The sequence below is a fragment of the Diaporthe batatas genome, assembly GCF_019321695.1.
Source record: "Diaporthe batatas strain CRI 302-4 chromosome Unknown Contig00028, whole genome shotgun sequence".
Classification (NCBI taxonomy): domain Eukaryota; kingdom Fungi; phylum Ascomycota; class Sordariomycetes; order Diaporthales; family Diaporthaceae; genus Diaporthe; species Diaporthe batatas.
The window spans coordinates 117,863-230,993 of NW_025408575.1; the positions used below are offsets into that span (position 1 = coordinate 117,863).

A 113,131-nucleotide genomic window follows, 5' to 3' on the forward strand; every position below is an offset into this window, starting at 1 on the left:
AATTAATTAATATATTTATTATATTAAATTATAAAAATTTAAAGTAATAGTGAAGTTAATAATTAATTAAGTATTAATAATTAATAAATTAAGAGTTTAAAACTAATAATTAGCTAGACTAATAGGTTAAGTTAGCTTATAAACTTTAACCCTTTAAATAGAGGTTCCTAAAGGATATTAAGCAATTTAAGAGTTATTAAGATACTCACTACCTATTTAAGTAAATCACCTAATAAATTATTAAGTATATATAATATTAAGCCTTTAGGGCCCTTAATACTATATATTTAATTATAAGAGGATATTTAGAAAGTTTTAATTAGCTGGGTAGGGTAATATTGTGGGTTTTACTTTATACTCGCGCTAATAAAATGCAAGGGTAAATCCTGTAGTCTGTCTACCTGTGCTGCTCTTTCCGTTTCCGCAATCTTGCGGTCAGAGCTCCCCCTCCCCCTCCCCCAATACGCAAACAAGCAAGGTTGGTCCAGACTACAACACACTACACAAGTGTGAAGTGTAGGCCCTTCGGCCCTTCCAACGCACTGACTAGAGGCAGGGGACAGGGGGTGGCTGGGCCCTGCCAACCCACGCTGCCATGAGGCAGGCCTGCCTAGCAACTAGCCGTCCAGGTGTGCTGCCATCTAAATTCGATAGGGCGGGAGGGCGGTAGGTAGGGCGGCAGTGGCCCGACCATTCAGCATTCTGGACTCGTGGGCTTCGTCGTCCTGATTTTGGATTGACGACAGCTCCACCGCCCACGCCCACGCCCACCGCCCACCGTGCAATGCAACCTTGCCCCCAGCAACAGCAGTCAAACAAGAGTATTTCCCTTACGTACATATCCCACTTATACCAGTCAAAAATACCATGACACGATGGAAAAGCTGAGCCGAGGAGGACCCCTAAACTCTGCTCAGATCTTAATTAATTACCGCGACAAAGCTCAGCCTCACGATATGCTGGATATCCACCCTGTCCACCTGTTCCCACCTGACGATCTATCTCCATCCGTTTGCTGCCGTCGCTGCTTGTCCTGTGCTTCGCTGTCCTATCCCATCTGGCTCTGCGCATCCGACGGTCCAGAACATGCCAGTCGGTTCTTCCAACACCACGGTTACATGCATCGGATGACCCTGATGACTCGTGGTGCAGCAGAGCCTTGTTGACCTTTGTCTTACACTCGCATCGACCCGACTCGGATCGAACCTCTTCACCTCGACAGCATGATTTGGACATGACACCCTGCCTGCCTGCCAGCCAGCCTACCTAGCTACCCCTCTGCCCCTCTGCCCCTCCTCTGCCCCTCTTCGAACTCGACCCCTCCTCATGCTACCTGGGCCTCCTCCTTTTTGCGTTGTCCAAGGTGGGGTCTGAGTCTGAGGCAAGATTCAACCTCGTACCTCGCAGTGGCTGCTGCTAGGTTGGCTGGCTGGCTGGCTGAAAATGGAGTGGATGCCCATCTGAAGATCTGAAGGAGGGGTAGACGCCCGGGCAGGATTGGATATGACAGAATGGGACGCACGATGACCTCGACGGCATCAGAGGTCAAACCATGGCGATATCCACCACTGTGGCTCCAAACAGCCACCACTGGCAGCCACCAGCCACCCGCCTGCTAGGTCTGCCAGGCCTGCCAGGCCTGCCAGGAACCACCAGCATCAAAACATCCATGCGTCCATCAGGAAGCGAGAACTGGTCGCCAATCTAGCCGTGGCCGGTGCTACTGTTCTCTGAATAGACCACGATCCACGCAGCACGCCATAGTATACGCAACCAGGGCAGCACGGTTGTCTGATATTGACGCTCCGACCTCTAAGCGCCCAACCCGGCCATCAACCCTGCGATGCTTCTGGGCCAGTGAGTCCAGTCCCACAGGGTCTTTTCTCCAGCAGTTGCAGGCAAAGAATGCTTGATACGCGCACCACAGTAGTAGTATGTGGGCAGAGTGGCAGAGTGGGCTACCTGCTACTACGGAGCACACTAGATGAAGCGAGTCGCCTGCAGATCAGACCGGCCACTGCCAAACCAGTTCCGGCGAAATTCTCTCAATGGGCGGCCGCTCATCCCTCCTATACCGGATCACCTATGACATAATCCCGCCTACTGTTAACACTACAGCACATACATGCGACCAAAATAGTACACCCCAATACCAGATCGCCTTTTCCTACCTGTTACACCACAGCATGATACAGTACATAGTCTACAGCCACATGTGCTTCTGCGGAGATAAAGCATCATCAGGGTCCGGAGGTCGTCCTAGTCTAACTGCGTTCAGCCCAGCCAGAGACAAGAATAGAGAAAACCCCCCGATCTCAAGAGCACCGCTCACATCGCTGCCACTCCAACACGTGTCTCCATCGAGGGGCAGAGGGGCGGCCGAAGAGAGGGACACACGGCGTTCCCGCCGCCGTTCCCAGGATAGGGGTCTCAGACACGACGCCACCGCCTTGTCCCGTCTCACCACAGCCAGGGGCCACCCGGGAGCGACCCCAACCCGCGCTTACACAGTCTGTCAGTACTCCGTGTGCCTCGGCCGAGCTGGCAGGCTGGAGGAACAATGCTTAACGTCCTTCCTCTCTACGGAGCACAATCTCTCACTCGTCGTTGCAAGCCGAAACTTGATATCTACACGCCCCGGGGACCCAGGGGAGGCAGGCTCATGGACCAGATCAAGACTGGAACAAGTCTGAGGAACGAGCCGAGTGAGCAGCCTCGCTGTGTTGTGTAATAACATCCTCCCTGCCTGGCAGCCTAGCTGCCTAGATGGGCAGGCCAGAGAGCAGCGACCCTCGCTCGCATCATCTTACCACCCGCTCAACGCGCGGAGAATTACCCCCTCCCCCCCCAGCTCACGCCACACGCCGCGATAAGAAAGCACATCGCAATTGCGGCACGGCGGGCGGATCGATCCTGGATCCCCCTTGTCACTCACACCCAGACAGTGACAGACACGCCCGCCGAACCGTCGAAGCGGGATAATTTTGATTGAGAAATTCGGGTAAATACCATCGGATCGAAACGCTTAGCACAGCCATCTTCTCCTTTTTGACCATCCTTATCAAATTTCCCCGTCTCATATGTCCCGTCGCACAAGCTCACCCGGCAACGCGGGTAACGGGCAGGTCTGCATAGGTTAGTCCTGTTGTTATGTAACCCCCCCCTCTAACAAGTGAGTGGCACAGCCCGACTACGTGGTACCGCCATCTGCAGTGCCCTCACACCAAGGGGGTCGTCAGGTCGTCTTCCCGCCCGTGCTGCCCCTGAGATCCCGGGGAGACGAGACCGAGCCGGGGGCAAGGGGTCCTGCGGCGCGGGATCCTGGTTACCTGTCCCCGGCTTCTTGGGAGACAGACAGAACCGACAGCTTCCGCATTTGGCGATCAACCTCGTCTAACAGCAACTGCACCGAGCAACTGACAACCCCCCCCCATGCATTATATCTACACACAAATACATACATGCATACAAGCAAGCACATGCGTAGGACAATGCGAACACCACCGAGTAACAGCACGAACTCCGCCCACGTCCCCCGCGCATCATGTGTGCTGCCTGGCATGTGACCTACACTACGTACCTACTTAAGTACTTCACTGTACCATCGCCCATCTAACTAACCCATCCGTCCACCACACCCGACCAGACCGGCCAACCCGCCCGCGCCGCGCTGTCCAGCTGTTCGCCGTCAGACGCCTCCGCCCGCACCGGCTAATACACTTCCTCGCCCCCCTTGCCGCTCCGGAGGCAACCACAGGGGAGCCTGAGGACCTAACATGCCGGGATGCGCCCTCCATCGGAGGCGGGTATCCTCCCTCCCCCACGCTTCTCTTTCTCACCGCCCACGGGATCAGCATCATATGCGTGACATACGTCCATCCGGGTGTACTTTACTTTTATAGACGGGACAAGCGCGCTTCCTACATCTATCTGTCCCCTTTCCCGCCTGCCGCCCCTTGGACGAATCCCATGTAGTAAACCAGATGCCCATCCACTCACCAGACCCCCTATCGCACAGTGTCACCCTGCCTGCGTGCGGCCGCCCTGTCTCAGCCTCGAGTAGGAGTCCTGACGTAACCACACAAATATTCCCGTATGTACATAGCTTTAGGGGTCACATCGGGGGATTCACGACATGGGGCCCCAGAGCCAGGACCCTTCATGCCTCTGCCCGGTTCCCCGGCTCTCGTCGGGCTCATTGGCCTAATTGGGGCTGGCTGTTTTGGCGGGCAGATTGATAGACACGTGCCTTCGACACCAGTGTGTACAATGGCATGAATACGCCAACGCCACATCAGCACGTTGTACGTATGTAGTGTAGTAGCCTCACTGAGATGAGCCGCACGCACGCACCTCAACCGTTGAAATTATTAAAGGGTCGCAATGGTAAAGCGGCTGCGCGGCTGTGGCTGAGTTTGGCATCATGCTACTACTGCCCGCCAACGGCTTCTACCTCCGTATAAGGCATAGGGAACCAGGGCGGGCGGGGCGCGGCACGGCGCATGAATCTCGTCCTTTTTCCTCACCGGGGCAGAAGCCAGCTAGGTAGTTGGTTGCCAGGGCTGGCTGGCTGGCTGGCTGGCTGGGCCACGCACGCACGCATTGCGAGCGAGCGAGCGAGGCAAGGATCACTCGTACGGGACCGACTTGCTGGCGATCAGATGAACCAAGTGGGTACCCGCCCAGGACAAACCAGGGCGGCTTCAGCGCATTACTGATTGCCTCTCCCGTCTAATCTAGTGTTGCCCTCGTCCATCATCCCAGACACACCCCAAACCCTGGGGTCCCAGAGTTTTTCTAGATTGTTCGTGGAAGGTCCATCCACGCTGGTTGGTGGTCTGACGTCAGGACCCTGGCTTGGTGTCACTCGGTGTGTTGTTCACACGACCAAGCAGGCCTGCTGGAGATATGGTGTCGCACGTTCGGGGACGGACCTGGTTTTTTTTTTGTGTCATGTGTGTATGTGTTGTTCGATTACGCGTGTGGGCGTTGTGGCCGGTGCGTTTGAGGGTGATTTTGGTGCACCGTTTGCGCGCGTCGCTGTTGATGTGGTTTGTTTCAAGTATGTAGGGCTGCTGCATGGCTGTTGTGATGATGATGATGATGCCAAGCACTGGTAAACGACGAGCCTTGGCTGTCCCGCCTTGACGAGACGACTTTCGGGCCACATTCAAGAAACGTTAACAAATAATTACTCGTCGTGTCACTCTATTTGTAAATACGGACTGCTGTCCAAGAAATGTCAACCTTCGAGCTTGTCATCTAATTTATGAAGGTCGCACACCACTGGTGTTACTAACAAGACGGATGGATTGATGACGAGCACATTTCCAGCCAGTGGGAAATTATGTGACAGAGATCTGATGTTACGGGTGTGACGAGAAAGTCTGGCCCGGATGCTCGATATGACTCCTCACCTTAGATACACTGGGCGTGGATACTCGATCAGTCCCAATTGAACGCCGCAGAACGTCGTTTCGCCAGGAACACAGCAGTGACAGCCTCACGTCAAGAAACATGACGCCACACTCGCTCACCATAAACGAGTCCAATTATCCGCGCAGATCTCTCAAGAAACCACGGGTGAGATCTGCAACAGCTCACAAATATGAGCATCTCTTTCGGCGCCGGTCGACCTCATCTCTACGTCACCCCCTACCCTCCCCCGGCCTCCTTCCTTCTGCCTGGCACTGGGAGTGGGGACCCCTCGGCGGCATCGGCGCAGCCGTCTGTCGTCGAGCTGGGTGAAGAAGAGAAGAATAATAAAAATGACAATGTACATGTGCTCGTGCGCGCGCGGATGCTCGTCTATCACGCTGCTGTGAGCGGCTCCCGGGAGTAGCCGCCGTCATGTCTGCGCCGAGCCCCATCGAGAGGCCTGTCTTGTTGCCGACCCGACGCAGATGGAAAGATGGGTGGGTTTTGGAGCGCCGTGGCTGATATCTCTCGGGTTGGCCGGGCAGCTGCAAGCCATTGACTGCCACAAGCAAGTGCTATACATACACATACCCCTGATTACACCGGACGGTCTCGTGAGACGAACAATGAAGCCCCGTCGTCCAACCTAGATCGCGTGTTAGCATGCACGCCTGGGCCCGGATTGACCTCAGGTCGGGTGGACAGGGCCGCGGACTCCCGCTCAGCTGGTGAGCGCGCCCGCCCAAGACCAAGGGTCGCTCGATCACCAGCGCCAATGAATATCCTTCCTATAGGCGAGACGGACTGCTCCAGACTTGCCCTGCCCCCTTGGAGAACGGAGCCCGACGGCGAGGGTTGCGCAAGGGGAAGCTGGTGATAGAAGCAAACAGGCACACGAGAATCGACTTACTGCGGTAGTATATGCCGCTTCTGATCTGAAATGCCCACTCTCCCTCCACATATCTATAACTTGCCGCTGATATCCTGCCTGCTCTGCCCTCGAGCCCATTCTCTTATGGGATCCCCTTGAGTCTTGTCTATGCCGAGCCCCAGCACAGTTCCTTTTGCAAAGTCCATCCACCGCAGCGCTTCCCAGTCATCGATCATCGGTCATCGTAATAAGCTGTATTTGTCTTGTCTTGTGTGTCTTTTCGTGATATCGTACATATCCGCCGCTTCGAGGCCTCGAATCACCGAAAAGAGAAACGGGCCCCTTCCGTAGCTGCGCGAGCACGCAGTTCCCCGTCAATGAATCCGCCCCGTCAGCTCACCCAGGGCGCGCGCCCTCGGCAGATGCTCTTCCTCCCTCCCGCACAATGTGTCGTGTCCCCCGAAACCCTCAAGTCTCTTTCTTGCCGGCCCTCCCCACCCGCTCACTGCTGCCTCACCTTGTACCCGGTGTCCGGCAGGTACAGGTGCCTGTCGGCGCCCTTGGCCGTCAGGACGACCATGCGGATGACGCCGCCCGAGCTGCCGTCCCACCGGATGGCCTCCTTGAGCGCCTCCTTGACGAAGCCGACGGCCTCCTCCTCGTCCATGCCCTCCCTCCAGTTCGCGTCGCAGTAGCCGTAGATGTAGGTGGACCCGGAGCCGCCGATCGAGTAGGCCTGCTTGTGCAGGGACCCGCCGAGGGGGATGCTGTAGACCTGGCCGCCGTGCCGCTCGTCCCAGCCTGCGATGATGAGGCCGGCTCTGTGTGATGGTCGAATCATGTGGTTAGCGAACAACGCCGTCATGGGCACATGGTGGTGGTTTGGAGGGGCTGCAAGCCCCGGCTTGGCTTCGCAGCTGTTCTGACTCACGTCAACATGTCCTTGTTCGCATAGCAGAGCTCCTGAAACATGGCCGCCGCGGTCTGGGTCGTGGGTGTCTTGCCGTTCATCATGTGGAACTGGCCCAGCTGGTACTGGACGATGTCGGCGACGGCTTGTGTGTCGGCGGCTGATCCGGACCGGCAGCACCAGATGGTGTCGTGGACGCGGGTCAGCTTGTCTGTCACTCGGTTGGCGATGTATGCGCCGGTCGTGGTTCGGGAGTCGGCGCCTGATGGCAGAACGGAGGGGTCAGCATTGGGCTGCTGCGAGTATGTCCGGGGGCTGCCTGCGGTGACAGGGGCAGTCGAGGAGATAACGCACCGAGTATCACACCGTCCTTGAAGGTGACTGCCATACTGTTGTGTGCTTGTTAGGTCGATCGATCCGGAGCATCTGACGTCGGTTCGGATTGCTTACATCGAGGTACCCAGGCTGCGGAAATGGTTAGCATAGAGCGTTCCTGTGGGGTGAGGGTTGACCTACTTGACCTCACCTGCCTTCAGCCTGTTCATGTCGATGTGGATGCCATCTACAAGCAAGGGGGCGTCAGCACCGAAGCCATACATCACGCCTGGTCGTCGAGCAGGTACGTACCTTCGGACAGGTTTCCTGAGGTGCCGAACTCCATGCTTGCGGTGTTTGTTCAGACTTTGGGGTTTTCTGGAGAAGGGTGAGTTCCTGGGTATCTGTAGAGTCGGGTTCGTGGTGGAGATTCGACGTCGAAGCGCAAAGGTAGTGGGTGCGTGGGTGAAGCTGGAGTTGGGATGGGCTGGGCTGGTGGCCGTTTAGAGAGCTCTTGTTGCAGCAGGAAGCTCAAGGCAGCTCCGACGCGTTGGCTTGCCGCGGCCTCCCGGCAGGCAAGACGCCGGCCGTCATTGCCCCACGTGACAACCCCCAGGGTCACCCCTATCTCACGGCTCGAGAGTGAGGACATGTCTCAAGCTGCCTGCATCGTAATGAAGAGTGTTTTAGTCCCTGTCAGGACAATCTATCTGGTGCCTGATTCCAACCTTCTCGAAGAGCGCATTTGCTTCGTTCGTCTGCGAAAATCTCCTGACATTCGCTATGGGTGGCCGAGATGAAACAGCCAACTCTCGAGCATTGCAAAAGGGATAGATTTCTTGCGAAATATGGGCTGATCTTGAGTTTATCAACCAGATTTTCATGGCATAAGATTCAACGTCTTCAAGATGTGCAATGTGCTGAACTGTGGCTATGCAATGCCGGCCCCCAGCGACCACCAGTGCCTGTAGACACGCCCGGAACGCCTAAATAACCATAAAATGTCGACACCTGTAGAAATTACTACATTCTGACACCGATCTATGCAGAAGTCATACAACACGGCCATCTACGCAGCCGGCGCAGCAGCCTCCCTCTCCTTGAGCTCCGCCTCGGCCCCGCCAGCCTTCTTGGCCCCCTCGCCCTCGGGGGCGGCCTTGCCCGGGTCGTCGGCACAGCCGCAGTCATAAAAGTCGCCGATCTTGTTGCAGTCGAAGATGGGCTTCTTGAGCCGCTCGTTGACGATGTTGTGGGCGAAGCACAGCCACCCGGCGGCGGCGTTGCGGCTCGACACCTGGGGCGGGTACTTTGCGATAAGCTTCTGGAAGTGGCCGGCGCACTCGCCGCAGGGGTACAGGCGCGAAAAGAGGGTGATGAAGGTCTTGAGGGCGACCTGGTCGTCCGGGGTCGGCTTCTCGGGGAACCGCGCCATCATGGTGTGGAGGAACTTCCACGTGGCATGGCCGAGCTCGCGCCTGTTGCAGAGGAGAAGAACATGTCAGTCAAGTCACGTATGGACGGCGCGCACTGCAAGATAGCTGCGACCTACTTGGCCGTCTCGTTGCCCAGCTTGGGCGCGATGGCGCCACCTTTCAGGATGTTGTCGCCCAGCCCAAAGTCCACCTCGCCAGGGGACCAGCCCGAGCTCGCCTGCTGCTTCAGGCTCTCTGTCGAGTCTTTGGGGAAGTTTGCGGCGGCATAGTTGTCGGCGGCGGACTCGCGGCTCGAGGAAATGTAGTACGTGAAGGTGAGGAAGCCGAAGAAGACGAGGAGGACCGTCAAGGTCAGATGTTGGCGGCGTGCCATTTCGGTTACGTTCTGGTGCCGCCTGCGCTGGACCGGAGCAAGTAGGACGGGAGAAGAAGAAGAAGAAGAAGTAAAAGGAATACTGTTCAAGCGCGGGGCCAAGAAAGAATGTACTGCAAGAAGATGAATGAAGGGGTGCGTGGGTTGGTGGGCAGATGGGTAGGTCGTCGAGGCGAGAACTGGCGAAAATAGGCGGGCCGTCGGTCGGGGGCTGCGAAGGTGGAGGATCACCCACTGAAACCGGCCGAGTGCTAGGGCCTAGCTCGGATGCTGCCGAGGTGTGGGGTTTTGTTTCTGCAGGTACCGGCTAGCTGGTCTCTGCAGTAATGTGATGCCTGTGATAAGTACTGGGTACTGGGTACTGGGTTACTGGTGCTCGAATATCAAGGGTCCTCTGGAGATGTGAATTTTGGTGGACAGGCCAGAAGACGAGAGGACTGAAGTCCATCGTTATTTAGGTTCCAGCTTGGCTGCATTCCAGTCCTACATGCTTCGTACATCCCCGGCTAAGCACCTGCACAAGATAACCAGGGAGCATTCCTCGCCTGATGTGCTGTGTGTCGTCGATTGCAGGGGCTCGGCCCCTGAGAGAAAACAGCCTAAAACAGAGCACTCGTCCGACTTGTGGGCAGACTTGCTTCTTGCTGCATCCTGGCCAGCCTACTAAGAAGTAGTCATAACCGTCAATGATTCTTATTGGAAAGTTGCATCTCTCGTGATAGCTTCAACTGCACCCACCAAAACGTCTGACAACTAATTTTACCCAGCTCTGGAGTCGGCCCATCCATACTGCTCCGTCTTTAACCCACTCCACACCGTCCTCGCCAACAAAACATCGCCACCCGCCTCACCACCATCAACACGCCTCACACCTCAACACAACACCCCCACCCTCAAGCCTCCTGACCGGCCCAAAGAGCAGCTCCTCACACCTCTCCCTCGCGGCCCCCAGCACCGTCCACCCGCCCGCCCAGCCAGGCCTCACCGTCACGGTCAGCTCGCGCAGGCCCTCCAGCCCGACCAGCCTCGCCCACACGGGGCCCCAGATCCGCTCCACGTACGTCGCCACGTAGTCCGAGCCGTAGATGAACGTGTACGTCACCCACTCGAACCGCACCGCCCGCACGTGCCGCAGGCTGGACGGCGGCGTCGCGCTCAGGAAGTGCTGCAGCGGGCACAGCCTGTCGAAGCGGAAGCGCGCCTGCGCGTAGAGCTCTGGGAGCGACTCTGCGTATCTGCCGGGCGGGGGACAGGATGGTGTCAATGGTGGCCGGCGGGCTGGGGGTAGGCTGGCTGGTTGGTGAGCTTACATCCGCTTGTTCGTCTGGAGTAGGGAGACGCCACTGATGTTGCTCGACAGTGAGTGGGCCACCGTGCATGGCTTGGTTGTCAGATTGTCCTCCCTGTCACCGCTTGAATCACGAATAATGTCTTTTGTAGACCGGCGGATATCGCACGAAAGTCCATCGCCGAAGAAGTACTGTTGGTATATTAAGACCCGCAGCTCGGCCGGGAAGCGGGCCAGGTCACCAAGCATATCTTTACCATCCTCATGCTCGACAGGGCCCGGGTGGACGTCTTCGACGTTGTAATACTCCTCGTCTGCGTCCTCTTCAGGGATTGCAGCGAGGGTTTCCCGCCGCGACTTCTCGTTGTGCTCAGCCATCTCACCTCCTTGCCCGCCAGTGGACGACGGACCGCTGTCAAGGCTGAAACCGAGCACAAGGACGAGGGATGAAATCAACAAGACAATCATGGCGTGCGGACCCGTCTTCCCGGAAGCGGCGTCTGTGGGGAAGGCTGCGGCCTCCTTTCAAAGACACCGTCCTGGACATCAAGGCCCCCTCGCCTGGTCATCAGGGTTCATGCGAATATGCACGCTGATGCGAGGACACCTGCAATAGTATAGGCCAGTCATCTTTTACAGCCAGTGGACGCCGGGGAGTGCTGCCATTATAATGCCAGCTTGGTACAGTAAGTCGCGAGCGGGACAAGCCTCTTTTGACAGATCACCACGCAAAGCTGGGCTGCAGGGTGATACGCGGATTCCCGTATCACTGACAGATCAACTCGGGTTGATGAAGGTTCCTTTTCTAAATCTCGAATGGTTAGCCCACGGATCTGCCAAGTGGCGCTGATTCATATTTGACCGAGTCCTCCAGCACAAGAGTATAATTCTACCCGGCGCATTATAGATCCCCGCAGTACGATCCGAACCGCAAATGTAACACCTTCGACTGCGTATGCTTCAACTCTTCTTCGAGGGAACAGCATTATTCCCGGAATGGGGCGCACCACATTAACGCCACTGGCAATAGTAATCGTCACATCTGCGGGGAATAGATTTGGCGACCGCAGTGACCGATACCATGTCTGCCGCATTGGAGTCGTAACTCCTCGCGGGGTAAAAGTAGTGTCGTCTATCCGTGCAGCATACATTTATACCACCTTGAATCGTAGCTAGGCATTTTACATATGATACATCGTTGAAGTCTACATGGTGTAGCAGAAGCTTGCAACGCAGTTACACAAACACAGCCATGACACCGTATCTCGAAGAAGCCAAGTCGGACGTGCCCGTTCTTCCAGATGCTCACTCTGGCATACCGCCGTTCCTCCTAGACAAAGCCCGCGATGCAAAGAAGACCATTTTTGAAACACGGACGAAGCCGCTCAACGAGAGGCAGAGACTCCCGGTCATACCCCAGGGTATTGACAGTGATAAATTTCTCGAGGCTCTCGATGAGCTACGCAATGACTTGGGGGCGGAGCACGTCGAGGTGAACGACAAGCCGTTGAAGGATGGATGGTGAGTTTGAACTGTCCTCAAGCCCGAATGTGATGAGACTGACGGAAGCCCAGGTATATGGAGCGTGAGTGACGTTACGTGGCCTCCACGAGCCGATGCGTTGGGTGGGAGCTGACCAGAAACTGGCCCCAGATCCCAACACGCACGACATGATGACCATCCTCGACGAGGAAGAGCTCGTGGCCTCGGCCCTGGTCTATCCGGGAAGCACGGAGGAGGTCCAGAGGGTCGTCCGCTGGGCAAACAAACACCTCATCCCCATCTTCCCCATCTCAATGGGCCGAAATCGTACGTCTTCCCCCTTCTCGACGCCCTCCTGGGCCCTGCGCCACCCACAACCCGAAAACAACTAACCAGCAAAAAAACAAAAAGTGGGCTACGGCGGCGCGGCCCCCCGCGTGCGCGGCTCCGTGACCGTCGACCTCGGCCGGCGGATGAGCAGGATCCTCGACATCAGCGCCGAGGACTACACCTGCCTGGTGGAGCCAGGTGTGAGCTTCTACGCGCTGCACCAGGCGCTGCGGGACCGCGGGCTGGACGGGCACATGTGGGTGGACACGCCGGACCTCGGGGGCGGCAGCATCATCGGGAACACGGTCGACCGCGGCGTCGGGTACACGCCGTACGGGGACCACTGGGCATGCCACTCCGGGCTGGAGGTCGTGCTGCCCACGGGGGAGGTCTTCCGCACGGGGATGGGGGCGCTCGAGGGGAGCAATACCTGGCAGGCTTTTCCCTATGGTTATGGACCTTTTTCAGAGTGAGTTCAAATTGTCTCGTCTACATCCGACTGACAAGATGAATTGGCATGGGTGAGGCTGATGGATATACAGTGGACTTTTCTCGCAGTCTAATTTCGGTATCGTCACCAAGATGGGCATGACACTCATGCCGAACCCAGGAGGGCATGAAAGCTTTGTAAGTAATTACAGACTACTACTTGTCCAGATTCGTAAGTGAAAATAATTGCTGACTCTCCCAATCTCAGATGTACACATTCCCAAAAGAAGAAGATCTCACGCAACTCGTAAGCCAAAGTCCTCGGGGCCTCATTGTGATACCAGCAAGCCCACTCATACCAAAACAGATCGAGATAATCCGGCCCCTCCGCATCTCCATGATCCTAGAAAACGCCGCCCAGCTCCGGCACGTCACCCAGACCATAGCCGGCCGGGGCCACCCGCGGACCAGGTACTACTCCGGGGAGGGCCTCATCCCGCCTGAGATCATCCACAAGGCCGCGTCCGAGTCGCCCCTCGGCGACTGCACGTGGATCTACTACGGCATGAGCTACGGGCCCGAGGCGATCCGCAGGTACAAGCTGGACGTGGTCGACAAGGAGTTCAAGAAGGTGCCGGGGTGCCGCAGGGTCGACCCGGCCACGCTGCCGGCGGGCGAGTACTTTTGGGCGAGAGACAGGGTCGCGGCGGGCGGTGAGTCTATTCCCACTTTCCTACTACATACACTGTGTCCCACCCGCCAGCCAGCAAGGGAACCGGACTGAGCCCATACCATCGTCACCATAGTCCCCGACATCCAGGAGCTGGCCTGGGTGAACTGGGTCCCCAACGGCGCCCACATAGCCTTCAGCCCGATAGCGCCCATCCGCGGCGCCGACGCCACGGCCCTGTACACGCTCGCGCGCTCGCGCCACGCCCAGTTCGGCATCGACCTGTTCCCGGCCTTCATCGTCGGCCTGCGCGAGATGCACCTGATCGTGGAGCTCGTGTACGACCGGCACTCGGCGGGCGCCCGCGCCCGCGCGCTGGCGTGCCTCCGCGCCATGGTCGACGACGCCGCGGCGCTGGGCTACGGCGAGTACCGCACGCACCTGGCGCTGATGGACCAGGTGGCGGGCACGTACGGGTGGGGCGGCGGCGCGCTGGGGAGGTTCAACGAGAGGGTCAAGGACTGCCTCGACCCGAACGGGATACTTGCGCCCGGCAGGTGTGGGATCTGGGGCGCGAGGTACCGCGGGCGGGGGTGGGAGATGACTGGGGCTGAGGGGGAGACGAGTGAGGGCAAGGGGGTTGGTGAGCGTGTTTCGGAGGTGTAACTAGGTGTGGGATGTGCAACAACTTGGCTGAGATCTGCTAAGAAACAATATGTCAGAGTCCTATCTACGGTGGGATTCGGGCCGGGACGGTACAATACAAGTGGCCCAAGGCTTTGACTGCGCATCGTCTTCGTCGTGGCATCGCCCCAAGGTGACGCACAAAACGAAAATGACAGTGAATCTCCAGAAGGAGAAGATGAAAACCAAAAATTTTGCCTCGTGTTGGCTCCCCGAAGGAAGTAGACACATGACGGAGGGCCCCTCGCCGTGCAATGGGGTGCCTCAGCCGTCACACAACTGCGGACTTCGTGATCTCCCGTTGTCAGGCTATGTAAGTATGGAGAAGGAAGGGGAGAATTAGAGACGAATGCCAAGGAATTACTCCTTATATACCTGAGATGTGAGCGTCCGGGACGGCTCGGGTCGAGTGCCGTATTCCTTTGTCTATTTCTGCTTATCGAGTTGTCATGTTGGCACGCGGGAGCCGGAAAGAGTGTTCAATCATATCAGCGCCGAGCCCAAACAAAGGTAAGGAGAATGGGCCGCTGTAAATCTCTGTTGTACCCTCTCGGGGGCTGGTGAGGGACACAAGGGGGGGGGGGGGAACCAGACATCAGTCAGTCTGAAAGGCATGTGCCATATTTGTCAGACTCTCAAGCTCGGGGGTCACATAGTTCAAGTCGATAGTCGCTTCAACAACACAGCGCAGTCAGGAACTTAGGTAATATTGTAATAGGAAGTAATGCTTAAAAGGTATCCAAAAGCCCATGATGCTGGGAAACAAGCCTCGTCACAGGCAGCCGAGGCCGAGCTGCAAGAGAACAGGAGAAGACCAAAACGGACATCCCACTCCTTCCCCCGAAAGAATTGACAATTAGACATGCAAAGACATTAGTCGCGGGTATAACTTCATGAACAACCTCATAAAGACAGGTATCTTCTAACCATCTCGTCGTGCGACCCTCTCACCCCGCCGCCGCCGCCGCCTCCGCCGTCTAGGCATCGGCCGGGGGCTCAGCCGCGTCCTTGTCATGCTTCTTGCCGCCCAGGCTCAGCGACTTGAGCTTCTGCGGGTCCTCGACAATGTCCCACGCGGCCTCCTTCTTGCTCTTCCAGTGCTTGTGGCCGCCGTACTCGCCGTCGCTGTCCAGGCGGCTCTCGTCGCTGCTGCTGATGCTGCTCGAGTCCGGGCTCCGGTTCTGCACCATCTGCACCGCGCCGCCCTCCTTCTTCTTGAAATCTCGCTGCTTCTGCTTGAGGTCCTGGCACTCCTGGTCCTCCCAGTGCATGACCACCACGCCGAGGCCGGGGAAGTTGCGCTCGAGGAACTCGCGCAGCAGAGGCAGGACGCTCTTGTCTGGGCGGTAGGTCCCGCTGTCGTTGTCGATGACGAGTTGGTAGTGGCGTGGGTCGGCTGGCGGCTGAGCGTGTGGCGGGCCGCCTGGGAGGTCTTCAGACGGATGGGTAGGCTCGCCGGGGTCGGCTTCGCCCGAGTGCTCAGGGGCGTCGGGCTTGGCGAGGCGGCGGACGAAGAATTCACCCGAGCAAGCAATGTAGACGGCCACGTCCGAGTGCATGGTATGCTTGGACAAGAAGTCGATCCCGAATTCCTTGCCCGTCTCGGTGAATCTCAGCAGACCGTCCAGAGTGAGGACGTAGGTGAAGACACGGCCGCCCTCGTCGAAATGGGCCATGCGCAGGAACTGGAGAGAGGCTTCCTCGGTGCACGGCTGGAACTGACCCCACTGTGTCGACTGGCTGAAGCTGTAGATCCGGTTGTGCTGCTTGTGCAGGGCTTTGTGCAAGACCTTTCCTCGGAGGCCGGTGGATGTGAACATGCTCCCGACCCAAGAGCTAAATTCAACATAACGATGGTATAGGTGCTCTGGAACGGGGCCTGCAAGCTGGAGCTCGTTCGCTTGGAAGCTGGGGCAGCAGTCAGCTTGATATGCATCGAGTGTAAATATGGGTTGTTGTGGCTGTGGTTAGACTTACTCATATTTCTGAATCTTCTTCTCCCCCGACTGGGCGTCATACTCAACTTCGTCCTGTGCTTCGTCCTTGTTTACCTTGATACCTATCAATCTGCCCAGCAGCGGACTGTAGTGCTTGAAGAATATCGATGGCCCGACGGTGTACATCTGGGAGCCCTTAACGCCAGGCTCGGATGGTCCGAGGACATCAATCTTCAGGTTGAGACGGCCAGTCATGCTTGTTGCTTTATCGGCAGCACTAGTAATGGCCTTGAAGAAATACGCACGCTTGCTAGCCATGCGCTTCTTGATGTCGAACCACTGACCATCCGGGCCCAGGCTCCAGCCCTCGACGAGTGAGTTGGTCTCAAACGTGACATTGCCCAGGCGGTCATCATGGTCGGGATAGTCCTCGTCGTACAGGCGGCACTTGAGCTTGAAGCCGCTAGAGGGCACATTTGCGACGACCCATTCTTCCTCCCACACCGGATCGCATGTCGTCCGGATTGTCTTGGTCCTCCAGGTAAGTGGGGGGTCCTCCTTGTGCCTCCTCGGGATGGGTGCGGTCAGGGTAGCGTGGATATAAGGGTCACATCGCTGAGTTGAGAGATCGGCGGCTGGCAGATTCTCGGCGCGGTGGAAGGTGAACCTGACGGTCCAGCCGGAGGGGAAGTCGGGTAGAGGAGTAGGGTCATAGCCTCCTGGCGGGTGGGCCTTGTCCTTAAGCTCGTCCTTCTTCCCGGTGACCTTGTGCTTCAGGCCGTGGACCCCCTTCTCGTGGTCTTCACCCTCATCCGCGGAAGGTGGAGTTGGGGGGGCGGCCTGCGCATCGGGATGTTGTTGGCCATTACCGTCCAGGGGGGCGTCAGCCTTAGGAGGGGCGGGGCCAGACATTGTTCGTCCCGCGATCTGAGATCTAAGATTGCAGGTAAGGCTTAGTGTGGTTGAAGGCAGATTATCGCCACGCCCTGTTCGTGTACTGGCGGGTGTACTGTGCAGTACGGAGCACGTGTGGCTTGACGCTTGTCGCTCGACTTGACTTGGGCCCGGCACAGGGTCACAACCCACAGCACGATGACGACAGTCGACAGCAAAACAGGCCTGTCCGGCAATCGATAAGCCAGCTGAGGGGCGGAGGATCCCTGTGGTCTGGTTGGGGTACTGCTGTGTCGCTGGCAGGGCACAGTGTTGGAGCCAAGACCTGTCACTTGTCTTGGTACGAGCAAGTGCTGTGCGACGGTTCGATCGCCAAGGCCGGAAGATCGACGACCAGTTTGTCCCCTCTCAGATTTGTCCTCGCTCAGACTCGAGAGCCGACTGACTTTGGATTGTTTCCTTGTCGAGATGTTTCGTATCAGCAACCGGAACAGAGTGGTCTGGACGTGCACGCCCCAACCAGAAGTTGTGTGTGCGTCCAACCGAGTGGCTCCCAAAGACAGGCTGGCTTGGCGGTGGAAGAACTGGGTCCTCTGAGTGTCTCGACCCTTGTTGCTTCTGCGGCTTCAGATTTCTGCGCCCGTTCTCGGCGACGACGACGGCAAGGAGTGCAGTTGGTCGCATTCAACTTGCATCAGGACACAAACGGCAACGGCTTGAACGAGACAGATGACGGCAACTTTTTCCCAAACGAACCAGCGGGGTCAAGAGTAAGTTATATCGTCCTTGCAGGTGGCATCGTGTATGGGTCGGTAGGAGCAGGGAAAAAATGAGTCAAGATAGGTCGAGTTTGCTAACAAAGTGGGTGTAGGGAGGGCTGTGCAGAGGCCGACTTTTGATCTGGGCCTGTCAAGACGCCGGCTGTGCTGGAGAAGAAGCAAGGGCCGGCAGGGGCAGCAGGGGCAGAGGGGCAGAAGGGGTCGATTTTCGGGTCACTCGCGATGTCTGTTGGTGCCGAATTCCGCCTGACGTCATTCTCACCCTGCCGGACACCCGTTCAGCTGCCGTTCTATCTAACGTTTGCTAGCATGTGTCAGTTGCACGCTAACAGCTGGTGAGGCTAATAAACGGCAGGTGAGCGTCTGTAATGCCGGGAAGAAACGGCAGAATCCGGTATGGGCTGGTCTCGCAACCCATGTGCGTCCTGATTGGGCAAGGCGGTACGTCTGTGTAAGTCGAGCCCATGCCTAAGAGTTTATGCTCCCAACTAATAACTCCGACATAGTAAGTGCTGTGCTCTCTTGAGCTACAAGAACACCACACATATAGGAGTGCCCAGCAAATTGTGTGGATGGATATATGATCCTTTCCACAATGTTGAAAGTATACCAAGACTATGGAATTGGCAAAGAAGGGGCTCAATTATTGTCCAGGCCAGGGTGCCTGTGCAATTCCTTGGTCTATTCAACATGAAGCAAGCAAGTAGCTTTTTGCTGAATTGAACTCGACATGGACGCGCCTTGACGCGACTTGTTGACGCGACTGGGGGAAGCTGGTGCACAAGGCTGGCTTCGGACTACCTAGGTAAACCCAGTTGCGATGATTGAGTTGTGCAGCAGCCACACACAACCCGACCTTTGTTTACCGACAAGCAACTCCAGTCAACCCGTGAATCAAACCGCCAAAGAGTATTTCAGTCTTCTCTAGAGAATACCAACCATGACTTCAGAGTCAAACATCACCGCTTTCACGGTGGGAATGAAGGCGCCCTGGAAGGAACTTGAAGACACAAACAATTGCGATGATTCAGAGACTTTGGTCAACACGCTCACAATCCGCCCTGCATACATACTCTACATGCCTCGAGAGATTCTGGACAAAATAATCATCAAGTTGTCCCAAAGAGATCACAAGTCCCTCCGCATCACCTGCGCCAAATTCGAGGAGATTCTCAACCCGATTGTTTTCAGGCGCATACACATGTCCAAGGCGAGAAAGGACAGACTGGCTTTCTGGGAGATCAAGGCAAGCCCAAAGATCACCACACACGTGAAGGAGTTGGTCTGGTATGAGCTGGCTGAGGATCACAACGTCTTTCTTGAGACCGCCCGCGACCGCGTGGGACGCTACCCACATGATGGGCTGCGCAACGCTATCCAGCATGACAACATTTACACTCTTCCAGACCTCGCAAATATAGCCACACAACTGTTCTGGCTGCCTTCCGTCCCTAAGCACGATGACCCTCAGAGAGCCCAGATTGAGGCATCTCGCACTCAGATCATAAATCAGTGGATCCCCCATTTCTACCAAGCGCTCGAGTCCATGCCCAAACTCGACACCTTCACTTCCCGGCCGATGCCTTCTCACCACGTCCTGTCCGGGCCTTCGTGCAGTTACGAGTTCACCGCCTACCACTTCCAGATGGATGTGCGCGGAGACATCCAGGGCTACCAGAGAAACGATGGCCTCTTCAGCATCCTCCTGCCCGCAATCATTTACCTCGGGAACACAATCAGACACCTCCACTGGGCAGATGAGACCCACGGCACCTCCTCCAGCGTCACCAGGCTGCGCTACAGACACAAGCTATGTTTCAAGTACCTGCACTCTCTCGACCTGTGCCTGTGCCTCCCCCTGAGGACATCCATCCCCATGCCCTTGGGCACTCCGTACACGCCACAGCGCATCACCTGCTGGACCACACTAGGTGAGTGCCTCCACAGGACCAAGAAGCTGTCGCACATCAGCCTCTGCTTCGAGATGGCCAACCCCAAGATTGGAGTCCTCGCCCTGGCCCGCGCCTTCCAGGATGTCCTCTTCAACGAGAAGGTCCGGCTGCCGGGTCTCAAGAGCCTGACCCTCCGCGAGGGCCCCATGCGGCGCTTCCGGTTCCTGGAGATCCTGCTCGACCAGTTCCTGGTGCGGTACGGCCCTCAGCTGCGCCATCTGCGCTTTGAGAGGTGGGCTGTTACCACGAACACGATGTTGCGGCTGGGGATGAGCAATCAGATGGAGCTGGACAGCTTCAAGGTCGACAACAGTGAGTTTGAGAGGGGATTCACCATCCTCGAGGCTGATCTGGTTGGGTCCGTGAACCGTAATGGCAAGTTCTGGCGAGTCCCGCTCGAGGAGCGTATGGTCGCCTTGACCATAGGAGAGGAGGGTGACGCCAAGGAGGACGCCTGCATCTGTGACTGGGCAAACCCAAGGTTTGCTGATGTACCTGAGGGAATGGACTACTGTGCAGTCCTTGCGGACAAAGAAGCACCAGCCGGTGGCGACGGAGATGATGAGGATGATGACTACCAGCCTTCCGAGTCCACCGATACCTCCGAATCAGACAGCGAGTTCGACCAGGACTCGGACTTTGATGTAGGTGATGACTCGGAGCAGAACTAGGGCTTCGGTTGAGTGCAGATACCTACCAGATTAGCAGTTAGGTGCAATCATCAAATGTGATACATTACTGCTCACACTGCAAAAAGATGACATGCTATAGCTAATGTGCTCAAGTGGGGTGTATTCATAGGAGGCCATCCTATAGCAAGCCATCCTATAGCAGGTATTCTATGAGAGCTTATTCTGTAGGTGGGAGGTAATCACATAGAAAGCTATCCTATGGGATGTTATCTCATGGGTATTTATTCTTTAGGAACTTGTCTTATAAGAGGTCTTTCTATGGAAGGCTGTCTAATGGGAGACTATTCTCCTACCAAGTATGGAAATTCATCCTATATGAACTCTGACAAAGGTTGAGAGGGGTGGCATGCCCGGATGTTTGATGACTCATATCAGTTGATTCTGTCCATGGAATTGATATCTGGGAAACACCCTCGCTGATATGATTCTAGGACTCCGAAGTCGGTTTCTTGTGTTGCCAAAAAGGCGTGCCGCAAGGTGACCCGCCCACATTCAGATCACATAAGTTGGTGAGGCAGCACAAGCTGGGGGCTGAGCATATGAAGTGTGCACAAAGTTTTCAAGCATGAAATATCGTTGAGGGGACACAATGGATACATTACAAAGCCGAGTCCTGAACAAACAGCCCAGGCACATTGGCAGGCATCGATCAAGTCTATCCCGAGGCTCCAAGGCTCCAAGGCTCCAAGCTCGAGGTGGGGGTTCCAGGCAGCACAGTATTTTCCCATACACTTAAATCCTGAAACTCCGTCTATTTCTGAACTTGTGTGCTGAAGGATTACCTTACTCATTCCTTGTAACGGAGGTAGACCTGACAGAAAGACTCACCAACTCTGCAGCATGGCCTCGTCGAAGAAGAAACGCCGATCTCGCAAGGCGTTTGTTCCTCTGGACCCAGGAAACCCTTTTCCCTTCATGTCTCTCCCTCCTGAAATCCGACTCATGGTTTACGATTTTCTCATTAGAGAGCAGACTGCTATGAGCTACAAATGGGGTGTGCCGGCTGGTACTGTTGGTCTGTCTGACTCCCACAACATGCTGTCCTCCAGCGTCAAGTCTCTTTTAAAAGTCAAGGACATCCGTGCCGAAATATTCCCTCAACTGCTTTCGAGATACCAATTCGAGTGGGCTGAGGCTGGCGACTGGACCTCCAGCGAAAGATGGGAGTCCTTCAAACGCTACGTACTTCCCTTCATCAGTAGCCTCACAATCACGATCCATGATAAAGACCGACCACGTAAGAGCTCCATCAAGCTCTTTACTATCATTCTTAAGTGGATGCGGTGGCGCAGCCAGCGCACTCATATCCACCCATGGCAGCTGAAGTCTCTGACGTTGAAAGAGGGCCCCAGAGTAACGGTGCCAATACCACTTTGGGCATTTTTCCGCTGGGAAAGGGATGGGACGGAACGTGATGTCAGTCACTTTCTTGTGAATGGACCTATGGTGCCTGGTCTGGAATCCTTGACAATCGTTCTCAAAACCAAGCCTCAAGAAGAGGCTGCCAAGGCCTGTCTTGAGCGATTTGCGGGCTGTGGAGTTGAAGGCAAGCTTGGCTACTGGCATGATGACCAGAGAAAGGTCGCATACTGGTTCCACCTTGATGAAGGCCAACTGATTCAGACCACTATTTGAGAAGGCAGCCATTACTGCGCCACAGGCAAATGATACGGCTTACAATCACACGGATTCGCACACCGATTGAGTTTTGGACAGGAGGAAAACTTTGGACCCAGCCCGGAAATATCTTCACCGAATCACAAATTTTTGCTCTTAATTTGCCTACCATTGTCGGGCAGACACCGCGATGGGAGGAATTGAGACACAAGCGGATCAGCTCGGTCTTCGGAATTTTGGCAGAACCTGGCACCTATTTGTGACCACTCTGCAAGGACCAGATCATGATATTTTCTATGTGGGAATGAGCTAGATGATTGATGGCTTTCTGAGACAGCCATACATGAGGAAGACTATCAAGGCAAACAGCGGGAATTGACCTAGTATTTTTGGTGAAGTCATGGCTCCCAGCAAAAAGTTTTGAACCACACGGATAACCACTTATCGACAAGGCTGCCACATCTACACTTTCCCCGAACGCTGAAGGAGCAACCTTCCTTGCTTTCTTTTCCTCTTTAGGCAGACCTACTCGTAAAATCTACACCGTTTGGTGCAAAATTCGATCCCTTGTGCCGTAAAGCCTAAGTGACGTCTGACGCTATTTTGAGACTGATGATCGGTAACATAGAGTGATGAATACAGGAGACGCTGATTGAGAAGTGGCCACAGACAGGTTCTATTTTCTGATTGGTTTCGTCCAATGTTGTTAGTCCGTACACATCCTGATGGTGGGTCGAAAAGAGGGAGCGTCCCAAGCTGCGACGGAGCAAGTTCCCGTCCGATCACCTGGTACGCCCATCTCTATAAGATATAAGACCTTTCTCAAATACTCAGTCCAAGTCACTCGGCCTTGAATGTTTGCCACTGTATGAAAGCGCTATATACAATCGAAATGTATTATAGGCATTAGAAACAAGTAGTTTCGTTTTTAATCTCTATACATATAAAATATATATAATACCTTTATATAATAGTAAATACTTAAAACCTAATATCTAAAGAAATATAGTACTAATAATAGTAGAAAGAGAATATAATATATAGATATATAGTTAAGCTTTATACTATATAGATAAAGCTAAAAGACATTACTTCTAATAGTGCTATATTAAAATTATTAATATAAATAGCCTAAGGGCTAATAGCTAATAAAGTAGTTATATAGTAAGATTAGAATAATCTTAAAATAGCCCCTATAAGAAGAAGAATTCTATAATATAAGACCTAGTAAGCTAGTTTTTCCTTATTAATATACTTATTATATAACTATTTAGATCTATCTTTATTAAATAAATTAAATATATTATAGTCTTTATTCTAAGTATATAATTAATAGAATAATAATATTATAATAATAAACCTATTTAAAAAAACCTTTTTATATAAATTCTATAAAAAAATTAAAACTCTTTTAGAAAGTTAAGTAAAGTTTATTTACTATATATTAAATAAATATTATATAAGGAAAGTAGAAGTCTAGGTACCTAAGAACTAAATCTTCCTTCTCTAAATATACTACTTTATTATTAAGGATTTATCTACTTTTATATAATATATAAGGAATGTAGTGGAAGAGGAAGCCCTATAGGGGAGGTTAGTAACTTTATATATAGATAAGTTTAAGGGTATATATTAAGTAATTATTAACTTTATACTTAAAGTACAAGCCAATAGCTAGTCTAAAAGTTAAGAAGATAATGAATAGATAAATAGTTAAATAAAAAATATAATATAGCTAAAGCCGTATTAGAAATAAAACCACTAGGAACGAAACCGCGACTCTTAAAGACTCACGTCTTCCCCAACAGCCTAGTACTTTCCTCCCCATAAAACTCACATTTCAAAGGTGAAGACAGTCCCCTGTCCATTTGTTGTCTTAATCTGTCTACAAATTGCAGCAAGCTGGAACGACCGGCAAAAAAGGCCTCCAGGTGCCATCGCTCTGACCCCCTTCGATCGGATGAAATCGACCATTCGGAATGGACTTGGCAAGTTCACTGTATCAGTATAGATTCATACAACACATAGAACAACACCTCTAGGTCAGAGATATCGTGTGCTCTGCATTCCGAGAACATGGTGTCAAACACAGAATTGCCACGCTTAAAGAGCGGCCCAAGAATATCATAGTTGAGTTTCTGGAGCGGGATTACGGCATGGAATATGGCAGTCAGGCTCCCTCCCGCTATGCATGAGTTCAAGTTAAGAGATCGGATATTCACACCCGCAAAAATAGAGGGTATACCCAAGCCCCAAGGAATAAACTCCTATAGGACAATCTCCTATCAGACAATCTCCTATTAGACAACTTCCTATAGGACAACCTCCTATAGGACAACCTCCTAAGACAACCTCCTAGGACAACCTTCTATAAAATAACATCCTCTAGGATAACCTTCTTTAGGATAATATCATATAGGATAAGATTATGAGATAACTAGTCTAGTGCCCACCTAAGTACTTGAATCTCCAAGTTGCCTTCCATCCGTTTTTGCGTGTGAGAATATCCGGTCTCTCAAGTTATTCCGAAGAGGTCGTCCCAGGAAGGTCTAGCCAGGCTGGACGAGGGGAGAAGAACAATATAGAAGTACCTCGAGACTAAACTCACATCGACCCTAGGTGGAGAATGCTTGCCTGGCGGACGCTACAGGAGTAGATCGGTGACCTTGCCCCCCCCCCCCCACCCCGGTCAAAATGCGATAGCAGAGCGTTGGCCCTGTACCGCCGATGGGATGCACGGCATGGCCGAACGCCCGACTATGATATGCGCGTTGTCTCCACAGCGGCTGACCCCTCCGGGTGCTATTGAATGCTGACGGCTCGCAAGTGCTGATTCTATTGTCGCCGTGGGAACATTCAGTTGCCAAGCAGTATTCCTCAACGCTGGATACCTAAGTATCTGCGAAGAAGTCTCTGAGGGGCTCCAAGTTGTCCGGGTATATCGTCTGTCTTTGAGCGTTTGCCACTGTATAAAGGCCACCCTATGAAGTCGCAGTGTATGAATTCGGGCGTATACGGCATAGAAACGAAGCCAGGCAGGCAGATACATTCTAGCGACCAGGCGAATTCTGTGTCATGCTCTACGCAAGAAGAGCAGCTGCTGGTGACACCCTCTCTTTGGGACCTGTCCAAAAGAGGAAATGAGGGAAGGCGATCTGAACGCCTGGTCCAAATAGTCTCAACCTTGCCCAAATGATGACCGTCGTGAAAAAAGCCAAGAAACGATCGACGGCAGCCCAATGCGATTGGTGGAGATGGAATGAAATACCGGTAGCCTATACCTCTCGGTCCATGATCTACGGTTACCATCTGGATGTGCTGGCTGCCCTGAGCCTTTGTCAGTTGCGCGAGTCGCCTTCGAAGACGACATCTGGACTCTAGCGGCAGGATTCCCATGGCGTGAGATGGGATTTGAGGGGACGAGACGAGAGAAATCCTCATGCAGCGTTCGAACTAGGCTGTCTAATAAAACCGAGCACCGACCTAGCCCTCTGCCTCACTCGGCGCACTGCCAGCTCATACGCTGAAGGCAAAAGGTTGCTTCCTTGCGGATACCGCAGAACAGCTCGAGCATTTCGCACTTTTCCCTCTCAACATGGTGTTTGAATTATCGAGACCTCGTGCATGCATCACGCTTACTGATTAACTGTATGTGCAGTGTTCACTTTCGCATGGCTTCAATGTTCCAGTGCAGACGCATCTTCTCAGTGCTACGGAACATGAGATATCCGGCAAAACGCTTATGGGATAGCTCCTTTGAGGCTGGACGACGCTGCTGACATCTGAACTAGAAAACAATAGTCTTTTTCGCTGGCCACGAGCGACATCAGTGTCTATGTCACCTTTCCGCTGGTTTGAAGGACATAAATAGGTCCACGTCCCGGTCTAGGAACAGCAGAGTGCGTGATCCGGGAGCCATATAGATGCGAAGGTCGTGAACAAAGAGCGGTGTATTATTAGAACCTACTAGGCCCCAACGATCTCTCGCATGATTCCTCGGCGCGGCCAGCCCGGCCAGCCCGGCCGGAAGCTCAGAACACACCCACATGCGGCTCTCGATCACCCGAGGCTCCTGATCCCGCTGCCGTGACATGGCAAGCATGGGCACTATTGAATGCCGCCCCGGGCAGCACAAGAGTGAGTGTATCATCGCCACCCTCGTGTTGCGCGGGGGGCGCAGCGAAGGTGTGAAGGCCCGAGTCAGAGTTGCAATCCCGCGTGCACAGAACACACACCGTTGAGGATTTTAGTCTACTAGTAGCCAGTCCCACGATAGCCGCCCGTACTACACCCCCAAGGAAAGCCGAGCTGCACCACACACGCGATGCGCATGTGAGCTAGGCGAACCAGACTTCCCCAAAAGGGGTGAGTTGGTTCTGCATTTGGGAAGGACTAGTCGCCTGGTCTGCTGGTGTGTGGCCTGTCTGTGCCGAGCGTGTGTGCTGACTTGCCCACTTGTGAGATAGCGCCCAGCCCTTTCGAAGACTGGTTGGACCTATCCCACACCCAGGCCTTCACCGACAGCAGGGTGTCCATTTAGGGGTGTTATCAACTGTCAACTATGCAGCCACCTGCAGGCTTATGCAACCCCCTCTTGGCGAGATAGCAACAGCTGACTTTGCAGTTTCTGGCTGACTTTGCAGTCTCTGCAGGCCAGGAGGTGGGCGGAGTGGGCAGTGCGATACGGGGCTCTGAAAGACTCTTCTGGGTCTCGCAATGACGGCTGCAGCTGTCTAGAATCATAAGGTCGTTGAGGGCCTTGGGGGGGGGGGGCACGGCGTGTATGCATGCAGGAACAGGTGCGTCTAGATGCACCAAGATTTGTTGGCAAGCATCAGGAAGGTGATGCATGGCGTGTTATCTCGCTGCTGCATGCTGGCATGCTTCGTCCCCCCGACTCATTGCTTTTGCTGCGGCGCATGCCTTGTGATGCTGTGATGTTCGAGACAAAAGGCCGATCCGGGGGAGAAAAGCCACGCCGACGGGGAAGAGGCAGGGGGCGTTCATCAAAAAAGCAGGTTGGCGGTTCCATGTTGATGAGCCGAGTGAGGAGGCGGCACCAACGCTTGGAGGAAATCGGGGCTCGTGGGGTCACTCGCAAGACGGGAATCTGCACCGGGAGGACGCGGCAGGACACGGCTAACCCCTGAGCAACCACGGGGCCGCGGATGCTTGCTGTCATCCTCCTGAAATCCCTCCGTCTCGTGAGGCTAATAGCCGAAACCCCCAGCACACCGAACACAAAGATCACAACTGGCGCTTGAGTAACAGGATTTTAGTTTTTCGACCGGGCTAGAATAAGGTCGCCGCCCGAGATCATCATGACGATGCCTGGGGAGAGGTCTTGCACCGTGCCAGTGGTTGGTTCTTTTTTCTAGTCACGACTAGTCGGCCGCGTTTTAGTACGGGACCCGAAGATCTAACTACCTAGGTACTGTGTAGTCCATCCGGATAGTCGGTTCCTGCTCGCTTCCTATTGTCTGCTGTGCGAGCGAGCGGATGAGGGATATAACGCGATACTAGTAGAGACACAATTATCATCTCACTGCTCACATCGCACAATGTGTAAGCTGCCTGCGGCAATAAAACATGCACAATGCGATATACGTGTAGTGGGGTCGGAGCCAAGGCCGATGACAAAGTGCGAGACAGGAAAAAAAATCCTCTGGAGTGAACCATGCCATTATTGCGCCGTTAAGCTTATGATGAAGGGTCTCGTGCATGAAGCGTGACCAACCTTTCGATATGAGGCGCGTGCCTATCCGCACCGCTAGTCCCGAGTTGGTCTTCCTACCCCAGGCGGCCAAGGATCGTGGGACACACGACCCAGGCCCCAGCGGAGATTGCAACCCAAACCTTAGGTACCAGTGATTGGCCCCAAGGCGTGGCACTCGTATCAGTCGTTGCAGTCACCCTCCATGAGGGACATGCCCGTCTTTTTTTCCTTCTGTCTCTGCCCTTGGAAGTCTTGGAGTCGACCCATGGATCTAGTGTGATACTCAGTACATCCAAACCCTCGTATCTTGGGTAACCATGCCAGCGAGCCATGTCTGGCCTGGCCCTATTCGTCTCATTTGCGCTTAACCTTCTTTTCCATGCCCCCTTGATATAACCCGAACAGGCCCATGATGTTCTCCTCGCGTGCTCTTCCTGCCCTCCTCCCTCCGCCGGGTTGATTCTTATCATTCCTGCTCGGAAGCCTCGAATATTCACTCGCTATCTCTAGTCGCTCGCTACTGCAAATAATTCCCGATTCGTCGCTCATCCACTTTCTAATAATTTCCTCACCTCCCTTCAACTACGCATTGATAATCACCCCACCACCCGACTTGTCAACATGAAGACCTCGACATTGACATACCTGGCCCTGGCTTCTACTGCCACATGCGAGATCACCTGCGGCCTTGCCAGCGGCTACGACCGGGGCGAGAAGGCCTACTTCTTCAGTGGTGACGGCAGTCTTTCCAACTTCGACGCCTGCTCGTCCAAGTGCCAGTCAGACTCAAAATGCCAAAGCTTCGCCTTCGGCAGCTCCCAATGCCTCCTCTACGCCTCGCCACTGTAAGTGGAACCCAGGCATCACCACATCGCAAAGGACAACATGCTGACCTCTTCCATCAGAGACTCCAACTTCCGCGAGCAGTCTAACAGCCCGTACCTGTTCTACGACCGCAACTGCGTGGACGTCAAGGCAACCTCCAGCTTCACCACTGTCCTGCCCCCGACGACCGCGCCGGCGGCTGGCGGCGCCGCTGCAACGCCACCTGCCTCGCCCTCACCCACTCCTGGAGATGGGGGCAGCAGCGGCGGCAGTGGAGGAGGTAACGGCGGAAGCGGCGGCGGCGGCGGCGGCGATGGCGGCGACTCGGGAAGCGCCCCGACCGCCCAAGCCGTCTCGGCCACGGCCGCACTGCCCGGTAGTGCTGGCGCCCCAGGAGGACAGCTCGGCGCGTCGAACACTGCTTCCTCTGGCTTCTCGACTGCCACCCCAACTGGGACATCAGGCTCGTCGGCCACCGGCACCTCATCCTCCGGATCCGGATCCGGATCGTCGGGCTCGGGATCCGACTCATCGCCGTCGACGGGCTCCTCATCCTCCTCCGGATCATCTCAGTCAGGATCTGCCACGTCGGCCGCTGCGGCCACGGCTGCCGAGAACTTGCGCATGCTGGTGCTAGGAGCAGTGTGCGTCATTGCTGTGGTTGTCTAAGTCGTGAATGGATGAGTGCGGTATACTACTACTTGGGGTGGAAAAATTGAGTCGACTCGAGAAAGACCAGCAATGGCAATGCGCTGTCAACGTGACGAATTATGCGACATGTTACGCCTATGATGTTCACGCTATTTACGATTGACAGAGGATGAGGCCTCTGGTTCCACACCGTCTATCACTGTCGTCGCATGATGTCCCAATCCGATGTGGCTGGCGAAGGACCAGGGAAGAAGATGATGCGGATCCAATAGGCGGGTCGAATCCATTGCGGCGGGATGTTCATGTCATGTCGAAGACACCCGAGCAAACAACCCGGCGCAGGATGAGAATGAAAAGGCCGCTCCCTACTACATACGACAAGCCGATTCAAGGCCGGCCAAGAGAGGTAGTACGGGTGGGGTCGGGGATTGGGAAGAGTCCCAGGCGGTTGCAGAGATACCAATACCTGGGTAGCGACGAATAAACAGCAGTGATGATAATCATCTAGTGAAATTGTTCCATCTATCTGCCTCAACCCAGTGAAAAACTTGTATGCAAAGTAGCTCCCGCGCATCGCGCACCGCGAGTAATGCATATATCCCAGGGTCGCAGAAGCGCTGGCCGAGCGAGTCCTTGAACCCAGAAGCCCGGAGACAATTTAACCTCAGACTAGCTTTGACCTCGGGGTCGCTACCGACACGACGTTACTTTGACCGTGGCGTAGCACCCGACACGACGTGATCTCACCCCCCCTCGAGTGGGAATAGGTCGGCTTGGACATGTGTCATAAAATCCCCCGAAGTCACCCAAAAAAGTATTTTGATCGCCAAGGGTATAGCAGCAATAGCGGACTCCTTTTTCTCTTCTTGGTCCACCAACCGCCCGGCAAGGCAACCCAACATTGAACTGTCACAACCAAGTGCCGCCCCGCCCCTTCACTCCCGCCCCCGCAATTTCACTGTCGATATACTTTTTCTTTTCCCGCGATCTTCATTCCCCGGTCTGCTGCTACTGGCAGTGACGCATTGGCGCCCGAGCTACCACCACCACCAATGTTGCAGTTGTGTCGTGTAGTACAATACGTGTAATTGCCGCGATACTATTCGCTCCCGCGCACGCTGATACTGGGCGAATCCTCGGGCACACTCTGATAACGCAAGGCCTTTTGCGAGTCTGTGCGTCTCTATTCGTCCGCGGGTGGTGGGGAGGAACTAATTAACCCACCTGGGCAAACCCAAGCCACCCAACGGTCGGTCCGTTCGTTCGTGTGCGCAGAAGGCGGCTCGCTTGGCGCTCCAATACCCCAAGGGTCGTCGGGTGGCGGCTATCCGCCGCCGAGGCTGTTCCGTCCGTGTTTTATCGTTATCAGTGAGTGGGTGAATGGAACGGGAAGGACAGACAGACAGACAGCGCGGTGGGAAAAGGGTGTGTTGAAAAAATTAAAACAGATCATTGCGGCCGCCTTGGAAAAGATAGCACGGCGTATCAGCGCCTCTGATCTCGCATTGCGTAGATTAAAAGGTGGGGGTTTGAATATTTTGTATGTGTAGCACAAATAAATCGAAGCGTCTCTGCACATGTGAGGGCTGGTTACACAGCACAATGCACATGCACGTTGATATTGGCACTGCCCGCGGATGTCATTTGCGCCAGAGTACCGCCGGCCGTGGCAGGCGATGTGACGTGCGTCCCAACCTGGGCTGAGATGTGATCCTATAATTCACTTTGTGCTCGCCCAAGATTTGAAGAAGCTTATCCAATAAATATGCCTGTGTCCAATATTACTCCCCCATGGATGTCTCAGTCCTCGCCCGCAATCTTGGACGTATCATCGCACATGAACAGACATTGAAGCTTTGCTCCCGCATACCGGTCCGTCCGTGGACGGCGATCAGCAATCCCGCATCCACCATGGAAGCACCCGAGCAGATGGGACAGGGGCTCCACACGTGGCTGGGCACGAGGGCACGGATATCAATTGTCCTGCACGATGATCCCCAGCGACAGAAGCGACATTGAACCAGAGGGCAGAAGGAGAAAAAAAAAGGCAAAAAAAGGGAAAGTTACCAGCCACGGCGCCCGTGATGTTTAGCCCTATAAGACGTGCGCGATCGATCGATGTCTCAGGCCCATCTAGCCACGAGAATCCCAACAAAGGGCCATAAAAAAGTAAAGACACATGGCTACTAAAAGCCCGTGTCTCAGAAAACCTGGCCCAGCAAGCCCCGGGGACGCATGCCTGACCCGCGCCACGTTCCACCAGCGAGAAGCCACAAAGGAAGCAAAGTATGCCCCCGAAGAAGCAACTCTGTGGCCGACAGGCGTGGCTTCAAGCAAGCGCGTGAGAGAAAGAGAGGGAGGGAGATTGATCATGTGGTCGCCTCTGGGCTGGCTGCATGGCTTCTGGCGCCAGCCCGGCTGGATTCATATCAAGCACATGAGGGCAGCCACTCCCGCCATCACGAAGGGGGAGGATGAAGAACCCAAGGCGGAGAAGACGACGCGAACACTAAAGATACAGTGGAGACGGGCGTCTGGGTCAGTCAGTCCGAGTGCGAAGAGCGGTCCCGTGGCACGCCTCTCTATCTACCCCAGAACCAAGAGATGTGGCTTGCACAAGGCCGGGTCCGCGGGCTGCCGTTGCGCCGTGTCTGTGCGGAGGACTTTCGTTCTTCCTATCGAGTGAAAGTTGAAGGAGGAACTCGTGGGACGTGCTGTGCGCTATAACCCGCACGGCCTGCCACTTGAGTGAGCGCAAAGGTGTCGTCATGTATGTGTTCGTCCGGATGAGTGAATGGACGATAGGGGCATCGAAATGCCGAATTCGGTATGATTGCCCCCGGGGCCGTCCGTCATGATACCGATTGGGAGAGTTGAGTCTGTACGGTCCCTTCACACCGTAGTCAACGTTCAAAGGCCTGTAGGCGGGCATACTTCGGCGCCGGCGATATCTGCTCTGTGACATGATGCGTCTCTCTATCCTCCTCGACATATAGTCACGTCCTCTTACACACCCATATCCATCAAGCGCGGTGGGATAACAACACTCTCAAGCGCAGCCCGCCCGCTCAAGTAAAGTCAAATAAACCTCACCCCATCCCGAGGTCACCGTGTATTCCACCATTCTCACACCTGCCTATCGATCTAGTCAGCGTCGCCATTGCTGCCACCACCACCACCACCACCACACACTGACGTGGCAAGACCAACATAACCTTCCAGCGCACCATCAGTTTCACCCCGACGGGCTACCCACCCGTCCCGGGTCCGTCTCGACAAGATCCCGTGTGCTCGCGCAGCGGCACGAGTCCGTGAGGCGCGCCGTGGCCCAAGGTCCCGGTATCCGAAAATCAAATTCTGATCGCGGTCCCTACCAGAAAAAAAAAAGAGAAAAAAAAAAAGAAAAGGCAAGGCCCAATTTAAGAAAAACAGAATTTTATGCCGACGCGATCCGCGATGGGGCGGGCCGTGATGGCATCGCGGTCGGAGCTGCGCAATGCTGTGCCCTCGGTTGCTCCTCGTACATACGCGCTTGTACTACAGATACGCGACGAGGCGTGTTTGCATCTGTCGGGTTGCCTGACGGCAGACCCCATCTCCCCCCCCCTTCCCCGATGGAAAGTAGACTTTCTTTCCTTTTGATGAGTTGAATTAAGCGGCACCTGGTGGCTAGTCCTAGGACGAACAGGACTTGTCGTCGCAATGCTGTCAAATATCAGTCAAACCCTCCGTGACGCCACAAGCCAGCAGCCGGTTCTTCACTTCACAGTCATCAATCACATGCCCGGCAGAGCGGCATGCAAGAGTTGGTCGGCTCCAGAGACACACGCACACGCACACCGCGACAGCATCCAACGAGGGCGACCAAGTCGTCAACAGAAAAGAACGCTCGAGGCTTTCGAATTCCCATTACCGCTGCGAGACGAACCCGTCTCGTACAACCATGATCAGGTCTGATATGACAGCGCCCAACCCCCTCCCATATACACATGCGCTGGTATGCTGGTATACACATAAAGCGGGATCTCCCGCTACGCAGGCCGTTCCGCAGTCTCTTCAATGCAGGTGGAAAATGCCTACCCCATTCAGCCCAACTTGAAGCATACATGCACCCTTCCAGATCACCCCCTCCGCCTCGACTCCGAAAGCACCGGATGAATTTTTCGTGTCCGAAGGTGCAGGGCGGGTGGATCGGGACACATACATATAAAGACGCCAGCCAACTCCTGCTTTCGCCCCAAACGCCCCGAAACCAGACAACTCTCGATGCCATGCCACCCATGCACCATGCCAATGTGAAAGTGAATTTGAAAACCCGCCTTGAAAAGCAAAAACCTCGGCTCGTACACACACACACACACACAGAAAGAGAGAGAGTCCTTATTGGGCCTGAGCCTGAGCCTGAGCCTGGGCAGCCTTGGGGTCCCACAGGAACTCAATCACCTCGTCCATGGTCTCGCCGCTCTTCCAGTCCGCCTTGTACACGTAGATCTGCCTGAGGCTGCCGTCGGCGAGCCACTCGGCGTCCTTGAGGCGGTAGCTCCTCTTCTCGTCCTTCTTGAGGGCGGGCCTGAGCGGGCCGATGCTGAAGTCGAACTCGGGCCCGTGCTGGTTCCAGGTCGCCTCGACCCAGTCGAGCTTGAGGCCCTGCACGCCCTTGCGGTACATGGCGATCGAGTAGCCGTTGGAGAAGAGGGTGTCCTCGCCGAACTGGTAGCGCTGCAGGAAGCAGTCGCCGCACACCTTGGTGACCTGCGCCATCTTGTCGACGGGCTCCTCGTACCAGCTCTTCCAGTGGTGCAGCGACAGGGTGCGGAACCCGGCCTCGAAGAAGCCCGAGAGGTCGCCCCGCATGTCCTGCTGGTACAGCCCCGGCACCAGGGTCAGCTTGGTCTTGGAGTGGTAGTACACGCAGTCGCGCAGCATGCCGTCGCCCGACGGGAGGGCCGCCTCCTCGAGGCACTGCTCCATGAAGGGCTCCAGCTTCTTGGCCAGCGGCACCGATAGGAAGACGCCTGCGCCGCCAAAGGCCATGAACCCCCACGAGCGCACCGAGTAGAAATCCTCCGACAGCTGGCCGAGCCACAGCTCCTTGGTGTGGTCGTGTTGCTCGAGCGTCTTGCTGAGCGAGTGCAGCGAAGGGAAGAAGGTATCGTCGTCAATGACTACGACCCATTTCGTCTCGGGGGTGATGTTCTGCACTGTTGGTCGCAACATGACAAAGTGGTTCTGGTCGATGGTGAGATTCGGATCGCCGTTGGCGGTGGCTATCTTCATGCCGTGCTGCGCAAAGAGTTGCTGGAGGGCGCCCAGGTCCTTGCCGGCGTGGTCCACGATGACTGCGACGAGCAGCGCATCTGTGCCTGCCAGCCAGTGCTTGAAGGCAGGCAACCCCTGGATCATGCGGTCGTAGGACGTCGCCACGCCAAAGACCAGGTGGTTGTACTTTTGCTGGGGAGGAGGCGGGGTCACGGTGATGGACAACTCGTCGCAAGGCATGGCATCGAGGTGAGCGCACGAGGTGAGGTTGATGTTGGCCTTCTGGGTGATGACGGGCCCCTCGAGCTTGGAGATGGTCTCCCGGTCGACATCATCGGAGAACTTGGGCTTGATACATCGTCTCGAGTAGACAATGTTGTCACTCAGCTGCAGCTCCTCGCGCCTCAGGAACTCGATCTCGGGGATGCACTGGCCGGGCTCGAGGACGGGGCGTGGCGTCGTGTTGGGTGGTGTGCCGAGCTTGGCCTCCTCCTCCAGGACGGCGTCGGACTTTGGTGGGGGGTCGGACTTGTGCACGCCGGCGATCTGGTGGGATAGCGAGTCGACGATGGCGGCATCCCGGAACCTGCTGGAGGAGAGGATGAATACGCAGAGTACGAGGACGACGAGGACTGGCACGACTCGCTGGAAGCGCTGTGGTATGAGCATGGCGCTACCTTCTCATGTCGGACGCCCAACAAAGCAAAGTCGTGGTGGGGAACCGTTGCGCAGCTGGCGTGGCGTTCGGTCGGCGTTGGCGTTGGCGATGGCGCACACTGCGGGGGAGCTTTGGAGGGGTGTTGAAGACAGAAAAGCAACGGTCCTTCACTGCGATTTGGTGGTCGTTGGAATTTGATTTCCTTTTTGGATTTTCGTCGTTTTCTTTTCCGCTTCTTTTCACCCTTCTAGGCCCCAGCCTCGTTCCGCAATTCGACAATGCTGGAATTGCTGGAGCAGGATTGTCGCACGACGTGAATTTGGGGGTTTCGGCTGGTCTTTCCTTCCTTGCTGCGACTGCTGGGGGGTCTGTGGCACCTTTAGCTAGCTCTTGGTCTGGGCGGAAATAACGAGGACGAGGCGCAAGGCGTAATTACTCGGTACTGGAACGAGTGAGTGCGTGCAAATGCAGGACGAAACGTGGGAAGCCGACGCCAGACTTCGGGCCGCTGCAGGAGAGGTAAAAAGAGAAGGACAAATGACGAGAGGGAACAGGAGAGATTGGACAGCGCCGGTTGATTAATGTAGTGTAGGCCAGTGATTAGAGTAATGATGTGCAGGCAATGCGCCGGCGAGGTGCTTGGAGCGTGCTATCGGTCCGCCGTCATTAGAGTTCGAGTGGCAGAGTCTACGAGATGCCGTGCCTGCTGGCCTGTCCCTCCCACACCAGATCTTGACCGTTCCGTTTCTCCACCGTTCCTGGGTTAGTCCCCCCAGCTGCCCCTCTCCACGTCCAATGATTGACGGGCAGGACCAACAAGCAGCTTGGAGGTCGAACCGAACTAGAGCATGTGGGCAACCCAAAGAAAGAGCTCTGCAGGCGATGGACCAAATGAGTGGCTGCTGCACATGCAATCTGCCCTGTCAGGATGCTGCATCTTGCATCGGTTGGGTGGTATTGGGGCAGGATAGTGCTCGATGGACTGGCCTGGCCTGGACCATGGCTCCAATCCTTCGGAATGCGAGCATCTAGTAGCAGCCGTCTGGCTGTCTTCTGGCCTGCCCCCAAGACCGATCCAACAGCGCGTTTGAGCCATGGCGGCGACCAGGACCTGGACCTGGACCGTTGGTGACCGTTGCCCACCGTTGACAGAGGCCCCGCCTAAGCTCGGAACGGAAAGGCAGGGAAACGCAGGGTGGGGGTTCGCTTGCAGGGCAGGCGCGGCTCGGCGACACTAATCTTGGAATCTGCAGTGCCTTCCAGCCCTTCCAGCCCTTCCAGCCCTCCCAGCAGTGCAGTGCCGTACGGCACATTGCGCATCGAGGGTCGAGACTCGAGACCCTGGCCCCCCGGTCGAGCTCCCCAATCTGGAAGTTAGCTTGGTTGGCGTGCCGTGTTTACAGTCCAGCTATTTCAGGGCCAAAATGCACATGAACTTGACTGCTCAGCCGACCTCCCCGTCCAACTTTAATGCTCTCATCTCTCGAGTCCCAACCTTGAATGGCAGGGTGGATGCATGGAGCAGCTCGCAGCCCCTTTACCCTCCTGCATCGAGTGCGTGCGCGAATGCCAGGCGATGGACAGCACATCCTCATGAATCCGATGGCGTCATCGCACATCCACTCGAGTCGCCGGGCCCCCTTCTTTGCATTCTTGGGTCCATGAATGGCCCACATGCTCTCCTGTGGGCCTGCACACCTCCAAAACGGGTGGGCCTGCGAACAATGATCATTACCCAACACAATTCATTAACTTCAACCAGTCCCTGTTTCCACCGACTCCGTACATGCACACAAACTCGACTTGTGAACCTTTATCTCGGCTGCTGAGCTTTTGGCTGCTGCGCCTCTTGCGTTCCAATCTCACCAAAGTTTGAGTGTCAATGTCAACATGGCACCTCACCTGTCAACACCCCGATCCCTTGAGATCCGAGATCGTCCAAACAATCAGACGACTGTGCCCAGGCCCCAGGGTGACTACCTAGGGATGGGCCCTGCTTACCTGCTGAGGCGGCTCGGCTCTTGATGTCGATCAAGCTTTCTTCCCCCCGTTTCAGGACCCCAACGCTGCTTTTTTCGTAACAGCACAAGCTGACGTGGACCTGCGCATGTGGCCTGAGACCTGTCTGAGGTCTTCCACCTCCGGACCACCAACATAATTGTTGGCCTGCTGACAATCCAGTGTTTTCACCCGTCGCCGTCTGTTCGCGTGAAAGTGGACACCACGTGCAGCCTCCCGCTTGCCCAGCATCTGTCTGTGATGCTTGTCGGGCGCTGGAACTGAATGAGCGGCATATGATGTTCCATAGCCTCACAGTCCAGTCCAGGCAGCTGACCCATCTCGCCCTCGAAGGCCACGCCGCCGCCGCCAGAGTCCTCCGCGGCTGCCGCACCAGACGCCGGTGCTGTGGCACCCCCTCCTCTCAGCAGATGGCGGGGGCGCGTGGCAAAGCTCGGGGACGCGACGAGGAAATGAATCTATCGCCGAGGCGGTCGTCGCTTGTCTCGAGTAGCATGGCACACCGTCCGCAGAGATGCATGTCGTCGGGCGCGCTGCCGCGCATCGCTGAACGCTCGCGGCACGGCAAGTACTTTCAGCAGGCATACGGAGGCCGTGGTGATCAGTAGGAACTTTCCGAATGGTGCTGTACCTCAGGTTGTTCCTCTCGGCGGGGAAAGATGCGATCTTCAGGGTCTCGCCTCCAGGCAGCCGTCGACGACAGCCTGGATGATGTCTGGCTGGTCTTGATCTGGCCCGCAGCCGGGTTCCCTTCTGAGCCGGCCAGGGTGCGCCGGACTACCTACAGCTTGGAGGTTGAGGGAGCTGGCGTAGACCTACGTGTTCTGATAATCCAATTTAAGGAGGTCGTGGAAGTCTGTTTGTCTTGGCCGTTGCCGATGAGCTCAGTCAGTCTGGGGTGGCTTCAAGGGGGGAACATATAATGAGAGCAGATCTACAAACTCTCCATACGTTTTCTCCTCCCAGCCAGAGAGAGACAATCTGAAATACTCGATTATCCGAATATAGCGGCCGCTGCGGAGCAGCGGGCGCGGAATGGCCTGAGGTGGGAACAAGCCCTGGAGACGTCAGATGTAGTCATCACTAACTTAGTGAGCTGGGCCCAAGGCAATCAAGAATGCGTCTCAGTCTTGTCCGCGCTCGCAAACGACCTTTCCGACGTGTTTGCAGACGTGACTTCATGGCTTCCGCTCTCGGTATCACTGACTTGCAGCCAAGCCTCGACGACAATGGCTCCTGGCACAGGAACAACAGCTTGGCCAAGGGCTTGGGCCTGTAACGCTGCCAGACCTCCTGCTGAGCCATCTTTGCTTGCTTCTGGTCTTTACGTTGGTTGGACACTCTGAGCTCGTTCGTACCTAGGTAAGCGACATAGCCATGCCCAGTATTGTCCGGGACTCTGTCGAGCTGGGGTTCTGCGCGGTTGCTTGCCCTTGGAAATTGGTGGCTGCCAAGTTCAAGCGTACCTAGGTATCGCGGGGGCTCTTGAGGGTCTGAAGAAGAGCATGACGGTTGGAGGATCCTCGCGCGCGATGATCCTTGCGTATAGTGCACATGTGAGGTGTGTCAGGGCACAAGATTCAACAAATACTTGATACCTAGGTACGCATTTGCGCGTAGGATAGGATTGCGGATGCCACTTAGCTACCCAGGTAACCAATCTGTAGCATGAGGAAGCGTACTTTAAGTTCACCGAGTCTGGACTATTGCTAGTATACTCAACAGATGGCAGCAACCAAGTAGGTTACGTGGCCACATGTGCACAGCGGTATGCCGACTGCCTCATTTGTTTTGGAAATGATCAGTTCATGCACACCTGAAACATTCAATGGTCTTGCGAGTAAATGGGCCGCACTAGCATGCGCGCCCAGTTTCTTGTGTAAGTGAGCACGTGGCCTCATTCCACGTATTGTATTCTCTCTGTACTGTTACTGGTATTATGCTTTTTTCAACGCTGAGTCTTGGGCGTTTACCACTAGAAAAAAGCGCCACACACACTACATATGTAAGGGGATTAGAATCGAAACCACCCCGTCTACTTGTAAGACTGTATGTATGTAATGATTGATGACCTGATATATTTGGTCTACAAGTTCTGGAATAACTATATACATATTGAAGAAGGCTTTGAAATAGCCGCCGATTGTGATTCTGAGCCTAAAATCGATCAAGCAATTGAGCTTAAGCAGTCGAGTTCCCAATGCTCGGGACATCCGGCGCGCCCACGAGCGCCAAGTTCTCAAACCCAGCAACACCATAAAGCGCAGCAGCGTTCGTGCTAACCCACTTGGCCTCATCGACAGGAATAAGAACATCGCTGCCGCCGAACCGCTCCGTCCTCCACGGCGCATTGGGCGCGAGGCCGTCCTTGCTGCCGTCGCCCAGGTACTCGGACCAGACGCGGGGCACGAGGGTGGCGTTCTGGCGCCTGTTGGCGACGTAGGCGGTGAAGCGGGAGTGGCCCTGCTTGAGGTTCAGGTTGCCAAAGTCCTTGCCGTAGCGTGCCGCCTGCTCGGCCTTGGGCGCGCCGTAGTAGTAGCAGTAGTCGAGGAAGGCGTCGTAGAAGGGCTGCGTGATGTTGCGGCCCTCGGGGCCATAGTGGTCGACGATCTGGTCGATGGTCTCGAGCACGCCGAAGACGCCCGAGAGGTGGGACACGGTCACGTTGCCGTTGTTGGCCGGGTCGGTCGGGGGCGGCGCCCAGGCGCCCGTGTACGAGTCGTACAGCGCCTCGCCGGTAACGAAGCCGTTCTTGAGCTTGGGGTACGTCAGCAGCGCCTCGGTGATCTTATCGCGGGCGTCCTCCCAGTTCGGGCCGCGCCGCTCCCACTCGATCAGGTAGGCCTGCGCGAGACCCGCCCAGTCGGTGCCGAAGTTGAGGTACAGCGCCGTCGGGTCGGGCTCGTACACGACGCCCGGGTCGCGGACCTTGCGGCGGGCGTCGACGAGGACAAACGCCCTGGCGGCCTCCTGGACCTCCCGCACCAGGTCGCCCGTGCGCTCGTCGCCGCCAGAGATGTAGAAGAAGGTCTTCCTGTAGACTGGCGTGGAGATCCGGGCTTGCTTCGCGCTGTCGGCCCAGTGCTGGACGCCGTGCCTCGTTCCGAGACCGGTGAAGTTGCCGAGATGGTAAGAGTCGACCTCGCCGCCGTGGCGTGCTTGATCATGGGCTAGTTTGTATGCGTCTGCGCGGCCGGTGCGAAGGAAGTGGCCCCAGAAGAACAGGTCGGGAGACAGCTCGGAGTTGTCCCAGGCGTAGCCGCCGATGTCGTACCGCCACTGGTGCCGATCGTCGTCGTAGGTGTGGATGATGTCGCCGTGGTCCCAGAAGCCGTACCACCGGCGCTGTTCAACTTGACCTTCGTAGAATTTGATGAGGAAATCCATGTTGTTCTCGATGGTCTGCGACTGCGCCGACGACACTGGCGAGCCGGGCACATCCCAGTAGCTCCCAATGGCCTTGGTGTCGCGGATGTACTCTGGCTCGGGGATCAGGACCGGAGGGTTGTTGGTGTGGTTTGTGAGGCTCGAAAGCGTGTCAGCGGACGGAGTGCTGTCAAAGGCGTACAAGAACAACTCGTTGGTGCGGCCAACTCCGTACGGAGTGTTGTAGCCGCCTTCGTAGTCCTCGTACGTGATTTCGAGTGCGTCCAGCTGCTTCGCGTATGTGTCCTGGCCAAGCCCATCGTGGTACGGCCTTAGGTCAAGAGGCTCAGCTTGGGGGCTGTACAACCAAAGAGTGATGGTGCCAGTGTCAGTAGCAGCGTTGGAGATATCCAAACTGGTAGGGTACTTCTTCCAGAAGTCACGCAGCCCAAGAGCAAGACCTCCGACAGAAGAACCACCCAGGTAGGCAAGACCTCCGGAGCGGGTACCGCCAGGAATCTTCACCCAGCTTTGTCCAGCCTTGGTGCGCTTCTTCAGGTTGAAACCATCCGGCGACAGTTGGGTGAGCCTGTAGTCGCTCCAGGTGGGAATCCACTGCAGCCGGGTGGTGACTCTCTGGTCCCAGGTCGTCTTGTCGGGCGTCTCAGTACCGTTGTACTGGGCAGACCTTACGTCGGCGCCAGGGTCACGACGGAGACCAGTGATTCCCTGGACAGCCTCGTGCAGCAGCCCGCCGTCGACACCTGCAATGCGGACGTGGCGATTGTACTGCTCTTCCTCAGCAAGGGGCACGTCGAATCGAATACCCAATCCCGAGATGAAGTCTGTCTTGGCCTCGCCGTCGTAGATAATAGTGTGAATGATGCGAATGGCCTCAGAGTCGGAGTACAGATAGAATCGCACAGTGAAAGGGAGCCAGTCGCCACGCGCGCTGTCCCCGTCAGCCGCAGAGTGGATACCCTGAACGGTCACAAGGGCGCGAGCAGTGTTGTCCTCCGAGACAGTCACGTTGTAGATCTTGCTGGCAAAGCTGTAATATTCGATGCCAGTTGGCTTGCCATCCTCGTCGTCGTCAGGGCTTCCACTTTGAGACCTCAGGACAAGACGGCCGTTGTTTCCGACGACCTTGCCGCCCGCCTCGATGGATGACACAAGAACATCGCCCGACTTTGGGAAAGTTGCGGTGACCTTGCCTGTGCTCACAACGATCTCGTCATCGGAGTCGCTAACTTGTAACCCAGGGTTGGTGTTGTCGCTCTGTCGTCTCAGGCGGGATGAAGTTGTGTTTCCTGAGCCAGATGCAGTGATGGTATATTCGTCGGCGGGTGCGGCACTTGCTCCGAGGGCGTGTCCCGTCCATTTCAATGACCCATCAGGCCAAACTGCGGTGACCCATGATTGCAATTGAGCATCACCTGAAGCACTGAAGGTCGTAGCATCCGCTAGGTGCTGCCCACGGGGCCATGGCACACCGAAAGTCACTCCTCCGAGGTAATTGGGAGTGCCTTCGAGCCACTTGACCTTGACTGAGTCCGAGGCAGCAGCCGCGGTGCTCAGCAGGCCGAATAAGCCAAGCACGGATCTCATCTTGAAAAGAGTGGAAGGGTTGGAGGAAGGTCCATCATCGCCAGGCTACATTCAACGAGCACTCGCGGCCCATTTTGTACCTGCATCTTGCAATTCACCCGGCCAGGCAGCCCTCGGTGTGAGGTATTGCCAGGGCGATGTCATGTCGCCATCGAATTTCCGGTGCGCCTTGACTATTGCGGTCCAAGTCCCGCTACCTTCTCGGCACGCAAGACCGTCTCCACAGAGCGTGACAGGCAGACAGGATCTTGATGCCAAGAACACCAGAAGTGGACTGGCGCTAGTGGATCTGCATGTGCATTGTGAGGTGGGAATCGTGCCGCAATAATGCTTCGGGATAGCGGCAGCCGAACGACCAGCTCTCCTCCGGGGTGGTATCCGTACGTCAACCAGGAGGGGAAGCAGCCAAGAACTCCACAGTCCACATGATGCATCACCAGGGGGCCGTTCACCCCGTATCTGGTCGCGATCATTTCCCAGGAGTGACGGTCGGAAAGAACATAGCTGGAGAACTTGAGGCACTTGTTATCCATAGATATCAGTGCTTAGTTTCGCTGTATTGATGTTGCGATGATATCGCACCGCGAAAGCATTATACACCTCAGCCGGGAAATCCCAATTTTCAAGAGACTACAACTGATAGTGTATAGGTGTGTCCCAGTTTAGAAATTGCATTTTAGGAATATGTGGGGGAATTGGCCGGGGCGCTCGGAAGTACGCTTGACTAATGAATTCGCTGTGTCCATGCAGCTTTCCAAAGTTGATTCTCCTTCAGGGGCATTTGACCAAATAACGGTCCCACAGGTTGAAACTTTGTTTGCTTGTTCAAGGTGACATTCTCCTGTCGGGTGAGCACAAATCTTGAGAAGGTAGGGATAAAAGGAGTCTTTAGTTATATTATATATTTTTTTTATTTTAAGACTAGGTATTCACACCCGCAAAAACAAAGGGTACACCCATACTACGGAACACGGAGATAAAAGTACTCAGGTTAACACCAAACCACCTGGACAGTTATCTCATAGGCTTGTCCCATAGGAGGTTATTCCATAGGAGGTTATTCTAGGAGGCTATTCTATAGGAGGTTGTCCTATAGGAGGTTATCTAATAGGAGATTATCCTATAGGAGTTTATTCCTTAGGCTTAGGTATACCCTCCACTTTTCCGGGTGTGAATACCCAATCTCTTTTATTTACCTAGTTTATATCAACCTATGGATAATTAACCTATTGGAGGTTGTGCACCTAGGTAGTACGGAAGGTGTCAGGGCCATGGGCTGAACGCCCGCAGGACCAACCAGTGGGTCCGTACACTCTACTTATCTTATCAGCCCAAGTAGCCTCCATACCTCTCGCAACGCGGGATTACAGCTTCACTACCTCCCCTATACTATTCCTTAGGCAACTCTAGTTTTGAATCAACAATTCTTCACAGACAATTTGAGCCTTCTTTTACCATAGGTCGCGAGGACCGTCTCAGAAGGTGTATATAAGTTAGGTGTTTCCAGGTTTATTTAATAAGGTGACCCGCCCACATCCGGACCACCCCCCGATTTAAACCACTTTTTCCATTAAAACACACTATTTTTAAACACTTATTAATCCCCACACTAGTTTCCTTTAAAAGTAAGAATTTACCGTAATTTAAAGATTTATACTTTATTAATATATAAAATATTAAAGAAATTTACCTATTTAATTAAAAATCTTTAATATTTTTAAAACTTTTATAAAGTTTTATATAATTTATATATATTTTAATATAGTTTTTATTATAATATTATTATATATAAATAGTAGTAAATAATTTAAAAGTTTAAATATTCTTATAAAATTTAAAGTCTTTTTTAATATTATATTTTTAAAAATTAGTTTTATATTTAAAATTAAACTTTTAAAATTTATTAAATAATAAATATAATACTTTAAAATTTATATTATATTTATATATCTTATAAAAATATTATATTATATTATTATATTTTTAAATATTTTATATTAAAAAATATATATATAAAACTTAATTTTAATATAATATATAAAGATAATTTTATAGATATAATACTTAAATCTAATATAAATTTTATAATATTAGAGTATAAATTAGTAAGTATAATCAAGTATCTTATAGTATAGCTAGATAGTCTAAATCAGGGGGTGGTCCGGATGTGGGCGGGTCACCTTAACTATGAAGCGGGTGCCCGACCATTATAGCAAATATATTTCATCAAAATCGCCTTGACCTCTCCCACATGCATAAAATGCTTGTCCGTCCATACATCCATCAACGTATGCCTCACCGACGATCGTAAAACTAGGGACACCCTCACCTTGAACCTCGCCTACAGGACGAAGAACAATTGGAACAGCCCCTCCCGCCATCACGGCGATAGCATCCCCAGTCTTGCACCAGTCTGGGGCAAGGCCCATTCTCCCCTTTTCCGTAAAGATGACAGTTCTTTCCAATGATGCGACCCGCACTGTGGACTCCGAGCCTTTGGCTTCCAACTCGATGGAGAGCCTGTGTCCGCTGGGTTCTTCAGGCAGGTCGAAGAAGCAGGTCCACCATGGTTTCGGTGGTCTCTCAACGTCCTGTGCTGTCAGTCGCGTAAATATTCCAGCCTCAGATTTGCAGCTCATGCAAAGGGTATGTTGAATGATCATCAGAGTATCTCTTTGTCGGCCTTCGTCATTGATGCCCATCATTGCATCTGTCATGTCCACAATGCCTTGGAGTGTTGTGTATCTGCTACTCCATGAGCTGGAGATATCTTTGGCGCCAGTAGCTTTTATGGTGTCAAACAAAAAGCCATCTGCGCAAACATGTCTTGATGACCTGCGACGCCACAAGGCTTTAGACCCTCTGCATGCATCGAATAGCTGTTTCTGGACCATAACTCGGGTAGATAGTGTGCTAGCCGTGCTCATAGACGGCCGATAGCTCCAATCAATAGCAAAAGACGGCATGTTTTTGTGGACTCGATGTTCTGGGTCGTGTAGGTATCCAAGTACTCTTAGGTCGTGGTGTTCTTGGATCCAGGCTAAGGTAAAGTCCTCGAAAAGTTGTTCAGGAGAGATCGTGTAGTCCACTTTGATAATATGATCAGAACGAGGGAAGAGACCTATCAAACTGTAGACTTTGTCTCTTGGGTCCCCCGAGTTGCGGTTTTGGAAACCTCCGAGTGCGTTGAGAAGTGATGTTCTGGCATCGAATGTCGATAGAGCGCTCAGTTGTGCTGAAACTGTAGACAGCTTCTCTGCAAGGTCAATAAAGCCTGAGGTCAAAAGGTCTCGGGCTGGCAGGTGTGAGGACCATTCGCCTGTGGGGAATAGGGTTGCATACCACCCGTCGACATTGGCAATATACTGAACCCCTTTGCGAAGCAGATCCGAATTGATTTCAATTCTCCCAAAGTAGAAGGAAACTTGGGCCCCTACAATAAACTCCTGGACGGTCCATACCCTGTCCCACCATGCCGACTTGAATATGGATATCAGAGCCTCGGCGGCCCATATGACATCGAAACCCGCCGTCCGGTGGACGAGTTGAATGACTAGCCGATGCTGACCAGTAGCGGCGGCGGCAAGAAGCTCTATGGCTTGATCAAGCCATGGGTGAGGCTGTCCGAGGTAGGCAATAACGTGGTTCGCGCCTGAAAATATGCGACACATGAGTTGAACCTGTTGGCTCCTCTCAGCGAGGGCTTCTGGTTTAGTGCCCTGATTGATGCAGATGCCATCAATCCAGAGCACTCGGGTGCTGTCGTCGAGGGGGACGAGGTCACTCAAAGCCGCGAAAAGATTTTTCGTGACTCTGAAAGTATGTCCATTGACTATGATTGTTTTGAGGTCCTCCAGGTCCCCCCAAACATATGACAAGGCATCATATGGCGGAGTCTTGTCGATCGAAGCAACAGAGAGATGACAGGTGATAGGATGCCCTCTGCTTGACGATAGATGAAGCAGCCGAATCTGGGTGGAAGGGTCAATAGTTGGAAGTGTGATCGACGGATCAGCGAATTGAGATCTCGACACTGTTACCATGGTCAACGATGCTCTAACCTGCGATTGCATTATGGAGGAAGATACGGCATCTGGCGGGGTAGGGCCAAGTTCTAGAAATCTTCCCATTAAGTAGTGGGTACCTAGGTACTTGATCGAAACGGGGGCCTACCCATCTACCCAGCTGACCACCAATTTACAATCTGTGTAACACAGTACCTAGGTACTCACATACTGTACATGATTTTACCATACATACCGCCACATCTTCAAAGATGACAGCACGCCACTGTAGTGCCCCCCCCGCGGTTTGATTACTAGACATCTGGCTATGTATCTACTAGTACTCAATCATTTCTGGCCCCAAAGAAGAGTATTCTGTACCAGGATTTCCTACCAAAATGAGAAAGTAGAACATCGGAGGATGTTTCACAGGCGTATGTGTTCCTAACTTTTCATAAGAGGTTGTTCCATCGGAGATCAAGCACTGGAACATCTATGCTAGGAATGCGTAGCGGACATCTAAGAAAAGATTGTACTAGTGTAGAAAGGTTGAGCCATTAAAGACAATACTAAGAAGCATAGTCTTTTTATATAAGCGACTTGTGATGATTAAAGCTAGCGGAGCATCTGTCATTCCTATCAGGAGCCCTATGTCGCCAATATTTCCTTCTATCGAATTCCGGTATGTATTACACATTAGTTGAATCTAAATATAGAGGTGTGTATATAGATGTCTATCTATTTCCTTTTATAAGTTAAAGATTTTTTTAAGAGTCTATATTGTCTAATTTATAGATGATAAATAGTCCTACTTATTATATTCTATTAATAACTTTATAAAATAAGTTAATTGTTTCTTTACTTTATTATTAAAGAATATTAAATATATCTACATACTTTCTTTTAAATATAAAGTTAAAAAACTTATAATTATAATTTTATAATTAATATTTATTTAATTAATTTATTCTATTATAATTAAACTTAGTTTTTAATTTAATTTTTTAAACTTTATTAGTTTTTACTATTTAAAAGTTTAAAATAAAGGTTTTTAAACTTAAGTTTAAAATTCTTATAAATTTTAATTTATTTTAAATTAAACTTATAGTTCTTTAACTTTTTTAAAAAAGTATATTAATAAATTAATATCTACCTACTTAATTTTAAAATCTACCTACTTAATAATTTTATAAACTTACTTAATATTCTTTTAATAACTCCCTTATATTTATAAATACTTTTAAATTAATATTAAAAGACTTTATAATATCTTTCTTTCTTTAAACTTTTAATACTTTAAATATAAACCCCTTCTAACACTCTTTCTAATATACTTTCTAATATACTTTTTAATATACCTTTTAAACGTTCTAACCTATACACCTTCCTAGTTATAAACTAAATATTTAAATATTAACTAAATATTTAAATACTAATTAAACTTTAAAGAGTTAGAAGTTTAAAGGGTTAAAAGTATAGAAAGAGTATTAAAAGGTTAAAAAGAGTATAATCTTCACCTTTACCTTCTTACCTCCTAACTTTCTAATAATTAATTAGTATTTAAACACTTAGTTAATAGTTAAATATATATAGGTTAGAATATATATAAGTTAAAAGGTATATTAAAAGGTATGTTAAAAAGCGTACTAAAAGTAGTGCTAGAAGGGGTATTAAAAGGAGCTTACACTTAAAATATTAAAAATTTAGAAAATCCTAGTTAGGTATATAGTTTTATATAGGCCCTATATATAAAGGGTTAGTACTGGGTAGGTCTATAGAAATCACTGGGTAGGTGGACGCTGGCTCTATATTGATTCCATACGGGAGTTGAATGCCGTCCAGAATGACATCGTATGGTCCACAATCCTCCCCACAGAGCTTAGGACAAGGATGATTGCACGTCCTGTGACGACGCGGGCACGGGCGAGGACACGAGAAGACAGAATACATGGCTTCAGAGTGACACTTGGCGAGACACTGATGCCCGCAATTTTGCAACCTCCAGCCACAGGTCAGGCTACAAGGCGTCCGTCACCGTATACCGGCCGAGCATCGCAGCGGAAAACGGCTCCATTCTTTCCAGGGCTAGACAGCTGCCAGGCCTTTGCGGGCCAGGTCGCAGAGGCTGGGGAAAAGTATGGCGTCGAAGGGGACGCAGCGCTAATGGCGCCCGGCGAGAAGGAGAAGGAACTACTTGTCGTCGTGAAGAGAGGAAGAGATGCGGACTACGCCGAGAAGCTGGGGTCACCGCTGGTGCGAAAAGACATCCGGGGGCGCTGGCCGGGCATGACGTGGGGACAGTTTCGCGGAAACTCCGAGTTTGATCTCCGCCCTCTCTACAACGACGGGTCGCCGGGACCTAGGACCGACGAGGCCGGCTACCCCATCATGGTAGACACCTACACAAGCGTCGACGACTACAAGTGGAGTCCCCTCCACTCGCACTGGGATCCCGCTCTAGCGGAGGTCATGTTGAATCAGATTAGGCCATAGCTTGCGGGAGGATATGGTCCCCGCTGATAGACGGGCAAGGTATTTACCAGGGAATGGGATCATTACCATGTTTTACATGAACTTGTGGTACCGCAACCTGTGTTTTGGATAATTCGAGCAACAGGAAATTCAAGTGATGCGCATTAATACTATCTTTTAGTGACTCAGCTGTTTTTCGTGACGTGTCAATTTCTGACAAAATCTTCATTTCTGAATCCTCAGATACGGCAATAAAGACTGGCCTTTTATACTTCTATAAAGAAACTACAGGTCTGGCTGGCACCAAGTCTTGAACAGTTGAAAAAGGATAGGCCTTGTCAATGCAATTTCTTTTCGCCAAAGGCTAGCACCATTTGCTCCCACGAGACATGCTGACCGTAGACAAGCTCCTGAACCGCTCGGCCGTACGGCAAGGCCACACGCGGGTTGCTGAGCGCACACCTGTTTGCGATCTCAGCTTGCACCGTCCCGAAAATGTCAGCAAGTGTGGTCTGCTCAGCGCCGTGCAGACCGGCCCCATCCCCACCCGCGTCATCTTCTTCAACTTCCTCATCAGCGTCGCGACCACAGCGGCGCTTAGGATTCGCCCGGTCGTGGCCACCCGTGACCCCTCCAGACCTCGAGTCCTGCTGCATGTCCCGCAGGGACTCCCTCATGAAGCCCAAGAGCCTGGCGACACCGTCCTTGTGCTCCTGCGGGAAGAACGGGCCGGCTATAAACTCTGGCGACACGGCCAGGCGCTCCAGGGGCACCGTCTGCGCCATGCTCCAGTCTATGACGCCCGTGAGGTTGAACTCTTCGTCAAAGAGGAGATTTCCGTGGTGGAAGTCCATGTGGCAGAGCGGAAATGGCCCACGGACCCTGTCCCCGGCGATGATGTGGGACAGGGCGTCTTTAAGAACCCAGCAGGCGGTATTCCACTCCGGGTCGTCTGGGTGATTCTGCATGACCTCCTCATTCTCCTCTTGCCTCTGGTTGTAGAACCACTCCAGCGACGTCTGTGGCGAGCTAGAATTGTCGAGGGAGCCGTCATAGTCTTTAGAAGGCAGGGGGATAATCTCGGGCGGCGCGTCACAGTCATCACCGCACCACAGTATACCTATACTCGGGAAAGAAAGCCTGCTCTCCAGCTGGGACAGGACGTCCGCCAGCTGCCCGGCAACCTTGGACAGGAACTCTACCGGGACGTCTCGCGCGAGTGGGCCCCCGACGTCCCGCCCCGGCATAAACTCCATCAGGATGAACGGGAACCCGAACTCGCCCTCCCCCCCCGACGGCCGCATCTGGTGCCCAAACACGCGTGGGACGGGGATAGTCGTCCGCTCCCTAACCAGCCTCACGGTCGCGATCTCGCTCAGCGCGTAGACGACGTCGTCGTCGTCCAGGGGCGCGTGCTGCACCTTTGCGACCCAGTACACGCCGTCCGAGAAGGCGACCTCGAAGACCACGCTGTTGAAGCCATAGGAGAATACGGAGGGGTCTATGGAGCAGGCGACCGTTTGATCGAGGTGCGCGTCGGCGCGCCTGCGGGCGGCCAGGGCCAGGCGCTCCAGGTGCGGGAGGTCGGCCGAGTCCAGCACGTGCCGGATCTGCTCGTACAGCTGGCCCGAGGTGGAGTTCAGACTGTCGAGGCCACCCCAGCTCTCGCTGGGCTTGGATTGCACCATGGGGTGAAGTGTGCGTCTGGAGGTCGAGGGCGTGTCTGCTTGCCTTGTGGGGATGGGGGTGATACAAGGTTTGGAAAGCCCAGAACTCTATTATAGCCTATAGCCCTTGCCGAGCGGACAACCCCTTATAGCTTAACGCAAAGGTGAGAGGCACTGGGAATGGGCGACTGCAACGCCTACGTCCTCACAAATCACGGCCCCTGATGATTCTTGAGTTCCGTCAGTCTTTGGGGGGATTTTGTCGGGTCTGCCTGAAAAGAACCATATGCATGGGTCACTGCCGGATTTGCACAGGTGCTTGGAGCAGCTCTCAGCGCCGTGAGTTTAGCGCTCTCCTTCGGCCCAGCCTCCGTTTTCTTACTGGTCGACATCAACCAACAGTCACTCCCAACGCATCCACTGTTTTAAAACCCAATACAGGATCACCACCAACGCCACCAACCAGGTGCCATTTTTGTGATATTGGACGACGACTTGGTTCGAAGTGACGGGCTGTTGGCTGGGTCGCCGACCTTGTCGCTATGTTTTCCGCAGAGCCTTGCCACCTATCTTGGCACGAGGAGCACATAACTACAAGCTATGTCAGGAATAAACTATAGTAGTGGTAAAAACGCTAACTTTAAATAAATACAGTTAACGACCATTATTTACCACGTAGGCGGGACCCGTTGCCGCCGCCGGGCCCTACGAGACAGAAGCAGGATGACAGCATTTATAGACAGCTAGGCGCACTACGGTAACTTATAGCTTAATACCGCTAATTGGTAAATATAGTACGCTGGGATGACTTGGGAATGGGGCTGTTTTGGAATCGCTGGTAGATTTTGGAAACAGGCACTGTTACAATACTCGCTTAGCTATAAATGGATTGCATACAAATCTAGGACATGCTCAGTCACTTACTGGACCACTGTATTTCCGTCCAACGAAACTCATAGTGAGGACGAGGACTCTGATCCCGAGTTGAATAGATCATTCTCTGAGTTACTATCATCTTGCTCATCGACCTCGTCGATCACCTCTCCATCGGCATCCCAAGGGGACCCTGGCGGCATCCACAGCTTATTTCCACTGAGGGCGTCGAGCGCGCACCAGTCGAGAGATGGCACTTGGTGAGATATAAGCCTGACCAGCGTGAGGTTGGGGCACTGAGATGTAAGCGACGACATGCGCGACTGAAGTCGGCTGCGTGAGGGGCCGTCGATCGGGTATAAACGCTCATAGAGCCGATCGCAGTGCTGTGTGAACGCGTATCCCGTCACTCTGGGCGACCACTCCGATATACTGGTGTTCACGATGAGCTCCGTGAGCGGGAGCTGTAGGGAGCCCTCATTGCTTCTTCCGGTGCTGTGGGGGACAGGCTGGCCATTCTCGGGTGGAGGCCCCAAGATCTGCTCACACTGATTGTCTCGTGTTAGCCTTCCCATTGCTGCTGACCTTGAGAGCGGTGATGTGTTCTGGGATTTCAGAAACGTTCTTACCAGGTACGGTAGTCGGCAGCGTAGACTGACGAGCGACGGCATCAAGGCGCTGATTGACGTGCACATGTGGGCAGGGATCTCCGTCTCCATGTACTCGACATTTGCCAAGTCGATGTCAAGTGAAGTCAGTCTCCGCAGCTGCGAGACAAGACCTGCCAAGACGTGAATCTCAAGCCGAAGCTCGTCTTGTCCTGGATGGATGCGCAGAGACCGAAGCTGCGTGAATCCACACAGCACACTCCCGAGCTCCACGAGGTCCGTTGCGACCTGCGTGAGGCCAGAGCCGGGATCGAGGACATGCCCGACATGCTGCTCGTCGCTGGACTCGTCGGGGCTCGGTGGATCAAGGCAGAGGGTGACGGCTGTAGTGTGCCGCTGAGTAGCAGCCAGGGTCCCTGGGTCTCGAAGGGCCCGAAGCAGTCCAGATCGCAGTGTTGAGGTCGACAGCTGGATGCAGCTTAAGAGCACTGGCCTGGCGAACCTGTACCACGCTTTGGAGATGGCAAGACACCCGGCATGCTTACGGAAGTGGTCTGGACCGACAAAGTTCAGGATAGTCACGAGGATCTCCGGGGGGAGATGCAGCAGCTGCATCGTGGTTGAGTCGAGGTGTCTAAGTACCTAGGTACCTAGGTAGGCAGAATCGCTGGCTGGCTGGCTGGCCGCGGGCGGGCAAGACGTTGCCAGTGTGGAGCAATCGACGAACCAATGAGGAGGCACGCAGCGTGAAGAGCGACGTCACTCGAGTCTGCTTGGCGAACCCTTCCCGAGTGGGAAGGCGGGTAGGTGGGGAAGGCGGGTGCGTGGCGACAAGGTGTACAAGATTGGGCTTGGAGTGGCCGGGTAGCATTCTTTCTTGCGCTCCTGACACGCTTATTAGCGGAGCAGAAACTCAGGCGTCAAGAGTCGAGCATCGAGAGCAACCACCCGAGGCTGGGGTGGGTCAGGCACGGCTGCGTGGTACGGGCTCGAGGCTACCCATCTGGGTAGAGGAATGATCAGGAACATGGAGGCCGTTACAATTTTAGACTTTTCCAACGGGATATACACGAACATGGGGGCGCTCTTCTGAACATCGTCGATGACGAGATCGAAGGCGAGCTGTGCGATTCTCAGCGCCATTTTGCCTCTTGACTGGTGGTCTTTGGGGGATCGTCTAGGAATGGTGAAAGAGAAGGGTTACAACCACATTCCACACACATTGAGTTTTATCCCGGCGTGTGCTGAAGTCAGAGATCAGTCTTTTATACCGGTGGAGAGTCTACTTGGAGTGGAGCAGTTGCCACCACCGAGATTGCAAGTACAATGGGCAAAAGAAAACTAGGATTCGCTTACCAGACCAGGAGACATTCACCCGCGCAGCAGCTTCCCACCATTTTGGAGCAACCTCATAGCCTACTAGGAGGCCCCCGAGTTTCATAACGGAACAGTCGAAAGGCTGGATCCCAAATTCCGTATAGGCGATCCCGCTCCCTTGTACAAGATCGCTGGCGATCCAACGCCCTTAATACCCGGCGATATTTGGATGGTCAGTCTCGTTCATAGGGCTATTGAGCTCGAAGAGGTCCAGCTGAGCACTGTTTATACTCTTATCGGTCGGAACAGACTAATTATAGTTGATACGGAAGCATAGCTAGTAAAAGCAATTCCGCTTATTAATATATAGTGGGAAACAAAAGTTTATATACATATAAAACTAGGAATTAAAGGTCTAAAGAGCTACACTAGAGCTATCTAGTAATATAATTAGTATAAGGGTTATATTATAACTTTAAATATATATTAAATCTTTAATTATTAAATTAATAGTTAAGTTAATAATAATAAACTAATATTCACTTACTTAATAATTATATCTACTTATTTAATTCCTACTAACTATTTACTTAATATTAATTTTTCTAAATAACTCCCTTATATTTAAAAGTACCTTTTAAGTTAGTATTAAAAGACTTTATAATATAATTTCCTTCTCTAATTTTTAATACTTTTAATATAAACCCCTTTTAGCACTCCTTTTAACACCCCTTCTAGTACCCCTTTTAACACCCTTTCTAACATACCTTTAAAGTACTAACTAAGTATTTAAGTACTAACTAAGTGTTTAAATACTAACTAACTACTAGAAGGCTAGAAGGTAAGAAAGTAAAAATAAAGACTATATTATTTCTAACCTTCTAACCCTCCTTCTAACCTTCTAGCCTTTTAGCATGTAATTAGTATCTAAATACTTAGTTAGTACTTAAATACTTAGTTAGTAATTAAGAAGGTATATAGGCTAGGAGGTCTAGAAGGTATATTAGAAGGTGTATTAAAAGGTATACTAAAAGGTGTATTAGAAGGTGTATTAAAAGGGGTTTAAAAGAAGCTTATATTAAAAATATTAAAAATTTAAAGAATCTTAGTTAGATATATAGTTTTATATAAACTCTATATATAAATTTTTATATTAAGTAAGTAGTTAAAAAAAACTAGGTAAGTAAATATAATTATTAAATAAATAAATGTTATTTTAAGTTTATTATATTTTTATTATTTATTATAATAAAAGATTTATTTAATAGATATTTAAAAATGTTTTAAATAAAGAAAGTAAGTACTAAGTATATAAGAAGATATAATTAAAATAAAAAGAGTTTAAAAGAAAAGTTTATTTATTTTAAAGAAATATAATATATTTAAATACTTTATATAAAATATTAAATTTCTTTATATTAACTTTTAATTATTATTATAATTTTTAAAAGATATTATTTTATATAAATTATTTATATTTTTAAATTTTAATATGAAATTAAAAGTAAATAGTTAAAGTTTTAAAAGAAATAAAATTTAATATATTTTTAAAGATTAATTTAATTAAGTTTATTATATAAAACTTTTATAATAACTTTATAATTACTTATAATATTATTTATTATTAAAAGATACCTTTTATATTAATAGATTAAGTTATATTTAATTAATTTAAGTTAGTATATTAAAGGTTAAAGTTATTATAAATTATAAGTTATTTAATTTAATATTAATAAATATTATTATATAAAAGTATTAAATTTATTATATAACTTAAGTAGTTTAGTTAAAATAAATTAAAATAAAGCTATTATTCTTTTAAAGGTTTTAACTTTATTTAAATAAATATTTATTAAATAAAACTACTTAAAAATAATTACTTAACTTATTATACTTTAAACTAAGATATAATTAAATAAGGTAACTACACTTTATTATTATATATAATATTACTTTTAGTTTATAATTCTAATAACTTTATTATAAATAAAAGAAGAAATAACTATTAATAATTAAGTTTATAACTATATAAAAATAAATTTTTACTTTAAAAAAGTTATTAATATTTAAGATAATTAATATATTTTAAAAAGTTAAGAGATTTTAACTTTATTATATATAAAGTAATCTTTTATATTTAATTTTAAAGATTTAATATTAAATTTAAAAATAAATTTAAAATAAATAATATATTTAAAGTTTATTATTATATAAAATAATACTTATTTCTTTTATTTATAAGAATTAAAAATAAATATAATTAAAATTAAAATATTTAATATAAATATAATTTAATAAATATTAAAATTTTTATATATTAAGAATTATACTATCTTTTACAAAACTTTTCTTTTATATTTATAAATTAAATTAAACTAAATTTAAAAAGAATTTTAATAGTATATCTAAAGTATATAATATACTATAAATTATAACTATAGTGTAAGGTCTAACTGTGACTTATAGGTTGAAGTACGACTTTTAAGACCTTTTTACTCGATCTTGACGATTTAGACAACGAAGGGGCCCCGGCTGCGATCACGAAAAAGGATATTTTAGGCTGGCATTTGAGAGCCAATGCGATCGGGGACTACTACGACATCCAGCCTCTGTGCACGCTGTCCTGCTCCAAACTGAGAATCGAAGTCAACAGAAACTGGTCTCCGCCCGACTTCATCCACCTCCTCACGGAAGCTTGCACCACTCGCAAGACCGGCGACCTCAAATTCCATCGCCTATTTGGTGAAAAAATGGGCAATCACCTGGAAGATTTGGCTGGACTGGAGGGATTGGATGAACTAGATATTGGAGCCGGGTATCATGTTGAGAAGCATCGTTGCATCCTCTTTGGGGCGAATGGAATCCATGCAACAACATATCACACAACAGGATTCGATCATCCATTCCCTCGAGCAAATCAAGTCCGCAGTCGAAGCAGGAAGGACGATGGCGCGGCACTCGAACGTTCAAAGAGGCCCGTTTCGTTAAGGTGCATGTCGGGTTTGCACCAGTTGAATTGTAAGGAGAATTCTTTTCCTCCCAGGACGGTTTACAAGATGTATCTGGGAGAATCTAGAAACATTCTAGTCCTTGCTGCCTTTTATACCAATCATCTCGGGTATATTGCACGATTCCTGTCCAAGATGTATTGTCCTGAGCTCCGGCACCCTGTCTTGCCCAGCATTTGTTTGGCCCGACCTTCGATACCCAGATACTACCATACCGGTGCCTACAGGCAGCCCGCAAGAGTTATAGGGACCCATAAGGCTTACCTCGTTTTTAAGATATATCCTTAGTATAAGACTTATAGTAACTATAAGGGTTACCCTTTTATATAACTTAAAGGATTAAAGTATAAAAGTTATATAATAAACTTTTAAGGAGAGAAATAAGTATATACTTAAAGGAAGAGATAGTTATAAAGAGGTAATTATAAAGAGGTAATTATAAAGAGGTAGTTATAAAAAGGTAGTTATAAAGAGGTAGTTATAAAAAGAAAGAAAAAGATAAAAATAAAGATAAAGATAAAGATAAAATAATACTTTAAAGTAGGTTAAAAAATAAAAAACCTTAAAATTACTTTAAAAAAATTCTTTTTAACTATCCTTTATATTTAAGTAAGTAAAGTAACCTTTAAATTATTAAAATATTCTTATATAACTTTTATATTTTAATTCTCTAACTCTTATAGAAAGGGTTAACTCTTATAGTAGGTATAACTCTTATAGTTAGTGTAACGCTTATAAAGAGTTGTAACGCTTGTGGATCCCCCCTATTTACTAGTACGGTACTAAAGATCTTGTTTCCCTACCTATCAATTTAAATAGACTCAACTTTTATGCTATATGCTTACATTGTGAGAATGATGAACTGGTAAATAGCATCAGCAAAGTCTCTAACTGCCGTGCAACCTTGAACCTAAACACCAGCTGGTACAGGCGTTTTAAGACGTTTGCATTGCTCCCACGAGAAACTCACACTATAGCAAGTTCATGTTGACTATGATTTCTCTAAACCCATGAGGGGATCTTTCTCATCCAAGCTCTCCTTATTATGAGCAGGGTGCGCCAGCGACCTGAGTGTTGGTATAGCTCTTCCACCATGAAGTCCTTCAGCGAATGTGTTGTAGATGCTTCTAGCCCTACTTTTCCATGAAGACCTAGCGAGATCCGTTTGAGTTGGTAATACTCTTGCAGTCGGCTTTTCTGTGTCGAGTGAAACTTTCTCGGCCGACAACTCCAGAGCGTGCTTGCTGAGTGTGTAATTGACGGGACTACATAGAGACGAGAAGTACTTTGATTTTGTCTGGTCGATACCGCGCAAAACTGCCACATTCTTCTCGAAACTGAATATTCCCGGTACGATCGTGGTCTGCTCGGCAAGCTCAAGAGCAAGACTTTGATCGTGAAGAAGAGTTTTCGCTAGCTTCGGCCAGTCACGTTGGTCAATGATGTGCTGTACATTACCGCCTTGACGATACCCTCGCTCTTCAACCATGCGAAGTCTGTTTTCAACCGCTTCTTGAACGAACATCAGTTCTTGTAACGGATACACAACGTTGAGGTTATATGCTTCCAGCAGGAGCTCGTTCTGGCGGCTGTCAAAACATTCATCACCGACTCGGACTTGGCTAGCGGCGCTGTTCTCGGAACTATCGCCCTCGTGAACTCCCACGTCTTGAGAACCGCCTCTGGCTTCCGCAGCAGCGTCGTGCCAATCCACCAGGAAATCCTGATCAACGTCAAAAACCTTGGCGGTGTGGGGCTTTCCTGTGTAGTCTTCGAGGAGTTTCCCGGCCACAAAGCCCTGAAACTTTCCGATGTTTTCGATGAGAGACGCGTGTGATGCTAGATCGCCAAAGACATTTGTCCAATGTTGTTGGATACGCTGGTGTACAGTGTCGAGCTCCTGGAGGTACTGGGGATCTTTCTGCAGTTTGATATCATTGAGCGCTCTGCGCTGCATTCTGATAGCACGGTGAAGCTCTTGTCGCAGTAGCGGAGTGACTAGCTGCAGCAGCAGCATCTCGTAGTTTCCAATCTGCCGGTCCAAAAATGCGGGAAGTCTGTTTTTCGGGGTGTCTTCGTGCATCATGCCGTGATTTATGGGGGCTTGTGACTGTTGCGTTCGTCTGGTGATGCGGGGATGGAGAAATGAGGGGCTTGAATGTTGCTTTTATTATAAGGCAGCACACAATGTCATGGAGCGGCACAGCAGCTGAATGCCTGCCCAGGTGGGCAAACATCGCCACCAACAGCCGCCAGATGTAGTACAGGATCGGGCATGAAACTGGCGAGCACGCCGCCAACCTCAAGGACCTACCAACCGTCGACCCAAAAGATATCCCAAGGAATGCAAATCTTTTCCTCATCCCAATACCAAGAGCAGACCAGCAAATCACCGTCTGCTAGGCTGTACCAAAGCAACGTGGCCGTGGAGCTATAATCGTCACAAAGTAGTCTCACAACAATACAATCTCCCTCCCTACCACGAGGTTCATGGACCTACCTCGTCTCTTGGCCCGTCTCACTGCAAGCGTTCTAACCACGACCTCTTCAGCTTTACTAATAAGACTAGATATTCGCACCCGCAAAAATGGAGGGTACACTCAGTTCCAAGGAATAAACTCCTATAGGACAATCTCCTATTAGACAACCTCCTAGAGAATAACCTCCTATAGAACAACCTCTTATAGGATAGCCTCCTATAGGACAACCTCCTATAGGACAACCTCCTATAGGACAACCTCCTATAGGACAACCTCCTATAGGACAACCTCCTATAGGACAACCTCCTATAGGATATCCTCCTAGGATAACCTCTTATATAATAACCTCCTCTAGGACAACCTTTTTTAAGATAACTAGTTTAATACTAACTTAAGTATTTTAATCTCCAAGTTACCTAGTATAAGTGTACCCTCTATTCTTGTAGGTATAAATATCTAGCACCGTATGAAGGCGCCATATATGTCCTCGGACGTATACGGAATAGAAGCGAAACCACATTTGTGTAATTGGAGTTAGTTATGCATGTGTTAGGATGGCGGGGTGGAAGGGAAGGCATGGGCAAGGAGCAAATGCGGTGGGGGCAGCGCCATAATGTTGAAGTCTACTTGTGGTAGCTCGATAGGGGCCCAGAGAGCCTCTGGAAGGTGGATGATACCACCTGGGCAGCTGACCTTTCCGTAGACGCTTGAAATGAGCTCAGGTGCTCCTCTTAAAGTTGACTCCGCCTGTGTGTCCGGGGCCGTAGCTTCCGCTGACGGCTCAGCACTCCGCACTTGCCAGTTGTGTATGTGATGGCTCGGCTAGCTCAGTGCAAAAGTTCCCCTCACGAACTCGGGAGTCAACAGTCTGCCCTTCTACTTTTCCTCCAACGTTCAGTCATCAACCAGCCAGTACACAGCAAGACGCACTCAACACAGCTTGCACTGCACTATCCACAATTGCCACAATTCTTTTACGTACTCTATACACGTAATCAAACTCTATACCCCATTTCAAGATGAGCAATACTCTCAGGGAGACGGGCAGAGCCCAGATCGGCATGGGTATTACAGTGAATTTGACACTACTGATCTGAGTTCCGATGTACCTAGGACATCATCAAGCGCGCCGTGGTAAGTCAACTTGTTATTCTTAATTGCCATCTTCTCTGTTGCTGACTTTTACTAATCTTTCACTCTTGTTCTTAGGCCGAGAAAGAGCTCTCACAGGTAAGCCTTGTCATCCACTGCCCAGTAGACATATAAATCGAGCCTAACTGAATTCTAGGAAGCCGAAAAGAAGGAGGCTGCCGAGGGCACTGCCGGAGATTTGGCCGCCGTAAGTATCTACACAAAGCAATGGTCTTGAAATAGTCGTATGATGTTGACTAGAGTCTACAGAAACTCTTCGAGGAGATGGTAAGTGAACAATTTGTGACAAGCTAGCATTGATCCAATGTACTAACTGTAAAAGATGGCCAAGGCCAATGAGGCCGACAAGCCTCAAGATGAGACCACCCATGTTGCCGAGAACTAGTTTTATCAACTTACTTCCGTACATTCCGCTGGAGCATACTATCATCGCATCAGACAACAGCCAGCAAAAGTCTTACGACCATTGCGGGGCCACAGGGCTTGTTGCGCAATAAGCCGCACTAGTACATCACAGTTGCACGGCTGTCATGGAAAGTCTAATCTTTGGACCAATATGTGCTTGCATTCAAACTATATGGTGGTCCAACGGGTAGACTTAGAGTCCCGGTATGACCGCTTTGGGTTCAGAGCCATCTGTGCCTGATGATCGTTATGCTTGATATCTCGGGGGTCCTTTCCAAGGGCGTACAATCCTGCTCCCATGACACTAGCGGCACCGCCGAAGGCTCTGCATGTCGGAAGAGCATTAGTAATCTGACAAGTTCACTGGGATTCACGCGGTGGTTGTAAATTCATTACGACAGCAGCGGCAGGGATGTGTCCCAATAGGACAGTGTGGGAGTCAGGAGTGTTCTTGGTACGTACAGTGGAACTCCTCCGAGGCCAACTGCGGAGGTGTATGCGTAGAATGGCAGGTCTGAGTAGCATCTCTTCGCAGAAGTAGCGCCGTTTGCTGGCCGACTGACGATCCTGCCAGAGGATGCTGTAACACGGCGGCTGCAGAGGGAGAGACCGGCTCGGAAGGCAGACATGTTGATATTCGTGCGGGGGGTTGTGTTTATGGTATTTTGCAGAAGGGGTGTTGTCGTAAAATCGTTAAATTGTTCGTTGGCGCAGCCAAGGATGTTGTTGAGTTGAGAGGCGGTGGTAGAGAGGCTAGAGTGAGTTGAGGATGGCGAGTAAGAAAATTAAGCTCTTGGGTTGGGAGTCACGATGGTTGATATACCTGAAGCTGTGTCAACTCCCGGTCATTGCTCGAGCGTTGATGGCCCCATCGATGACCTCCTCGTCCATAGTGTCGATTGACTTTGCGCGATGCTGAAGGGCCATCTGGGGTGCTGCTGGCGTAGATGCATTGTAACACCAAGTCGAATCAGGTATGGGCCGATCCATGTGGTTCTCGACAGTTTGCCTGATCAGTGCGCCAAGGATCATACGTCAACCGAAATGCTTGTTTCACATGCAACATATGATGACATGGCCCTGAGGTTCTGGATTTCAGGGTTGTGCAGAGGCGTCCGATGCAATAACCCGCGAAGAAACCCCCGGCTGTCGCTACGTCGCCGCGTCGAGACTGCCATCGATGGCCGGTCCAGACTCATACGACCAGTCGCATGCTTTATGGGTGCATCTCCCGATTCAGTTACATGCCGCCTGGCCCGTCCCGTTCCGCTTGGCAATTCCACTGCCGGGGCCTGGTCAGAGACAGTCCGGAACACCGGAGCCAGCCAAATAAATTCCAATAAGGACGCCCCCTAGATGGGCTGCTGTGTCCTTTGCCATCGAACCATGAAGCTGCACCAGTGGGTCGTGTACCGGACGGCAGCATAGCCGCTGCACGACACACGCGTATCTCACCACGACAAGACGATAACGAACAACGGTCTCCACGAGGCTGCCTTCGCTCATTGGCTCACGCGGCCACACAAAGCGGCTATCTGGGTAGTACGGCGTTGTGCAATGGCGACTATGAGTGGCAGAGGTCGTGCAACAAGATGCGGGCAGCTCGCCAGGGGACCTGCCCATGGTGGGACGATGCTCATAAGGTCATGCCTTGGAGTGTATCAGCCTGCGGCTGCGAGATTGCAGCCAATGGGCGGTGTAAATCGAGAAGGAGAGCGCAATGATAGGTAGGATGTGATGATTCATCGTCGGTGCTAACACAAGCTAACAAGACCACACACCATCAGCCAGGCTGGCAGTTTGGGCACTACTGACTCGGAGAGACTCTTCGGATAAAACGTTGACCGATCCAGGTCAAGGTTCGCCATCGGGCAGATCCAGGGTTATGGAGACGATCGCTTGTCAGGGCCTTCACTGACCGTGACAGTGACATCCGAAGTGACCACGATGCCCCTCTCGTGGTTCGGACAGCCTCCCTCCTCAGACTCATGCCTTCCGGCCGTCGCCAGCGTGGTCAAGCGAATCTCGTCGTCCTCCCTCGGCCTCAGCACCAGCTTCCCCTCGATCATCGTGTGCAGGCGCGACCTTTCAAGGCCCCGGTAGTCGCTCGATCGCGGCCTGTTCGTCCTCCCCGCGCGGTCGCCCGGACTCGCCTTCTCCATCAGCCAATAGTACAGTGGCATGACATTGGCCATGCAGGTCGATACAACTCCGATGGCGGGTTCCACCGACAGCCAGAGTCCGACTGGGCCCATGGCCCACGTGTGGTCGTGCGCAAAAGCAAACAACACCACGTAGTAGATGCGGACCATGCCGGCAGCACAGGCACTGTGCCAATCATTGTCAGTTCTAGTTAGACTGCGTGGTCAGTGGCACGTGAGGACGGCAAGACGTACAAGATCCCAAGCAACATGAGTGCACAGACGATCGTTTTCTTCCGCGCCGACATTTGTAGCTTCAGCACCATCGGGATAGGTAACACCAGCAAGAATACGTCAAGGGAGACGTTCATAACCGAGAAGGCCGCAAAGAAGCTACCCAAATCAATACAGGTTCCCTCGGAAACTCCATCGTATCTCGTCCAAAAGTACTGTAGTGGCCGGCAGGATGATGTGATGACAACCGTGAAGGTTGCACCTAAAGCCATGGTCATGAGGAGGGCGCCGTGGATACAATGGCGGAAGATAGTATGCGCCGTCGAAAAGACCCGTATGTAGAGCAGTATGATGGACAACTTGATGGTCATGGCGGCCATAGTGTAAACAACGCCGATTGCGAACAGATACTACACATCTGACTTGTCAGTTATCCGTTGTCGGGATGGAACCCCATTGGGCAGCGTATCATCCCAAGGTTCTAACTAACCACTGATGTGTCTACCACATCTTTCACCGTCAGTGCCCAGATATGTCTTCCAGCACCTTTAGTGCCCACTTCGTGGGTATCTTCGTTAGTAATGCCATTGTTGATCAGCTCATCCAAAGAGGAAAATACGAACTCTCAATGGTCAGAACACATGTTCCAATCGAAAATACCAGGGCGGCGATGATCAAGTAATCGTCGGCCCTCAGCCCTGCTTCCTGAACGAGTCGTGAGCCAAGCCGGAGCAGCACGGAGAGAGTCGCGACCGCAACCAAGACAATGACCCCAAGATCCGTTCCCGGCATCTGCACCTCTGAGAGGTCGATGCCGGGCGGCGGCGGGCCGAATTGTTCGATGACGGCGGCATCGATTGTCATGGCACAATTGACATCGGACGATCCCAACGCAGGATGGCGATTGGATGGAGAAACCCGAAAAAAAGAAGCATAAAAAGACAAGCAACCCCCAAAACGTTAAGAGGTGCGAGCCCGGGGCGCCCACGGGGGGCGGTCGGGGAATCCCTTTTAATGAGATTTTCACGATCACTGATCGCCCGGGTGGACTCGCTCCCTCCAGTCTGCTTTGCTCCCTTCCTGCTGCGAACCCCGGCAGAGCGCCCAGAAACGGCTGTGCATTGCTGCGGAACCCGAATTTGAGGCTCGCCAACCAGAACTGCGAGAACGGGCGGGCCGGGCGGGCTTGAAAGATCGGCTCTCTGCCGCGGTACAGCCCGGGCGAGTCATGGCAGCGACGACTTTCCAGTAGCTTGGTTCGCTTTTGGGCGATCTATCACGCGCGGAGATCGGAAGGCGCACTATACGCTGGAAGATCATGGAGTCTCGAGAGGCTGTTAGTTGTGAATCAGACTTTTGTTGAGAAAAGTGGCCAGCAATGAATCCAGATGTCTTGGAAGCCTTCGTGATGGCACGTCTGCCCGGCGAGAATGTCGGTTAGGTTGCCCCCTGACGGGGCACGCGCTGCTTTCCGCAATCGAGAACCGGCAACAGATTGCGCAAGGTAGATGTGGGTCTTACCGGGGAGCATTAGGCAGCCCTGAAGAAATAAGGGCGCCGCCGTTCTACCCGTCAAACACAACGCGTCACGAAGGGGGTGGATTACACAGGTCGCACGGACTATGTGCGGTCCCAGTGGGTTTACTTCGGTCGAACTGGATCGTCAACAAGGATTTGGCTGTAGATACCGTGGTAGAAGTGGACAGTCACGCAGGAAGACACCATTTCAGGGGCAAAGCCAGAGCGCGGCGCAAAGGATATTTTGTGGAGATGCAAGCTGTCAAAATTTCGATGTCGCACATGTGATGTGTCGACGAGAGAGGCTCTGCCCATCTACCGTTTCTCAGAAAGCTTATCTCTGACTTCTTTACAGTAGGCTGAGCTGTCATTCAATAATATTCTGTATGTATGTCTTGGCTCCTGCGCGGAAGAAGCCGAGCTGCAATAATAGTTTTTTTCTCAGTCCGATTCATGTACATGGATAGCGAAATTGGTCATTCCTTCCGCGGACTTGCCTACCTAGGTGTACAGCCCTTCGGTCCCGGGTGTAAACCCGTCGGATGTCAGGACAGATGGCTATTGACAGGCCGCAAGTACGGAGTATATTCCCGCGTCAAGTCCGTTTAGGGGGCGTATATCCACTATTCCTACAGCTTGCTAGTTTGCCCAATTAGGTATGCGATGAGCTCCGCTCCCACTCTGGGAACTTTAGGGCGGTAAGAAGAAGCGAGCGATAAGACTACCCTGAAAGCACCGCAAGACCGGAGGTGCTCGTAATTTTCTGAGCAATGCTGGTGAGCCTCGTCTCCGTTTCGCATTCTTCAGTCTCACATGTCATATGTCTGTGTGTTCGCCTCGGTGATTTTTTGGCTATGAAATGAAAGGGCATCGATTCTCGTGCGTTGGTGCACTAGGTTGATATTAATATAGAAAAGGGGATGTGCATTGATTCATTTTGATCAAGGTGCTGGCTGAGGAAAGTTTGAAAAACTGGCATGCGACGGGAATGTCAGCACATGATTCGAGGAGAGAGCCATGGTTTCGGGGCAATTCCATACCAAACATGGCTGAGCATCGCCGTGGTTCACGTTTCAATGACACCATCAACTGAGTGTGCATAGTGAATTACGGATTCATGCCTTTTTCGTGAGAAAATCACAGGGTTGATCTGCCCCTTTATGGAGTGAGCGTAGAGGCGGATCCTGAACAGCCACAGGCTCAAAAGGAGAGCTGTCTGTGGAATCAGCCGTGTGAAATGAATTGGTTTCCGGGCTTGGGCAGATCAAAATTTGGGCTTAGCTTATTCTCGAGGCCTGCTGTGATTTATGTGAGCATTCTGGCAAAGAGTGGTTTCGTTTTTTATCCCCATACATGTAAAATGTACGTGGCGCCTTCATACAGTGGTAAACGCTCCTCTGGCAAAGAAATTGTGATATTGTGAATTGGAAAGGCGAACAATAGTGGCTGGCCACTCTGAAGGGGGGTAGATCCACAACAACTTGTAAAGGAACCCATGGGAAACGATGTCCTGTCTGTGACCGGCTGCCCCGGAACCGTCTCTTTGACGACTACACCAGTTTCCTTCTACTTCCAGGGAAGCTGTTATGTACACAAATGGATCAACACGAACGATCAGTACCCAGGGTAGCATAAGAGCCGTACCGTAAGGGCCGTCCTAGCATAAACTGCCAGTGTAGCATGGTATCCACTGGTATAGTGTAGGTAGAATAGGAGTACAGAGCGTAGAGTTGGTTCAATATTGAAAGGCGCAAGTACTAGGGTACCTGGGTACCTAGGTACTCAAGTACCTAGGTAGGTCGGTAGCGGGAAAACTGTCGCCTGAGTTGTAGTCGGAGAAATGTAGAGAAGTAAATGAGATCTACCCTAGGGTACCTAGGTAGTTTGACAGTTACCAGGATGTAGGCTTCAGTTGGTCGAGCCTTTTTACTTCATGGCAGAAATCTTGGAAGCCCCTGGGAGTGTACATTATGGAAAGAGTCTACCTAGGTACATAATATTTCAAGCGGATAAATGTTGTTCAGCTCTTCTTCATTCCCACGACAACGAGTCACTGCTCGACTTCTCAGGCTGTGGCAAGTAGCATATTGCTACTAGCAGCTGCGCATCCAGACGGTCCCTTTCGCCTCATTGATCTTGCCCAAGATCATTCGCGAACTTAAGCCTGCTCCGTGCTATCCGGAAAAGCAAGTCAGCACGAAATTCTTCCTCGCGTCTCACACAACGGTATAACTACGCATGGTTGACAAGAACGGTGAGGTTTATCTGCTAGTTGTGATCCTGCCGCTTGGCTCAATCTTGGCAGCTTACGTCGTATCTGCACGGGTGGCTTTACAGCAGCCCGATTAGTACTACACACCTGCCCTCTTCAGTAAACATGTCTTCCGAAAATCCTTCGGTTAACTCGGTATCAAGTGATCAGCTGATGTCAGGGCGACAATGGCTGGGAATATGAAGAGGGGAACAATCTACAAATATCATACACACCTTTAACTGCGTTTTGCGAGTACCAGCACGTCATCTATTACATACCGTACACGATGCATTTCAAATCGCTGGCAGCCTACCCAACCTGGGCCGCCGTAGCCACTGCAAGTATTTGCCCAATCCTGGGCCCCGTGTTTCCTCCCCCTCGCGAGCTTCATTCATCTGCAGCCTTTCAAGAGACACTGGAACTCCTCGAATCCACCATCCACGAAGCCTTCGAAAGCGGAAACACTACGCATGGACCAGTCAACCCGTATGATACCTATTCTATTCAGATCTTCTCCACTACAACTGGAGAGCCACTCCTAGACTATCATCGACGTGGACCCGCCGTGCTCGGCGATAGGCCAATTGACGGTGACTCTGTGTACCGAATTGGTAGCACGTCCAAGCTGATCACCGTCTATCTGCTTCTGATTGAGGCAGGAGACTCGATATTCAGTGAGAAACTGACCAAGTTCCTACCGGAGTTTGAAGGTGCATCGCATTGGGATGATATTACCATTGGATCACTAGCCGGATATATTGCAGGTATAACCGCCGAGTGTAAGTGCCTCAAGCCCGTCAGGTTGAACGCCGCGATGCTAATCCCCGTAGTGTTTGACACCACCTCTATACCCGGGGGCGATTTGAGCCAGCTGCTGCCGGGCGTTTTCCCGCCATTGTCCGCCAATGAAACATCTAGATGCAGCTACGGTTCCGGCGGATGTACTCGAGACGCATTCATCCAGGAGCTGATTGAGAGGCGACCAGTGTACCTACCGAACACCACTCCAGGATACACCAATGCTGCCTTCGCTGCGCTTGGGCTGGTGCTAGAAGAGTTGACTGGGTCTACATTTGACGAGGCTCTTCGGAACCTGCTCACTGGGCCCTTGGGGCTCGGCAGTACCACAATTTCAGCACCGAATTCAACCAATGCAGTCATCCCTGGTAATGCGACTACCTCAGGCTGGGATCTCGACATTATGAAAACTCCTGGCGCAGCCATGGGCGGTTTGTACAGCACTCCTAACGACCTTTCTGCAATTGGTCGCGCCATTCTCTCGTCTTCACTTCTGCCAGGGTCTACGACGCGAGCATGGATGAAGCCGACTTCATTCACCTCTTCGCTGATCGGCGCTATCGGACGACCTTGGGAGATCTATCGCGCGGTGACAAACGCGGAGAATAATCGTGTGATCGACCTCTACACCAAGGGCGGAAATCTTCCTGGGTACGGGTCGAGTCTAAATCTGATACCAGATTTTAACGTGGGAATTACTGTCATGATGGCAGGTGAAGATGGGTCCACTGTCGGAAATGTTATTCTTGGTGTGATTACTGATGCATTGCTGCCGGCTTTAGACGAGGCAGCGAGGGCGGAGGCGGACGCTGCGTTCGCTGGAACATACACAGCAAGTAACGGGCTCAACTCCACTGTCACACTGTCTACAACGCCTGGAATTCCCGGACTTGGCATCGAGAAGTATATCAGTAACGGCACTGATCTAAGACCACTGCTAGCTGCAGATTGGTTCCAGATGTTCCCAACGAACATCGTCAGCGAGGATAGCAAACAGATTTCGTGGAGGTCATCTTCTTTTTCCCTCCCGGACACAGGATCACCATTCGATGCTTGCCCTTCCTGGGGCGTTATAGATCGACCTGTCTATGGAGTTTTTGCTCTTGATGAGTTCATTTTCCATTTGGGCGACGATGGGAAAGCATTGGGCCTTGAGCCGAAGGCGCTGAAGATCGTGTTGGAGAGAGACTGACCAGAACTGCAAAAGCTGCAGACGCGCATAGAATCATTTGAAATGAGGGTTCTAAACGAATAACTCATGCTCATTTCCACTTTTATGTCAAGGGCCACTTGACCCCGAGATGTTGCAGAGGCTGATAAGCGGTCGGTTCGAGGTATTGGATGTGTGCCCAGCCACTTGGTAAAAGAAGTGCTCAACCGGAGCTGTCGAAATTGGTGGGTCAGGAGCACACCCGTAGGAAAGAGGGTACTAGAGATTGAGAGGTGTCAAGTTCGGAATGGAAGACGTCCTGAGCGTCTAGTTCATACTCTGGCTCAACAGCCATGACACCACCTGGCTGACAGCGACTTCTTCGGTGATGGCGGTTGCTTTCAGGCCGAATCTGAAGGGCGTAACGTTAGACAATGATGCTCGGATGCTGCGGCTGCTCTTCTCGTGCGATTTGCATTCTGAGACTTCACACACTGGGCTGTTTGTGAAAGTTCTATGGATAGATACACTGTATAACTTAACTAATGCGGCGCCGCCCAGCCTAGTACAATGTCCCATCCGATGTTTGTTGGTCAACCGACGTTAATTATATATTCACGTATGGTACCCGCTGTCAAAGCCGAGCGCGGCTCGGGGGTTAACCCTCACCGAGTTGCTCTTCCGACGCCAGCCGCGAGCACTAAGGAGTCCCAATCCCGAGTAACAATAAGTCTACGCTTGCCAGGGTGGCCAGCTCCGATTCCGCATCGTGCCCACTCAGTGCCTCTAAATCTTCCGCTTCCGCACTCTAGACAGCGTTTGCAGGTCCCGAACCCGCCTCTCACCCCGACAGTTTGAGTCTGCCCCCGACCCAATGTCTCCATTTGCCGCCTTACGACCACCCCCAAGATGGACAAGTCGAGCACTCCTGGCGCCAGCGGAGGTGATCAGGCCACTTCCGGGGAGCCTCAGTACATTCGAGCCCGAGTGCAGAGTGCTTGTGATGGCTGCAAAGCACGGAAAGGTAGGTAACTTCCGATCTGCCAGTCCCTTGCCGGTCCTGTCATTGGCCCGTCCCTCCTCACTTGCGGTCGAGGTTTCACAGCATCTGTGTGGACGGATGATGCTTCCGCCATGTGTGCCAGGTGGCAACCGTGTACATGTCTCAGAAACTTACACTTGATGATGAATCTCCTACCCAATCACTGGATGTTGAGCTCCTTGCTGTCAACGTCCCCTACTATCGGCCACCACCTCTGCTAATCCCGCATGTAATGCAGTGAAATGTGACGGCAAACTGCCATGTAGTTATTGTACACGTCGTCAGAGACCGCACGCCTGCAAGTACTCTCCTCCGCGAGAGCGCCGCCGCCCGCGGCCCCGGAACCAGCTTCAGCCAAGAACACCAAGCATCCACTCCCCATCCGTCTCCGTCAGCGGCAACAACCACAGCCAAGGGACACCGCACCCGGTGGACTTTGAGCACACGAGCATCACGGCTGCGACCAACCATGCCGTCCTGCCGACACCGCCGGTGAAGCCCGGCTCTGCAGCCGGACACGGCGCACACCGGAGAAGCAGCGAGACCGCCGTGACGGACGATCACGAGGAGGCCGAGGTGCCTCGAGAAGCAAGGCTCCTCTGCGACGCCCAGGGAAAGCTGATCTTCATTGGCGACTGCGCCCCGCTGTCGTTCTTCCAGACCGTCCGCCAGCTCGTCACCACCCGAGTCGACCACAATGCCTTCGCGCCGCAGACGAGCCGCTACTCAGTCCTCGAGAACGCGGTCTCAAGGTCGTCATTCCTATCAGGCGCCTCGTCGCCCCCAGAGGTCAAGACCGAGGACCTCCCAGCCATCATCTCGACGTACCTCTCCGTCACGTCCGGCATGGCGGACCTCTTCGTCAGCAAGGCCCGCCTGGTGGAGGACATGACGATCTGGGCGTCGAACCACCAGGCGGGCAACCGCATCAACGACGTCTCGTCTGCGGTGAGCTACCTCGTGGTCGCCATCGGCATGCAGCAGACCAACGAGGAGACGGCGCAGCTGTACTTTGAGTACGCGCGAGACCAGGCCCTGGCCAACCTGAACGGCAACCTCAGCGTCGACACGGTGCAGGCGTTCATCCTGGTGACGCTGTACATGCTGTGCGCGTGCCAGATCAACGGCGCGTTCCTGTTCTTCGGCATCGCGGTCCGCGCGGCGTACTCCATCGGCGTGCACCGTACCGAGGTCAATAGCCGGTTCGGGTCCGAGACGCACCGGCAGCGGGACAGGCTGTGGAAGAGCCTGCGTGTCGTGGACTTGTTCCTCAGCACGTCCATGGGCCGGCCGCCTAGCACGAGTGATGTCGACTGCACTGTGTCCTACCGCCAGGTCGACGACGACGGACAAGAGGTGTTTGATATCCTGAACGCATCTGTCCAGATCTTCCTGATCCTCGAGGGCGTCGTGGTAGAAGTGTACTCGAGGCGGAAAATCTCTTTGCAGCTGACCGAAGGCATATCTCGGCAGCTAAGGGATTTCTCGCTAAGGTGGCTGCAGCAGCTTAAAAGCGTGGTGTCGCCCCCAAGCGAGCAGAATTCTGCCGAGGTCAATGGAGCATGTCAGGTTCTTGCGTCGTATTACTATGCTGTGATGCTGGTATCGAGGCCATTCTTGATGTACGAGTTGTATAGGCGCTTGTCTCCTGACACGTCCTCTGCCTACGGGAGGGCCGGGTTGATGTCCGGCAAGTCAAAATTAGCCGATGCTTGCATCGATGCTGCCAGCTTGATGGTTGACCAGATCTTGGATCTGGTGGAGAAGGGGCTCGTCTCCGGAAGACGGCCGGTGCTTGTGTAAGCTGATCCGATGCCACTCGGTTAACAGGATGTCGAGGCTGACTGTTGTTTCGTGCTAGATCGTGGCTATTTGCAGGCTCGCTCGTACTAGGCGCTGGTCTCCTCGGAGGCTTCGGCCGCATCCTCGAGAAGTACGCGCGCATGTCTGTGACGGCACTCGATCACTTCGCAAAGATCGACGCACACGCAGCGCAGTACTCCATGATCTCAAAATCTCTGCTCACGACAGCAGTGGAATATCTCGAGAAGAAGGAAGTGCAAGAGCGGTTACAGAGGACAGAGAGTTCTGCCCAGCTATTCGGGCTCATCCCCCACGAGACCCGAGACGGGGACAGCATGAGCACCAGGAGATCTCCAGAGGCTTCGCGAAAGGTGGCCAGCCCCGTGAGGATGGGCCATCAGAGAGATCTGCAATCCGAACCGACGCCCCAAAGCCACCCGACGCCACATTTTGGAATGGGAGGTGTGGCATCACCGTCTTTATTCAGTGACTTGGACCCGGCCTTCTTGACCATGTCGAACAGCTTGCCTCGGACCCCTGACCTGTCACTTCTAAGTGGCGCATTTGAGGGAGACGACTCATTCGGCGGATTGAACCTTTTCCCACTATTGGATACCGGGGGAGGAGGGCATATTGATCTAGCGCACTACTTATAGCCTAATCAAGATCACAGGCTCGCAAGAGCATCAAGACGACTGGTTCGCTAACTGTTTCCCTCCAACCCAACAACCGTCGTCTCAGCATGGCTGAACCTCCTCTTGCCCGTCCGCACTATCTTCAGCTGAGATTTGCAGTTGGGATCCGGGCAGGCGATCAGCGCATCTGAGGTCATCCAGTCGTTGACGTGCGTGACGCGCTGTTTCGCCGCAAGAAGCGGAAGGACAGAAGCTGACGGGTTCGTCAGTCGAGGCTGTCACAGAGATGCCCCTCCTGTTGCCGCCACACGTTTTATGCCACTCACCCAGACTGTAGATGCTGATGCCCTGACCGGGAGGAAGGTACATCATCTCTCCCTCGAGAGAGAAGTAGTCACCCTCTTTGGCACCGCACATGATCCTCTCTCCTGGAGGGCACACCACCTCAATTCGGAGGTCGTACAGCTCGAAGGAGTCGTCGGCCTGTGGGGAAATTACTCCGGAAGCAGCGGATGCCATATTTCTTATCTGGTGCAAACGCTGGTGGTCTGGCTGCACTCACCTCTACCTCAATCGCTGCTGCTTATGACCGAGGCTGCTGAGAGCATTGCTTCCGGTCCTCGGACCATTCTCGCCGTCGTTGTGCTAGGTGGGATTATGTCAGCTTCCGAAGTTCCGCGGTTGCATACGGCATCCGACGGCCTACGATGATGGTGACGTACTAATAGGCATTCACAACCTCATCTTATTTATTAACACGGCCTACCGCCGAAGACAACAAATGTTCTGAAATGACGCGAAAATTCAACTGTTATATTTTATTTACCGTGGCGCCGTATCTATTTGGTTATACTGTCCTTCAGGGTCTGCTTCAAACATCGCCTCCATCCACGGCATGGCATTACGTGACAGGTGCATTCGCAGTTGCCTGCTGCATTGGCCCTTATGAATCGACTTGGGATTCCATAGAAGCATACAAAATTAATCGATAATAGAAGTAAAACCGAAGTAACTCTGGGGGGCTCTTGATTATCCGAAAACACCTGTTTGCTTTCGTGATTCCCAGGGCCGTCGCTGCATGGGTGACAACGGTATCAGGTAACTGATAAATGAGGCCTTGCTTCCAAACCGCGCATCACAATAATATAAATGGCTTTGGGGGAAGGAAATAGAAACAAGCCGCTGGGCGGCTGCCCAACAAGAACCAGCCTCCCTGGCTCGCTTCCTTACCGCTAGTCTATCCTCTCCTTGTCCATGTTTTGGTGCGAGGATCTTGGCTGAAACCGGGGTATGAACACACCAAAATGGATTAGAAGACAGAGTGGGGTCACCACAAAAGGGGGTCTCTACAGCCTCACTTTCCGTGAGTGGTTCCTGAGGTCTTCGGCAGGCACATAATGGACCGGGGATACAATGCAACATATCGAGGAACAACGGAGGAACGCCTTGCAGTTGAAAGGTCGCCGCGTGTTGGTTTCCCTGTGATCCGCACATGCATGTGACGTGAATGAGTTCGACCGGTCCATAGATGTTGTAAAATTGGGCCAAATTCCCTGCCAACAATCACTTCTAGTCTTGACACTTTAAACCTGTAATGACGGACTGAGATACCTTTGAACCATATCTGCTCAGGTCGTTCATTCTTGTTCATCAAGCCCCATCTCTGTAACTGAGACAAACGTGATGGGACAGGTAGAATGAGATAAAAGAAATATTCATCATCGTAATAGAACGCCTTTCCATGCCATCCTATCCCATAGTGCTACACATACAGTACAGCATGCTTTACTCCAATAATACAAACGCTTCATGATCTGGTTTATTCTGGGTATTCAGACTGCATCGAATATCGCCTGCTCCTGCTCCTCTCCGAACTGCCCTTCCCGTGACGCTTGCTGCTGACACGCACGGGGCTGGCGTGATGGTGCCGCCCTGACTGCTCCTTGCGCTTCCGGCGCGCGTACAGGGCGATATCGACGCCCTCGAGCGCGAAGCTGAGCGCCTTGAGCGCGCGGTCCTTCTGCTTGTCCGTCTTGGCGGCGACGAGGTTGCGCATGGCCAGGTCGAGCTCGTCGACGGCGTCGCCGAGGTCCTCGCCCATCTGGGACCCCGAGAACCCCTGTGCCCGCTGCAGCCGCAGGACCTCCTTGAGCGCGTGCTCCAGGTACGTCATGGCCTCGTACTCGTGCTCCTGGTCGACGGCCCCGAGGACCTGGTCGATGCCGTGCTGCAGGTTGTCCAGGGCCTGTTCGCGCTCGCGGCCTGTCTCCATTATCGTCTCGAAGGGGTTGGTCTTTGGCCATGAAGACGGCGTGAGGAGTTCTTGCTTGTGGTGGCCGAGGTGCCTTTGGCTGCTCTGGCTCCTCCGCTTGGATGACGACGTCGAGCGCCTCCTCGTGGGGTCTCCAAAGCTCGAGGTGCTGCTGGGTGGGCTGTATATTCCAATTGGCTGGATTGGGATGGGGCTGAACACGCTGCCATGACGGCTCGACATACTCCGGGGGCTGCTCGAACCCCTCGATGGTGCGTCGGCGGACTGGACTTTGGACAGGTCAAGAGAAGGCCGTGTTGGTGACTTCTCTTTCTGCTTGCCTCCACCCTCATTCTCCTTCTCCTTGTCATCCTCCTTGTCACCTCCTCCTATCTTGGCGAAGCGAATCTCCGCGAGTAGGTCGTTCAGACCTTTGGCTGTCTGGTTGGCCTCCTTCCCTATGTCCAGCAGGTTCATCTCGGCCCCTGGCGTTGAAGCATATTCGAGGAGCTGCGACTTGGAGGCATAACGCGGGTAGTTCTTCCGCAAAATGCGATAGGAATCTCGTTTTTGCTTCTCGGCTCGCTTAACAAAGTCGGCATGAGGCTTGCTCAGGGACTGGCCCTCACAGTTGGATTTGGTCTGGTCCAATGTGATTTGAAGGTTGTCGACATCTCGGTAAACTTGACGCACATTGCGTTCGTAGTCTCGGCCTTTGAGGTATGGTGTCTTGAGCATGTCCTTCACTATCATCGCCGCCACACCGTACACAAGTCCCTCCATCTTGAAGTCGTTTGCTGAAGGAGAGTATGAGGTGTTGTGACGATCCGGCTGGTACCGGTGACATGTAATGCAGACAAATAAGGAATGGTGTAATGCTGCACTTCGGGTAGATGAGTGATGGGAAGAAATACCCGAGACAAAAATAAAAGGGTCCAGAAGATCGATGGAGACACCGGGTGAGACAGGTGGGCTTTAACCAGTCCTGGAAGGGTGGCTGAACTTCGCACCGGCGTCGCGGCCATGACAAGGAAACGTTGTTTTGACAAGTCGGACTGCTACGGCAAGGCTGGTGACGTCGGAGTTGCTGGGAGTCGCAGAATTCCCGTTTTCAGCTAGACAGGATATCCCAAGCCTCGCCCTAGGGACAGCCGCCAGAGCCCGAGAGTGCGACTCAGGCACCTTCCCTGCGCGCCGTCGATTGGGCACCCTGATCAACGATTATTTCATGCTGCACAGCGGCCGTTGACCGCACTGGACCACGTGCCTAGTGTCAGAGAGCCTTCCAGGCCATGCGCTCTGTATTTAGCCCGGCTCACTTCGATCATGGGAGCCCTGGAGAGCACCGTCCTGCGGGCAGTGCTCCAGCTTTGCGAGAGGGAAATTGGACAGGGCGTGACATCATCAACCTTATGCTGCGGTCTGATCCTGAGGCTCCCGGCCACTAACTTGAAGAGTAAAGGGGTTCAGCCGAGTGGAGCTGGGCGTGAATATTGCATAGTTTAAGGCCAACCGAGCCATCGACACACAATAAAGTTCAGGGGGACTTCCGGAGTAGCTTTTAAGTCGCCAGAGGTTACATAAGTGCCTGCGGAGAATCTGCGGCTCGCCTCGACGGCGCCAGGTTCACCGTCTAAAATACACTACCTAGGTACGTGCCGGCTCGGCGGAATGCTACCCTGCTCCAGCCGCGCGTTGATCAGGCACCCATCACGCGACAGCGTACAGGGAGAGGCGCACTACAGGGTACCCGCAACGAAGTCATCCTGCGTACAGATGATATCACCTGGCATATATAGGGCCAGTATGCGCTGTCTTGATTCACAGACGCAGATTCACCTCTGATCATCTCACCGTTCTTCACCGTCATTGCGCCTGTCGCGGATTTGTGACCGTGTCGACTGATTGTGATCTTCCGTCCTACACTGTTACAAGCGACAAGTCTGCAGGCTCCGATAATCTAATACGATTCAGCGCATGGTCATCTGTCAATTTCGTAGGCCCACACGAGCAGTTTCGGGAACAACATAGACTTTCAGGGCACAGGGCTCTGACGAGCCCCGACAGCGATCAACGACATGGAATCCCATAATAGAAGCGTAGGCTCGGTCCGCCCAGAGTAGACATTCCACAACTTCTTAGGACGGCAAAAGCACTATTGACCAACAGGAGGAACATCAACAGTAGACCCTTGACTTTGAGAACCCACACTTCTTAACTGCCCAAGGGGCCTTGTTGCTGTCTTTTGGACAAGGCAAGGCCTCACACCGCTGTCGTGAGCCATCCGATCGCCCGATTAACACCTGCAACAATATATCATTTCTATCGGAAGCACCAATCTGGGTATTACTAAGACTGCTTCAGAAATTATCCCCTCCTCTCAACAGACAGCTGATTCGCGGTCGAAAACGAATGGTCCAACGACAAGGCAACATATTGTACTGTACCTACCTAGGTACTGTGGGTCTCTACATGTATGCATCATAATAAATGGTCCTCATCATTCCAGCTTTTTATCACCTGCAATTTCTCAGTGCCTTTCTGCATCATTTCATCACGAGTACACAGGATCAGCAAGTAGTGACAAGTGGCACCGGGCTCTGACTGCCAAATCATTAACCCATGGTGTACCGCGGAAGTGTCGGATGGACCGCCAGGTGAGCCCCTACTGATGGACGGGAGAGATCTGGATCATTCCAGAAAGCCAAGATGCTTACCATCCCGAGGACGTGCACCCGGGGTACATGATTCTCCCGGGTTGTTTTACTCCGCAGTATACATCATTCATCCCTGCGCCGCTGGCCTAGTGACTTGCTTCACCTCCACATGATTGAAACCTACGACTTCTACTAAGAACATCCCTTTATATCGAAAAAGTCTCGAATTAAGGGGTGCGGTTTCTTATTTCAACACTCTGATCCTCGGTTAGGAGCTCATGTGCTGGCTTAACGTTTCCCTTCGATCTCCTGTTTGCCTCGCACATTGTATGAGCGTAGAGCCTAACTAGGGAATGGCCAGCCGGGAAAGAAAGGGGGAGCTTTCGGGAAACAATTGGCTTTTGTAAATACCTGGTCAAGAAGAAGGTGCTGTCCGAAAACGATTGCAGATCCATAGTTCCAGACCACCCAAAGGTTGTAGCCGCCCGCAAGGGTCTCGGAAAATATGTTGCAGTGCATCACAAGCGCGCAAACGGCGATGAAACCATCCGGACCTTCTCACCGCTCCTTGCATCTCACCACCCATCCACAATGTATTTAGCAGGAAACGTCGCCCCATCACTGCGCCCTCAGGGTTGTGTCAGGACGCTCAAGGTGGTGCCAACGTTTCTAACTTTTTGTCCACTCGGGTTTGTGCAGGTCAGAGCCGGCAGCTGGCAGTGACGCTCGTTTGCTGACGTGTACACTACCGTGAATCTTCGATCTAGAAACGGTTGTCATGCGAATGGTTTCTCGCTGCTTGCGGGTGTGACGACTCTGGCTGTCTGGCGTACTCGCGGCTTATCTAGGTACACGAAAATGAGTAATAACACAGAGACAAGACAGATGGAACGACTGAGCAGGAATTTGAGTCGTAATAACATCAGGAGCTCTGGCTGATGACCCAATTGGGAGGGGGGGGGGTTGTGGTGGTCATTGAACATTGTAGAATCCGTACGTGCCGGGCATTCTTGTGACAGATGTGAAAGCCAAGGTCAGCCCTTGTCAGGACGGTTGATGGTGGCAGAGACATTTTCATCAGAGGTCTGCTTGCATTCTTTGAATTACTCTATGAAACCTTGGGAACATTAAGTGCCTGAGAAACACAAGGCAGTATCTTCCAAGGTAAACACAGTAAGTTTCCCTATGCAGTGAATTTCACATTTCATTCATAGATGGCTTTTCAAACAGTTGGATAGACAATAAATTGTTTCAGAATGGCACGATTATCAGACAGTTTCGCTTCCAACAAATGGAAAAATGTGAGTCCCGAGCACAGGGTCAAAACCGGGGGATGAGAGTCGCCACTGGTGGTCTGCGTACATATGTAATCACAACATTGAATGACAAGAGGTATTAAAGACTACCTGAAAACATCATATTCTGAGCCATTATTCGTTTAAGGTCCCCTTGATCTCGAAACCGTCAATGTCAAACATATTCATCATGAGCTTCAACTCTTCTGGCATACAAAGCATATCTTGTATCTCAATTCGATTTAAAAGCAACGTCGTGATCTTACCCGATCATGGTGTGGTGCACACCTCCCACTTCATGAAACGGCAGATCGGACCTGCAGTAGTCCTCCCATTTGCTCAGGTTGGTTCTGCGCCATTCTTCTTTGTTAGGAGCAGCGGCCTTCAGCGGGCTGGCATAGGAGACATTAAGAGCATCTACTTCACCATGTGGTTCATAGTCGATAGCCATGCGCGGCAAGTCGTATGCCACATCACGCCAACGGATCACGTTTAATTTGCCAAGCCCGAGCTCCTCCTCCATATGTTCTGCGTCAGACAAATTAAGAATGTAGGTCAGCGCGGCAGTGCGCTCCATGGTTTGACAGTCGCTGTCCTCAATCTCATCCGCAGTTGTTAGGTCTAGGAAGTATACCAAAGGCAGCAGGTAATTATTCCAGTGCATTTATTTCATGCCGGTCTTGATGTGCAGGGTTGCCGTTCACTACACTCAGTGTAGTAGTGTAGTGTAGTGGGTGTAAATAAGCCCACTACACTCCATTACACTGAGGGTATTTTTAAGTCCACTACATTACACTAAGGAGCCCAGTGTGTGTAATGTAGTGGGTTTAAGTGTAAATAGGGGGTAGGGGAGGAGGGTGATAGAGGGAGAGGAAGAGTAGAAAGGGGAGAGGAAAGCTGACTAAGTAGTTAGATAAGATAAGATAAGATAAGAAGAGGAGGAGAAGGAGGAAAAAGATTACTTATTCACCTACTTATTCACCTATTTATTCACCTATTTATTCACCTATTTATTCACCTATTTATTCATCTAGTTATTCACCTATTTATTCACCTATTTATTCACCTATTTATTCACCTATTTATTCACCTATTTATTCACCTATTTATTCACCTATTTATTCACCTATTTATTCACCTATTTATTTACCTATTTATTTATATATTTATTTATATACCCCCCCTAACCCACCCCCTACATTTTAACCCACTACACTACACACACTTACACTGAAGGCCTATACACTACACTATATTTACACTGAGAGTATTTTGAAGTCCACTACACTACACTAACAAGCCCAGTGTGTGTAGTGTAGTGAGCGGCAACCCTGTTGATGTGTGGAGGTAGGTTGAGGCTCCTAAGAAACTGTACCCCGCTGAATCCGTTGGCACCTTCGAACCGCTTGGTAGTCTCGAAAGCAAGCATAGTTCCGTAGCTGTACTCTACAATTGTATTTGGCCCCTGCGGCTGTCGCTTGCAAATGGCTTCGATGTGAACATTCACTGCCTCCACGATGGACTTGAATTGCTCGTGGCCTGGTTCGAAGCCTCTGGCACGAAGTGCATGCCTAGGTAGACTGGCTGGTCTGTCATTATCAGCCAAATTCTGGGCCAGACCGACGAAAACGAGCACTTCTCCGATACCGGGGTGCACAATCCACAGTGGTATCTTGCTTCCGTTCGCGTTGAACACGACCATGGTCAGCCATGAGGTAAAATGTTGACCCGAACGGTTACTGGTGTTGAATTAAGTCATGTCCAGGGCTATGATTTGTGAGGACTGGAGTGTCTAGCTACATAAAATTGAGCATGAGTGAAGAAGTCATTCACTTGAAGGAACATCTTATTTTCAATACCAATAGACATGTGATGCATCAGAATGGGAAAGCATCTTCGAAATGCGATATTGCCTGATGTGCCCCAAGTCACCGTGCCATTGCTTCCTGTGCCTCAGAGAAACATATCGTCCATAGCCTGCTGCAGACATCTTGCTGCCTGCTGCTTTGACTTCGTATGCCTTAGTGTATGCAGGGTACATATGTAGCTCGATGCTTGGATCGAAGCATCTTAAACCAACAACCGTTGGCCCCCCTCTGCTTGTCCGCGCTGACATCACTGCTTGCGCCCCCAGATCAACAGCTCATATTTGTACTTTCATTCCTTGTCATCGGCTCAGCCCATTACTGCGAGGTTTTCTTGCCCGCACTCCCCCTCTCTTCCGCTGCCAACCTTGTCCTCTCAACTGTTTTCCACCCGATATAGTTCACATAATCCATAACAATCTAACTTGACCATCGTCGAGTATCGACAAAAGACCACTTCATTGAACTCTACTACTCATAATGGCTTCGAGCGTATCGATTTCCCGTCTCACCCACCTCGCGACTTCGATTGTGGAGTCCGTGGCAGTACTAGAGGAGATGCTGTCCAAGCAAGGATACCCGTCCCCCACATTCGATGAAGATGCCCCGGCGCTGCTGCCCAAAGACACTGTTAAGGTCAGAGACTTGATAGTTGATGCGGCGGCCGAGGTTCAGGATCTACTTCAAGGTCCTTTGGATATTATATACAGGCATGGATCGGTGAGTGATTATCTATATCTCTCCGAAGCTGGAACCACTCCGTATTACATCTGTCTCTGTCCACAATGATGCTGATCCAAAAAGTTCAACAACTGCGTGTCTCTGCAACTCATTTCTCGCTTCAAGATCGCCAGTCTTGTCCCCTCCGGTGGCAAGACTACATACGCAGAAATTGCCCAGTCGACTGGTCTACAAGAGAATGCCGTGCGGCGGACTCTAAGACACGCAATGACTATGCGGGTATTCCGAGAGCCTGAGCCTGGGATGGTGGCACACACGCAAGCGTCTAAATCGCTGATGGATCCTGTCGCGAATGATTGGGTGGGTTGTGGCACGGAAGAGATGTGGCAAACATCTACAAGGGCAAGACCAGCACCCATAACATTGACTCGGGAATTTGAACAAAGCTGATAAACTGCGTTACAAGATGGTTGATGCACTACAAAAGTGGCCTGGTACACAGGAACCAAACGAGACGGTAGGCTTTTTGTTTTCTCATCGTATTCATGTTGGACTTTCCAAACGTCATTGACACTGGTCGCAGGCATTCGCCCTATTCAACGGGACCGATGAGAGCATTTACCAGGTTCTGGGGGAAAATCCCAAACGAGCAAATCGATTTGCAAACTGTATGAAGGCGTACATGTCAATGCAGGAGTACAATGCGTCTCATGTTGTCAACAACTATGACTGGGAGTCCCTAGGCCCGGTCAAACTGGTCGATGTTGGTGGAGGCACTGGACACGTTACGATGGAGTTGACCAAAGCCTTTCCTCGTATCTCTGTTGTTGTGCAAGACATGGAAAAAATGATCGAGGGGGCCGAAGCTAACATCCCTGCGGAACTCAAAGATAGATTCGAGTTCATGGTTCAGGACTTATTCGCCCCGCAGACTGTACAGGCTGATGTCTATTTCCTGCGTTGGGTTTTTCATAACTGGACGGATAAGTACTGCGCCTTGATTTTGAAGGCACTCATCCCAGCTCTAAAACCAGGCGCAAGGGTCATCATCAATGAGACTTGCATGCCCGAGCCAGGTGGAATCGCACACTGGAGAGAGAAGTATCTGAGGTAAGTCCTCTCTGCGAGTTTCTCTCTGGTGAATTGTGGACTGAGTAGTCTTGTTTGAAAATTTAGGTCATTCGACCTCGTCATGACAGGGTGCTTCGCTTCTCACGAGAGGAGTCTTGATGAGTGGAAGGCGTTGCTCGCAGGAGTGGACCCGAGATTCATCTTCCAGAAGGTGGGGGAGTCGGACGACTCTGCACTTGCAATCATGGAGTTTGTTTGGGTTCAAGATTGATATTTTGTGTACCTCTCAATTGGTCGAACTTGGGTCCAAAAGCATTTGCATCTGAAATTGGGCTGGCTTTCATCACTCCCATGTTATCATTTGACTGAACATGTGGCCAAGAACTGCTGTGGCCAGCAGGTGTAACACATTGAATGTGAGCATTATTTACGCTCAATTCATGCAATGGTGATTCCCAATGCATCACACTGTGCCAGGAATAATCAATTACACGTTAGATGCAGTTGTTGGTGATTTGCCCTTGGAGCACCATCAACTTCCTGGTAGTATGAGCGTTTACCACTGTCAACTGGTATGAAGGCGCCACATACATTTTATATTCGTGTGGATTAGAGCGTAAAACACATGGTTGGTTCAAAAACAGTGAACAGTTTCCAGTCCGAGTGACAAGCAGATCGTTCCTTGTTGATACAAAGACCAAGCTCGACCAGCCTGGCGATATGGATAATAAATATGTGTCGCTGCAGGTTTCAGGTTGCTATCTGCCAACAGCGACAGCAAGTCCCAGATTGCTGTCCCTGCCGCAATGACAATAGATAATCTGTCAGGGCATTTAAGCACTACAGGCTTCAAATTATTCCCAGGCTGTTGGTCGTAGGATCCTGTCATACATTTCTGGACCGACAGCATCTTTAGGCAAACACCTGTCAGAAGATGCAGTCACAAGCCTTAAACATACTCCAATATCCCCTTGTCATATGCTATATGATGCATTATAGCATGTTGTTGGTGGTATTTCAGAACCACATTAACTTTACAATGTCCAATCATCTCACCGCCAACGGCTTCATGCCATTGCCACCTACGTGCTCTGTATCAAGGGGTTCAACAATTATCTGAGTTATAGATGCTATTGTATACCTTCCTCCTCCCTCCTACATTATACCCTCCTTATCCTCCCTCCTACTCTATTTTCATTTTTATTACTATTAGAAAGTAAATTAAAAACTAGAAATTATTTATTATTAAGAAAACCTTTTTTTATATTAGAAATTATAATTCTTTTAAAATATAAAGTGAAAAAATAAATAATTATATTACTTTTCTTTTATTCTATTTATATTTTTTATATTATTATAATTAAATTTTATTTTTAACTTTATTAATAATATAATTCTTATATATAAAAGAATACTTTATAATATATTATTAATAATAATTAATATATATATATTGAAAATTAATAAATAAGTTATAATTTTATAAAGAAAAAGTATAAAAATAAAGATAGAAATATATAATAAATAAATATTATTATAAATCTTTAATTAATTATAACTTTATAATTATTATATTTAAATTTTATATTATATTCTTTTAAAATTTATATATAAATTATTTAATTATATATTTTTAAAAATAAAATAAAATATATAATATAATATATAAATTATTCATATTTTTTTTAATTTTATTATTAAACTAAAAGTAAATAGTTAGGGTTTTAAAGGAATAAAATATAATATATCTTTTAAAGATTAATTTAATTAAATTTACTATATAGGACTTTTTATAGTAACTTTATAATCTATTATATTTATAATACTATCTATTATTAAAAAACACCTTTCTATACTAATGCACTAGGCTACACCTAATTAGTTTAGGTTAGCATTATCAGCCTTAATATAGACTAGTTTATTAAAGGTTAAAGCTATTATAGATTATAGGCTGCCTAGTCTTAACGCTATTAAGTACTATATATAATATTATTATATAACTTAGGTATAAGTTAGTTGAAATAGGTAAAGATAAAGCTATTATTCCTTTAAAAGTTCTAACTTTATTCTATAAGTAAATACCTATTAAGTAAAGCTACTTAAAAGTAGTTACTTAGCCTACTAAATTAAGAGATAACTAGATAAGATAACTATACTCTATTACTATATATAGTATTTAAGTTTATAATTCTAATAGTTTATAAATAAAAGAAGAAATAGTTATTAATAATTAAGTTTATAATTATATAAAGGTAGACCTCTATTTTAAAAAGAAGTTATTATTATTTAAAATAATTAATATATTTTAGAAAAGTTAAAGGATTATAAGTTTAATTTAAAGTATATTAAAATTTATAAGAATCTTAAATTTAAGCTTAAAGAATATAAAGCTTTAACTTATTTAAAAGGAAAGATTAAAGAAACTTAAGGAGAGGTTTAGATTAAACTAAACTAAATTATAATATAATAAAATAATTAAATAAAAATTAATTAAAATTTTATAATTATAAATCTTTAAATTTCATATTTAGGAGGGATAATATAATATATATTATAATATCTTTTAAATATAAAGTTTATAAATTTATAATTATAAAATTTTAATTAATCTTTATTTAATTATTTTATTATACTATAATTTAATCTAACTTTATTTAAACCTCTTCTTAAATCTATTTAATATTTTCTATTTAAATAAATTAAATTTAAATTAAAACTTTTAAACTTAAATTTAAAATTCTTATAAATTTTAATTTACTTTAAATTAAATTTATAATCTTTTAACCTTTTAAAAATATATTAATTATTTTAAATAATAATAACTTCTTTTAAAATAAAATTTACTTTTATATAATTATAAATTTAATTATTAATAATTATTTCTTTTCTATTTATAAGTTATTAGAACTATAAACTTAAATATTATATATAGTAATAGATATAGTTATCTTACTTAAAGGTTATTTTTAATTTAATAAGTTAATTAAGTAACTACTTTTAAGTAGTTTTACTTAATAGGTATTTATTTATAAAATAAAGTTAGAACTTTTAAAGGAATAATAGCTTTATTTTTACTTATTTTAACTAATTTAAAAGCTTAAATTATATAATAATATTATATATAATATTTAATAATATTAAAATTAACTTATAATTTATAATAAGTTTACTCTTTAATAAATTAATAACGTTAACTTAAATAAACTAAGTATAACTTAATATATTAATATAAAAGATATCTTTTAATAATAAATAGTATTATAAATATAAATTATAAAGTTACTATAAAAAATTATATATAATAAACTTAATTAATTTAATTTTTAAAAGATATATTATATTTTATTCTTTTAAAACCTTAACTATTTATTTTTAATTTAATAATAAAATTAAAAAAATATAAATAGTCTATATACTATAGTATATATAATAGTTAATAATTTATATAAATATAATCTTAAAAATAATAAATTAATTCTTTAAAAATAAGATAACTAGCTCTTAAGGCCCTAGTAAGAGTTCCCTACCTAGTATAGTGTGGGTGCCTAGTTGGTGAGGTTAGGTTGAACGGAGGGTTCGGATTGGCTGCAGGTAGTTGTTGCCTTGTATGAACCGAATTCAGCCCTGAATTATCCATTTATTGCCCTGTGAATATCCGTTCTCTTAGAATTTGCTTCAAAATGTGACTTGCATCGGAGGCCATTAATGACGTCAGAATCTTCAGCCTGAAGATTATGATGTCATTCCATGGGCCTTGCCCGCGGCTTATATAATCTCGGTAGTCAGCTCCCAAGATTAAGTAAGCACTTGCTCACCTACATTAATGTTGTTATACCGCAATGTCTTCCGAGCATCATGTTCCACATCCAACCTTAGGATGCATTGGTGACGAACTACATGTGCAAATATAATTCCAGATACAGCTTATGCCCCGTCAGACGATCAGTAACGCCAGACAGCCGCGAGTGTATGCCAACACAGGACGACCACAATGGTGCAGCCTGTAAGGGAGCTGTATGTATCCAGAGGCCGCGATACCCCTTTGCCCTTAGAATGGAGATACGTGAAGCCTGTGTGTGAGCCGCACATCCTTTAGTACCATCGCCATTCTGTCTAGTATACTGTAATCACTGATGTGGCGTGGCTTGCTGTCTACTTATGTACTTCAAGTCGAACGCTTCTAGGTGCAAAAGTTACATACATATGTATTCATGGATGGCTGCAGGACTAATATAAAGTGAAACTGACGAATGGAAAGCTATGGCATAGTATACTGAGCGTGTGAAGAAGCAGTCGGGAAATGCGGTTTGGAAACCCGGTGGTCTTGGTTCTCACATGGTTGGTGGGTGGGATTATGGCCCTCCAGGTGGAGTTCTGTACAGAGATGTTGCATGTCTAGATACTCGTTTGAACGAATTCCAGGCGCCAATATTTAAATAGATCAGAAGTGAAATTTAATTGCATACCTAGGTACCTACCCAACCTCACCCTGGCGGTTTGGCCTGCGTAGTTCGGGTACTCACACCTGACTACAGGGGGCCAAGGGGAGTGGATATTTTCTGCGTCCGTAACAAGAATAGGGTTTATTGCATACCACATAACAACCCCCCCCCCTTCTCATATGGCCCGCGAGCAACTATAAAAGGGACAAGCTTGAAGATTTGGAACAGTTTCTGTTGATGGCTTTTTCATCCTTCCAACATCTTCTTCCCAACCATTTGGAGTACTCCTGGTTGATCTATCCTTCTGCTAGCACTGCTACATCGTGTTGTTCACAATCCATAACTTTGGGAGCTGCCACGCCCGACAGTATACCTAGGCGCCCACACACCTTGGGCGCTCCTGTCCTCAGCATCGTCTCATCACCTGGCACGCGTCTCAACCCACACCCCTTTCACGCAACGTCTTCAATTTCTGCACCTATGCAGGTGGCCTGTATGCTGGCACACGGATACATGCTGCCTAGAACCTGTTCCCTTTCTTCATCTCTCTCCGTCTACACCTTTTGTCCTTAGAACGCATCAAGAACCTTCCTACCAGCTCACTGTTATTCCAATCACCCTTTCAATCACCTCAACCAGTCGCCTAGAATCCATCAACCTGTGGGAACGTGAGCATCATGAGTCAACTCAAAGACCAAAGCATTGCCCAAAGGGGCTCTGCGTCGTTGGACACCAACAAAAGCGACGATGAGGAACGTCTTCCTTCATTCAAATCCATCAAAACGAAAAAGAAAATCAGTTTGGGCGTCGATGCTACCTACACGGACTGGGATCCTCGTGAAGCGTTTCGCGAGTTCATTCAAAACTGGTATAAACATCTTCCTCTCTGCTTTCACACCTCGTCTTATTTTCTCAGGATTTGTCGAAGGCTAATAATAGCCACAGGCGTGATGCGATCCTCGAGTCAAACGGGCTTGCACCAAAGGACTTATATGTCCAACGTGAAGCCATAGGCGAAGCAAATGGCGAAGCGACACCCCCAAGTGGCGACACCGAGATCGTTTACAAAGCATTCCGTCGTGATGTCAAGGACAGCGCAGAGTGTCTCGGATTTGTGCGGTACAAGGGCTGCGACGGCCAGGGAACGATTGAAATCACGAACCTGAGGGCTGCACTGCAGACGAGATCTTTCCACCTTGGGACGACAAGCAAGAAGCACCGTGAAGATCAGGCGGGAGCTCACGGCGAGGGTTTAAAGGTTGCCGCCATAAACCTCATGCGTAAGGATCGGAACTATCACGTGTCTGGTCACACGGCCGGGTGTAAGCTATTATTCAAATTCGACAAAGATCGATCTTTGTGCATTTGGGCGAGTCGCATCAAGTCGGATGGGACCCAACAGCCTACGAAGCTCCTCTTACCAACTCCGACAGTCGACGTAAATACCGACGTTCAATTCATGATTGGAGAGTCCCAAGCCGGCCGAAATGAGTTTGGTGAAAGTGTCACGCGGAGCCCTGTTCAGCAGGAAGATTTCAAGTTCTGGATCAAGGTCGCATTGTTCTTCACTGAGGTTGAGGGCGGGGATGCAAGCATTGTATCCACTGTTCACGGCGATTTACTCATCTCTGCGGACCAACGCGGCAAATTGTACCTGAAGGGGCTTTTGCTCTCTGAGAGTACGCGTTCTCGTTCGGCGAGCGTTACTGGACGTCCACTTGGCTTTGGATACAACTTCGCATCCGGAAGAACCAACCGGGACAGGCGCTCGCTTGTTAATAACGAGTCGGAGGCCATTTGCAAGATATTGATCGAGGCACTGGAAGTGAGGCCAGATCAAGTAGGAAGGGTATGTGATCTACTCAATTCAGATGAGCATCGGTACGCAGAAGGCGAATGCAGTCAACAATCTTGGCCCGAAAGGACAGCGCTCCTGTTCAAGCAACACCTTCTGCGAGGAGAGTTTGCAAATCGCTGGTTTTACTCTAGCGGCGAGATGAGGAGGGTAAGTGTGTCCGCCCACAATTTCCGAATCGTTAACTAATAAACTTTTTCTCTAGACCCCGGGCCTCCTACGGATCATCAAAGGCATGGGAAAGCAGCCCTTCCACTTAAGTGACAAGTTGTGGGCCATCTTGAACTACCGTCTTCTCGTCAATACTGCCGAGAAAGAGGCCCAGCGGCGCTACATGAAAGCCCCTATAGTGCCAGTTCCAGAGACTACTTTTGCGACATCATTGAACCGTCTCCTTGAAGCTTGCATACGCGCTTGCTCCCACAGTCAGATTATGGGAATGGAACTCGAGTTCGTCGATGCCGGCCTGAATCACCTGAATCTCTGTGTTTTTGAGAAAACTTCAAGTTTGGAGGAAACTTCAAGTTGGTTGGTGCGAATACACAAGCGATGGCTTTCCATGGATACCGCGGTCGCAAAGCTCGGCCTTATTGGAAACGTGGTTGAGGCTCGTGCTGCTGTCTTTGCGGCAAAGAAATTGTTTTCCGACTTGGTCAGGAATGTTCCGAGTGAGAAATTCCTACAGGAGGGCAGCTCGGAGCTACCGGAAGACCACATGGAACAGCAAGTTCAACGGGCAGATCAGCGATTGGAAAACTATCAGATGATGCACGTGGGCATCGTTGACACGACGCACAAAGGCCATCTTGGTCTTACAGTGGAGTGGACAGTCAACGATGGACAACAAGAGGATCTTCAAAATATCGAAATCCAATGTCACCGAGTCTCTCGCTGCTCCCGACTTCGAGATAGACTCTTGACAGGTAAAGATGGTATGTGTTCCAAGGCTTATGAAGAAGCCCTCACCTTGTACCCCTTCTGAGCATCTGCTGAAACATTTGGGCCTTAGTCAAGGCAGACACGATGGCTTGTATTACTCAGGTACAGCCAGGAGATTTCGATGGGCCACCTTGCCGGGTCCACCGAACTAACCGCCGCCGAGGAACGCTGTGTGAGACTGGTCTCAAAGAAGGAGAGGAATACTTTTTTCTCCTCGCGACACCTGCGGATGAACATTCACTTGTCCGCGTGTCCCAGACAACGCGTGTGGTTGCACGAGCAGGAGCAGAAGTCCCTACAGATCGATCCACTCCCGGACGAAATAGTGACGACTCGTTCTGTAAGTTTCCGTTGATTGGAGTCCTTCTAATCGCTGCTGCATACTGACAGATGCCTTGGCAGCTCTTGGGCACCGGGTTGAGGCCCACGAGCTTCTCGAGCAGGCGCTGGCTAGCAACAGATGGTACAACGCTGAGAACTCCCATGGCGTGCGTGCAGTCATCGGTTTCATCAAAGGGGAAAAGTCTCACCCATATGAGTCGAGGAAGCGCCTGAGAGCGGACTGAATCCACTCGTAACGGTTGGGCGAATCTGTCAGTCCCGTGGTATCATCATGGGCGTCTTTGGCAACGACACAGTGTGTTGGTTTGTGCATTTTTATCGTTTCACTAAGTTGAAGAAAAGTGACAAAAAAAAGGTGAAAATAAGAAAAACCACGAATGAAAACATGAAGAGGGGGTACGGTGCCGCGAAGAGTGTAGCTACACTGTTTCAACAACAGTACCTAGTGTAGCCATTTTTTACTTGCTGTCTAGGTTAGCTATCGACTGTTTCAACAACAGTAGTGTAGCCATAATAACATGAATTATTCCTTTTTCCACTTGCTAGATCACAACGCCCGAATTCTCAGGTATACTGAGACCTAGGAAGACTGGGATTAAGCACAGATATAAAAACCTCAGTGACAGAGCATATTCTTGTCGCAGATTTGAAGACCGAAGTAGCACTTAACACAAAGGGATGTGATATTTCCCACTACTCAATACTGTGCCTGAACATTTGACACGTTTCCAGTCGTTGTGTAATGTTTTGCAATCCATATTTCATGGCCTGTACAGGAATTTTGAAGAGTCACAGACCGTGCAGTGTCTGATAGCAGCCTTCCTCAACAAGTCACCTCAAGTGCTACGGGAGTGGGACGACCGCGTGAGCGAAGTAGTGATTATCTCACTGCAATGCGTATGCCCACGAGTGGCCTTGTATTCTTGCACCCAAAATAGGCCATTCTTGATTTGTAAAGGTGGAGCTAACAAATGTTGCCCTCACTAGATTGGATTATCTTCGGGGTAGCTTTCTCTTCGTCTGTAAACTAGGTCATACCATGAACTCAAGTTGTTGGCAATGTTTAGCGATGTATTTTGGAATCCAGCAAACCCAGGTGGCTTTTGTTATCTTCCTGAGGCCGGAGCGGGTTGATTCAAAGCGAAACAACTCAAGAAAGGTAGGGTATGTTGGTGAGGTCGTCTGGCGGAACATATACCATTGGAAATCTGACTTGTCTCATAAATTGATGCCGGATCACACTGGGGTCTTGTGGCAATATGCCACGCATGGAGTACTAGTAACATGGTTATGTAGATGGATACGATTCAAATGATTAACGGAAAGTCGAATGGGTTCCAAGAATAGCCGGAGACCGCCATTAAGTGGAATTGGCAAGTCCAGAAGATCATAGTCAGCTTCACTGAGTGACCGACAACAGAAGCCTGGAGGGTCATGAATACTCAGCGATGTGTCAGATTCAGGGTGGCTAAGCAGTAGCGCAGAAGCCCGATAAAGCAGCACGTACGCCGAGAATGTCAGATAAAAAGTGGAATAGCCGACGAGTGTCTACCCAGGTGAGAAGCTGACCTCATCCATGGATCAAAGCTCCTGCGTCTCGTATGGCGTGTTTGCAGTCTCCAGATGTCTGCCAAGTCACAGACGTCCAAACTCATCTTGTGTCTCGAGTATGTTGATCGAGCTAGATTCGACCTAGTGATCGGCTCCGCGGTCGGCTTTGAGGAACATCGAAACTAGCGTGCTGCGGGCCAGTTTGAAACATCGTCTTCATGCAGGCTTAAGTCGTTGGCTCAGATCAGAACCTACGAAATTCACGGCAACCAAGTTGAAAAGCTGAGAGAACAAGCAAAGCTATGGCAGACGAGAAACACAAGATCCCATCAGCACCCGCCGAAGGCTCCGCTGACAGAGGCGAAGAGCCGCCGCCTGCCTACGACGACTCAGCCCCAGGCCCGTCGTCTCGCCCATCAGCAACCTCCTCTCAGCAGCAACCCGAGGGACCATCGCCCAAGGACCCCTTCAACTTCCCTCAGGGCGAGAGCCTCCCCTCATACACGGAATCCACCCCGTTCAACAAGCCCATAGCCGTCCCGCAGTCCCGCCCAGACGCAGCAGCGCCTTTCATACCGGCCTATGCCCCAGCCCTGCTCACCCGCGGCGTCACCCCGGAGACATGGCACGCCTTCGTCACGACCGTCTCCGCCTTCCTAACCGCCAACGTCTCGTCCAAGGCCCTCGCCCACGCGGGCGACATGGCCAAGCACCTAGGTTCGACGCCGGCCTCGTTCGGAAAGAACGTCGCGCGGAACGCCAAGACGGTGGGCAGTCACGTCCGCGACGAGGCGAAGCGGGGCAACGTCGTCGGCGCGGCGTTTGGCGCGGTGGGCGGCGCCATCTCTCTGACGCTCGGCACCGTGTTCGGGGCGGTCGGGGCCGCCACGGCCATGCCGATCACCGCGATTGGGGCTGTTGCGAAGAAGCCCAAGACGCCGAGGGAGAGGGCGGCTGCGTATGTGGTTGTTGCGAACAAGGACTGGTTGAACTCGAGGGGGCTGATCGCGTCGATCCTCGACACGCAGGAGCTGTGCCGGGCCGTCGTGGTTGACGACGTGCGGGAGCTGATCGAACAGGCCGGGCAGGGCAAGGATGGCACTGCGGCCGGTCAGCTCCAGAGCCTCGAGAGGTACTTTTGTGAGTTGAAGGTTGGTGGGACGGAGACACTGGAACTGGGGCCAAAGACGCTTTGGTTGGTAGTAAATCAATTACTAGTATGATAGGGACTTCAGGTCGTCATTATTCACGGTCGAACACAACTGGGGTACTTGGTACGGCATCAACTTGGGTTGGAAAAGTCCTGTCACTGCAATTCTGCCAGTTTTCGATGGAGGCTAGAGTCCGCTGTGGTTTTGTATTAAATTAATTTTGTAGAGCTATGTGCCACTGGAAGTTTGTGAGCTTCTGATGACGTGCAATATCCTTCCTAGGTACCATCATCACTTTAGGCCCAGTTCTCGGAGTAACGATTATCTACACGACCTTGGCGAAGAACATCAGAATCCGTGTCACTCTGAGAAGACGTTACCAATTCAACAGTCTTGGTGACCTGAACCCTCCCCTGGTGTTCCCGCTGCCAGAGCTCTTCTTCCGACTCGCTAGCCATGTGCCGAGTGATGCTCACGTCCACGACAGGCCCAGCCGTGCCCTTCCGAGACGCGGCAGACCGCAGCTTCTTCCCCCTCGCGTCCATGGATGAGAGCTTGTATCCAGCGCTGCCGCTGATCGGCTCAGACTGGTCATTGCTGGAGCCGCCCGTCATCCCCGAGTACAGCGCCTTCATAGCGGGCAGGTTCACTGCCAGTATTGCGAGCTGGATCTCGAACGCCGCCACGATCACCATGTTGCCCAGGACGAAAGAGGGGTCCTCGGTGGAGCCCAGCTCTGCGAGGACGATGAACCGGCACGCGGCCACGACCACCGAAGACGCCCCAAAGCCCAGGACGCCGGTGACTGCGATCTTCTTCCGACGGGACATGTTCAGATTCCAGACTGTGCGGATGGGGAGGACGAGGATTATGACATCTGTGATGATGTTCTGCGCTGCGTTAGAACAACATGGTGCTTGTTTGACATAGTTTCCGAAGTTGTGGGGGCACAGTTACCAGTATTGATGGACCCAGCAAGAGCACGCCCTTGTTGATGCACTTGGCGTCGGGGTGAGCCTGTGGGTGGAAGTACGCGTCCAGTGGTGCGCATTGAAGCAGGGCCAAGAGCCAGTTGATAATCATGAATAACGTATTGAGGCCCATGGTTGCAAAGCACGTGATCCGGAATGTGCGGTTGGGCGATAGACGGATATAGAAAATGAGGAAGGTCATTTTGATCGTCCAGTGTGTGATCATATACCATATCTCCTCGATAAAGAGCCACTGCACTAAAGAGTTAGTGGTAGTTGCGGGGTTTCTGCGACTTTTGACATACTAGAGTGATTTTCTCGAGCTGGTATGGTGACAAAGTGGAAGCGTGACTGTGTTGTCACGAAAGTCAGTTCAGGCGGGTCTTCTTCGGGACCAGTTGACAGTGATACTTACAGGCCGGATCCGTAATGAAGAAACATATATAGAACCACTTGCTGCATAGTGTTTACTAACTTGTTGACGGTCCGATGTTAGCGTCTAGTTTGCTGGCCAAAATGCAGCAAGTGGTTTTTGCAGCGCGTCTGCTTTGCCAGTCTTCAGTGGAGGGGGTTGAAAGAGGGCAACAAACCAGCAGGAAAACGGAGAGAACATCATCCCAGCCGAAAGCGTTTTTCACTATTGCTCTGCAATAGAACCTGAGAAAGAAGGACATCGCCCCAATAGCGAATGATACCGAGGCGATAGTGTAAGCCAACGGTTGAAGATTGTCCACCGCCATGATGATGCTGTTCGGGCACGCCACAGCCCTCGCGGTAAAGAAAGAAGTGAAAGAATGAATCTGCTTCAAGGCAAGCTGCAGGTATCGTCGGCTGCAGGAAGGCTAGGGAATTTACCCATATTGGGAGCACAATATCCTCACGGGCTTAGTAAGTTGCAAAGCCCGGAATGCCAGGAAACGCCTATGTGTCCAGCCCACACTGCCCCTGAGGCTCGAACTTTAGAACCGAATCAAGGGCCTCGGTCTGGGTATCTTTGGGTGTCCATTTTGATATCCTAATGAGGTACCGATCCACTAAATTGCAATGCGAACGACATTGAGTCATGTCTAGACGACATATCACCTTTTTGAAGTATTGAACGCTAGTTAGTTGTGGTGATCAAGTTGGCTGGACGCTCGCTGCAACGTCCTTTCTCCATTTTGACTAATTTGAGGCTCCACGCCTAGAAAGTCAAATTCAAACATTACATCTCCGTGGTGGTCAGTACCAGTAATTAAGCTGGTGAAGTACCGTGTAGCTTTCGCCCTTTCTTTTTTTGTGCAGTTCATAACCTTTCACAAGAAGGCATCCCGCGAGTCCCGCTCACGGGATCGACCTGTAGACCCGTGCGAGAGGGGGAACGGTGCCGGTCGATCCAGCTTCAGGGGTTGTGGCCCATCACTGCCCTGATATCCTCAAGGGCTCCAGGCTTGAGGCTGGAGCACCAAGATTCGGGGATGTTGCATCCGGATCCGACGCGCAGCAGTCCCCTTTTCGATTTTCTCGGGCGGGGAGCTTTGCTGTGCTGTTTGATCTCCACTATGATACCGCGTTGGGAACTTGTCAACAGCCAACTGCTTTCCGTGACTGCGTTCTGATCCACTGCCGTTACTTTGCGAATGGCGCCTATGAAAGTCCGACTAGGCCAATGAGATAGAGGTGATTAGCGCGTGGTATTTGAAGCCCGTCTTTAAATACGACAACGGTGAGGAGATTCTCCAACTGATGCACCGTGGCTGCTGCTTGTTGTCAGCACACTTCGGCTCGGGCTCATCGCAGACATGGCTTCATCTTCAGGAGTCGCGGAGACTCTCCGGGCTTTCTTAGGCGTTGACTGTGTCCAGGCCGCCTCAACTGCCGCGGTCTTGGGGTTAGTCTTCCACCACACGATCCTACGTACCGTGGAGGTGGAACAGTTCATGTATACTCTTGTTGGCCTAGGGTTCATCAGTATTTTAGCCCTGTTTGCTGTGCATATATTTGCGGGGCTTGCGCCTCTGGCTGCGCTTGCACGGGTTGCTTTGTTGTCGACGTCCTTCAATACGGCAGTCTTCCTCAGCATCGGCATATACAGGGTCTTTTTCCACCGTCTCAGAAGATTTCCCGGGCCAGCCCCTGCAAAGATCTCTCGCTTTTACTCAGCCTACAAGGCATCCAGGGACCTGAAATACTACAAGCTGATCAACCAGTGGAACGAAGAATATGGGGATTTCATCCGCACAGGTGAGTACAGCATCCAAATTATGATTCCAGTGTCGCCGTCACTAACGTGGAAGAGTAGGCCCCCGCGAGCTTGCCATTATCCGCAAGTCAGCCGTGCCACTTATCTATGGCCCTGAGTCTAAGTGTCGCAAGTCAACGTGGTATGGACAGGTGGACATGGATCCTGTCAAGTGTTCAATCCATATGACTAGGGATCATGAGCAGCACAAGCGAAGACGCAGGGCCTGGGACAGAGGATTCTCTATCAAGGGTACGGCAACTCAGGTCGGCACCAGTGGGATCTTAAGACTGACAGTAATAACTCAGCGCTGAACACTTATGAGCCTACCATCAGCTCCAAGGTTGACCAGTTCCTTGCACAAATCTCTGATCGTGGCACGGTCGACGCAACTGCATGGTCAATGTATCTATCCTTTGACATCATGGGTAAGGTGTCCCACCAATACGGCCTCTTGACTTGTAGCTAATCTGGAGACAGGCAAGGTTGGGTTCGGCAAGGAGTTCAACGGAGTGACCAAGGGAGAAGAGCACCCAGCGATTCAGGGTGTCCACTCGTCTATGGAGGTTCTTGGTATCTTGAGCCACGTCCCGTGGCTACTGAACATGGCCGGTAAGATCCCAGGGGCTGCGGCAGCATACCAGGAGTTTTTCTCGTGGTGCGGCTCGGAAATCGACGCCAAGAAAAAGGTCAGGCTTACACCCCTTCCCAGGTCAGCCATTGAGAGAAGAAAAAAAGAGCGTCAAACTTACAAGACACCCAGAACTTCGACGCCGAAGAATACCCACAAGACATCGTGTCCTGGCTGGTCAAGGCCGTTATGGACAATGACCCAGCGGCCTCCCCCTCAGTCCCAGCACTGCACGAGGACTCGCGCGTCGTGATCGTCGCAGGCAGCGAGACCACAGCCACGACGCTGGCCTGCATGTTCTACTACCTGTCCAAGCACCCAGAGGTCCAGAGGAAGCTCCAGGCACAGCTGGACGCGGCCCTGGGGTCCGGGCCGTGGAGCTACGAGGTCGTCAGGAACGTGGCCTTCATCGACGACATCGTCAACGAGACGCTGCGGCTCAAGCCGGCGCTGGCCTCGGGCGGCCACCGCGTCACGCCGCCGCAGGGCATCACCGTGGACGGCACCTTCATCCCGGGGGACACCAACGTGTTCGTGCCCACGTACGCCATCCAGCGGGACCCGCGCTACTGGCAGGAGGCGGACCGCTTCGTGCCCGAGAGGTTCGGCGAGAGGAGGGCCGAGATGGGCACCGACAGGGCCCCGTTCCTGCCGTTCCAGCTGGGCGCGTACCAGTGTCCTGGTAAGAACCTGGGCTTCCTGTCGCTGCGGATCACGCTCTCGCGGGTGCTGCGCGAGTTTGATGTCAGCTTCGCGCCGGGGGAGGATGGTGAGGTGTTTGATCGTGAGGCCAAGGATACGTTCACCACCACGCTGCCGCCTGTGATGATTCAGTTCACCAAGAGGAGGTGATGGGTGAGATCTGGAGCTATGGTTCACAGGGTGCTCAACTCCAGTAGGCCAAGTCGGTGGAACGCTGCTGACAGTTGTTTTGCCTGAATGATACCTTCTTGAGTCCAGTTCCATGCAGTCAAACTGCACGCATGGATGACAAAGCGAGCCCCCAGGGGAAAATATAGACCAGTTCTTGTCAACCTACCGCCAAGTCTTCAAACCTGCCAAAATGAATCCTGTTGGAGCTTGCATCGGCAACCGGCACATCGGTCCTTAAAGGGAACGCCGTCTCGACCTAGCAGTACAAGCCCAGGACCAACGGTCGCCCGAGCTGAGAGCAACGCCACCCATTTCCCAGCCCTATTTTCTAGCATGTAAGTTGTAAACAGGCGCCATTCTTACAGTAGCTCATCCACAGGCCTGCTGGAGGGAAAAGAACCGGGTCTATGATGCTATTATGACCCACGGCTGAGACACCTGCCTTGGCCCCGGGATTAAAACCAGGTCGACGACTCACCTTTACTTAAAATGCACATTGTGGGAACTCATTGATTCAGCTCTTGTCTTCTACACGTCCCGAAACAATTGAAAGCGTTTTTCAACATGTACTACTGTGTCTCTATCGGCCTTTTCCACTTCCTTGCCGCCTCCACGGTCTTCGTGTAGCCGGCGCAAGGCTCGAACTGACAAACCCTTGGCCGTATTCTCCCTTGTAGCGGCAATGGCTCGTCCAGGTGCTGAATGGGCCAATTGAAAGTGGACGAGCTCCTGAAGCGCACTGGGTCATTGAGGTAGTGAGCAAAACCGTCAATTTTCTTCGGGTGACGGGCTAACGTTCACCAGGTACGACTGCTGCGAGATGGGTTTTTTTTTTTTTTTTTCCAGTTTGAGGCAAACTGCGATATCCAATATCGTGGATGGTCGCGAGATTGGGGGGTGCGGGGGTACAGGGGCGGAAAGGGAACAAAAGGGGGGGGGGGGTTGCGTCGTGTTGGCCGAGGAATAGCTTCGTGTAGGTTCTAATACTTTGGCCATCAACTCGGAATTTTGGCGCTGTCCAAAGATTGATGCAACGCGCCAACATAAGACCATTCAGTTCTTGTCTTGGCATTACACGGCTGACTGCGGTGGCTCTATCGGGTATTGTACAGTCGTTGAGAACGTCCACATCTACAAGGTTCACCCGTCATCGTCTACCAGATCAATGCCTCTCGCGTCTCCTGGGCGCCGCTCTGATGATGTTGTCCACACGGAGTAGTAGCTGTGAGAAAAGTGTCAGAATTACAAGAACAAGACATGGGGGCCACGCATCGCACTTACCTCAGCAGCCTCGCTTGCCGATGATACCACCGCCTTCTTCAGCTTGTAGCTCTCAATAACTCCCAGGTCGCGCATGTCAGCGATGCCACCGCCGGGGACCATCAGATCCAGACCATACGTCGTCATGCCGTCGTAGATGGCCTTGCGCAAACGTGCGACCAGGTCGCCAGAGTCGAGACCGGCGTTGTCGGCCAGGATAGTTGGTAGTTGCCGCAGAGCGACGGCGAATGAGGAGACAGCGGTCTGCTTCTTGCCCTCGACACGCGTTGCCTGGGCCTCAACAGCCTTGGCCATAAGCATCTCTGCGCAACCACCACCTAGGGTCGTCCTTGGCTCCTTGACGGTCTGGGAAAGAACGGCGAGGGCGTCGTGCAAACTTCTCTCGGACTCGTCGAGGAGTTGTTGTGTGGCGCCGCGAAGGACGATAGTGCATGCTCGGCCTGCTGCAACCCCAGAGAACCTGATAAGGGTGTCCTCGCCGATAATGACCTCCTCAATAACATCGCAGTGGCCGAGCTTCACCTGTTCAGGGTGGTCGAATGTGGATGCGATCTCGCCGCCTGTGACCAGAGCCAATCGCTCGATACCGTCGAAGTCGGCATGCTCGATGGACATGATACCAGCATCGGTGAAGAGCTGCTCGGGCCAGTTGTAGATGAGCTGGCGGTTGATAAAGCAGTTGATGCCGTGCGCCTTGATCTTGTCGACCTTGGCCTTCATCTTCTCCTTCTCGGCCTTCTCGAGGTCGGCGAGCTTGCTAGTAGATGTAACCTTGACGCGGGCACCGAAGATCTTGACCTTGTCCGTGTCCATGGACGTGTTGGCGACCAGGATCTTTGCCTTTTCCAAGCGCTTGGGCTGGTTGACTCCGATCTTCTTGTCGAGGATGAACCCATCGTCCAGATAAGAGTCGCTCAGCTTGCCACCGGCCTTCTTGATGATCTGGATGTTGCTGAGGTCAGAGGAACCCTTCAATCTCAACACGGCCTCGGTGGCGAGCTCTGCAAAGTGGTCCCGGTCCTGGGAGAGGACCTTGGAGCTGAGTGTTGTCTTTGCAATAGCGATCAGGTCCTGCCGGAAGGCTTCGGGGTTCTTGCTGTGGTCGACAGCGGAGTCCTCAAGGGCCTTGAGGGCAGCTTGACTTGCTAACCGGTATCCCTCGATGATGGTCTGGGGATGGATCTTCTTGTCGACCAGCTTCTCGGCCTCGCGCAGCAGCTCGGCGGCCAGGACGGAGACCGATGTCGTGCCGTCTCCGACCTCGTCATCCTGCACTTTCGAAATGTTGACAAGCACCTTTGCGGCGGCGTTGTCGAGGGCTATAGACTTGAGGATAGTTGCACCGTCATTCGTGACCAGGATGTCTCCGGTTGACCTGTTGAAGCGGCAGGAGGTTAGGCGAGGAAGCTCGGGCGAGGGACCAGACTGGCCAGTACGTACGCAGACTGCATGATCTTGTCCATCCCCTTGGGGCCGAGGGTGCTCTTGACCAGGTCGCCGACGGCAATGGCCCCTACGAAGGCGGTGAGACGGGCATTTTCTCCCTTCTCCTCGGTTGTGCCCTCCTCGAAGATCTGGGTTGGGCTGAACGAAGACTGTATATCTCAGATGTCAGCCAGTCGGCCCAAGGAGGGACCCTTTTTGAAAGATCCAGGCGGAGGGGGAGGGGGCAGGGGGGAGCGCAACTAAATGTACGCACCATCCTGAGCTATTGGCGACAGAAGCAGCGTTCGAGGGGCGATGAGAAGTAGGGAGGTCGTCGTGGGGTGCCTTGTCCGGGGGTGGGAAGCAAGTGTCACTGTGTCGCTCGCCTTGTCTCGGTAGCTTCGAGGCGTGGGGATGGTGGGAGGCTACACTACACGACGGCAGTCAACATAATAAACGACAGACAGGCGACAGCTCCCCCCTGACGAAAGCTGATTTTTCGATACTGCTAGCGCGTACCCATGTCTCGAATGTACCCAAGTACCCATGCACCCCTACTCTTGACCGCAAAGAGCCGCGGGGTACGGGTCGATGCGCTGGCTCCAGATGCGGCAGGCGGTGAGCCATACCCAGCAGTCGGAGCCAGGAAATTCCAGCGCCGGCCACGCAAAGAGGTCCCACTGAAATCCAACTGGCAGCAGCAAGAGGAAGCTTGGGCTCGCGAAATGTCGGTTTCTTGTTGCACAGTAGGCACTAGGCAGCACAGGCCACAGGCAGAGAGGCACAGGGGCACTAGCACTACGGAGTACCTGGCAACTGGGAGTCAGAGGCTAGCCGTGCACACACCGTGTTCCATTTTTACACCACCTAGACTACACAGTATCCCTCCCCACCTCGACCTGGCCCCAAAACTCCATCGCGGGAAAATTCATCAGCCGTTGCGACAACCCAAAGCCAACTGGTGTTTGACAGCTGCTCCAGTCTTCCAGCCCCGTCACCGTCAGCACCGAAGCCTTGCTCGCCTCCGACTGCATCGCTTGGCCAGCTCTTGGACAACAACACGTCGCATTTTTCGGCGTCGAATACGAAAGGACTTCTTTGTCAAGGCACTTGAAGCTCCTCCCAGACCACGGTCTGCCTCTACCGCACAGCCTCCACGACGGCGTCAATAACAGAACAGTACCAACAAATAGGTCTACTGCAAGTAACAAACAACCACCATCGATATTCAACCGCCCAGCATGGCGTCCACTTTCGAGCATCTGCGCGAGGCCGACCTCGATGACGACGAGTACGATGAGGAAGAAATCGACATCTCCGACCTGCGCGAGAAGTATGAGGTCCAGCTCGACCAGGGCTACGACCACTTTGTCGTCATCGACGGCCTGCCCGTCGTCAATGAGGCCCAAAAGCCCAAGCTCGTCAAATTCTTGCTCAAGAAGCTGAACTCGGTCGGCAAGACCCGGGAGGATCAGATCTACATGCCCATCGGCGAGAGCGGAAACTCTGAGAGGTACGTCGACACCCTGCCTGGGCTGGCTGTATTCCGCTGTCCTGTGCCGGGCCGTTCAATTCTGACTCCACCTCCTGCAGGTTTGCCTTTGTCGAATACTCCTCGGCCGCCGAGGCTGCTGCAGCCGTCCGACAGCTGGACCTGGTCCCCCTCGACAAGAAGCACACCCTCCGCGTCAACAAGCTGACAGACATCGAGCGATTCGGCCGAGAGGGAAGGATAGAGGAGGAGTATAAGGAGCCCCACATCGAGCCTTTCCAGGAGCACGAGCATCTGCGATCCTTCCTGGCAGACCCTTCCGGCCGTGGCCGTGACCAGTTCGCCATGTACCGTGGCGACACTGTCGGCATTTTCTGGAACAACGACAAGGACGCCCCCGAGAACATCGTGGACCGACAGTTCTGGACCGAGACCTTCGTGCAGTGGTCTCCCCTCGGTACTTACCTGACCTCGATTCACGCGCTTGGTGTCCAGCTCTGGGGAGGTCCCAGCTGGGCCAGGCTGCGCAGGTTCGGCCATCCTTACGTCAACCTAGTGGCCTACTCCCCTAACGAGAACTACCTTGTCACCTGGTCTGCACGGCCCATCGCTCTTGGCGACGGCGAACACCCGACGCTGACGCGCGACGACGAAGGCAAGAACTACGTGATCTGGGACATCGCTACCGGCAAACCCCTCCGTTCCTTCGCCAACCTTGACACCCCTGATGAGGGCCCCGGCAAGGCTCCGAAGTTCCCCTGGCCCGCGTTCAAGTGGTCGGCGGACGACAAGTATGTCGCTCGTCTGATCCCAGGACAGTCCATCTCGGTCTACACCCTGCCCAGCATGGGTCTCTTGGATAAGACGACCGTCAAGATTGAGGGAGTCAAGGACTTCGACTGGGCCCCCGCCACCCCCAAGCGTGAAGGCGTCAAGAACTACGAGCAGCTTTTCTGCTATTGGACTCCTGAGATCGGCAGCAGCCCGGCCAAGGTCGGCCTCATGAGCATTCCCTCGAAGCAGGTCGTTCGTTCCTTGAACCTGTTCAGCGTCTCCGACGCCAAGCTGCACTGGCAGTCCGAGGCGGCCTACATCTGCGTCAAGGTCGACAGGCACTCCAAGTCCAAGAAGTCTCAGGCTACTACCCTCGAGATCTTCCGTGTTAAGGAAAAAGGTGTGCCAGTCGAGGTTGTCGACACTGTCAAGGAGACCGTGGTGAACTTCGCTTGGGAGCCCAAGGGCGACCGATTCGTCATTATCACAGCCCCAGAGGCACCAGGAGCTACTGCCGTCGCCCCCAAGACCTCCGTGTCCTTCTTCTGCCCCGAAAAGGCCAAGGGTAACGCCGTTGGCAACTTCAAGCATCTTCGCACCCTGGAGAAGAAGAACAGCAACGCCATCTACTGGTCACCACGAGGCCGTTTCGTCGTCGTTGCTAGCGTTGCCAGCCAACAAAGCTCGGAACTCGAGTTCTTCGACCTTGACTTCGAGGGCGAGAAGCCAGAGTCTGACAAGGACCTGACGGCTAACCTCCAGCTCATGAACACTGGTGATCACTACGGTGTGACTGATATCGAGTGGGATCCATCTGGACGTTTCGTCGCCTCGTGGGCGTCGTCATGGAAGCATTCTGTAAGCCTATGGAGTACTTTTTGATCTCGTATTCACTTTCTGGTCACTAACACACGGCTCGCAGATGGAAAACGGCTACCATATCTACGATTTCAGGGGAGAGACTCTCCGAGAGGAGCCCGTTGATAAGTTCAAGCAGTGGTCATGGCGCCCACGGCCTCCTACCCTGCTCACCAAGGAGGAACAGAAGCAGATCCGCAAGAACCTCCGTGACTACTCGCGCGTCTTCGAGGAGGAGGATGCTCAGCGCATCACAGGTGCCAACCAGGAGGTCGTCGAGAGGAGGCGGCAGATGCTGGAGGACTGGTTCTACTTCCGCGAGTCGATCGAGGCCGAGGTTCGCGAGGAGCGCGAGGACCTCGGTGTGCCCGCCGACCCTGGTGCGGAGCTCATCAAGCAGAAGATGGCAGCGGAGGCGATCGACGGCGAGAAGGAGGAGGTCATCGAGGAGATCGTCGAGGAAGTGCTCGAGGAGAGCGAGGAGGTCGTCTCTACCTAAGAAGGTCCCTCTGGGCGCCTGAGTACGTGTCGGAAGAGGGCCGCAGCCATCTGGACAGAGCGACTGTCTCCCCTTTCTTGGACAGATACAAGGGCATCACGGAGCTGTTCGCTAGCGACATTTACGCATTTCAAAAGTTTGCCACTGGTGGCGTGGTTTACGCAGCGAGAAATCTGGCGGGGAGGGTCCGATAATGCAAAAGAGGAGGCCGCATGGTGTTTGCGAAATAGATGGGTGTGCCGGCGAACAAAATCGGGGACGGCTGTGGAGCGTAGAAGGTGCAGTCGCATATTCAATATACCGCAGTTACAAATTTACTTTTACCTTGAGTGCTCTTGTTTCTTGGAAACCCAGCAGGCTATCGGGAAGCACCGGCTGTGGAGATGGTGTGAGGGTATTTCAACATTGTAAGCTTCGAAGCGAATGAGAAGAAATGAATTCATGCCGAAGTGCTAGATAAAACGATAGACACAAGAGCGCATCAGAGGACATGCAGCTCCGCTGTCCACTAGGAGGCTGTCTCATAGGAGGTTGTCTCGTAGGAGGTCGTCTCGTAGGAGGTCGTCTCGTAGGTCACCTCACAGGAGAATACCCCATAGGAGGTTGTCTCATGTGATGGTATTATCCTATGGGGGGTTTCCTCATCCTCCCAGGCGGTTCCACAAACCAAGTCCTTGGGCCCTTCGATGTTTCATTCGGAGAGTCTGTCTCAGCACTCTGTGCCTTCCAGACGCTGATGAAGACTTCAAGCTGAACTGGGTACAAACCTTCGGAGCCACCCTTTATCACAAACGGGATACATAAGTTCTTTACACGGGACAGCATCCTGATATCAGCATGTCTCACAGAGCTGCCCAGCTTCCCGCCCAGGATAATGTGCTCCCCAAACACCTCGCGGCTAACCCCAGGCTTCAGCACGATGGATTCCATGATTAACCGAAGCAGCTTAACGCAGTGCTCATCATCCCAGTTGTGCAAGACAAACTTGAGGAAACAAGCTGCCGACCGCGGCAACTTATCCTCGAAGAAGTCCAGCCCCAAGTCTCCACGAGGCTGCCAACTTCTAACATTGCCGACCAGTGCCACCACATCCATCCTCAAACCACCCTCGAATCAGCTCAGTCGTCCGCGGTAATCAAAAACAGCCGTCCGAGTTCCAGGGAATGCTCGCAGATAACGCTAGACAAAATGGCCTGCTCCTGCGCCGACCCCCCCCCCCTCTGGACCTCATTCAAGGAGTGTTCAGCCAGCAACCCGGGCGCGCCATTGGCGCAGCGGAACGCCGCAGCTGTCCTCATACGCTTCTTCGCCGCGTAGATGAGCTCGCCGGTGCCGTGGTAGAGCTGCGCGGCGGGGCGAGTCTTGCGCCGCGGCGATGGCGATAGCGACAGGAACTTCTCATGAAACTGAAGAGACTTTCGACGGGTGAGGATCGCCGTTCAAATTGTAGCAGTTTCCAATGCATACTACAGTCTGAGGAAACAGGCAACACGAGTGTGGTGGCGAACTTCATGGTGATATATCCCCATGGCGAAGGTTTGCTCAAGAAAGATCTAACTTCGGCTGATGCAGCTTATCTTCAGCAGGTCATGTATTGTAGTTGTATAGTGTCGGACGTGTGTACGCAAACAGTTTGTCCAGTCTAGAAATCAGGGGTAATTTTGAAAAAGGTCTTTGTACTCGGACTGAGGCATTAATATCATCATGGCACGGCTACACGATCTACGCTGTCCACTGCACTGTGTTCTGGATTCCCGGTAGTTTCGTAATGCGGGCAATCGCTACGTGTAGCGGCCCAGAGAAGATTCGTGATAATTCATTCATGGCACGGCTGCCACTATCCGCGGGTGCAAATCTTGTGATCGTCACTCTTCACTAGCTTTCTTTAGATCGCACTGACTTCATGACTAACAAGTACCTCGGTAGGAACCTAGAAAGGAGTGATCTAAGCCCGGCACAGACCGAGTTCAATTGAGGTCGAGCGTCCAGGAGCGTTTCAGCCAATTTGGACCCGGGTCAGTATAGCACCCTTGACCTCTCTTCTGTTATTCAGCTCATCATTTTGTGATGCCCTCGCAAACCGAATCGAGCCAGTTCCCACATTGAAGAACAAGTCCAAGCGACAGCACCTTCAAGATGCGACGGAGACCATCGAACCGACCCCGTCACCGAATATACATCCTGGGACGGCAAGTCTGCCTGGGCCCTGGCGATGACGCCGTTGGTGTACTCATCCAGGGGAAGGAGAGCACTCCTCTGCCCCATACCGACTGGGACAGTACCCTACCTGCCTTGACTTCAACAAAATTCTTTGGCTTCCATACGCCACCTTTTATCTCCGAGCTATGGGACAGCTTGACGAAGACACAGCCAGGCGGATTCCTCGCGCGAAAGGTGCGTCGTGCACTCGACGTGCTCAATAACTTCCGTGACCTCTGGAACGACTTTTGCTCCTGGTCGAGCCATCGTCGGCACTGCGAGCTGGAACCGACACCCCTCCAATTCAACACGGATGAGCACATGCGCTGGAGGGGATCCAGGGCGGCACAGTACCAAATAGGGTATCAGGACCCGTCCTCTGACCCAAAGTGGAGGATGAAACAGATCATCGAAGTCAAGGACTACAACAACCAGAATGACGTGTTCCACGTGTATTGTCAAAACATGACTTGGTAACTTGGAGGCTGCTACCATGTTTTAAATCCTGCGATCCTTTCCAGGCTGACCAACTCGCAGGGCATGGAGAAGTAGAGAGTTTGGGTCATCTGAATGGAGGTTCCACTTACCTCTCCCCAGCGGGAATAGCATCCAACCAGTCGTGGAACCTCCTTGGTGACTCACATATCTACGCGTATCCTGTACGATGACTACAGGTTCAACATCGCCACGCCTCCAAACGCCACGAATCAAAGGTTCCCTGTGACTCAAGTACCACTGGCATCTGACCGGTAACCTAAATATAGCATTCAATTCGATTTGTTTCGACAAAAGCATTTTCTTAAGGTGGTTATTTCATATGAGGTTATCGCAAAAGCATTCATCCAAAATGAGAGTTTTGCAAGGGAAGAGGACTTACCTGTACAAGGTTGGCTCTATTAGAAACAAGATATTCATTAGGGTAAATTATTCGATAGGGGTGTGAAATTATCCTTGAGCGAACTAATTACTGCCACAGCTCGAGGTCTTTCGTTACCTAGGTATCTTGTTGCCCCGACCACATATTTGGCATTTCGAATGATGCTAGTCTACATAATATGAGCTTCAGCCTTCGGAACGAGCAAAGAAAAAAGTAATGACACAGGCGGTCGGATGGATACGATCAATGATCCTCAGAACAATAGTTGACATTAAATGAAAACTGCCTCCGATTTGAAATGAGCCGATTGTTTACTTGAACATTGGTCATGAACGCGATATCAGTGGTTCGTTCGTGTCTATTGTCACACAATTGAAAACACTTTTCAAAGCAGCTAATTCTTGTCTAGGTAGTTGCAACCCAATCTTGATCCAGTTCTCAATCTAAATATGGTCATTCGTCACACTCATCGCCAATCATACCAAACCGTGGTTTTTCTCATCAAATATCTAACTCATGCAGTCCAGGTGTCCTTTGTGTCTCGTCGAGTACGTCTTGACATCGCAGATATCTCAGCGGAGCATTATTCAGCTTCAGCTTCGCTCAGGACAGGAGCGGCTGTCTCTCAGTGTCGTTGCTGTTCTCAGCAGCCTCCGCCTGCAAGAACTTGATGAACTTGTAAAAGACAGCGGCAATGGTTGCGCCCAAGAAGGGACCGACCCAGTAGATCCAGTGCGCAGCGCCAAAGTCGAGGGTGATCAAGTCAGGCCCGAAGGTCCTAGCCGGGTTCAGCGAGCCACCAGTGTAGTAGATACCGGGGAGCCTGTGTCATTAAAGTCAGTGTGGATGTCCATTCGGGTGCCTGCAGCATACTTGTTGCAAGATGCACTCACTCAGCCACGAAGAGGGCGAATCCAATGACAAGGGCAGCCAGGGGGCTGCTCTCGTGCTTCTCAACTGCCATGAAGTAGATTGCGAGCATCAATTGCATGGTGAGGAAGGTCTCAATGAGCAGACCCTGAGCAATGGTGGCGTCGTGGCCAAGTTTGGTCTGAACGACGTAGGTGCCGGGGAAGATGCCCTTCACGACAGCCGAGGCCACAACGGCTCCGAGGATTTGGCCGCCGGTCAAGAATATACCCTTGATCCAGTTCACCTTTCCGACGAGGCACATTCCAAGGGTAACCTTATTCCAATCCAGTTAGCTTCTGGGAGGCGACGTTGCGAAGACGTAGCAGAGGTTGACCAAGAACTTACAGCCGGGTTGAAGAGTCCTCCGCTGACTCTGGCGAAGATGGAGACATTGACGGCCAGGGAGAAGCCAAAAGCCAAGCTGATATACAGAAGCTGGGTGAGGTTGATGTCGCCCGGGTGGAGGTCATCACCAGCATGAGAAGTGTCGGAGTTGGCGACTTGGGCAGCCGAGAGGGCCATCAGGAGGAACAAGAATGTGCCGACGGCCTCTCCAGAGATTTCAACGGCATAAAGCCGAAGCTGTCTAACAAAGTTGTTGGGGGCCATCCTTAGAGACAGTTGTGCAACGATTGTGGAAGAGGTTGGTTGTACAGATGTGAGTGTCAAGACTTCATGAGGTTCGTCTGTACGAGGTCGAAGGATGGGCACGTATATATACACACATCTCGCAAACTTTCCGAGATCGACATATCTACAAGAACCTGCGGCGGTGTTCCCCAGCTACAGGCTTGCTGGAGGTTGTGCAAGTTGTGGGGTAGTGTCTCACACTGGCTGGCCCACATGAACCATCACGATGAAAGAGCGGCATGAATTCATCTGGAAGGAAGTACAGCATATGCAAGATTCAGCGATCGGCGGTCAGAAGATGCCAGCCACAACAGTCACAACACTTGCCGAGGAGCAGGTAACAGGCGAGAGAACAATCTACCGTCTATCTTTCCGGGACACAGCAGAAGCCACAGCCTTGCGATCCACATCGATGCCCGACGTCCTCGATGAGGCGGTCGTGTGGGTCGATAGCTGTACACCTCATTCGTTCTCGGCATCCGATACCACGGTCACCCTTGCAAGGACCCTGCATTTCAGGGCGAGATTGCAACCTCGCCCGCTCAGGACGCAGAGCTTTTGCTTCTTCGAGACTTTTTTGTATGAATCAGCTGTTGATGCGAACCGTTCGAATAGTTGGATGTTGCAAGGAGCAGGCCATTTGGACAGCCTCAACTGGCTTGTGCCGCATTGAGAATTTCGCGTTTGAAGCTTGCTTGCGATTGTCCAAACAAACACGGCCAAAGGAACGCGTGTCGCGGTCCAATGAGTCAGGCACAGTAGTCACCGGCACTCTTTACCCTCGACGGAGCCGACCAGGGCCTCCATGAAGGGTTTGATTGGTTACCAAGATCCCTTTTCTACTGTGTAGCAGCTCGGCAGCCAAGTCAATCAAGAGGCGAGGATGCGAGGACTTTTGAGCACTAGTTGGGGCTTGTCGTTGAGATGGAGATACTTCTCCTCTTCGCCTCATTGCCAGAGGCATTTGAAGAGATTTTCGTAAACCTTGGAAGCAGAAATGCGATTCAAACATGTATGCACCTGCGCGAAAGCGATCAAGAGCTGCATGCACTTGTGTCAGTTTCCACACAAACGAATGAGATGCCAGGCCCCGCTGTAAAAGTCATGCCATTTCAGATTTCAAGTTCTCATCTCTTAAGCAGTCGCTGAAGCTCTTTCTTCAGACAGACTGAAGGAATCTAGTGTCTGAAAAAAAAAGTTGGTGCATGGCACCGACTCAATCGAACAGAGGAGGATGTCCATGGCAAGCTCGTCAGTATCCCCCGACAAAAAAGCCCCTCCTTGTCCTGTGGGATTCCTGGCTCCTTGTCAAAATCATCCCGGCCATCTTCGGGGCTCAATTCAAAAGAGAAGAAGGGGGACTATTAAAAGACAGACATCACGGCATTTTGATTAAGGCCGTGGTCACGGAGGCATAAGCATCACGTCTGTCGTCGATGAGGCGCGTGGTCGCTCGCCAATTTATCAACGAGCGTGCCTGTCAAAATACCCTAGGGTATGTAGTTTCCCGAATTTTAGGAGACAAAAGACCCAGGGTCTACCATGAAATAAGTCGACATAGATGCAGACGGACATTGCCAGCCATCCGGAAGGCCCAACGTACGGCCTTCGAGCAACTGTTCGTCACGGACAAGCAGCGAGAAGTGCCGGGCAACTCATCAAGCCCACCACAGTGATCGTGCCATATACCTTCGTGGCTTCTATCTTCTCAATTGGTGGAGACTTCGCAGCTGGGGGAGGACCTTTCAATGAATACTGGGACATCTCGGTACCAGTAACTCTGGCACTGCTTGCTTGCGTTCCACATGACAATGCGCTACAAATCTCATGCAATCCTGCCCAGGTGTCTCGAGAAAAGTCGACCCGTGCATCAGTGCTTCACGACTCCACAATTCTTGGGAAGTTTTAGGGGGTGCGAAACTATTACTAAGAACACTGAAAAGGCCGTGGAAGAGATAAACTTGAAAATAATTGATATATTTCCATGAAGGCTTAGATGGAGACCAAGAACTCTATATACACCACTCTTCGGACCATACACGGGCGAAAGCCAACCTAAATGCCTCACTTTTCTTGACTAGCTGCCTCGGAGTAATCGTGGGATTTTCCTATCCTCGTGAGGTAGTCTCGATACAGCTTAATCCAGTTGGCATATACCCGCTTCCTCTCTGGAGGTTTACTCTGCGAGACAAAGCAGGAAAGTCACCACAGGAGAAAACGTATTTCAAAGACAAGGAAAGACAATCTAAAGTGAAGGAAAGAGACGCCATGAAACTGGCATGAGACCCCATTAACGACAGCCCTAGCATAGTATATTTAGTCTTGTGGGGTATCCCCTCTGGTGGAGCTCGCTGTGGGAGCCGACGAAGGGATTGGACCACGAATCGGGCTCTCGATTCGGCTCTCCCCCCTCCTTCTAGTCGCAGGCTGGAGGCACGTTTTCCCATATTACAAGCCGCTTTGAGCAACCGGCGCTCACCAAACCATCTTCAAGTTAGAGAGAAATCTTGGCCATGAATCTCTCTCGACTGAGGCTATGGTTGAAAAGTCTTGTCCATCTCTTAATCTGGGTCTTGTAATTGGCACAGAGAATCTAGAGACATCATTGGTATTTCGGAGCCGATCCGAGGGAAGTAAGCAACGGGGTCACCAGATTCGGTGAACACAACAACCGGTCGGATTCCTTCTCGATAGTTCCGACGTAAAATCTTCTTCTCTTCAAGCTTTATCGTCATGTGATAAGTGATCAGACCGCTAGAAACGCTTCAACGTTCTATTTAGCAAAGATTGGAGATCATGGTGAATGGCCTGATAAGTCATCTTTTTCACTTACATAAGAAATGGCAATATAACCCCGTTTATTATCTGCTCGGCTCGAGCAATGTTTCGCCCGAAAGGGACAGCGGAGAAAATGGCAGATAGCCAAAAACACATGGCGCTGTGAAAGATTATGCCAAGGCCGTTTAGAATCTCGCCAACCAAAGGCAAGTGTGGGAGCATCCAATGCGTGTCGCTGCCTAATATTTCGCAGAAGTCCGTAGAGACACTAATCATCGTCTATTTAGGAGAATGAGCTTTGGACAGGTGTCATGTTTTGTGAGGCAACCTTACTGATACCACAAAGTACGTGAAGATCTTTGCGTTCATAAGCCGAATCCCATTGACATCTATGAACCCTTGTAGGCCGAAGAAAAACCCAAAGAGGAATCTAAGCAAACAGAGGAAAATGCGTGAAATTCGTAAGAGACGATGATACGATGAAGAAATAGAAAACGCATGAAAAGTTCCAAGTCTGCCAATGTTGATGCTCTGAAGCCATTTAGACATTGTGTGGGATAACATCGAAACATGCAACGAGGTATCTCTCAGAAGGAAAGCCACTAGCATGAGAAACCATAAAAGGGGGGTTTGTTTTGATAGTGTTTTCAAGCTTGAAGGCAGAACAGGGTAGCCGACAAGCGGACCAGCTGGGCAGTTTGCAAGTTTAGTATCTAATAGCCCTAGATGTGCCAGGAGAAGACAACTTGAAGCCGTAAGGGAAAGCATATTTCTCTTCCTATGCGACCTCATAATGAAATATAGGGAGCCATAGGGTCTAGTACGCCGGGGACGTCCGACGAGCGATGCAACGCCGGGTGTGATGTTCAAGTTATCTGTGGCTGGCTGGCTGTCGGGATCGGCAGTGTGAGACACATAAGCCACTAGATCAAGTCATCACTAAATACGACTAGATGCATTGATGCACGAGAAGTCCCATGCCCATGGAAGTGGCGCTCTGCCCACATTCGCACTATACTGCTCACTGCAACGGACATACAGGCGCGCAATCAGGTAGATTCTGACAGTAACACAGACACATTCAACCGGCTCAGCAACGTCGTTGTGGAGCTCTTGTGATTTCCGGACATAATGTCTCTCATTATGTTGGAATATACCCCGAAGAGTCTCATTGGAGGCGTTACTTACCTAGCGACCTATTCTCTAGATTCCATGCTGAGGGCTCCCGTCAATAGGCCTACCCTGTAGGATGATTTCCAATAGGACGGTGTTCCACAGGAGGGTGTCCTATAGTAAGGTGTCCAACATGAGGATTTCAAATGTACCTAGCTAGGATCTCTTTCGGGCTATGTGTTTGTGGGATTGGTTCTATGGGTTGTCTATCCCAGTGAGGTGAAATGATAAACGCTGCCGGAACAGTAGAAGGAGAGGCTCTCTGTGATGCGAAGCTCAGATCATCTTATAGTTCCGTTGCTTCAACTTGAAGCAGCCCCCAAGGTGCCTAACACCTGCGAAATTATTATGCTGGTCCCTAAGTGACGACATCTTGAGTCTCTGGCCTGCCACGCGGCTCTAGTTGGCGGAACAAGATAAAAAGTCAAGGTACATCCGTCATATGGTCTTTGTCTATAATTGTTCACGGCTTCACAGTTTACAAAGGAAGTACTTCCACACGATTAAATGGTTGGTGGGGGGGGGGACGGCGTCCATGAGACACTGTGGCTAAAAAAAGCAATATGTGATATATGCTAGTATTCCGATGTATGCACCATTACCCACGCCGGTGAAGTAAGATAGTTACACATGGCTCCTGGGTGGTCCGTTTACGCCTCAGCATGACGTACTTTGTACTTTCGTTCATCGATCCTCCCGGGGCACGAGAAGGACCACAGCCGTTATTGAGGCGACCAGGGCCAATGCATCTCGAATTGGCGTTCGGGGGTGCAATTTGATGAATGCGTAGACCACTGGCAGGGGTAGTAGAGCGATTATATCAACCTGTAGTCGGGAGCAGACCTCGTCTATAGATGTGAGCCAATGATACATCTTCATACGTTTCATCATGGGCCTCTCCGAACGGCTCCCAAAGGAACGATGGCGTCGCCTTGGCATCCTCAACGTGTCGGTGATCTGTTCCTGCGGACTTATCATGCTCATAGCACTCATAGTAGCGACGACAACACGACCAGGGAGTACTCCCATGGCCGTCAGAATTCTGTTCCGGGGCAATTGTAGCACCTCAGACGGTCTTGAGTTATTCCTTCAACTCGTCATCAATATTTTTTCGACTTGTGTTCTCGCTTCGTCGAATTTCTTCATGCAGGTGGTTAGCTCACCCACGCGGACTGAAATTGACCATGCACACCGGTCTCTTCACTCTTTAGAGATTGGCGTGTCCTCTTACAAGAATCTCGGCTGCTTATCTTGGTTCAAAGTCATCGCCTGGGTCGGGTTATTCCTAAGCTCCACCCCGATCCATCTGTTTTTCAACAGTGCCATTTTCTCGACAGAATACGAAGGGTCAGATTGGCATCTCACGATCGCGAGCTCGGGATTTGTGAATCACACTGTCGATTATTTCGCGCCGGGCGCCAGCCTGGCTGCTGCTGGCTCTAGCTGTCCGGCTGCACCAAATGAATCACACTTGGGCTGCACTTATTCAGATCTCTACATCAACGCAGGTGCACGAGACGGTGACACTCTTATATCCTCGGGCTCTTTGGGTTACGGAATACAAAATACCTCGCTGGCAGATGTGGGCATCGCAAATGCAGCACAGAACTCTTCGTCATGGAGAATTTTGTCGCCCTCGGAATGCTTCGAAAGCTACAGGTTTTGTAAACCAAGGCAAGAATACCGCGATGTGGTCGTCA

The 113,131-nt window shown here is 51.2% G+C and overlaps 27 protein-coding genes across 27 annotated transcripts; 12 read left to right on the top strand and 15 right to left on the bottom strand.

Moving 5' to 3' along the window:
* Positions 1-8,583: 8,583 nt before the first annotated feature.
* On the bottom strand, positions 8,584-11,349 carry KVR01_013541 (uncharacterized protein; the record flags this gene model as incomplete). Its single annotated transcript, XM_044789470.1, has 5 exons — positions 10,631-11,349; positions 10,191-10,555; positions 9,808-9,904; positions 9,064-9,237; positions 8,584-8,989 (listed from the first exon to the last, which is right to left on the bottom strand). The coding sequence occupies exons 1-5, from the start codon at positions 11,074-11,076 to the stop codon at positions 8,584-8,586; spliced, it is 1,488 nt and encodes a 495-aa protein (XP_044637469.1). The 5' UTR covers positions 11,077-11,349.
* A 3,540-nt stretch (positions 11,350-14,889) lies between these two features.
* Positions 14,890-18,018, bottom strand: KVR01_013576 (uncharacterized protein). The gene is made up of 2 exons (XM_044783684.1): positions 16,181-18,018; positions 14,890-16,111 (listed from the first exon to the last, which is right to left on the bottom strand). The coding sequence occupies exons 1-2, from the start codon at positions 17,050-17,052 to the stop codon at positions 15,181-15,183; spliced, it is 1,803 nt and encodes a 600-aa protein (XP_044637504.1). The 5' UTR covers positions 17,053-18,018; the 3' UTR covers positions 14,890-15,180.
* A 949-nt stretch (positions 18,019-18,967) lies between these two features.
* Positions 18,968-20,506, top strand: KVR01_013547 (uncharacterized protein). The gene has a single exon (XM_044782923.1). The coding sequence runs from the start codon at positions 19,015-19,017 to the stop codon at positions 20,434-20,436; it is 1,422 nt and encodes a 473-aa protein (XP_044637475.1). The 5' UTR covers positions 18,968-19,014; the 3' UTR covers positions 20,437-20,506.
* A 791-nt stretch (positions 20,507-21,297) lies between these two features.
* Positions 21,298-22,092, top strand: KVR01_013549 (uncharacterized protein; the record flags this gene model as incomplete). The annotated part of the gene is made up of 1 exon (XM_044792422.1): positions 21,298-22,092. One exon carries the CDS (start codon positions 21,298-21,300, stop codon positions 22,090-22,092), a length of 795 nt encoding a protein of 264 aa, XP_044637477.1.
* Positions 22,093-28,014: 5,922 nt separating this feature from the next.
* Positions 28,015-29,774, top strand: KVR01_013563 (uncharacterized protein). The gene is made up of 2 exons (XM_044783307.1): positions 28,015-28,635; positions 28,696-29,774. Exons 1-2 carry the CDS (start codon positions 28,412-28,414, stop codon positions 29,282-29,284), a joined length of 813 nt encoding a protein of 270 aa, XP_044637491.1. The 5' UTR covers positions 28,015-28,411; the 3' UTR covers positions 29,285-29,774.
* A 3,361-nt stretch (positions 29,775-33,135) lies between these two features.
* KVR01_013564 (uncharacterized protein) lies at positions 33,136-35,790 on the bottom strand. Its single transcript, XM_044785995.1, has one exon. The coding sequence runs from the start codon at positions 35,192-35,194 to the stop codon at positions 33,647-33,649; it is 1,548 nt and encodes a 515-aa protein (XP_044637492.1). The 5' UTR covers positions 35,195-35,790; the 3' UTR covers positions 33,136-33,646.
* Positions 35,791-39,383: 3,593 nt separating this feature from the next.
* KVR01_013510 (uncharacterized protein) lies at positions 39,384-42,176 on the bottom strand (the record flags this gene model as incomplete). The annotated part of the gene is made up of 1 exon (XM_044785160.1): positions 39,384-42,176. The coding sequence occupies one exon, from the start codon at positions 42,174-42,176 to the stop codon at positions 39,384-39,386; it is 2,793 nt and encodes a 930-aa protein (XP_044637438.1).
* Positions 42,177-44,338: 2,162 nt separating this feature from the next.
* KVR01_013579 (uncharacterized protein) lies at positions 44,339-46,205 on the bottom strand. The gene has a single exon (XM_044784185.1). The coding sequence runs from the start codon at positions 45,845-45,847 to the stop codon at positions 44,384-44,386; it is 1,464 nt and encodes a 487-aa protein (XP_044637507.1). The 5' UTR covers positions 45,848-46,205; the 3' UTR covers positions 44,339-44,383.
* A 1,955-nt stretch (positions 46,206-48,160) lies between these two features.
* On the top strand, positions 48,161-48,673 carry KVR01_013522 (uncharacterized protein; the record flags this gene model as incomplete). The annotated part of the gene is made up of 2 exons (XM_044785526.1): positions 48,161-48,206; positions 48,264-48,673. The coding sequence occupies 2 exons, from the start codon at positions 48,161-48,163 to the stop codon at positions 48,671-48,673; spliced, it is 456 nt and encodes a 151-aa protein (XP_044637450.1).
* A 317-nt stretch (positions 48,674-48,990) lies between these two features.
* KVR01_013528 (uncharacterized protein) lies at positions 48,991-50,340 on the bottom strand (the record flags this gene model as incomplete). The annotated part of the gene is made up of 1 exon (XM_044785757.1): positions 48,991-50,340. The coding sequence occupies one exon, from the start codon at positions 50,338-50,340 to the stop codon at positions 48,991-48,993; it is 1,350 nt and encodes a 449-aa protein (XP_044637456.1).
* Positions 50,341-51,010: 670 nt separating this feature from the next.
* On the bottom strand, positions 51,011-52,415 carry KVR01_013571 (uncharacterized protein; the record flags this gene model as incomplete). The annotated part of the gene is made up of 3 exons (XM_044785769.1): positions 51,011-51,177; positions 51,244-51,740; positions 51,822-52,415. The coding sequence occupies 2 exons, from the start codon at positions 52,413-52,415 to the stop codon at positions 51,273-51,275; spliced, it is 1,062 nt and encodes a 353-aa protein (XP_044637499.1). The 3' UTR covers positions 51,011-51,177; positions 51,244-51,272.
* A 931-nt stretch (positions 52,416-53,346) lies between these two features.
* KVR01_013537 (uncharacterized protein) lies at positions 53,347-56,105 on the top strand (the record flags this gene model as incomplete). The annotated part of the gene is made up of 3 exons (XM_044788707.1): positions 53,347-53,416; positions 55,632-55,891; positions 55,929-56,105. 3 exons carry the CDS (start codon positions 53,347-53,349, stop codon positions 56,103-56,105), a joined length of 507 nt encoding a protein of 168 aa, XP_044637465.1.
* A 1,433-nt stretch (positions 56,106-57,538) lies between these two features.
* Positions 57,539-58,208, bottom strand: KVR01_013568 (uncharacterized protein; the record flags this gene model as incomplete). Its single annotated transcript, XM_044782010.1, has 2 exons — positions 57,539-57,634; positions 57,672-58,208. 2 exons carry the CDS (start codon positions 58,206-58,208, stop codon positions 57,539-57,541), a joined length of 633 nt encoding a protein of 210 aa, XP_044637496.1.
* A 1,825-nt stretch (positions 58,209-60,033) lies between these two features.
* KVR01_013552 (uncharacterized protein) lies at positions 60,034-61,006 on the bottom strand. Its single transcript, XM_044786729.1, has 2 exons — positions 60,625-61,006; positions 60,034-60,487 (listed from the first exon to the last, which is right to left on the bottom strand). Exons 1-2 carry the CDS (start codon positions 60,789-60,791, stop codon positions 60,331-60,333), a joined length of 324 nt encoding a protein of 107 aa, XP_044637480.1. The 5' UTR covers positions 60,792-61,006; the 3' UTR covers positions 60,034-60,330.
* Positions 61,007-62,045: 1,039 nt separating this feature from the next.
* KVR01_013559 (uncharacterized protein) lies at positions 62,046-63,459 on the bottom strand (the record flags this gene model as incomplete). Its single annotated transcript, XM_044789119.1, has 4 exons — positions 63,161-63,459; positions 63,028-63,095; positions 62,559-62,947; positions 62,046-62,490 (listed from the first exon to the last, which is right to left on the bottom strand). The coding sequence occupies exons 1-4, from the start codon at positions 63,399-63,401 to the stop codon at positions 62,046-62,048; spliced, it is 1,143 nt and encodes a 380-aa protein (XP_044637487.1). The 5' UTR covers positions 63,402-63,459.
* A 3,136-nt stretch (positions 63,460-66,595) lies between these two features.
* Positions 66,596-68,299, top strand: KVR01_013531 (uncharacterized protein; the record flags this gene model as incomplete). The annotated part of the gene is made up of 2 exons (XM_044787807.1): positions 66,596-67,088; positions 67,140-68,299. The coding sequence occupies 2 exons, from the start codon at positions 66,596-66,598 to the stop codon at positions 68,297-68,299; spliced, it is 1,653 nt and encodes a 550-aa protein (XP_044637459.1).
* A 734-nt stretch (positions 68,300-69,033) lies between these two features.
* On the top strand, positions 69,034-72,353 carry KVR01_013573 (uncharacterized protein). The gene is made up of 3 exons (XM_044786386.1): positions 69,034-69,281; positions 69,538-71,098; positions 71,161-72,353. Exons 1-3 carry the CDS (start codon positions 69,167-69,169, stop codon positions 71,756-71,758), a joined length of 2,274 nt encoding a protein of 757 aa, XP_044637501.1. The 5' UTR covers positions 69,034-69,166; the 3' UTR covers positions 71,759-72,353.
* On the bottom strand, positions 71,806-72,256 carry KVR01_013545 (uncharacterized protein; the record flags this gene model as incomplete). Its single annotated transcript, XM_044790632.1, has 2 exons — positions 71,806-71,990; positions 72,064-72,256. 2 exons carry the CDS (start codon positions 72,254-72,256, stop codon positions 71,806-71,808), a joined length of 378 nt encoding a protein of 125 aa, XP_044637473.1.
* A 996-nt stretch (positions 72,354-73,349) lies between the features above and the next one.
* On the bottom strand, positions 73,350-74,879 carry KVR01_013523 (uncharacterized protein). The gene has a single exon (XM_044781266.1). It carries the CDS (start codon positions 74,769-74,771, stop codon positions 73,557-73,559), a length of 1,215 nt encoding a protein of 404 aa, XP_044637451.1. The 5' UTR covers positions 74,772-74,879; the 3' UTR covers positions 73,350-73,556.
* A 5,406-nt stretch (positions 74,880-80,285) lies between these two features.
* Positions 80,286-81,828, top strand: KVR01_013578 (uncharacterized protein; the record flags this gene model as incomplete). The annotated part of the gene is made up of 5 exons (XM_044793009.1): positions 80,286-80,525; positions 80,610-80,888; positions 80,953-81,003; positions 81,070-81,596; positions 81,663-81,828. The coding sequence occupies 5 exons, from the start codon at positions 80,286-80,288 to the stop codon at positions 81,826-81,828; spliced, it is 1,263 nt and encodes a 420-aa protein (XP_044637506.1).
* Positions 81,829-86,676: 4,848 nt separating this feature from the next.
* KVR01_013544 (uncharacterized protein) lies at positions 86,677-89,348 on the top strand (the record flags this gene model as incomplete). The annotated part of the gene is made up of 5 exons (XM_044788018.1): positions 86,677-86,867; positions 86,945-87,358; positions 87,515-87,848; positions 88,060-88,790; positions 89,318-89,348. The coding sequence occupies 5 exons, from the start codon at positions 86,677-86,679 to the stop codon at positions 89,346-89,348; spliced, it is 1,701 nt and encodes a 566-aa protein (XP_044637472.1).
* Positions 89,349-90,729: 1,381 nt separating this feature from the next.
* Positions 90,730-92,029, top strand: KVR01_013540 (uncharacterized protein). The gene has a single exon (XM_044794818.1). It carries the CDS (start codon positions 90,989-90,991, stop codon positions 91,907-91,909), a length of 921 nt encoding a protein of 306 aa, XP_044637468.1. The 5' UTR covers positions 90,730-90,988; the 3' UTR covers positions 91,910-92,029.
* Positions 92,030-92,133: 104 nt separating this feature from the next.
* KVR01_013569 (uncharacterized protein) lies at positions 92,134-93,010 on the bottom strand (the record flags this gene model as incomplete). The annotated part of the gene is made up of 2 exons (XM_044795060.1): positions 92,134-92,727; positions 92,795-93,010. 2 exons carry the CDS (start codon positions 93,008-93,010, stop codon positions 92,134-92,136), a joined length of 810 nt encoding a protein of 269 aa, XP_044637497.1.
* Positions 93,011-95,214: 2,204 nt separating this feature from the next.
* KVR01_013550 (uncharacterized protein) lies at positions 95,215-96,751 on the top strand (the record flags this gene model as incomplete). Its single annotated transcript, XM_044789092.1, has 3 exons — positions 95,215-95,281; positions 95,495-95,641; positions 95,809-96,751. 3 exons carry the CDS (start codon positions 95,215-95,217, stop codon positions 96,510-96,512), a joined length of 918 nt encoding a protein of 305 aa, XP_044637478.1. The 3' UTR covers positions 96,513-96,751.
* A 269-nt stretch (positions 96,752-97,020) lies between these two features.
* Positions 97,021-99,740, bottom strand: KVR01_013536 (chaperonin-containing T-complex subunit CCT2). Its single transcript, XM_044788608.1, has 4 exons — positions 99,514-99,740; positions 99,255-99,409; positions 97,815-99,189; positions 97,021-97,755 (listed from the first exon to the last, which is right to left on the bottom strand). Exons 1-4 carry the CDS (start codon positions 99,514-99,516, stop codon positions 97,696-97,698), a joined length of 1,593 nt encoding a protein of 530 aa, XP_044637464.1. The 5' UTR covers positions 99,517-99,740; the 3' UTR covers positions 97,021-97,695.
* A 239-nt stretch (positions 99,741-99,979) lies between these two features.
* Positions 99,980-103,192, top strand: KVR01_013521 (translation initiation factor eIF3 core subunit b). The gene is made up of 3 exons (XM_044788336.1): positions 99,980-100,752; positions 100,833-102,363; positions 102,428-103,192. Exons 1-3 carry the CDS (start codon positions 100,481-100,483, stop codon positions 102,860-102,862), a joined length of 2,238 nt encoding a protein of 745 aa, XP_044637449.1. The 5' UTR covers positions 99,980-100,480; the 3' UTR covers positions 102,863-103,192.
* A 3,349-nt stretch (positions 103,193-106,541) lies between these two features.
* Positions 106,542-107,459, bottom strand: KVR01_013518 (uncharacterized protein; the record flags this gene model as incomplete). The annotated part of the gene is made up of 3 exons (XM_044786823.1): positions 106,542-106,761; positions 106,832-107,124; positions 107,196-107,459. 3 exons carry the CDS (start codon positions 107,457-107,459, stop codon positions 106,542-106,544), a joined length of 777 nt encoding a protein of 258 aa, XP_044637446.1.
* Between the last annotated feature and the right edge of the window lie 5,672 nt (positions 107,460-113,131).

Coding starts and splice junctions, on each gene's coding strand:
- KVR01_013547 (XM_044782923.1), top strand. CDS start 19,015: ATGTCCAAGGCGAGAAAGGACAGACTGGCTTTCTGGGAGATCAAGGCA.
- KVR01_013564 (XM_044785995.1), bottom strand. CDS start 35,194: ATGCTCATACCACAGCGCTTCCAGCGAGTCGTGCCAGTCCTCGTCGTC.
- KVR01_013521 (XM_044788336.1), top strand. CDS start 100,481: ATGGCGTCCACTTTCGAGCATCTGCGCGAGGCCGACCTCGATGACGAC. Junction 100,753..100,832: donor GAGAGCGGAAACTCTGAGAG/GTACGTCGACAC, acceptor CACCTCCTGCAG/GTTTGCCTTTGTCGAATACT. Junction 102,364..102,427: donor CGTCGTCATGGAAGCATTCT/GTAAGCCTATGG, acceptor CACGGCTCGCAG/ATGGAAAACGGCTACCATAT.
- KVR01_013540 (XM_044794818.1), top strand. CDS start 90,989: ATGGCAGACGAGAAACACAAGATCCCATCAGCACCCGCCGAAGGCTCC.
- KVR01_013523 (XM_044781266.1), bottom strand. CDS start 74,771: ATGGAGGGACTTGTGTACGGTGTGGCGGCGATGATAGTGAAGGACATG.
- KVR01_013579 (XM_044784185.1), bottom strand. CDS start 45,847: ATGTGTCGCATATTTTCAGGCGCGAACCACGTTATTGCCTACCTCGGA.
- KVR01_013573 (XM_044786386.1), top strand. CDS start 69,167: ATGGACAAGTCGAGCACTCCTGGCGCCAGCGGAGGTGATCAGGCCACT. Junction 69,282..69,537: donor TGGCTGCAAAGCACGGAAAG/GTAGGTAACTTC, acceptor CATGTAATGCAG/TGAAATGTGACGGCAAACTG. Junction 71,099..71,160: donor GGAAGACGGCCGGTGCTTGT/GTAAGCTGATCC, acceptor GTTTCGTGCTAG/ATCGTGGCTATTTGCAGGCT.
- KVR01_013552 (XM_044786729.1), bottom strand. CDS start 60,791: ATGTCTGCCTTCCGAGCCGGTCTCTCCCTCTGCAGCCGCCGTGTTACA. Junction 60,488..60,624: donor GGCCTCGGAGGAGTTCCACT/GTACGTACCAAG, acceptor TCCGACATGCAG/AGCCTTCGGCGGTGCCGCTA.
- KVR01_013536 (XM_044788608.1), bottom strand. Junction 99,190..99,254: donor GACAAGATCATGCAGTCTGC/GTACGTACTGGC, acceptor CCGCTTCAACAG/GTCAACCGGAGACATCCTGG. Junction 97,756..97,814: donor CGGCAAGCGAGGCTGCTGAG/GTAAGTGCGATG, acceptor CTTTTCTCACAG/CTACTACTCCGTGTGGACAA.
- KVR01_013563 (XM_044783307.1), top strand. CDS start 28,412: ATGAAGACCTCGACATTGACATACCTGGCCCTGGCTTCTACTGCCACA. Junction 28,636..28,695: donor CTCCTCTACGCCTCGCCACT/GTAAGTGGAACC, acceptor CTCTTCCATCAG/AGACTCCAACTTCCGCGAGC.
- KVR01_013576 (XM_044783684.1), bottom strand. CDS start 17,052: ATGTCTGGCCCCGCCCCTCCTAAGGCTGACGCCCCCCTGGACGGTAAT. Junction 16,112..16,180: donor AAGAAGATTCAGAAATATGA/GTAAGTCTAACC, acceptor CTGCTGCCCCAG/CTTCCAAGCGAACGAGCTCC.